Source organism: Chelon labrosus, assembly GCF_963514085.1.
Source record: "Chelon labrosus genome assembly, chromosome: 9".
NCBI lineage: Eukaryota > Metazoa > Chordata > Actinopteri > Mugiliformes > Mugilidae > Chelon > Chelon labrosus.
This window is the reverse complement of record NC_140359.1, coordinates 19,116,174-19,238,069: the sequence shown is the minus strand read 5'-3', so window position 1 is coordinate 19,238,069 and position 121,896 is coordinate 19,116,174. Positions and strand designations below refer to the sequence as shown.

Sequence of the window (121,896 nt, the reverse complement as noted above, 5' to 3'; positions counted from 1 at the left end):
ATTCCCCGTCAGCTCGGCTGAGATGACAGCGTGAAAGCTGCTGCCAGCGAGAGTGATCCCTCTCTGCCTTTTTCTGACACCACTCTTCGATGCAGATCTGAACCATCCCGACTGATCGGCCCGCGCTGATACGCCAACCGACGCGCGCCTTCAAGCTCACGGACCGCGTCCCATAATGATGCATGACAGACTTTCTGAGACAAAAGCGCAGCTGTGGAATAAAAAGGAAAAAAAAAAGCTTCTTTTTTTTTTTTTTGGACAGATTTTTAAAAAAAATAACATTGAGATGAAATAAATGTACATTTCAAAAAACTAACTTTTATTAAAACAAAAAAAAAAACAAAAAAACAAAAAAAATCAATTATTGACTCATTAACAAGATTATAAAACAGTGATTTAGTTACATAAATAAATTGATATCGGTGTATCAAATCTTAATTTCATAAGCATGTATACATGGGTCATTGTAATAAATAAAATGGGAGAGCAGAAGATTCCTACACAGACAAACAAAAAATAAAAAAAATAAAATAAAAACAGCTAGAAAGACTCAGAGGAAATCGTTTCTGAAGAGAACAAGAGACACTGGACAACGTATTTTTTTTTTTTTCCCACCAAACACACGTGAGGAATTGCTTTGTTAAAGCATGAATTACACAGCCATTCACTTACTAATTAAGGACACTAAAGCTGGGACCAAGGTCGGTTGTCTCTCACCTCTTAGAACGCGTTTGGTTGTTAGATAGATCTTCTGTTTGGTTACTTTAAAGCGTTAAGACAAGGCAAGAGAAAAAGGCTGCTTTTATCTTTAATCGACACGAGATAGAAAAAGATGCACAGAAAATGAAAAAAAAATGAAATAAAACGAACGGAAATAAAAAAAGAAGGTCGAGGAAACAAGGCAAGTAATGATAGGACAGCTGAACATTGCAGAGGAGACATTGGAAATTCTGCAACGGAGAACCGAGGAGACTTTTTTTTAAAATTTTTATTTTTTTTCGCTGTGTTAAACCTGCGACTATTTTTATTCTTGCAGTGGTTATATTATATTACCGCAAGGTGAGGCAGATGTAAGCCTAGAGATGTCCTTAAATGCATGTAAGGCTGGACACAAAATACTTATTTTTTTTTATTTTACTAGATTAATTTCCAATTAGCTCCTGTATAAAGCACATCTTTTTCAATAGGATCCCATTGAAAACTAGGCTAGTACAACAGCGTACATGCATAAGTAAGTACTTTAAGAGATCCTGTATTGTGTTTTTTTTAAAAAAACATTTATCGGCCACTGGCCTGAAGTAGTCTACCTCCCTCCCCTTTCTTTGCTTTTAGTCAGCCGGAATGATCGTCAATGTTGTTTTCTTATTCTCTGCCACCAAAAACTGGACTGACTGAGTTTCTGACGGGATCCAGCGCCTCAAGTATGAACACATGTAAGTCCAAAACAAACAAACAAACAAACAAGAAAAGCCGTCATCAAGGTCAGTCTAGTCCTTCTGATATGTTCCGTTATCAACACAAGAGAAATTAAAAAAAGAGAGAAGACAAAAAGTAAAAGAGATGCGGAGCGAGAGAGAGAGAGCAAACTACAGCGGCTTCAAGTATTTCACATTACATAGAATACTCTGTATAAATTAGTTAACATATACTTTCAGATCCTCCATATTCAGACATATACTATGGCATATATACAGAGTACAATAAATGCTCGCTCATGTTGTGTCACGTTTTCCTTTTTTTTGTCTTTTTCCTCGTAGTCAGTTTGTTCCGCCTTTTTTTTTTCTTTTTTTCCTGTGTAGAGAAATCCCTGAGAACGTTCTGGTTGACAATTACTGAAGGTTCCACACCACGAACTATAACAGTAGAAAGTCTAATTTCTATGATTCACATGCACAGAGGGAAGTGACACTGGCCTAGTCTGAAAATACCATACAATGGCGGCTGTAGAGATGAGATGGAGGGAGGGTGGGGTTTGAGGAGAAGGGGAGCCGGTGGGGGGAGGGGGATGAATGGTGGCTGACATACTGACACATCTTCTTGAGTGGGTTTGAGCCAATTCTTTTGGCTTCGGGTGTAAGTACGGATGCCAGGGCGTACAGCAGAGCTGAGCGCAGAGACACTTTGCAGGTTTCCTGGTAGCATTGATCTTACTGGTCAGTCCCCCTTTTTTTTTTGTAATTAACACTGTCAGCTATAGAGGGCGATAAAAATCATGATAGCAAAAAAAAGAAAGAAAACAGGGAGCAGGTTCAATTAGTATGGTGAGGTAGTCGCGTCTGCCTCTGGGTTTCTGCTTCAACTAGAAAAATCGGGTTCATTTAGTGAAATCCGGGCTGTTACATTAACATCATATTCGTCTAATGTGTCATCACCGTATTGCCTTCTACTGTCCCCGTTTCTGCAGCGGGTCCTCATTACGTAGGAGAGCGAGATTACAACAACGACAACACAAGTTAGCTGAGAGCGTTGTTGTTGTGTGCGACGAAGCTAATGCCTGGAACCCAGAGAAAACGAATGGCTGCTCAAGTGCTGCTGCTGCTTCTGCTGCTGCTGCCGCCATGTCTAAAAAGAAATAAACAAACAAACAAACAAACAAACAAACAAAAAAAACGCTGATGGCGGCTTTCTGTCAGTGCTAACCGAAGCTGTGCCGAGCCGAGCCGAGCTAAGCTGTGCAGTGCTGCCCAGCGCCCGCCATCGAGGGCCTGGACAGAGGGAGGTGCTCTGTGTGGTTTAAAGCCTTAGTTTCACTTTGAGGATGCCGAGACATTGTTGTTGTTGTTGTTGGTTTTTCTTATTGTTTTTTTTTTTTTTTTTTAAGTGAGCGATTTTGTAGAAGGGCTTCAGCCACTCTGACGACATGTAACTCAATATACACTGAAAAAAGGGAAAAAACATGATGCTTTAAACAAAAAACAAAAAAATAAAGGAACGAAAATTTTTTAAAAAGCCATTTCACTTTTCGTTTCCGTCTCGCACACATGTAGAGAAATACACACAACATTCACAATGTGACAAATTTCCTCTCTTCTGAAAAATAAAAACACTTCTGTACACATAGTAGTAATAATATTATTAATAATAATAATAGTAATAATGTTTATAACAATAACAACAGCAAGAACAATAATACCGCATGTGGCTCTGTTGATTTTTTTCTCATCTTTTCCTTTCTCTTTTTGCTTCATTCTACAAGTCACAATCCCTCTTTTTTACTTGTCTAAAAAGTCCAAAAGAAGTTCAAAAGGCAGACTCAAGTTAATAGAAAAGTACTAGAGTGGGAGGGAAGCTTTGGGCGACCCCCTAGCCTCGCCCTCAGCCGAACCTCTCCCTCACCAGCATCATTAGTTTCTTTTTGCCCTTGTAGATCTGTTTCAGGTTGTCTATGAACTGGGTGAACTGAATGTGTCCGTCGTGAGCCATCATGAAAGTCTCCCGGGCCTTCCCCAGGAACTCGATGAACTCGCTGTAGTGCCGCGGGCTGATGTGCGTGAGCCGTGAGTGCGTGGTGTTGATGTAGGCCCCGATGGTTGCGTCCAGCAGCTGCCTTAGCGGCGCCTTGTCCAGCGACATCAGCTTCCCAGAGTTCCTGCGGCTGTGCAGCGCCGACACCATGCCCGGCGTGGTTAGCGTGCACCGCCGCAAAATGTCAGAGAGCACGGTGGCGCACTTCACGCTCTTGACCACCAGGGGGATGACGGCCGCAAGCTCGTTCTTCCCCAGCGAGTGGCTGAGCGCGCAGGCCCACAGAACGTCATTGATGGCCGGGTGCGTGTCCTGGTTGTAACTGAGGTTCAGGTGAGCCATAGCTAACGTCGCCAGCTTGTACGCTCGCATCGGGTAACCTCGGTGTTCCATGTAGCGCGCGATAGTGAACAGCTGCGTGTAGCTCATTCCCGTCGCCGCCGCGTCCAGTACAATCTGGTAGGCTGTCTCGAAGGCAATGTGGTCCTTTTCACAGAGTGTAAGAGCAGAGAGGGCGCAGTTCTGGGGGTCCTTCATGGCACACTGGAGGGCGAGGGTGCGAGCGGATGAAGCCAGGTTCTCCTGCTGGTGGCAGTCCAGGTGGAGGCGGACGATAGTGCTGTTGGACATGACAGTGGTGGCCACGATGCTGGTGGCTTCAGTGGGGGTGAATAGGGTGAACCAGCTCTGCATGATGCTGTCCAGTGCGTACACACCTGGCAGACAAAAACAGAAAGAACGGAAAATTTGAAGCATCTGGCGCGTCTTAAAGAAATTAAACACGACAAAGCCAGGCTGACTTACCAACTTCAGTGGCACATGTGACTAACCAGCGAACCATCTCTCTCCTCCTCCAGTTTAACGTGGATAGAGTTATTCTCATCACCTGAGGAAGAGGGATATTGAAATGCACATCATCAAACTGCCATGTGGAAAGTGAAACATCTCAGCCGTTTCCACTGAATTTGATGTGCGTCAACTCATTCAATAGTATTCTTACTATAGGAGCATGTCAGTCAGACCAGGAAACAAATTTCCCCAATATAGCTTACTTTTCCATTTAACAATGTTAACTGAAAAGCGAAGATCCATGCTCCACATCCACGTGACAGTATTCATTCAGGAGGCATCAACTCTCAAAAAAACATAATATCCCAGCAAAACGTCGCCCCTCAGCGAGGGGATAGTAATGCGATCCTTTGAGCCATCTTCAACTCCTTCAAGCATCCGGACACGTTCAGACATTCAGAAAGCTAAGGGATCCACAGAGCTGCATCGGTAATGACACAGCAGACACCTCACGGGAGTCACAAGGTCTGGTGATTGCTCATATAACGGGGATGGAACCCCGAGCCGTTTTTTTTTTTCCAGGAATGAGAGCACCCTATAGGGCGAATACTGTTCCCTCATGATGTTACCACATTCCCAGACAATAATGCCACCACAACCTTTTAAAAAATTCAGTTTCACAGGCACGTGGGTAAAATCATTTCACGGACCCGACAGATTTCAACGCAGCTGAAGCGTTCCGATGTGAGCTGTAAGCTTTTCCTGCAGCACGACGATCGAACGGCTTGCTAGGGAAAGATGCAAATTAATGAGGGCTTGGAGGAGAGCAACAAAGATTTTGGTTTATTTGTCTCAAGATCAAAATGTTGATTGTTATTCAGGCTGAAGCCGGAGACCAGAAAAGGTACAAAAGTATTTTGCAACTTGACAGTTTTCTAAAAAAAAAAAAAAAAAAAAGTGTACAGCTAAATATCTAGTGTGTCTGCATACCTGCAGTCCCAGCTCCAGGGAGACTTTGAGAAGTGTGATGTCAGGCAAGCTGTCCATGAGCGTGGCGATCTTGAACGCATCCTGTGCCAGTTTGAAAATGTGAGACGAGGAGTGAATGTTTTTCTGGATGGACTCCAGGACCGTCTCCAGCCTGCGACTGTCACCTAGAAACAACAGGACGGAGATTACAGCTGTGAGCCTCGGAGCGTTCGCTAACATCGAACAAGTAGACTGTTTTTTTTTTCGTTTTTGTTTTTTTTATTTGCAAATATATCTGCACCTTTGGCCGCAGTGAGCATGGTGGAGGCCAGCTCACACTGCTGAGACTCTATGTGGCTCAGGGTGAACCAGCGCGGGTAGCGGTTGGGCACTACGGACACGATGTGGTGAGGTCGCGACAGGTCACCGGACGAGGCCGTTGACTCCAACACCGGCAACCTGGCAACGGGAAAAAAAGCAGAAGATAAGATCAACTGTTCTGCAGGAAACACTAAAACTTCAATTAACTGTTTTTAGCACACTTCAAATAATCGACTATTTTAAAGTGACCTGTGAAAAAGAATAAAGTTAGGGTAAGAAAAACTGAGCGATGATAATAAGATCATTTCTTTCTCTGTACTGTAACAAGCACACGGAGAGACATACTGTACAGACAGAAAAACTCTTCATTATCGCGGCGACTTCAAAACGAAAATGACTTCAGTCGTCACCGAGGGATTACAGTTAGCCTATCCCTGCAATTTACTTTCAACCTGCTGTTTAATCACCAAGAAACCAAGGTATAATTAGTATTTTCTTCACTCTAATTGGTCATAATGAAGTCAGAGCCGCGAAACACCTGCTAGTGGATGGAGGATCTTCACTAGTCTCCGGCTCTCATTATAATAACACTAGCAGGGCCAAGCCTTCACAAGCACCACGAGCACAACGCGATTACCACTGTGGCCGGCTCATCTCCTATTCTGCTTCACTTCCCTTCCCTCCGCTCCCACCTCAGTTTCAAAGGTCTTCTCTCCTTCAGAAGACAGCACAACCTGGCCTTCTCTCAGCCAATCACAAAGCTAATTGAGTCCATGGGGAAATTAAGGAATTCACCTTCCAGCCCCGTAAGGCTGGACACACATCAAACAAATACCAACACACATCAGTGAAAAGACCCGGAGAACACACACACACACACACACACACTCACACACACCTGCCCTTTTGAAAACACATCAAAGCAGCCCAGTAAAAGCAACGTAATGCTAAATGCCAGTTTCAATTTCAGAGCAAAGAGCATGTGATACCGTTGCCGCCCGAGCGAAGGTGAAGGCATGCACAAAAACAGCCTCGTCTTCGCTCGTTTTTTTGTTGCCCGAGAGGGGCCGCGAGCGGGGATCGTCTCTCGGCGAGAGAAGGTGGCAAAAACTCAGCCGTGATGCGCGCGAGTGCGAACACTGACACCCGGCGTAATACGGAGATGTTTGAACGCACTGGCCCGACAGCCGGCTTCATTCCACACACATCTAAAGAGCTGCTAAAAGCCTCTACCACACTGGGGCCTTCTGGAAGATTCCTGGGGTGTAGCAAAGCAAAAAAAAAAGAGCCCTGGGTAAAGATGGAGGCCTCATCAACATTCCTGTCTTTGTTTGGTTTTCACCAGAGAGCCAGAGGCCTCCAGTGGATGGGAGCTTGAGAGGCCAGACCAGCTAAAAAAAGGCCCTCCTCGAAACTCTGTACTAGGCTATAACAAAAAATGATAATAACTACTCATGGACTGCGGCGAAGCATTCAGGCTAAGCACAGGTAGAGTTCATTCCCAGCCAACGGTGCATTCTCACCTTGTAACTACTGCAAAAGGGTGCACGCCGCCCATAAACATGAACGGCCGTCCCCGTGCAATAACACCATACTAACTCCACGTCAAGTGAGCTTAAAACGCCAAATTAAACTCATATTTCTTTACAGCACTGCCACGGCTGGATGTAATATTATCAATGATACATAAAATACTAACAGAGTGAGCTGTAAGAGGCAATCAATCCCTGCGCGAGCCAGTGAGGAGGGGGGGGAACAGCTCTGGTGTCAAATGGCTCCTGTGGCACTGTAGCACCCTGTCACATCTGAGAGGGACATAGCAATACCGCCAGAAATATGCAAAGGCGAGGGTGTGGAGAGAGTCTGCAGCGGATTGCAGAAGACAGCTCTCATGTGGAGCGGAGACGCACACGGGTAATATTTAGAAACAAGTAATGGGCGCGTAGTGACAGTAGATTTAACTTTATCCATTCATAAAGCAAGAACAAACTGTACAACACGTCGTGGAGAAAGAAAGAGATGATGATGAAAAGCAGCCCAGTGAGATTTTACCTAAATCAGATTTCTGGTCTGCATCACCACGACATGACCTCTTTTACCTCGCGTTCCTTCCCCCCTCCGACTGTAAACACGCTTCACTTTCGGAATTTATCAAGCACACATCCATCAGCCAAGCGACACATCCGGTGGAAGACCTCTACTCCTCTATACACAAACTCCTTCAACATGAAATCTTCAGTGTGTGCCCGGCAGGACGGATCAAGTCACGCATGACCGGAGAGGTAACCCCAAACTTCAGCTCTCAAGGGCCTGGGATATTTGAAATGACATTTGCTTTGGGTGATGCATTGTTTTCTGGAAGACATGTATCTTGCCAAAATGTCACTGCGGTCAGGTGAAAACCTGTTCATGTTCAAGTCATCAAGTTCTCAGTAGTTTGATTTCATTTCTGCAAGACTTTGAAAGAGGTTGTGCCACACCAAGGTCATAGGACTTTCTTCAGCTCTTCAATAAACATGTAATCCATACAACTCAAGCGTGGTTTATAACTCTAGATAGATGGCATAACCTACGCAAGTAGCCTACACCGGTTGCTCTGCAACAACACCACCCACTCAAGTCGGCGCTGTGCCAGTCGGGTTAATGTTTGTTTCTACTTCCTCCTTCAATTTCCACTTCCTGCTTCACTTTCAACAATGGCGACTGAGGCTTTTGCCGAAATTTGGCCGAAGACGAGTCACACAAATGTTTGTATCTCTGAACCTCCTCAGTTAACCTTTCCTCGACGTGTTCCATCTTTATTGATCCAAAACAATCAATTCAAAAATTGCGGAGATGGAGTAGCAGCCGGAAATACTAAAGTGGAAACACGTTGCTTTGAAACAGACCTGTTGTGTGTTGCAGTGATTTCAGTGACCCACATTTATTAACTTCAACTTCAGCAGGAGTTGCTCAGTTCCCGTTGCCATTGTGCTAACTAGAGAATCAAACTCAACACAGCTGACTATTTGCCGCCTAACCTTTTTTTTTTGCAAACAGATATAAATGCTTTCACTGGCATAGCCCCCCCCCCCCCCCCCATGGCGTAGGCTCTGTGTAGACAGGTTGCGGGAGTATAAGCCAAGCTTTAACTTATCCTCAACCTGCAGTCATGACACACAGTGCCGTATATTCACACGCTATGGATTATGCAGAGGATAAAAGCTTGTGATTTCTAGCAAAGATCCAGAGTCATTAGCACTGGAAGACTCATATCCAAATCTCCCATGATAACAGGCGCCTGGGATTTTTGTCTCTTTGGCTTCCAAAGAGTTGAGTTAAGTACAGTCTCTGGAGAGGCAACAAACTTCTTCTCCTTTTTTCTTCTCCTTCTTCGATCGCAGTCGAATTCTTCGGCTGCAGCCCGAGAACCAGCCGGCAGCTCCTCTGTTTTTGTGTTGGCCGCTTGCACCAAGCCGTCGCACGGAATATGCTGCGCTCGCACGCTTTAATTAACCTCATCCGAGGCACATAAACACACACTTTGGAATACTCTCGTGGATTTGCATTTGTTTCTGGAGGCAGTCTGATGTCCTCTCATTTACGAAAAAAGCTTTTTTTTTTTTGAGAGCAGCTGTGACAGCGAAGACAAATTGAGAAAGTGGGAAAAGAAAATGAGTGTGTGTGTGTATGCAAAAGAGAGCGATAGCCTCTCTCTCCTTGTATCAATGATAGTGTTATAATAGGTCCATTAAAATAGCCCTGGTTACTTTACCTCCTCCTCTATATTTAACTGTCCGCCGTCCCGTGGGAGCGGGGAGGTATATGCTATCACATTACACTACGCTACATTACACACATTCATTATGTGCTGAGTAGACACCCCTGGCTCCCAGGAGCACCCATAAGTGGCCATATTATTCTAAATCGCCGGTTTCACACCAAAGGAGCGAGGATGGAGGAGGTGAGGGGGAGGAAGCAAGAAAAGGTGAAAGGAAGTGGCAAGGGAAGGAAGGGAGCGGCTGACTCAGGGAAAACGGGTTTGGGCCGTGGGTTTAGCGCGAAGGAGGGGACACACAGCAGCAGGATGTGCAACCTTGAAACCGCACAGAGAAAATCCAAACCATCTCGTTTAGGTTTTGTAAGCGTGTTATTTTCAGGTCCAGGCGCCTCCTAAACGGTTAACAGCATGAAGGTGTCAACAATGTGTTTGCCGTCTTACAGCGCTCGAGCGACTGTGCCACATCACGGAGCACGAGAAATAAATAAACTCGCTTCATTCATTCTCTAATCATTGCTTTTCCTTTTTCTTTTTACAGCGATCGACTGTGTGGAAGCACAACAAACATCTTCCCCACGCTGCCCTCTCCCCATTGGCTCGTGTGTGTGTGTGTGCGTACATGTGTGCGTGATCCTTCCTCATTACAGCCACACTAATTACACTCTCATTAATGTAATTAATATTCACTGATCCAGCTCCCACTAGTCACAACATCAAAACACAGCAGCGCCGACTGATTAACACACATACACATGTACGCATTGTCCACAGATGAATACACACAGGGGCTTAATATAGAGAGATCACATGGACGCACAAACAGGAAAACACAACACAAAACACGCGCACTCAGGAAGCAAGGCAATGGCTTGAATTTTTGCATTTTACGTCCTTGTATTTCTAAAAACCTGCTGACTTTGAAGCTGCAGGAAAGCAGGAAAGCAGGAAAGCAGGCAAGCATACATGCGTACGGCAAAAAAACAAGAATAGCATTTAATTCTTCAAACATGTTGACAAGGTTTCACAAGGCTTTGGCATGACTACACACACAAAATCTAAGGGAAAAGCCAACAAGTCCAGTTGCTTCTCTTTTAGCTTAGTTTTTTTGGGGGGGGGGGGGGGGAATGTAAGAGACCTACCGCATGGCTCTCAGTGCAATTTTGTACGCCAGTTCAGCGTCGTGAGGTAGGAGAGAGGTGAAGAGATATCGGGCGAAGGTGTGCATGGGAACACTCTCTCTGTGGACAATCTCTCCGAGGCCAGAGTACGGACCACCTGTTCAAAAGAAAATCACAGAAAAACAACACATGCAGTTAAAAAAGGTGGCCTCTTTTTAATGACGGAACAAAGAGGAGAAAGAAATGCACTCATCAAGTCAATAAACTTCATGTTATATACAGTCCATTTTTCTCTTGTTGCACACTGAGTCATGATTTTCCTATTGCATGCTGAGGAGGGACTCTGGTCTACTCCTTTCAGCCAGGAAGAGGCAAAGCCACGCGGCATTTAAACAAACTGTGACGTCAAAAACCATATGGTCGTGTGTGCAGACTTGGCCCCACGCTCCCTTCCTTCCCTCCCCCCTTTCTCCAAGCACTTCCCCTCCTCTCTGGTGGGTTATTTTAAACCCCAACAGGCTTCAAAGCCACAGACCACATCACACAGTGGCGCAGCAGCAGCCTCCAGGGGCCCACAGAGGCCTCAGAGCCTGGTGCTCTATTAGAGACGGAGCCAGAGGTGGGTGGTCGCGTCGGGGGACGCGGCAGGGATGAGGTTTGGGTGGGGACTGGAGTGGAGTTTGACTGGGCTGGGTCCTCTGGGACGTGCCACCAATACCACCACCGCCACCCCGCTCCTCCTTCTCTCCTCCTTCCCATAACCGAACCCCTCTGCTCCAGCTCCAGTCCTGCAAATGTACACACTGTTGTGTGTGTGTGTGTGTGTGCGCGCATATGTGTGCTGACACAATACCCCTGGTGTTACTGTGTAAAGAGCTCATTTTGGTCTGGCCCAGGGCAGCTCAGCCTCTATTTGCACCACAAAATGAAAGGATAATAAATAGTGAGACAGAGTCAAATGTGTTTTTCCTGTTTTAGCAAGAATGTGTACGCTCTCTTGGCGCGTGGGAGGTAAAGGAAAGTCAGGGAGGAGGTGTGTCTATGCATATGGATGTGTGGAGACTGCTGGGAAATGTAGTGAAAAAACGACAAATGGTAGAAGAAGGTAGAAGAGCCGGGGATAAAACTGCCAACCCTGCATCTACTGTACAACTCACTGTGCCGCCCAACTAAACTAAATTTTAAAATCCGTTAAGTCCCTCACCCTCCAGCAAAAAGACGGCTTGTTTACGGAAGATTTTGACCAAGGAGTCGTCCAGTTCCACTTCCTGCAGCTTGGCCAATAGCTGCTCCTCGTTGCGACACACCTTCTCTTGAGCGTACAGCCCATCGGGCATCACCCGCTGCTGGCCCAGGCCAATGAGAGCCGTCTCGACCGCCAGTGCCACGTACGATTCGCCGTCTCCCAGCAATCGCTGCACGGGCATCCGCTGGAGGTCCGCTCGGCTTACAACACTGGAGCAGTCTGCGGAGGAGGAAGACGAGAGAGAGAGGAAAATGAGGAGAAGTTGGCATGAAGTGGCAGAGAAGGTCAGCGTAATCCTCTGAGGTTTTGGACATTAGATCGGCCCGTCTCCTCTGAGAGACCACCGTGACTGTCACACAATACAGGTCTGAATCCAGTGACCACCCAAAATAAGAAGCAACGCCTCAGGAGCATTCTTCTGTTCCCTGCTCTACCTCAGAGGAGAGGGCTATTTCTGTAAGCAGCAGAGGCAATGAGGGACAGAGCAATCACAGAGCGTAGGAGAGGAGGATTTAATAAAAAAAAAAAAAAAAAACAGACAGAAACTCAAGGTAAAGCTGGATGTTGGAAATCAATCCAATACAGCAAAGAAAGAAAAATAAACATCTGTGTAAAATATAGAAAACCTCTTCTCCTTTCATGATTACAGCCCTGTTTATTTTTGTCTTACGGCTTACTTATGGTTTTGCTTTGTACGTGGTAGTTATATTATCCTTGTATACATCAAAATCAGCATATGTCATATACAATATATCACATAAAAAAAAGAAAAATGCCATAGTGCGTGGGAGTAAAAAGCATGCATTAGAGACAGAGTATGATCTTTCTGGAGCTGTGCTGGCTTCTAATTCATTGTTTCACAGCTATACTTAAGTCCACTGGTTTTATTCTAGGGTGTTATTTTAATCCAGCAGTACCTGAAAGGTCTAAGCAGGTGATGGAGCCTTCCTCACCCGCTCTTCCCGACTCCGTCAGCGTGCTGAACAGCGTACCTATGGGATCCAGGGGGTGTCCCACCCAGCCCTCCATGTTGGTTATGGAGGTATGGCCTTTATGAAGCAATTCTGGAGATGAGACAAAAAAAACAAACAAACAAAAAAAAACAGTTATTCATACATTTGTTTGTCCTTGCTAGTGGCGATATAATTATTACTCCTCCAGTTTCCCTAAACTGATGATTTAAGAACAAGTTTCAGCGTCGGCACTAGCTTTTTTTCCAATACTGAAGGGTAAATCAAATATGACAAGAACATTTTGTGCAGGATGCAAATCATCAGCCTCTGCATGCTGAACATACAGCGTAAGCAAATGTAAACATACCATACATATGTAATATAACGCTTTGCAAATATTACAGCCATCAACTAACTGCCCAAACAAATTCTCCTACAGCATGACACATGTGCACAAAACAAAATCTATAGCGTGTATCTCAATGATGACTACACAATCATAGACTTCCTGAGCAGAGTGTTCAACGCGGTTCGAGTCCTCTCTGAGATTAGGCGGGTTTAATGAATTATTTAAACTTAAGACGTTAGGCAAGCGACTCTGAACAAAAAAGACTTCATATCTGGACAATACAACAGGGACTTCCTTCGTTGTAGTTTAAAGGGGCGGCTGGGTGTGACACAAAGCTGGAATTGAAAGCATTCCCTGCAGGTCACAACACTATGAATACATTTAGAGTTAAGCATTAAACATCTGAGATAAAAGTCAACACGTTTATTTTCCCTTGCCAGTATTAGGTATTGTATTTGAGACAAATGCATGCTGGTGTTTTGTTTGTGTATGTATTATTTTTTATTACGTGAGAACAGTTTGCTTGCTAATTTAAACCGATCAGGCATAACATTATGACCACTTAGAGGAGAAGTAAATAACATTGACCATCTTGTGACAATACAATGTTCTGCTGGGAAACTTTTGGACCTGGCAGTTGTGTGGAGGACGTTACTTAGACATGTACCACCTACCTAGACCAGACCAGGCACCCCCACCCCATAGCAATGACATTCCTTGATGGCATCAGCCATCCCCAGCAAGATGCAGCCTGACACACAAAAACACTTTAGCAACAACTCAAAAAACATAAAAAAATGGCACAAGTTGTTGACCTGGACTTCAAATTCACTAGATCCCAAACTGATCAAGTATCTGTGGGATGATCCACAGAGGCCCCTCCCCTCAACCCATAGGACCCAAAAGCCCCCACTAACAACATTCTATTGCCAGATGCCACAGGACACCCTCAGGAGGCCCATGTCCATTCTCTGATGAGTCAAAACTGTTTTGGAGGCGCAAGGGAGACCTACACAATATTAGGAAGGTGGTCATAATGTTATGCCTGATCGGTGTATATTCTGAACAGCGTGAATTAGTAACTAGGTTCACCTTTTTTGTGCCGACGAAAGTGCTCCAGTTGCCTCTGCTGTTGCCTCCGTAACGTGTTGACCACGGCGATGGCCAGCCGGAGGGCTTCTCTGGGGTAACCGTGCGAACGCAGGGCATCCACTCTGGCACAGGCTGTCGGGACGTGCTCTGAAGACGAGGCAAACCTTTGACCTCAGTATCCCTCCACGAAGCAATAGAAGTTCTCAAGTTGGACTTATTGCGTATAAATAAGTCATAGGACTTACCATGCCATAAGGGCCAACCGCGCGAGTCAAAGAGGGAGCCCTCCTGGTTGTCATGGTAACAGTAGTTGGCATAGAGGTCACTGGCGATAATGTGCTGAAGGTGTCGGTCCTGCCAGTGCAGGTCGCAGGCTTCAATGGCCCGTGTGAACACAGTCCTGTGGGGGCGCATCTCTGTAGGAAGAGGAGGAGGAGGAGGAGAAATGAGAACATTTAAAGCTCCATCATCTTCACGTGGTCAGGGAAAGGGAGGGGTAGGGCCCACGTGCCAGGTCGTTTGGTTGCTTGGGAGCATTTAAATATCTATTAGCATCTTAATTTTCATGCATTAGCATAATTACTGTAAATAAACATAACCATCACCTAGAAGATTGGCAGTCTGAACTGGCTTCTACGCCACAGAAAAATCTGCCTGGGCTGTTTCAAAGGAAGAGAGCCACTGTGTTCGTGTAAACCGAGTCATTTCGAGCTTAGAGAGTGATTTGGCTACATCGAGAGAAAAAAAAAAGCACAAAAAAGAAACCACTTCCAACTCGTGGATCAATTTGATTGAAGCAAAACAAAAACAAATAAGTGCAGACGGACTCTTTAGGTAATCGCTAATCTTTGCTGCACAACAGACGGAGTGAAGGCTTCACTCCTGATACATGTTGCACCTTCACGACAGCTCAATACAAACATGTTATTGACGGACACATATAAAACTTGTCAATCTCTGACCTTGGTTGCCATGGGCACCCTGAGGCAGTGAGTGGGTGAGGTTGGGCAGCTCATTGCCGTGGTTACCGTCCTCCCAGGGGCAGACGTCCACGCTGTTCCATCTGCGCAGCTGGCGCAGCCATGAGGACTTCTGCTCGGGTTTACAGTGTGGGTTCAGTACGATGCACATCCACAGGGCACCTGGACACACACCAACACACGCTGATAAACTTCAGCTGCCTGCCCTACTTCTCAGCGTGCGACTATAATGTAAGCAATGACGCATAAAACCCAGGAATGTGTGCCTTTTGAGATATCCCAAATACAGTTATCATGTAGGACTGAAAGCCTGAGGCAGTTCTCAAACATGTGCAGCATCACAACACTGTCTCTTGTTCTGTTACGGCACATTTTCCGAGATGCCGCCATCTTGCACTGGAATACAAAACTCTCTGAGAAAACAGAGAACTTAACTAGTCCCGAGGCAACGCTGACTGCACACACATCATTTTGGAGTAAATTGGAACAAACAGAATATGAAAAGTGTCTGTGTCTCTGGGGATGCGAGCACATTCGGGGATTTTACTCTCAAGACTGCTGGAGATATGTACACTCCACGGTGTGTTTGTGTGTGTGTGTGTGTGTGCGCGCGCGATTGTGTTACGGATGAGCGTGTGCGGAGGCAGACAGAGTTTGGGAGGAAGGACGAAGACAAGGACAGAGGCAGAATGAAAATACAGAGGGAGAGCAGAAAAAAAAAAGCGGGCAAGATAATGGGAGTGGAGATGATTTGGACGGGGAGACATGGGTGAGGACAAGCGAACGAGGCATGGCTTTGTGTCTGGAGGAGAGGAGTAGCTGCGACTCGAAGTAGGAAGAAAGACAAAAGAGGGAGAGAAAGAAAGCGAGAGAGACAGACAGAGGGAGATGGGGAGAGAGAGAGAGAGAGAGAGGCGCCGAGAGGCAGCATTCACCACACATCAGGGGGAGTGATAAGGACTTTGGAAGAAGGGTTTGAAGTGTGGACTTCAAAGAGACCGTACACACACTTCCAAAAATACGTGGGATTGAAACAGATGAGATCACTGCGCTGTCCTCACAAAGTGCAGAACAAGACCAAAGGGAGAAAACGAACATCATCATCAACAACAGCAGCAGCAGCAGCGGCGGCGGCGGCGGCGGCAGCATCGACATCAACCGAGACACAAGAGGAAAAACAACAAAGACAGGAGACAACACGACTGCTGTCCTGGTGACGGGCCTGTTGGTTCCGTGGCTTGTGAGGAAGTGCTTTTTTCTGTAGGTACAGTACAGTCTGTCAAAAGGAACTACACACCATATCAAACCAAACAAGTGCACGGCGAGCAGCACTCTGTCACATCAACTAAATATATAATGGGACAGTGCTCGGTAACAACGGCGGAGGTTAGAATATTTGGGTTTTTTGATGAGGAGCGACGTGCTGCATTAAACGGCTCGTAATTCACAAAGACGCTCCTGCCGAGCTGCCAAAGCTGCAGCCACGGTGAGAGGGAGGGACTGCGCATCTGTGTGGGCTTTCTTGGACACAAAGGACAAACAAACAGGAAAAAGAATGCGCGCGTGTGTGCCTTTGTGTCGGTGTCTGGCTTCGATCACCCACCTCGCTAAATCTGTCTGTGCCTAGCGGAGAGGAGGTGCGCATGTCTGTGTGTGTGTGTGTGTGTGTGTGTGTGTGTGTGAGACTGTGTGCGTGTGTGCACATTTATAGGACAGTACGTTGCGTGTGGTGTGCTTCTCTCTTTTTTTTTTATTTTTTTTGCCCTCACCCAACTCGTCCCAGAGCTGTCTGTACTTGTCGGTCATGGTGGTGCCCTGCTGTCTCCACAGCGCCAGCCGAGGGTCGGCCATGAACTGCTCCGTGATCAGTGTTAACATCCTCGCTCCGTTGGAGTCACGCATCTTCAGCATCTCCCTCACCTACAGGAGGAGACAAGGGGGGGACAGGAACGCACACACATGTCGTTTATATACAAAAAACACCAAGCGGGTCTCACAGCTAACAGTACAAAATATATTAGACTCACAAGCATGTATACCAGTTGAGTTTAAATACATGCTATACACGTTTTTGTGTGTGTCTGTGTCAGGCTGCATCCTGCTGGGGATGACACATCAAGGAGTGTCATTGCTATGGGGTGAGGGTGCCTGGTCTGGTCTAGGTGGGTGGTACATGTCTAAGTAACATCCACATTAATGCCAGGTCCAACAGTTTCCTAGCAGAACATTGTATTGTCACAAGATGGTCAGTGTTATTTACTTCACTCGTCAGTGGTTTTAATGTTATGCCTGATCGGTGTATAATGCCAATTCCACGTTTATTGTGTGATCTGTTGATGCGGGTGGTGAGCTTCAGTTTTAAATAATCCTTGCGCGTTATATGTTTTGACTTCGGATCTTCAAAACTCCTCAAAGTTTTTTCCTCGCACGTCGCACTTTCCGCTCGTCCTTGTGTTTTTAATAAAAATCTTGACTTTGGTAAATCAATAACCATTCATCATGCCCTCCGAATAGTTTTCTGGTTTGAATATTCTTCAAAACTAGAAGTCGCACAAAAAAAAAGAAAAACCATTCACCTGCACACAACAGAATATTGTGTTTTCGAGATTAAATATTTTCAGAATTTACTTAGTCTTTTATGAAGTAAAAATGCAGAAGTCTGTCAGCATTCATTGTTGGGATCGATAAAGAGTGGAAATACAGTTTCCAAAAAAAACGGAATGAATAAAAGAAATGTTTGCAAGTGAACTATTTTTTTATTTCTGGTATTTCAGCCAGCAGCTGAGTTGTCTTCTCTGTATTTCACTGGAAGAAGTTCTGAGCGGCGCTAATCGCAAGCATCTTCTGGTGGCAGGAAGCATAACCACTCTTGGGTGTGTGTTAAAAAAAACAACAAAAAAAAAACAGGTATTTTTCTGTGCCACTGTGACATTTCGTGGACATGTGCTCTCAAACATACGTGCATGTATTTTCTATCTCGCTAGCAAGAAGACAGACACTCACATTAACATGCGTGGCACTTGCAGCAGATTCACAATGCGAATACGGCCGAGTGTGTTTTTATTATTTAAGGGCGTCTCTGAGTGACCGCAAGTGTGCGAGAGTGCGAGCGCGAATGCGTCTGCGCAAGGTGGCTGTCAGAGGGTGTGCGTGCGCTGAAAAGAATATAGCAGGCAACAAAGAGCACGGAGCAAAGCGGTATTCTCTACAGCCGGTCCGGCTGGATGATAATGGCCTTGGCTTGCAGTCTTTACATAGCACACAACGCATTAATGCTGGCCTAGCTGTGCCACTGCAATACCAGGCAACCACACATCTCTCGCGTAATCGCTTAATCATGGGTACTGAGCGGTATATTGTGCAAGCTTCCCCTCTTTCTAGCCTCCCTTTTCTCTCTCTTTATCTTATACTTTCTCTCCCTCCCGCAATTAGCTCTAGCAAAGAGACAGCTTGGCCTTTAATGTATGTGCATTATGTATTATCTTTTATTCCTTGAGGGAATAAAAGATAATACAAGTGCAGTGGAGAAAGGGAGAGAATATTTATTAAAAGGAAGCAAAGAGACTGTGTTTCTTGTAGAAGAAACACCTGAAGGGAGAGGGGGTAAACGTTCCACAGGCGGGGAGTGCGCTCGCGGCCATGAGCGACGGGGCCTGGTATGTGCTGCATGCGTGTCGTTATGTTCTCTATGCGAATGAGTGAATGTCACCGGCTCCCGACCTTGCTGAAGAGCAGGTTGAGCTGCTTGCCCGAGCCGTGGTATCCTCCCTGGGACAGGAAGAGCTTCACTTGCTCCTGAACCTGCTCCTCGTCCAGGTGCCAGCAGTTCTCGTCGTCCACGCTGGCTCCCGCCGTGGGGTCCGGCGCCCCTGCATACACAAACAAGGTTACCTCTTGTCCTGATTAAAAGCGCAACGCTACTGTTATAGAATAATACGCAGCAAAGTGTAGATTTTTTGTTTTATCAGTGAGAGTTCAGCCTTTACCTTTACTGCTGCTGAAGTGCAACTTAAACCTAATTCTAACAAAAAGCCTCTTAAATAGCCACACAACAAAAAAGTTTGATCTCGAACAATGTGACTCATGTTTCTACGCCCTGAATACATTATTTATTTATATCCTCAGCAGCTTACCAATACAAGAATCTGCCTGTAAGGACATTACCAGCAATGCAACTGATTATAAATAATATTAATGTAGACTAATTTCGTGTAGTCTACCCTCCTCCATAAGTGTTTCAATTATTCTGATCATCTTTCACTTTGTCAACTGCATGCATATGAACATTCAGCATCTGAAAAGAAACTTTCCCCTCGACAGAACAAAGCATGGAGGTAAATACAACCTAAACTGACCCATATAGTGAGTAATCGAATTGGACTAATTCAGCTCTGGGTCTGTTCATTCCCACATGCCCCAGTCTTATGCTGTTCTTTCTCTGTGTCTCCCTCCTTCCTTCCCCTCTTTCTCCATTTCCTCATAGGTTTCCTTCCTCCAAGTCTGTTTCCCGTGCGCTTTTATTTCGGACATCTCACCGTGACCTCTTTTTTTCTTTCTTTTTTTTGCCTCCTTTATCACCACTTCAGAATTACACACTCTGATAGTAACACATCCGAAGCCTTTATAGCTTCCTGTGTTCACCGTTTTATCTTTCTGTGCCATTTGCCCTTCTGTTTCTGCGTCGTCAAGGCGAGCCGCAAGTACAGTATTGATAATGGGAGATATGCACCTTCCTTTATCTCCCCGCTAACCTCTGCATCTCTGTCCCTGCCTCGTTCTCTCGCTCTCTCAGAGGTCTACCGTGTTGATTACAGCCACAGAGCCTCTCCTTTGCCGTCTGGATCTCATTAATGAGTAACATTGATCCTGCTTTACCTTCATCACAAAGTCAATACGTATGCATGTAAAGGCAGGAAAATAGGTGTAAAACCTGTATATGCTTGTGATGACACCTGTGGCCTCTTAAACACACAGACATTTCCTCACCGTGGACCTGGTTGATCTCCGAGTTCTGCGACAGAATCTCGTCGGCCAGTTTCTGCGCCGTGGGCAGCACCTCCGTGTGGTGGACTGAAATCAGATACTGGACGAACTTCTGCAGCTGGTCTCTGCTCATCTGGAAGAGGGTTTCCGAGATGGGCAGGTGCAGTTTGACCTGCTCGGGCTTCCGTACTCTGTAAAGCGACAGCGCCACCACGTGAGCGCAGTAGAATATGTCTTTGTTCCCGCAGGTGCACGTTACCGCCGTGATCTTGCAGCGGTCGAAGCTGACGCTGACGCTGCACACGAGCTCCGGGGACGAGGGTGTGGCGGGGTCCGTCACAGTGCCGCTCAGGTGGAAACCTGAAGGCAAGGAAAGCAGAATTAGAGCCATTTTTCATATTTAAGCGTATCCATTCTTCTTCTTTTTTGAAATTCACATAAAACGTTTTCTCAAATGTGCTACTGCTTTGAAGTACATAATAGTTAAATGAATGCCTTTTGGTTTTTAACCAATTTAATTCTGATATTGTGATGCTTCTTTTTCTGTTGTTTTCTGCCCTTCTTTTCTCAATTTCCTTGTTTCCCTCATCTAGTTACAATACAGCATTTTTGTAGTTAAATCTCACCCTGAGCAACTTTGATCGTTACAACAAGATCAGAGGTTGAACCAATTATCAGTAAAGACAGACAGTAATAACATCGGTCTCCACAGAGAGATCTTTTAAACGAAAAAGGGAACGGGGAACGTCCAACCTCCACACACTCGAGGGTGGAGGCATGTTAAACAGGCTCAGTTGGCCACAGTCACCAGCCAAAAGGCCCCGCGTCCTCTTAACCTGAGGTGCGATCGGGACCAGCTGCAGTCCACTGCTTGGACTCTGAGGCCGAGAGCAAATGAGCCCGGCAGAAATCTAAATGCAAGGAAGTGGCGGTGCACAAGAGCCGAGAGGATGTGAGACAGAGACGGGGAAGTGAGCGGCGGACGCGACTGTTCCATTATGAATTATACAGCCTCTTGTTTGACTATAATGTTTGATCTTGTCCTGACTTCGCTATCCGGAGGCGTGGCTTGTCAGAACGGGACACTGAATATGAATGAGCCAGGTGGGGTCCCCGACAGTGTCTTAAAAGACACACACTCATGAGCATATGAAAGAGACACACGTGCTCGCACACACTGGGGGCACAGCGTGGGATCATGCATTTATTAATAATGGGAGTGGCTAGGAGAGATGGAGAGTAGCTTATGAATGCATTTATGTGCTCAGGAGAGATGTCTGAAATTCATGTGGACCGGGCGAAGACATACATATCTTTAATATGTTTATCAAAGGGCTGAGCGCATACAACGCTGTGATATCAAGCATGTATTAACGCATATATCAAAGTGTTTCCTGGGCCTCTATATTAGGTAAGAGGGGAGCAGGGGGGGGGGTGGGAGTTGAATATTTCATAGGATATAGATGGAAAGGGGTTACACAAGCAAGCGAAACAGAGGTCAAAGTAGCTTCTCTTTCTCTTCCACGCTTAAGAGACGCAGCAAGAAAGCAGGTGAATATGAAGCAGAAAAAGAGACGGTAGTAAACAGGGTCAGGACCCTAGCCTACAGTGTTGGATATACCCTCAGGAGGTGTATAAAAATAAAAAAAGCACACAATTTGAGGTGGAAAAAAACACAGAGAAACACACGGGCCTGGTGTTGCGTTATCAGTCGGAAATTCAAAAAGACAAATTCAAAGTAGCAAACGCTCCGTCCCGTCCCGTCCCGTCGCATGTGTCCTTTCGCGCCGCGTTATCTGCAGAACTAGGAAGCGTTGGCTGCAAATATCTAACAGTGCAAAAAAAAAAAAAAAAAAAGAAAACACCCTCGCCACGGAGATATGCGTTTCCATTCCGAAAGCCAGCTGGCAAAAGAAGTAGATGTTCGTTAGCAATATCCACACAACAGGGGTGTGGATCGAATATGGCAGCCGCTCGCATCTGCAGTGATCAAAGCCTATACGTCTACAGCTGTGGGAGACACGGTGGGAGCGGGGCAGAGAGAGAGAGAGAGAGAGAGAGACGTACAGAGACAATCTGAAAGGAGACAAAAGCGTTTGCATGGTGCAGCTGGTTGGAGAATGGAAAGCTAACTTATTTAGCTGCGTAACAACGTACAAATGAGCGAAGGTTATTGAGTACTTCCTACATTTACTCTGTGTGTGCATGTATGTGGTGTGCATGTGTGTGTGTGTGTGTGTGAGAATCAAGCTGGTGTTTCAAAAGTGGCCCCAGGTCCAGAGAGGGGAGAGAAACAGAGAACATCAAAAACATGTGGGGCTGAGAGAGCTCAAAGAAAAATCAACCTCTGATACACACTCAGCACACACACACACACACAGACACACACTTATCAGAGGGCTGTAAAAGCAGCTGCACTTTCTTTTGCAAATGTTTTCTTTCCCATAGGGAAAATTAACAGGGATACTTTTTTTTTTTTTGTTTTATTCAAAACACGTGGAGTATGAAAAACTGAAGGACTTAAGTGTTCGAAAAGCAAACTTCTGTCGTGTTTTCCTTTGCTTTTAGCGGACACTCTCGCTCTCTCGCCTTCCAGCCCCTTTTCATCCCTGCCTCCCTCCATCCACATTCCCACAGCTCTTTCTCTCTCACTCTCTGACAGATGGGTAGGTAATGAGTTTCGCCTTTCCCCGTCCAATCGTCTGGGCACCAAAAACTGCCCCCCGCGCCAAAAATGCCCTTTTAATTTAGCCAAGCGCTGAGTACAGGGATATTACTGTTTAGGTACACACATACACACACACACACACACACACACACACACACACGTACGTACGTACACAGGCATGCACACACACCTCCCATGACTCCTGGTTGGGCGGGTATGAAACCATCGATGTCTCATGTGCTAGCTATTAAAGAGCCTGGTTTCCCCCTCACCCAGTCCACCAAGCTCCCCTCCCCGAGTGGTGCTCAGGGCCCTTTTCTGTGCATGTTCAAGAGGCCGGGATTGGCTTTCAAAGTAACCATGGCGGCCATTTTTAGAACAAGGCCTCTGTGAGGTTGCCCTAGAAACCCCTTCTGACCGCCCTGGTGAAATCACTCTTGGCCCAAAGATCTGTGCAAGGCAGGGAACAGTTTGTAAAAGAGCTAGCGAGAATAAGCATATAAATATATATATAGTGTATGTATATATAGATATATAGATATATAAATATATGTTCAACTCCCACAAACGCCTCCGGACCACCCACAATCTTTTTGGGACTCACATCAAAAGCATTCCTCTAAATTGCCCTTCGCTCCATCTTTCGTTTTGAACTTGTATAAGTGCCGATAAGCCAGCATGCACTCTCTTGACCAGCTAGCACCACTTCTGTCTATTCAACAACAAGGGGCCCCCAGGAATACCGGACTCCTGCTCTTATTTCAGGGCGGAGGGACCTTGACGAAGGCCTGCAGCTCCTTCAACGTACATCGGGCTGTGATGGAAGAATGCCGCCTTTATACGCTCCCTATAAAACAAGATTGAGCTGCCCACATGAAGGCAGTCGGCGGGGATCGGGGGCCGGTCATGAAAGGTCTGCTTGCCTAAGCACAAAAGTGCCCAGTGTTCCAAAATCTCCGAACTAAATTAGATTGAGCAACATACATATATTTCCGCAATCAAATTAAGATTCCAAGTCAATGGAGAAAATTCAGGCCCAGCAGTGGGAAGGTCATTAAGTTTATTGGCTGAATTGGTTCATGAGTGACTGTCACCTAAATCTAATATGGCACCGCGCAGTTCGGACAGCACTCATCCGCTGTGTTTGTGTGCGAGCCTGCGTGCGTTTGAGTCTGAATACATGATGGATTTCAGCAGGGGGAAACAAGATGAAACAAATGGGCCGGTGTGAAAGCAAGTAAACAAAAGGAAAGCGGGAGAAACAGAGAGAGCAAATAGATATTTAAGGCCCATTCGCCTGCGAGGATTCACTTTAGCCTTGCACATTAATCAAATTACCTCGTGAGCTGCAGACAGACGGAGAGCAACACCTAAATCCGACTCTACCCTCCTAGAGCTACTCTGATCCGGCGAGGACCACCTGCAGTAGTTTGAGCTTTAACGCAGGATTCTAGTCCATGTTGACCAAAGACAGCCTGCTAAAACCTTTCGGAGAAAAAGACTATGGGACTGGAATCCAATCCGCTTGGTTGGATTGAACCGGGAGGCCCTAGTGAAAGGAGATCTGAACCACGACCAAAGAAAAGCAAGGTTGTGGCGCAGGTCGAGGAAGGGTTGGGAATTGGCGGGCAACCCCCAACTGTAACACTCCATCCCACCCACCGCCAAAGGAGCATTTCCCAAATAGCGGCTCCTTGAACTGGCCCAATTAATAAGGTTACAAAGACAAATACAAGGCCCTTTTAGTATCTTAGAGGGGAGGCCTCTCTGAGTAACAATACGTGCATGCGTGTGTGGTCCTATAAGGAAGAACCCATACAGAGACTATAAACAGAGATCAGTGCTATTCTGCAGGAGACCTTGCTCCGGGCGAGTGTGTGCATGTGTGTGTCCTAGGTGTGGGACAGGCTGGAAAAACACAACTGAGCTCCAGGGGGGCGGCCATATTTCTGCCTTAAACCCCACTGGTGAACCAAAAGGCCCTTTTTTCTTCTCCGCACATTCGCACACACGCACCAACACACGCTCCCTCGCAGTCTGAACGCCGATCTAGACAGACACAAACGAGCGTAAATTAATGTTTTGAGATATTCTATGAATTTCAATGCTTTTACTTCCGCTCGAGATTCTGACAGCAGAATCTGAATGCTAATCATAGGGATGGGAGGGAAAGAATATCTGTGTGTGCGTGCGCGCGTGTGTGTGTGTGTGTGTGTGAGCGAGGACGGCTGTGTGGATGATTGGAGTTGTCATCAGCTGGCGGTTGAAATGACAGTCGACTACTGGGCTGCTGCCACTTAGTTGCCACGCGGCACATCAGGAATGACTTGCAATTTTCTAACTATCACTTTCAAAATGGATTCTAATTTTGCTGGATCGGGCCTGTCAGGCAGAGCTGGTGTTACTCCCCTGCTGACTGATCCCAAAGGTTGGCGTTGAGAAGGCCGACCTTCACAGAGAGACAGCGGAGGCTCTGTTCGGGGGAAGGGAACGAGACAGGATAAAGTGATAACCAAGAGGAGGCCTGATTGCGAGGAACCTTAAATTCTGATCATGGTCAGGGTCTTTATCCTCATTCTGGGTCTTCTCTTACAGAATCAGCTGGGGCGAGGGTTGGTTTGTTTGCCTTTGCAGTGAATAGGAAGCTGGGGCCAGCAGGTGGTCGGTTTAGTTTAGCTTAGCTTAGCAGAAAGACTAAGAACGTTGAGTAAAAGCAAGCCTGATGCCGTTCAATGGTAAATAAACCATTATATCCAAACCATTATATGAAACTAAGACAGATTTTAGTTAACACTTGGCTTATTTGCCAGACTATTTATTGGCTGAGAACAACAATTCCTGGTGGTTGCTGGATTATGTTACATTTAGAGCCACGCTAGCCGCTTCTCCCTAGTTTAGCATCAATGCTAAGATAAACTTAGATAAACCAACTGCAGACATTAACTTCATCTTTACTGTACAAACAGAAGTGCTGCTACTGTCACCTCATGCAATTTTTATTACCATTTCCGAAAACAAAAACACTGATCAGGCATAACATTATGACCACCTTCCTATTATTGTGTAGATTGTATCCAAAACAGTTGTGACTCATCAGAAAATGGACATGGGCCTTCTGAGGGTGTCCTGTGGTGTCTGGCAACAGGTTGTTGTTAGTGGGGGCCTTTGTGGGTCATATGTGTTGAGGTTAGGGGCCTCTGTGGATCAGGCTTGTTCCAGTACATCCTACAGATTCTTGATCAGTTTGGGATCTAGTGAATTTGGAGGCCAGGTCAACACCTTGTCCTGGTTTTCATGTGTTTTGAGTTGTTCTTAAGCCGTTTGTGTGTGTGTGTGTGTGTGTGTGTGTGTCAGGCTGCATCCTGCTGGGGATGGCTGCCTGGTCTGGTCTAGGTGGGTGGTACATGTCTAAGTAACATCCACACGAATGCCAGGTCCAAAGGTTTCCCAGCAGAACATTGCAATCCTGTCAGTGGTTTTAATGTTGTGGCTGATTAGTGCAGCTACACACAACATATGTGACGATTAGCAACTTATAACATTAAAAAGATATTATTATTGTCCTATACAGTTAACTATGTAACGCTTTAGTCTGAAATTCCCATTAAATGTAATTTAGGAGGGACACCTGTTTGGTATTGGGCGAGCTGTCCGTTTAGTCGCTATTAAACAAATTTCTGTCACTGGAGGAGCAAGCAGCCAGCTAATTCTGTCTCCCGCCTGTACATTAACTATACATTATCCCAATCCGTGTGCAAGGTTCATTAGTGTGAATGAAATTACAGCTGGCTGGAAATGAATGTGCGTAATTAGCAGAGGTCTGTCCCAGCAGAGCCACGTAAGCTATAGATGGAGGTAATGGGATCCATTGAAAAGCCATTGTCTGCTGCTTCAGCACTTGAGTATCTTTGTAATGACAAACCTATACAGTCAAGACATTACAGCACTGGCTTCCTGTGAAGGTGGTGAGCCCGGATCGAAGTGATATGGTCTTGTTTTTTGGCTTAATGTGAAAAGAATAAACAAAGAATAAGGCAATGCACAATTTTCACAGGTTTTGGGAATGTGTATTTGTCGGAGTTTTTGTATAATTTGCAATCAATCACAAAGTGGAAACAAATCGCATTTTTTTTAGCCGATGTCAGAACGGATTACAGATGTGTTTCACTTGCTTAATTTGAGCTTTGACCCACAAATTCCTCTGTGATTAATCTTTCTGATCAAGCAGTTTTCCAAAAATGTGTCTGGACATGAAAGCCGAAATATTAACTGGCTAAAACCAGAACAAAATGTGGCCGAGAGATTCCGCGAGGCTAGCACAGCGCGCGGACAAAAAAGCCTCTGTGAAAAGCTAAAGTGGCTGAAAGTGAACAGAATTTATTTGCATATGAAAATAGCCGGGCGCTAACAGCACCCGGCTGAAAGCTACCGCACGACTGTGTGTGCGCACATGTGCGAGTGTGTGTGCTTTTAGGTTCACTTCTCCACGCCAGGAAATAACCTTACACTCTTTACCCTTCCCATTTCGTTTGGAAAGTCACCCGACACACTCCACCAGACACACACACTCACACATACACACACACACACGCTACCCCACCCTTTGACACACACTCATGATGCCTTCATGCATGCACGCATACTGGCTTCAGTGACTCCCTGCAGTCAACCTCCTTCTGCTCACAAACAGCCCCACCTCTTTCCTTTTTCTCTCTCCAATAACTAACTCCTCCTCTGTTCCCCCCCTCCCATGACACACACACACACACACTCAGAATGTAGCCTAGCCCTAAGCTGACCCGTTGTGTGTACTGACGTCACACACTAGACAAGGGGAGGCATCATTCCAGACAGACACACACGTGCACACACACACACACACAAACACTAACACACACACACACACACACACACACACACACACACACACACAGGCCCCAGCCGAGGGGGAAGCTGCATTCCAGCACAGGCACACAAACACACATCACCACGCCTGGCGGTGGGAAGCATGGGGAGCGCTCAGCTGTAGCGGGGAGGCGGGGAGGACGGTGAAGGGGGGCGGGGGGGGCGGTGGGGTTGGCAGAGGGGAGGGGGAGTTTCGGAGAAGGGAGGAGGGAGGAGATGGCTCTGAGCCAGTGTTCCTCTGAGCTCAGCACTTCCCCTTTCAGCTCCAGCCAGCCGCCAGTTTGCGTAACGCAGCCCATGGAGCCATGCTTGCTCGTGTTTAACCCCTTCCTTCCTGGAGTCACTGAGGTCACGCTCGCCGTTCTCCGCTCGCCGGCACACACCGCATCCTGGCGAGGGGGGCCGCCGCCGGCCGACGTCCCCCGACATCCCCCAGCTCGGGCTGACCCGTTATAGCACCGAGCACACTGGCTCGCAACTCATACTTCCACATTATTACCTGACACGGACGGAAGCAGATGCATACACATGAGTAAACACTACAAAGTTAACCTTTTGCATGCCGCACAAACCATCCTATATTTGTCTTCATTGTAAAAGAGAATGATTAAAACCTTACGTAAAGCTGAAAAGGTAGGCGGCCTGTCTGAGAGTGACCCGGATTTACAGCGGCATCTCTCTTTGAAGATAAGACAAAGGCACAGCAAACACTAAAATACACACATTCATTTGCCACTGATAAGTACGTAACTGACACACGAACCACCTTAGCACTGATTCGTAAGCATGTGTAACGCAACACAGGTGGAGGCTACGTTTTCCATTTATATTCAGCTGGATATCTCTTGACCTTCCAAGAGCTTATGTAGGCCAAAGCGTCCACTCCACACGTAGAGATGCGACGTCTCGTACATCAAATGTGTCCCCCTCCCCACCCGCCCAGTAAAAAAAAAAAAAACCCCGGTGAAAAGTGTCATAGCTCACACTAACCACACCAGACAGTGTCCACGGTGGCAGGACGGGCAGAGCTGGGGTGGGGGCAGTGGGGGCGACGGAGGGAGGAGGGGAGGTTTTCTCACATTTAATATCCCTTGACACGCGTCATCCAGCATCTCTCCAGCAGCCGCTGAGCCCGTGTCAAAGCCGTGGCCCTGTCAAAGACGCCGCGCACACGTACAGAGGACGCACCTTGTCTGCACAAACACACACACACATACAAACGCAAAACAACGAATCTCTCAGCCACCTGGCGCTGTGATCGACGGGGCTGTTGCAGAGAACGGGAATAACCGGGATGAAGACAAGTGAGGGAGAGAGAGAGAGGTAGAAAGAAGGGGGGGAGGGGGGCAAGAGAAAGGTTGAATATGTCTCAGCTGAACTGAGGTGGTCGATTCACTTGCCTGCGGGCTATTCCTGTAAATATTGACGTTGATGTTAGCACCACTCTCTTAAGGATAAGCTATAAAGCAAGGGGGTTAGATTTACTCCTTGCAAACGGTAAGCATCTGAAATCACACGCTACGCTTGGCCTTCCCCGAGTGTGTTGAGGGGAAACGATGAGAGACTTTCAGGGTGAAGAGCTGCAACCACACGAGGGAACCGAGCCCTCTCGGTAGGTTTGCATCTCACTCCTCTCCCACTCTGCTTCCGTCTCTGGATGGTTAAGGTTTCCACTCTCGAGCTAAAAGCAGGCAGCTGACATCAAAACCTTCAGAGAGACCCCTATTTCCCAGAAACGGCTCTCGTTTCATGTAAATAGCTGCCTTTCATGGCTACATTGAAATAAATTGCACCCTGCTGGACAAGAGGGAGACAATATTCACCCTGTAGCCTCTTTTGTTGACATCTGTATGTGTTGCCATGACAAAACACGTCTGCGCATTGCGAGTCTGTACGTCTGTGCGTGTTTGCGACCAGGGGCCTGTATTTGTGGGGGCACACGACAAAGATGTGGGCAAATACAGACGAGCAGGTCCACACAGACAGAAACAAAAACACACTCTCCTTCTTTGTCAAACGCACACAAGCACGGCTGCACAGACGCTTCCAAAGAATAACACGCGAGCGTGACCAAAACCCGGATTCACGTTAGACTCCGTCTACTATGTCCTTGTGGGAGACTACGGGCAAGGGACGTTTATTGCAAATCATTCTCACCAAACTAATCCAACTGTGACAACACCTTTTCTAAAAACCCCTCCGGAGGATCGTATGTGTCCAGTCAACTGGGAATTAATCTGCAAGAGGAATGCAACGACGCCTGAATTAATTTTAAGTAGGTAAAAAAAAAAAAAGAGAAAAAAGAAAAAGCAATCCTCCAATGGGATCACTATTGCTCCGTCGACAATAGTCTCAATCCTTCTAACTTTGCAAAATAATTACTGTGATTGTCTGTGCACTCGAAGCATCTCCAGATTATTTGATTAAATTTGCTCAAATTAGCATTTTCATAGATGACAGAAGAACAGGCATATCCTGCTGCAATTATGTTGATTATAACTCTTCAGAGACTTGTCAAGTGAAGGACTATGTCACCTCTGAGACCACATTAAAACAAAGGCCAACTGCTTTGTTTACATTTTACTATGTGCTTGTACTTTGAGATGCTCATTATGTTCATTTGAGATGCCAGACTGCTGAAGGACGTGAGGACAGGGGCTCTGACTGGGGATCAAGGGGGGGGGGGGGTGTAGGGCACAACCGAGGGGCACCACAGCACGCGATACGTGAGATTGATTGTCCGCATATTAATCGTAAGGGGAGAAAATAATGTGTGTGCATGTGTGTGAGAGAATTCCCTTCCCGTGGGCTAGTCAGCATTCACCCATGAAGTAGGTCAGTGAAATTTGCCCAAATTAGGTCAGCGGCAGTCAATGGGTGCCATCCTGAACAAGAGGAAGAATAAACGAGCGAGAGAAAGAGGTTAGGTGAGCAGAACCAAGCGGCTTAGTTCATCTTAGTCTTAATACTTACTTAATTACCAAAACCAAAGCTTGACAGAGATAGAGTTCTGTGCAACTTCAAGCCCACCACTATTTCTACGCTCCCTGGTATCGCCGAGAATCGCCGCGCATCAAAAGCCAGTCTTGATTGAAAATGCTTTGGAAAAGCAGTCCGATTCGGTTACAGAGCTTAGGTCTGATTATTTAGCACCCCTCCTCCTCACTCTACGCCCTCTAGCTGTTTGGATGGTGGCTTCTTTGTCATATGCCTCTGTTTCTTCTCCTTCCTTCGCCTCCTTTTTGTTTTTTAAGAAATCACATCTTGGGAGAGGTTGTCGTTGCCTTGTTGGCAATAAATGACGGAACACAGGAACCTTTGAAGTCTGAGGCGCATTGTGATTCGCTTTCATCGTCCCTCAGCTGTCAGTCAACGAGGGAAAACGTGACGCCAAAGGAAAACTTTTGCTGCTTTCCCCCCTTTAATTTCCTCCCCGCATATGCACACAAATCCAAAACACAACAACAAACACTGACAACAGAGAAAGAGGTCTGCGCTGGGCATTAGGCAGGCAGGAGTAATGACTTTATGAATAGTTGCAAGGTTTTTTTTTTTCCATAGAAGATTATGATGATGGTGCAAACAATCTCGAAACTTCCTCCTGCCTGTGCTTCCTTGGCTCCCTTCCACTTAAAGAGAAAGTGCATTCCGTTGTAGCTGTGGGGTGCACTCTGAACTTTAGTCTGTCAGCCCTCAGTCAATCGTTTCGGAGCAATTGGGTGTCAGAAAGGAGGAAGAGCATTGACATGTGTCTTCTGCGGGCAACGTCTGCTCCGAAGAGTGATGCCGAAACCCGGGCCTGGACCTAATCACACAAGCCTGCTACCTCGCTCTGACAGCCGCAGAGGAAGGGGGGGACCAAGGCTCCCGTCCCTGGGCAGCGATCAAACTTGAGCCCCCGGCTTGCCTGGAGATGTGACAAGGCCCACTTCCCCATCCCCTGCTTTTCCCCATCCTCCCCCTGCTGCCAATCATGTGTCATATGCTTCACGCTTTTGCGCGACACGCACGCTTTTGTGCGCAGAGTGTGGAGGGGGTGCACATAAACGAGGAGACAAAAAAAAAAAAAAAGACACACACACATGGAGTCAGAGAGCTTCACGGGAAGTGTTGAGCCAGAAACGACCAAATGCACAAGCAGAGCGTGGCTTGGAGTGGAGCGAGCTGCAATGAGTTACAGTGACTAACGTTACTAGCCAGAGAGAGAAAGATGCCTGGCTACAGAAGCTGGGTATAGGAGCCAGAGAACTGAACTGCAGCCAACCTGGATGAGGCCTCAGTCCAGATACGTTGGGACAGTACCAGGGGCCCAGCTACAGCCTGTCAAAGCAGGGAGGAGGGAGGAGGGAGAGCAGATGAATTAGCAAGAAACACAGAGTGAAAAAACAGAAAAAGTGAACGAGAGAGAGAGGGCAGGCGTATAGGCACAACACAGAGAAAGAAAGAGAAGGGTTTTGAGGCTTTTCAGCGCCGAAGTGGGATGGTTGGAGGGAACCGCTGAGAGTCAGCCTGAGCTGGAGCCGAGGCTCAGAGGCAGGGCCAGGGCTGAGCTGGGGTTGCTGAGAGAGGAGCCAGGGCTAGGGGCCAGAGCAGGGAGGGAAGGGGGGGTCTGAGAATAGGAGGAGGTTGTGGCAGAGCTGGGGCTGGGGCCGGGGCCAAAGCCAGGGGCCCCAGCTTTAGATTTAGTCAGCTGTTCCCCTGGCCAGCAGCTGGAAGGACGTACGGAGCGAAAGGGAGGGGAGGTAACTAGGGAAGACAGCACGGAGACATCATGGGAGACTTTTTAACTGGGAAACGGAAAGTGAGAGGAGATGGAGAGGAGTAAGAAGGGGAAAAAATAGCGCAGCGATGGAGAGGGAGAGGAGAGAGAAGAGAGAAGGGGGAGACGGCGGTGGTGGAGGTTTGGAAAGAGGACAGTGGAAAAGCCATTAGATTCCTATGAGAGAGAAAACAGCGCTCAGAGCAGACAGACTGACAGAAGGTGGTTAAGGCTCACTGGCTTTGCAACCAATCTTCCCTTCTTCCCTTACTGGTCCTGCTGCTCCCTCATTCCTTTATTCCCTCCCTCCCTCCCTCTGTCCGTCCGTCCGTCCGTCCATCCATCCATCCTCCTCCTCCACCTCCTCTCTCCGTCACCAGTGAGCTATTCTCTGGCTACCTCCTCCTCTACCAGTTGTGCTTCACCAACAGCCTCGCTATTCATTACGCACGACCTGCAGGCATGACCCTAAACACACACCGAGATCCCAAACAGGTGCCGCACGCACACACAGCAGCGGCAGCAGCAGCAGCGGCAGCGGCAGCAGCAGCAGCAGTAGAGGGATCACACATAACTGGAGGGGGAAGAAACGCAGGGAGTGCAGACAGAAGGGCCGAAGTGAGAACGGAGAGCGGCTCGGCGGCCGCCCGAGAAGGCACTGCGGGAGGACCAACAAGGAAAGAAAGATGGAAAAAATAAAAAGCTCTGAAAGGAGGAGGAAAAACGACGTAATTAAAGCAGAGCGCGTACACTCTTTGTTTCCATAAAAGTGGCAAAATGAGATTTGGAGTAGGGTGAGTGAGAGCGAGGGGCGAGGGTTTGCCATGGGGCAAGCAGCCGCTGCTAGCAAAGCACTTTGTGGCCTATTATGTTCCATTCAGATGGACCAGGCGTCTGGGATAAAAGCATTTAGTCTGTGCCTCAGCGAGTGACTCAGCACTTGGAGCCTTTGCAGGTGGACCCCTCCATAACTACACAATGCATATCAATGAAGTGGCCCACTCATGCATATGGATCGCTCACTCCCACACCTATACCTACTTTTTTTCCCTCCTCCTCCTCCTCCTCCTCCTCCTACACCATCTTTTTCGTCCTCACCCTTTCCCACCTCCTTGTGGAAACACTCTACCTCTCCGTTGTTTATTGTTGGACTGAAGTAACTCCAGCTGCTCTTCTGTATAAAAGACTTGATCGAAGACAGCATCGGCTAGGGCAGGATATCAGAGGAGTTGGGAGGAAATGAATGGGAACGGTGCGCTTCGAAAATAAACAAAAAGCCTATCAAATGCAACCCTGTGCACTTTCCTTGCACTGCATTACCACGTGAGACTTTGCCTCAAAATCAGGGGAAGGCATTTCTGCCATGACTGCAATGGCTGATCCACCTCCTCTCCTCCCTTATCCTCTCATTTAGTGTTGAGACGGTAGACAGCTTCCACCTCCCTCCCTCCCTCCCTCCTTCCTTCTCCACCTCCTCCTTCTATTGCTTCCTCTCCATCACTCTCTTGTCTCTCTACGGCTCTACCTCCACCCATCTGCCCTTTCCTCTTCGTTCTACCTCCGCACCGCTCCATCCCCTGCTCTCCTCCCCCTTGGTAGTGGTTAATGGCACAGGGATCCAGTGTGGAATATAGATCAGTGCGAGATGGATGGGGCACCAGGAGCTCCGGCCAGTCCCGTAGGTCCCAGACCAAAGATTAACTAAATATTAGCTGACAGGAAGAGAGAGAGGCAGGGACACAGCTGCAGCTGCTAGGGCCACTGCTGGCAGAACAAACGACAGAGTCTGTTTTTAACCCCATTTGCTCTTGGGAGAGAGAGAGAGGCACACGCGATAAACACACAAGAGATGCAAAAACACACACAACGCATCGGGGGCAATCGTATTGCCATGCACGCGTACGCACATGCTATCAGAGGTACCCCTGGAGAAGAAGTCCACTAATCACATTCTCTCCTCCCCCTCTCTGCCCTGCCAAGGCGGATGGCGAGAGAGAGAGAGAGAGAGGTGGGGGGGAAAGGAATAAATCTTTATTAGGCAATGTGTCCCTGCTTTATCGATCGCTTCGCTCCTTCCCTCCCCTTCTCACTCTCCACCCCCTCTCTTTCTCTCCCCTCCTTTTGTTATTTTAGGCGTGTGTCTGCCATCCACTTCAATTGAGTCGGGGTGTACATCAGAGAGGACCATTACCCGTGTCTCCCTCGGCCGGGCTGTCACTGTCTGTGAGGGGGGTGTGGGGCAAGGTGATGTAGCCACCCAGGAGGGACGGCTAGCCGGCTAACAACTGGCTAGCCCGGCAGCCAGACAGACAGATGGGAGGATTTGGGCCTAGGGTGCAGACAGTAGCAGACAGTCATCCTCAACAATGCCGGGTGACAACACTGGTTGCAAGTAAGTCCTGTATTGTTGAGCGAAGGCATTGATGCAACCTGATTGATGGTGCTAATTTTCACTAGAATCCCTAATGGTAAAAAAGTAGATCCTGCCTTCTCCTTTGAAGGCTTACAATAAAGTACCATGAATCTAGCAACTACAACGGCGTAAAACACAGTCTAGCAACCTGATCAGTGCAACAAACATTCAAGAGAACGCAATCCGATACAGTGAGTGAACTCGCATGTAACATCTAATGACACCAGAAGAAACTCTGAAAAATGGTGCATGTCAAACACCAAAAAGGATTCGAGACGGTCGTCCATAACTGGAAAACATCGGGTTGAGGATGATTTCAGAGAAAGACACCAGAGGAAACAGGCCAAGTCTTGTTTCTCTCATAACTCCATACAGCCATAAACAGGGAGCATCTAAATGTAGAAACCATTGATAGCCCCCAAGGTCTGGATGCGGACTGCTAGCTCCAAGCACAGCATAAGGGACAGGAGTTAGCTAGCCAGCAAGCCTTCTTTAGGGAGTTAAGGCACCGGACGGACTATGGGAACATCAAGATAGGGACAGTGTAAATACAGTAATGGTTTCTATTGCCTGGCTTGGGAAATGAAACTGGAAAATCAAGAAGGGGAGAAACAGACACCACGAGAGCTTATAAACAAAAGGAGAGAACGCACGAAAGAGAGGAAGGATAGGCAGGGTTTATTAAGTGATTAGAACAAGAAAGTAAGATGACAAAGGGATGAAGGGCAGGGCTGAGGCGAGAGAAAGGGAACAAGAATGCAAGAAAATGAGCAAGGAGGAGAAAGAAAGAACTCCTTCAAGACAAACTCTTTAGAAGGGCAAACTAAATTCTGTAGTCGGTTGAAAGCCGTACTCTCCTTCCCTTTGAATCTTTCTCATTCTCTTTCTTTGTCTGTCTCTCTGTCTCTCATGCCTGGAGAGCTTTTCTAGCTCTATTCAGCCCCGTTCTGCCACAGAGCAATGAATGCATGTCTCACATGCCACACAGCCACGACATCGTTGGACCAGGCACAGCCAGAGGCACCTTACACTCACAGGACCTCCTCCTCTACATAGCTCACACGGCACTCGAGCCTGCCGGGAAAGAAGAGAGGGGTGGGGATGTGTGTGTGGGGGGTGGGTGGGGGGGGTTAACGCACCCCTCCACCCCTCTCAATATGGCTCAGATTCCCAATTGTACCACAAAAGGACAAAAACAACTGGGCATATTCTTTGTCTGCTCTGTGAGTGATGTTTCACGTGATAAATTGCTTATTGGGACGTGCAAAAGACACATTCACACGTTCAATCGAGCAAGCAATCTTTTCCTTTAGTCAGGTGCTATTTATTGGAAAACAATAATGTGAGCATGGGCCTGTCTTTCAAGCAGAGCAATCAGCCACAGGGGGGACAGTCTGACCAGATTGACCTTTGACTTTAGTAAGTCCCTAGGGGTCAAGTGAAGAGGTCAACACTGGGCCAGTTCAATGATGGGGGAGGGACCGGTCAATGAGTGAACACCTCTGTCAGAGTCCACGCATGTGTGTGTGCGCATGCAACCGGGGTCAGCGGCAGGTAAAACCCTCATGCTCCGCTGTTGTTTATTCTAAGGCGCCGAGTCACTGGCGCCCGGGCACTGCAAGGCAAGTGCGTGTGCGTCTTAAAAGCATGCGTGCGAGCGTGCGTGCGTGCGCGCAAAAGTGGAAATGAGATAGGGTGGGAACGATGACAGACGGGAATGTCATCCACCCTCTTATCATTAACATGCCTCACCTTTATTCAGCCTGACACACACAGCCGTAAACACCCTCGCTGAGCCATTAACACACAAAGTCACACACGCACATGCTCGCATTCGCACACGGATAAAAAAACGAGCTGCAACGAATCTACCTTTATTTACAAAGCTGTGCAAGTATTTGGAGGAGCATATAAAGAAGTAGGAAAGCAATGCAAGCAGAAGTAACAATAATTCCTTGGCATGCTGCACATTTGTCGGGGATAAATGCAAATTATTGTTGTCAAGCTACAGGACAAGAGCAGGCCACTTTCTACAGCCCAAGCAAAGTACACGGTAAGTATCCGTACACACACAAAAATAGTTTGGGCTGATCTGAAGCTGTTTGGCGTCTGGAGAAAAACAGCTGTTGACCAAACTGCACAGAAAGGCTCTGTTCTGGCAACAGTAGACGCATGTGTGTAGTCTTCAACACGTATACCGTGTTTATGTACATACATACATGTGAGGCGCGCGCACACTCACACCCACACAAACACACACTATACACATACCCTGAACCTTCCGCTGCAGTAAGCAGAGTCTTGGACTGCTTTGTGCTTATTTCAGCAGCCCATTGGTGCAAAGAGGAATTCATTAAAAAGAAAAAAAAGTGAAAGGGAGAATCAGATAGGAGAACGCTGAGTGCTGCATTCCCCTGTTGTTATTATTGCCAAATCGAAGAGAGGAGGGCGGCTGGTAATAAAAGTCATTAAATGAAATAGAAAAAACGTCTTTTAATAGGGCCTTGTCATTGTGGATTTAGTAGCCTTTCTATCGCCTGCTCCCTGTGTTCGTTTCCTGCACTGACAGAGAGGAGAGAGGGGCAGGAGCTCTGTGGAAGGAGGACTGGATTCCTAGACAGAGTCAGCCAGCCGAGGAGCTGTGCTGACGCACACCCAGCAGCCACAGTCTGGGACAGGAGACAAGTCAAGCTGGAATGGGGACTGGGGCAGACGTTACAGAGCTCATGCTGGAACTTTATTACTTTAGCTGGTTTATTTTAACAAGGACCAACACATGCCGATCTTGTACACTGAGCGTCTCTGAAAATGTGCCAGCGCTGGCGTGCGGGGTAATTTTGAAGAGAGGTCTTTGGGCATCTGGTGATAGGTCTGGCGAAGTGGCAGCGACGCGAGGCAGGCGGCTAGGGCTGGAGCTGGGAGTGGTGATTTAAGAGGGGCAGGGAGGAAACAGTCTGGGATCAGGAATGGGACTGGGACAGAGGCTGACTCCAGTCAGGTAGACGGACTGGAAATAAGGCACACAGGCGTTAGCGCTAGCTTGAGATGGCAGGACTGAATAAGAGTCTTGGGCACGGTACTGGAAATGTGAAGAGCAGGAGACTGTTATACATAGCTGAGTGTTGAAGATGGAACATGTCTGGCTAAAGGAAGTTCTAGTCTGTGCTGGGAATAATCCATCTAGAGGCACATCTGGGGCTGCAAATAGGATTGCTTAAGAGTTCCAAGCCGAGGCTGTGACAAGCAGTGGTGCCTTCTGAGAAATTCTCACTTGGTGGGAAGATGGCACAGCTAGGAGAAGAGCCAGTGGTCACCTATAACTCAGTGGGTGCAGCATGGGACATACTTTGCTTTATGGGTTCCATCCCCAACTGGGCCACCCAGGCTGAAAACTGGCTCCGGTTATCTAGTTATCGAAGGCCCGAGCTGAAACTCATTACGAGCAGAATGAAACTAATTATCACATTCCAGCTTTACAGTGACGCTTATGCAACTTTAACTTTAGATGGAGAATATTCACGTCAACTTTGGGATGAATAAAAACTCATTTTTTCCTGGACGTTTTGCGTCCCCCGATAATATCTGGCATCATCGATGTAACACAATTAACACCGGTCGATATTAATCTTAAATATTAAATGATTTATACAACGCGCAATCTTTTGTGCAAACACTCGCACGGGCACATTTGCATGCACGGGACAGTCACACAAAAGGGGGGACTAAGCGAACGTGTTTCCATTACACAACAGCTGAAAGGTATCCTATCTTCTTTCCATTCAACCGACATAATGGGACAAAGGCCTGGAATCTGCTTCTCCCAGTCTCTCAGATACACACAGCCAGAGAGAGAGAGAGAGAGAGAGAGAGAGGGGGAGAGAGCACTTTCTCTAAGGACTCCATGTCTCTTCACATGGATGCAGTTGCTGCCCCCCTCTCTCTCCCTCTTGGACAGCCAGATGTTTACACTAGCTCGAGGCTCAGCCATGTTTCCATGACGATACAAGCCCAGGGTTAGTCACATGCCAAGGGATGGACCTGCGGCACCGGATCCAGGATCATCGCTCCATCAACACTCTCACCCTGGAGCCTGATCCACAGAGGACATCTGATCAAGGTTTGCTTTCACAGTCCCCTCCAAAGGTGCACTAATAACGTTCAACATTCGCAGGGAAACATTGTTTAAAAGCCGCGAGTTGCATTGCGCCTCAATTCCTCAAAGCTCTATGTCACAAGTCGAGCCTTTAAAACACGCCGGTTTCCCAGCACATTCGGAAGCGCTCCGTCTCTCCGTCTTTGGCGGCAGGCATGTGGGCTCACTCTCGACGGGCATTGTAAAAAAGATGAAGGAACTCTCTAACCTAACAGGAAAATAAAACCAGATCCACCCACATGAAAAGAAACAGCCCACACACAAACAGAAAGAATAAGCCCTCACCCACCAAACAAACCGCTTTGCCTGATAGCGTCTCGCAGACGACATGCTCATGCAAGATTTCGCATCTTGAATTCTGCACCTTCGTGGACGAAATGCTTGAAATATCGACGCGGGTCCTCAAGAAGCCTTTTGGAAGGCCTTGTGAATTCTTACTTCAAAAAAAAAAAAAAAAGTACAGAGGAAAAATGAGTGTGTGTGTTTACACTCAGCTTCTTCAACTTTGCAAGTGGCACAGATTTCTCCTTGACATTTGGCTTACAGCTCTGTCCCACAAACAAGAACCCAGTAGTGTGTGCAGATATTCTTTGTTGCATCAGCCCTTTTGTTTTATCGGCGCTGTACTGCCGTAAATGATCTCCTACATCGCAGCGGTTCGGCTTTAATACTAAACACCTACGTGATGCAAAGTCAAAATGAAAATAACACTGTTCGGCGGCTCCTCTACTGACACGGAACCCGTAACGATTTTAAAAAGCTAAACACACAATTTAGAAAAGTCTGGGCCGCGATATTCTCCATCTGTGGATATTCACGGGTTAAAAGTCAAACAAACAAACAAACAGGGAACCACCCGCCTGGTTGTTATTTCATTGTTTCATTGACATCATGATAAAAAGAGGGTGCGAGAGAGAGAGAGTAGATGACGCAGAAACCCAATTAAGATTCTCCAGAGCGTGAACAAATTAACCTGAGTTATGAGCATGCAGAAGCAAAAGTCAGACAAACACACACGCGCGCACACACCAATTTGTGTCCGAAATAGGTGGAGCAGGGAAGGATGACATTCACACTCAAACAGGCACGACTGCCACGGACACTCTGAGTTATTTTAGGAAGGGGAAAGGCAAAATATTACAGGATATCTAGTCCAACAACGCCGTCATGGAAAGAAACACCTAAATAGTCTGCAGGATATGCGCATCTACTTTAATTATAGTTGAATTTAAAGCAGCCTCCAAGTGTCCACCTCATCACTCAGATTTGGGGCGGCAGCGTGATAAAATGACATGCAGTTCCGTGTGAGAAATTAGCCTAACAAGGAGGAACTGGATAAATAGGTTGTAGCATGTAGCCTATGCTAATGACATTGCAGAGAGCGACATATGCCAGGCATCAGTATGTCGCTCCTTAGGGACATGGGGCTTACGGTAACAGGATAGTAAGAGTGAGTGTGTGTGTGTGTATATGTGTGTGTGTTATGTTGTCTTTTTTTCTTTTTTTTTTTTACCTCCTAGCACAAAGCCCTGGAGGTAGACGTGGGGTGGGTGGATGGGTGGATGGGTGGGTGGCGAGTTAGAAATATATGAGGATGACGGGGTCAAGGGGAGGAGGAGCAGCAGGACAGAACATGTTATGAATAAATGAGAGGAGGAGAGGGGATGCACTTGACCCAGACTCGAGGACTAAAACAGGAAGGAGGGTAATGAAGTGCAAACATGCTTTGTCATGCCACGCTACAGCCATAGGATTAGAATTCTATAATTAGAGGATGGGGCACCATAATGCTAGCCTTCCTTTCAGCACGACGAGCCGACGAGTCTAAATTACACAAGGGCACCGGGGAACAGATGCTGTGATCACAACGGGCAGGTCGGGAAGTTTTCTATACCAGTGAGCGATGCTCGGTCACCACGAGGCACGGCGTGATTGACAGGCTAAAGAAATTTTGAAACTTGGCTCGCCGGTGAGATTTACCGATATGTCTGTGATCATCTCGTGACAGTGTAATTTTTCCTGACAGACAGCTGCCGTTATGGAGCGGTTCTTCAAAGCAGCATGTATATTTAATACGACTCATTTGGAGCTTCTGATGTATTATTACGCACAGAACCCTTCCCTTTTTTTTTCTTCTTCTTCGCAGAGGTCGGGGTTGGGAGCGCGTTCCGCTACCTGTTCGCCGGCTGACAAATTCATCACCGATTCGACGGTGGAGAGGGTGCAAGAGGGCTGGAGCCGGGCTGTTATAAAACTGCTAGAACCCGGGAGCAGCGGACTGCCAGCTAACCCTCGCGTTCATATATGAATATTTATCTTGAAGGCTGGCATTGGAACAGATGAGCTCGCATGGGAGAAAGAACAACCCATCCATCTCACTCGCTCGCTCCTCTTTTCTGCGCTTCGTTCTTTACTTTCATACGTCCCCCTTCTCTTGCAATCACCATTTCAATGCTTCTTTCCTCTTTTGCATTTTCCACCCACATTCTCCCTCCAGGCTTCCCCTCTTTTTCTTGATATCGCCCGATCTATTGCTCTTCCCCTAAAACGCCGTTTCCCCCCCCTATCCGTTCCTTCCATTGCACTGATGTATGGAAAGAGATGGAGTGGAGGGGGGGGGGGAGAAGGGAAAAGCGTGTGATTAATGTCTTTGAGAAAAAGATAAATAATCACAGGAGACTGGGGGCTGGTAGTTGGCCTTAGGGGAGTAAATATGGAGAGTTTTATAGCTGCTCGCTAGGGAGAGAGGGAGGCGGAGGAGGAGACGGGAGGGGAAGGAGAGGAACACAGCGACAGCAGATCCATTCAAGTATATTAGCTTCCCCCCATACACAATAACCTCCGCATCCATTCTATTGCTCTACTGTCTTTCATCATCAACACTGAATCCCATCCCACTGACAACACACACGAAGCCACACAAAGCATGCATGCTTGTGTGCACACACACACACACACACACACATACCCACCCTCCTCTTTTTTTCCAGGCCTGACCCACTGTATGTGTTTGATGGGCCAATACATGTGGTGTGTGATGTGGTTGACAGCCCCCTCCCATGCTGCCCTGCTTTTAAGCCCTCATCCTCCAGTGGCTGCCTGTCCCCTGGAGTAGATTGCATCTTTTATTTATCATTTTCTCTTCCTTGGCTTTATCTTCCACCAGCTTAAAAAAAATAATAATAATAAAAAAAAAAATTCTGGGGCAAAAATTGCAATCAGCATAACATGCCCTCCTCCTGCTGTGTACTCGCCTGTCATTCTCCACTCTCTGTGAGCATGCAGGATGAGACTGACAGCCCATGCAGGCGAAGACACACACACAGACGCATGTACGATCCCCCTCTGTGTTTATCAACCCCCACCCACACACATGCACACACTGACACACATATTCTTTTTTTTTTTTTTTTGGTCCCTATCGCGTACACACACACACACACAAATAAAACACATGCATGGCCACAGAAAATTACCCTTATCGCCCTTTTGCCACTCATTTCTGACTATTTTCCAAAGCGCGCACACACACACACACAAACGTCTCCTCGCTGACGCCTCACACTTTTCATTTTACCCCGTGCTGAGCGCTCAGCTTCCTAAAGCCCCAAAAGAGTGAGCACATAAATGAGCCTAATGCTGGGGAATCTGGTAAACAGGCCAGAGAGGGTGGGAGAGCTGCCTGCCTGTCTGCCTGCTCCATGGCTACTATTGTGCACTGCACATTCTCTGAGCCCACAAGAGCTGAAGCCATCTCCACACAGATTCTTTGGAGGGATAGTAAGCCAAGAAGTGAGAGAGGAGGAAGAGGGGGAACGAGGGAGAGTTAGAGAGAGAGAGAGAGAGAGAGAGATAGATAGGGGAGGGCGAGGGAAGGGAGGAGGAAGAAGATCATGCATAAAATCTTGTTTGCAGAATGCATTAAGATTCAGATGAACTGGGGAGGGTAATGGGATTAGAATCCTGAACGGTTTCCAAGGGTGGGGAGTCGGATTGACAGCTGAGTCTATTGCACTGACGAATGCAGTGAAATATTGTGGCTCTGGCAAAGGCAGGCAGCCAGCCAGCCAGGCAGGGAGGCAGTCAGGCAGGCAGGGGGTTGCTGAGCGTTCAGCACCTCTGTTTACTCCGAGCTTTTACCACAAATAATGCAGCCGAGAGAGGGGGGGAAACGCACCTTTTGCTTGATGCACACAGCTTGGACTTCAAGAGAATATTGGGAGGGCAACAAAAAAAAAAAAGCTCCAGTCTGTCTCACAAAGGTGTTTGGCAAACAAAATAGAAGCACTGTGGCTTTAAATCGCCGTCCCTCCCACCCTTTCTAAATATCGTCTATTTAGCCAGCGGTGAAAAGATATAGGGGGCTTTTGTCTGCGTACCCATTGGTGGGGGCACGGAGAGCTGGAAAGACACAAAAATAGGAACAAAGTGCTAAGCTTCCAATTGGGATGGCTCTGGGCCATTCAATGCGCGCAGCTCAGTGGGTAAAAACAAGGAGAAGTGGTCTACTATTACGGGCTTATCTGGAAAAAAAAAGGGCTATTCTCACACAGCTATAGGGTAGACTGGTGTGGAAATACCCTGCATTGTTTATAATGACCAAGGCTATGGAAGGCAAACACAAGCCCTTTAAAGTCTGGCATGGGTCCATAGAAAAGCCAAACGTTGCGAGTTTGGTTTATTCTAGTCTGCTTTCCTGCAATATTTTTTAACGTTATAGTCCACTCACCGACTTGCAATACGTTGTCCACCCAGCCACCCTCCAGCAGAGTGACACCCCGTAGGAAAGGCAGCTGGGTCTCGTCATTATTGTCCCCGCTAGTTCCACTTTCCTCTCCACCGGCGTTGAAAGAGGAATACATACAGATCTCCTTCTCGCTTCTCGGGAATGACCAATATACGATCCTCCGCTGGACGGGCTCCGGGATCCTCTCGAACCGCTCCTCCACCCGCTGGAACGGCCACTTCTCCGCGACTCTGCGCGCCGCGATGTCGAGCAACGACTCGGGGTTGTGCGTTTTCCCATTTCCCGACCCTCCCGAAGCGGACCCCGCGCCGCCACACAGGACTCCTCCAGCCCGCTGCCCCTGCCTGCATGCCGGGTTGTAGCCGGGCCGGCAGCAGAGCCGCTTGGCTGGGGGCTGCTGGACTCGCTCGGCCATGATCGCACCGCTTCCAACCTGAAGCGCAGTTCCTCTCCGATCATATAAACGGGATAAGGAAGAGAAAAGGGCAATCTCGCACCGATTGTTTGCCGTACATGGAGAGACTGCCCTTATTTGGAGAGGTGGGCGGCGCCTGCGAGTTCCGTGAAGTCCTTTGTGTTGTCAAAGTAACCGGGATGGGCGGGATCCTGGACCGCTGCCAGCGCACGAGTGGCGCTATAAAAGGAACTGGAGGCGGAATTCCCGAACGTCGGCAAATCCTTTGTGAAGCCGTTCGGGAGCGCGAGGGCGGAGCCCCGGCGGCCGACGGCCTTTGAAGTTTCCTTCTTATTTGAGTTTAAAGGCGGGGACTTAATCCAGGGGCGGCCTCGCAGTTTCCCACAGGGGTAAAAGGGGGCAAGAAAACTGACTTTTTTCCTTTGGAGCCTGAGCTACCACCCCGGGCTCTTCGCTTCTTCAATAACAACGCGATGGTTGTTTTCGAGGCTTTAGTCCAAAAGGGCTCTCAGCTGTCAGAGGCAGAAAAGGCCGTGGGAGGAGGAACACACAGACACGGAGCTGGACATGCTTGTCCTCTGTAGTCACATCAGTCACTTTGCACAGGAGTTTGGCTCGCTACGCTGCAGCCTATAGACAATTAATCAAACACACACCCTGCAAAACTATGCTCCATCTATTCTTCTCTTTCCATTCTTTATTTTAAAGGGGCCCTCCGCTGATTTTTACACATAAAGGTCAGCGTAATTGGCACCGTGTGGGGTGCTCAGCATGTGAAAACAGTTCTGTGGCTCAGGAAACGGCTCGCTAGAATCTGGGAAAATAACCTAGGAGCATGATTGGCACTGTAAAATGTTCCAGCCGCAAGCTACTTCGGCGTTTGATAGATGTGCTGTTTACTCGGCATACAGTAGGGGTCAATGATCCAGCGGAGTTACATCATGTGAAGTGCAGGATGACCATGTAAACAGTGAAGTTTGGCCCATACTTCATACTTTATCAAGATCTATTGATTTTGGACATTGCTTTTTGAACATCTCCCAGCTTTGTAAAAATGCAACTCAGAACTGGTGGAGTAGCCCTTTAAGAGCTCTGCATCCCATTAAGTTCACCACTCCTTACTCACTAGTTGAGTGGATCAACTTGAACTGAAAAGGGATGTTAGACATTCCTCGAGGTCTGGCCAGGCCTACCGTTTTTCTTGTAAAAATTATGACACACAAACTAGTGGAGCTGGTTAACTATAATTTGTGGTGCAGCCATTTTATGGTCCCCCACCCTTGCCTGCTGACAATGTTGGTTCCATAGCTGTGTCATGAAAAGGGGGCCCGCTTCTGTAGGAGTACAATACTCATCAGGGGTTAGGGTGTGGTAGCACTGCCCACCCCCTGGATCCCCACGCCTCACGAGACAGAGCAGCAGCTAATAATTACAGGCATGTGACAAAAGAGAACCACCAAGTTGGGGATGTTTTTCTAAATTGTCTATAAAAGTTTGCCCAGAACTATGCTGGTAAACCAGAACGTGTGTTTGCAATGTGTCTGTCCGCTGCATGTGTTCCCAGCTGCCCCTCTCCTTCCTCTGTGAGTAGGTCTAAAAGGCTGGCCTTTGAACTGCTCTGAAAGTGATCCATGCCGTATGGACGGAGCAGATGTGGCCTAACCTGATTTGGTTTCAATACTTCCCCACAGGAAGTTCACAAAGCCAGCAGGTCCTCCTTTGTTATGTTAGTCATCTTTCTCAGAGTGCCGGGGCTTTTCGCTTATTTCTTTTTCATTTTTTTCTTTTTTTCAGCACAGTTATTGCCTTATCATTTGCTTTATTCTCCACACTGCATAGTTCCTCACATGATCAGAAGTTTCAGCTAGATTTGTATTCAGTAATATGGTGGACTACATTTAATAATTAGTTTTACTTTAATCATGGTCCAGCATTGTTCCAGCAGGAATCTGGCCACGTGTCTGTTATATTATTATTATCAAAAAATCACCGCAATATATAAAACACATTGATAAACACATATATCATGACTGACCACCCTTCTGCATCTATTTTTATTGTATGGTTTAGAACATTTACTGAGTGTTTGTTAGTTATTGGCCTATCAAGCAGTCCAATGTTTTGATTTTAATTCTAACTGCATACTTGTACCTTATAAGACATTTATTTAACCTATAAAGTTCCAAACATTGAGTGAGCAATAATAGTTCAGCAAAGAGCTGAAGATGAGGTTTTTAAGGCAAGCTTAAACGTGAAAACTATGAATTTCAGCGCTTATAAATGTTTTCTGGGTGTACGGATTAGGATTTGCTTTTTTTTGATGGACTACATTTCCCAGCGTTTACTGAACGCCTCACATCCAATCATGATGGAGAATTGGTGCCGCATTCAGGTCATATTGGTCAAATTGTCAAACTGTGCTTCAGGTCTGGGAAAAAACGTATCGTAATCAGCGACTGTATCGCTTACACCGGCGACATCTTTTACTTATTAAATAATAACTTAATAACTTCTGATTTTTGAGCAAACAATTGACAGAATAGCCGTAAACACACATATATAAACAATTCGGCTAACTTTACAGGAGCTATAGAGGGTGTTTTTCATGTTCAACATGACGACAAAATATACTCAGCTCAACAAAGAAAGCCAATATGGGATGTTTATCTGTCGTGCGTTGGACTGTTTTGTTAGTGCTACTGATATCCGCTTTGGGATAATGCATTCACCCTGATAAGTCAGAAAAAGGGGAAGTCCGGCTCTACTTCCCATTTTGTCAACATTACGTGAATGCCACTTTAGTTTACCACACCATTTTCACTTTCCGGAACAGGGAGGAGTGGGCACTTCTTATCACGGATATACATACAAATCTGTCCAATTTGGTAAGTTTGTAACTTATTTACAAGTCATTTGGTTCCACCAGTGTTTTATATGAAATACAGTCGACGCTTTACCACATTCACGTGTTTTTTTTTTTGCAGCGCCGTGTGGTACAGAGCCAGCAATTTTGCTCCCGAAAGTTAGGCCGTTGTGGACGGGCCGGTTAGCTAGCGGTGCTAGAATTGTTGCTGTCTTTTATTTACATTACAAACACTGGACTCTAATAAGGGTGGTGGAAAAGCTCAATTTGGGAGTTTAGCGTATTCGTTTAAGACTGTAGCTAGAGTAAACGGTTTGGATACAGTCAGCCTCTGTTAGCTGCGACCCAGGCTAATGCTAGTTAGCTTGGCGTGATTAGCAGCTCACGAGGAAATGGTCAGGGCTTAATAAATAACAGTGACACCAGTTAAACTTAAATTAAGTTGGAATTAATGATTAATAAACAATTAAGCTAACTCATTTTCAGGACTTGGCTGGCTTTGTAATGATAAAGCTAGTTGCTTTGTATCATCTGTCATTTTTGTGTTGTTGTGGAAATAATCAACTTCTAAGTCAGGTGATGTTTTCCTAGAAATACCTCTGAAGTAGTTGAGATGACCACCTCAGACTCCAGAGTCTTAAATTAAAAGTATCTGGACTTAGTTGTGAAGAAGTTTTGTTCCTCGTCATAGAAGCTCAAAGTTCACTACACTTTGCCAATGCTGCATATCCCAGGATAAGACTCATGGTTAACAACCTTTTTCTTAGTGTACTAGTGTGATGAGCCCCTCCAGAGCTTTGATCTAAGCTCTCTAAGCTCTGGATCTTTACACAATTTTATTAAGAATATTATTTATACCCAGAAATTTCATGAATTTGTTCTCTCAGACATGTTCTCCCTGTGTCTGCCTGGGTTATCTCCGGGTACTCCGGCTTCCTCCCACCGTCCAAAGACATGCTCATTAGGTTAATTGGTGATTCTAAATTGACCGTAGGTGTGCATGTGAGTGTGAATGGTTGTCTGTCTCTCTGTGTTGGCCCTGCGATGGACTGGCGACCTGTCCAGGGTGTGCCCCCGCCTCTCGCCCGATGACAGCTGGGATAGGCTCCAGCAGACCCCCGCGACCCTTAACAGGAATAAGCGGGTATAGAAGATGAATGAATGAAATGAATGTTCAGGGTATGTTGAAACAGAACCAGGAAGTTGGTAATTCAACTGTATGATCATTTTTGGAGGATGTACTTTGTGGTGCTCGTTTAAATTAAACACAGACGTGTTTCTGTTATTTGCTCTACCCCGCTGACTAAAATGGGGTTTGTCAAAATAATAGAAACCCATGTCGGTACGACACAATACAGTTCAGTGGTACTACAAACCACAGCCTCCAACGTGAAAGCTGAATCAACAGATCTCTCAGCTACGATTGCAAAGAGTGTGTGTGCAGCGTTGTACATAGCTGTATTCTAATATTGGATTATTGCATCTATGTAAGAAAAACCCATACCTCATCAGGTGTTGAATTTCCTGATTAACAAGAAGCGTCGTGTGTATCTGGTGTAAAGAAACAACTAATGGCAATCTGCGTCAATTTATTTTTTAATCAAAAACCCCAAATAAATACAAATATTCAACCAGCTTTCTTGTTTTTGTATCTGTCCTTAATAAAGCTGTTGATTATATATGTTTTGTCACTTGATATAGGTTTGTGAAACTGCATACACTGTGGAAGTAGATTATTTGTTTGCGTATCGTTCAGCTCTGGTTGCTCATAGCATTCTCTCCCGTTGCTCTTTCTCAGGTTTGGTTCATCGTCGTTGCTGAGCAGGATGATTGACTTACGAGCATGGGCAGAGTATGTTGTGGAGTGGGCTGCCAAAGACCCCTACGGTTTCCTCACCACTGTCATCCTGGCCCTCACCCCCCTCTTCATTGCCAGTGCCCTGCTCTCCTGGAAGCTGGCCAAGATGATCGAGGCACGTGACCGCGAACAGAAGAAAAAGCAGAAACGTCAGGAAAACATAGCCAAGGCCAAGAGGACCAAGAAAGACTGATCCTGTGTGGGACAAGATGGGGGCATAAAATCACGCTCACAGGCCTCTTTATTCCAAATAATGACACGGCGCCCTTCCTTGTCCCAGCTCTGCTGTCAACAAAGGGCCACTACTCTTCATGTCCAGGGTAGGAGGAGGGACGCTGGGCTCACAGACCTAACAGTGCTGAGATGGACAGTACTGCCCGGAAGAGGCTTGTCCCAGTGGGACTTTGGTCAGCAAGAGCACAGTGGTCATCTGTATGACATTCTTTTGTACAGAGATCTGCTGTTATATTGTGCAGCTGTTGCAACACCTTGCATTCCATTGTTAGCATCCCCGTTCTGCTGAATTAATGATGTAATGAGCGTATTGGAACTTTGACGACTTGCAAGCAATCCAAATTTATTACTTTCTGATCAATAAAGTTTTCAAGGTTGATAAGAAAACACCCTCTTTATGAATTTAATAATGGCCTTCAAAAAAACATGTCGCAAGTGCTTTTAATGTAATGCACATTGAAAGCATTCACCCCCTCATGTTTTATTTACTGTAACACTGAACCGGAGTGCTTGTAATGAGGCTACTTTGCACTGAGCTACAGAAAAAGACTGAATAAACTACCTACAAATTAATCAAAATGAAGCACAAATCTGGAGCAGCCACTTGTTTTTCAAAGTTGCATACGCCGCACAAATATACCAGTGTACAGGAAGGATGCAACTAGTGAAGTGTGGTTAAATTCTGCACCTGCAAGGTCCCGCACTTCATTTGTCAAATCATAAAACAATAGAAAAATATTTAACCGTGGCCAAAGATCATCCTGTTGCCGAAGGAGCCTTTATTAAATATTGACTTAAAGGGAGTGAAGAAGGGTTTCAATTGTAATGCAAACAATTATTTAGTATTTTAAATACTGTATGAGACATGCTGATTATTCTAAATACAGTAAGATGGACAACCATATTTTCCTTTTGTCATTTGGTTTTATTCACAGAAATCCTGGTTGAGTATTTCGAGGAAAATACATGAGTGTGTTCCAGACTCGATTCTGTTCATAGTCTTTCTGATTATTGCTCTGGGACTGAGATATTTATGAGTAGTTACTGAAATTCTGAGTACTACTAGCTGGATAAATGCACATATTAGCATATGAGCGTCTCAGTTCATACTGCTCTGTTAAGGGTCTGCTCTGCTCAACTACAGTAGCTCTGGCCAAAGAAGAAAAAGAAACAAGGTTTTGTTCTGAGGACCTATACACTAACATTATTCAGTGTTGTAACTTGTGTTTTTTTGACCAGTGGACACCACCTTCATGATAAACATAAACACTGTATTTAATGGAGCTTTATTCTATTTTTTTACAGTATCTCTCAAACGTGTAGTTGTACCCGGTACACCAGTAAAGTGTAAACCCATTTCAGTTCTCCTTTATTAACAGACGTTTCCTTTCATCATTTAAAGTCAGCATTAAGATGAAGGATGGATCCTGTCTCGTGTGTGTGTGTGTATATACAATATACACTCAGAGACCAGGAACATGGAAACGCCTTTACAATGTAATGCTGTCCAATAAAACAGAAATAAACACGTCCTCTGTGAGGAGAGAGACAAGTTGATTAAACTCTGGTAATTTCTGAGGTCATAGTTTATTGGGTTGTTGACTTGGATTGCATTATACTGAAAGGAGCTTCTAAAATTAAATCTCAACTGAAAGTGAATATCAGTTTCACAAATGCAGTTTTTATTGCAAGGGCCTTTCTTGTGGATTGCATTACGCCGTGCAGCCGTCTGTGTTGACTCCTCAGTCTATTTCTTGGAAGTGGGCATCCAGGAGCCAGGCTTAAACGTGTTTGCAGTGCTTGTTGGGTCCTCGCTGATCTCCTCCTTGCCGAAGCTGGTGGCAGACGCGTGGCCCTCGGACACAGTCTTCAAAGGAGCAGCCACCAGACCTTCCTCGTACTCCTTAGCCTGTAGAGCCAGGTCTCTCTTCTCCAACTCAATGGCCTTCAGCTTGATCTCCTTTGTGTAAGCCTCATTCTTCAGCAGCTCCTATCAAATGCATAAACATATATGGATATTTAGTTTTTCTGCTGTGATCAAAAATGTACAGTATTTTTTTTTTTTTTTAAAAAACTCTATGCAGTGCCATTTAATACAGCTGTCAGGGTCACACAATGATGGAAAAAGCTGTAAAGTTTGAGCAGCAGTGGAAAACAACCTGCTTCCCATCATGGAGAGAATATGAATGGAAAACAATAAAACCTACACCGATCCGGCACAACATTATGACCTCATATAGTCATAATACACCATCCTAACCACAACGCTAAAACCACTGACAGGAGAAGTGAATAACGTTGACCATCTTGTGACAATACATTGTTCTGCTGGGTATGTACCACCCACTTAGACCAGACCAGGCAACCCCACCCTATAGCAATGACACTCATTGATGGCACTGGACCAAGTCTGAACCACAGAGGCCCCTCCCCTCAACCCATAGGACCTAAAGGCCCACACTGACAACATTCTGTTGCCAGACACCACAGGACACCCTCATCAGGCCCATGTCCATTGTCTGATGAGTCACAACTGTTTTGGAGGCACAAGGGAGACCTACACAATATTAGGAAGGTGGTCATAATGTTATGCCACATATCGGTGTATGTGTCACATTATATTATAATGGTATATCATTATATTGGGATTACATTTAAAGGAAAAACAATGAATGCATTTTCTTGAATACTATACACACCAAAATCCACAATGCAGTAAAAATCCTAAAATAACTGCATCAAGAAGCTCTGTTAGTTGGTTTTCAACACTGCCCACTTAATGACTGCCAGGTTACAGACATAACTTCCAAAGTAGATGTAGATGATAACGGAAAAAACTCTGTCACTTGACACATTTATTGTCAGCGAGGGGGTCTGGACATCATCTGATCTACAGTGCTGGAAACGTGTAGGTGGCAGTTTCCTGAGGATTTGTGAAAATGGAGCGTGACCACAAGATTACTTGCTGGGACTGTCCAAACTGTCCTGCAAAAACCTGATGCAGTGATAATTTCCACTCTTTAATCATCCTCCTTTAGTTTTGCGTTCAGCTGCTCACGATTCAAAAGCAGAAGAGAAAAGACGTTGTACTGGGAAGCTTCCAGGCATGAAGTAGGTCGGACACCGACTAGAAAAATAACAAGCATGTTCAGATAACCTGCAGCATAGTGGTCCAACAAACCCCGCTTAAAAATATAGCACTTGGATCCCGCTGGTAAGCTAACATGACAGGAGGCATTCGCAAAGTAAACAACCATTCCAAACTCATGGAAACAATTATAAACCGAGCACATCCACCGGTGGAACAGTTACCCACTTGAGCCACAGCTAGTGTCCAGTGATGTTAGCCTCGCCCGAGCGCTGGGAGCCAAAAAGGAAGGGAGGACTGGGCATAATGCTGTTGTGAGCTGGCAGAACTGAAGGACTGGAAAAGAGAGGGGAGCGCCGTGGCCAAAAAGCCCTGCTTTGGGGAGGGAGACAAACATACTGAGCTGCTTTTCCAGCCTGTTAATGACAGGATTTAATCCAATCAATTTATGTCGGCTTGGACCAGGAAGAGAGGGAGCGTGACAAGGGGTAGGGTAATGTGCTGGGAGTGAAGCCTTGGCCACATCAACACTGTCCAGCTGTCGATGGCAGCTATTGGGCAGAAGCAAGGCAGAAAATTGGAAGAGAATGTTCTGGCAGTAGATGGCATTGGCTACTGGCAGGGAGCGAGGACAGAGAGATAGAGAGAGGGCCTGGGCATTGGCCTTCTAAGGGATTTCCTATGGACCAACATTTCGCTGGCCAAATAATTTCCAGCATTCTCACATTTAAAGAGCAATAAACCCAGAGAGAGGTACACAAGGGGAAAAACTGCACTCCTTCAACATTCCCATCTCGGAGACTGCCAGAAATAAAACACAAAAAGCCGAGATGCAGGCTTCTGCTGGAGAAGAAAAAAAAAAGAATGTAAACTAGGACATGGTGTAGGGAGCCCCTTGTTCAGAGGCTGCTTTTGCTCTCAGTCTTGCCATCAATGCACTTCAGCTGCTGTTTATTTTAACACCTGTCCCCCAAAGTTCCTGGATTCAGTTCGAAACTGTAAGATAAAACAAATCAAAGCCCTTCCCTTCCCATCTTCGCTTCTTTTCCCTCCCTTGCAACCAGTCCCCGAGAGTCCAACCATCAGCGCAGCGGGGAGGCTGCGGGGAGACGTACCTCGATGGAGGGGGGGTCCTTCCGTCTGCCTCGGATCCAAGCTGGAGGAGGAGGAGGAGGAGGAGGAGGAGGAGGAGAAAAAAGGAGTGAGAACACCCACACAAACACACGCTGCACAAACAAAACCTGCAGTCATATTTAAAGGCTGCAGCTATAGCATCGCCGAGTTTTAGGGCACTACAGTAGCTCGGTTTAACTACTGAGTAAGCGAGCTAGCTCGGGGAGTGCACCCAGGGTTTTTAAGTTTGTTTTCTTACAGTTCACTTAGCACACTACAGGGAAAACATGCAGAGCTATGCACAGGGTAAACTCAAACATTAATACTGCTTTAGTCTATGCAGAGCAGGGCCACTGAGTGCTGCGTCTCAGAAGAGAAAGCGTGAATCCGCTCTGATCTTTGAATTTGAAAGTACACACTCTGTCATTCTTCATCAATACCTCTGTCCTTCTTCTCCCTCCCGAGGAGAACTGTCTGTCATTTTTTTTTTTTTTCCTTCCTTCCCCCCCTTCTAAAGAAGCTCTATTTTGGCTGAGCTGGCTGCACAGCAGAGCAGGTTGAAGGAAGCCAGAAAGAGAAAGAGAGAGATTTTCTAACTCTTCCTCCAGCTAGCACGGGGATTCTGGGCCTCTTTTATCCCTTTCTTATTTGCATCCTGATGAAAATGCATGAGGGATGGGGCGAGGCAGGATGAGGGGTTTAAGGTGGATAAAGCCAGTCTGAGACAGAGGGAACAGTTTGTATCCACTTGTAAGAAATTTGAAACACTATTTTATGGTACGGTTGTATAACGCCAGCAGAAGGCATCTTTGATAAACTCATGAATACGCCTCTCCCAACCCCCATCCCATCTTGCAGTATGAAGAAGAAGAAGAAGAAAAAAAAAAAGAAAATCAATGGATTAGCCCGGGCCCCAAAAGATGCAGCCACGATTCTGTCATTCCATTTTATTTGTGCAGCACTTTGTGGACTCTGCTGGGTAGCACTTTTGTTAACATTGTCATTTATCCACGTTAGTGATAGTTGAAGTGTGTGTTAGTGATGCCGCAGTCCGGACTTACCGTCCCACTCTATCGGAATGCTGCCCTCCGCATATTCATATTCTGCGGGATTGGCCGCCGCCACCATCCGCTTGGCACGCGTAACCCTTCCTGGGAAAAAACAGACAGCGAGAGGAGGCGAGAGTGAGGCAGAGATGCTCGACAACGGCGCATTGAAAATGCGACGGAACACAAACAAACACAAAGAGGCGCAGACACAATGCTCTCTGTCTCCTGCTCACAGATACAGACAGACACACAAATACACAGAGGGATGACAGTGCTGTGACAGGCCATGGATGATTACCTCGTGGCCCTCGGGCCCTTCTCCTCAGATCTCGCTGAGTGGCTCCAAATCTGGGCTAAGCCTTTATGCAAATCAGCCTCCCTTTTAACCCAACCAACCACGGCCCCCTTCACTGACAGGCTCTTCCAATCACAGCGCACCGGCTAAGAATGCCCTCCAAAATCAACATCAAGCCGAGCAGGAGACAAAAGAGGTCAGATATCACAGAGAACAGGAGAGGCACGAGCTGCGTGGAATATTAAGTGCTCCTCTCCCTATCTGTATACAGCACGACGCTCGCTAGCAGCAAGGCCACCGCCAATTATTTTGGTCAAATCTGCTGATTAGACAAGTTTGGCTGGCACACAGTGACATGGAGACGAATGCAGAATGCAAGTGGGGGGGGCAGTGGAAGGAGATATAGACGGAATAAGGGAGAGCAAGACAATTAAAAAGACCCAGTTGTGTCTTTGTGTGGCGATACAGAGCAGCGCCGTAGAGCGTTCACTAATAATAAGTGCCGTGTTTCCATATTTCCCCTCCCAGGTAGCCGGATGTCTATCCATCGCTTCCATCCCTCTGAGAAATGATGAGGCAAGGAAGGAGGAGGTAGAAGCTGGGGGAGAGAGAGAGAGAGGGAGGGAGGGAGAGAGAGAGAGGGAGTGATGATGCATGGCAAACATGGCTTGAAGGAGAGAAATGGATGGGCAAGGAAAACAACACGCTCCAAAACACAGACAATCTGTCAGGATTCCATCACAGTTTCTCCGCAGCTGAGTGGACATGGACAAATGGAGGCAACCACCTCCACGCAGGCTGCAGACTGATGGCCTTAATGTTTACTTCAGCCATAACAGATAGGCATGGCACCGGGATGGATAAATGATGGCACTCTGGAAAAAAAATGGCGCCTCGCTTTGCGTCTCCTCGCCCCAAAATGTTTAGATTTTCCTGGACCAATTCCGACGAAGACGCACACATTTCCCCACGCATGTGCTGTTCTGTAATTATAGTCTTGCGAGGATGACTCCTTCCCTTACTTTATCCAGCCTTTAAAGTAATCAGGTCAGCTAATTAGGCTAGCATTGCTTTGGTTCTGCTTTGGCTCCCACTAGATTGTCACTGTAGGGCCTCACAGGCTCCAGCTCTGCAGCTTTATTTTACATCCGGCCCCGGCAAAGCGCCGCATTCTCTCACCTTATCTGCACATTATACGATCCACACACTTGTTTACATGTTTGCCTTAAAATGTCTTCTGAGGAACCATTCCCTGGAAACCCAACCCCCCCTGAAGATAGCACAACAAAAACCACTGCCAGGAAACAAAAGGCTGTGTTCTCTGGGCAATACTAACAAATACATTTAACAGGTATGCTAATTATGACCAGATCATATCCATATTTGCGCTGGGTGTGGGTGGCAGGAGACTAAAATGGTACAATAGTATTACAGTCCCCCACAAGCAATGCGCTTAGCCACAGCTAATGCCTAGCTAATAAGCATAAAGACAGGCACCCACTTTTTCCTCCCTTCCCTGTGCTAGGTTACATATCTCGCTCTACTCTCGGTCACACTTCAACACGGCTCTCCTCTTGTCTTATTGCTTTTGCAGCATGACTAAACCCCTTCCACCACGGCTTTTATCCTTGGATTTGAATAACAAATACGGCATGTACATATATTTATGACACGCGGCCGATCCTCCCACCACGCACGCGTTGGGAGGAGGCTTGTCAGTCTGATTGGTGGTGGTGGGGGTGCGGGGGGCGCGGTGGGGATCTCGCCTCTCTTGGTAATCACTGATCTGGGACACACAAGCCAAGGCTACGCTGCTCTGACAACAAAAGCACAACAAAGAAAACACGGTTAAAATATATATATTACCTCGCTGGAGCTGATATAAGAATTTGTGGTATTGAAACTGGGTTTATTAAAGAAAGCAAGGCCTCCATTATAAGCTACTCTTTATGTAATGTAGTCGAACAGAAGTGGCTGACCCGGCACTTTTTTTTCTCTTGCATTTAGCATTTTCACAAGGGGCTGCCTGCATCTAACAATGACCATAAGTACTAATTCTTTGTATTTATTACAAATCAGTACAGTAAATCTATCAGACGCGCTGAAACAAAAACAAAGACTGGCATCCTAGCGTCTACAGATTCATCTTTTAACTGTCTGAAGATTATGTCAGTCTTTAAAATGATAAGAATAATGACAAACGCCCGTCATGTGTTATCAAAAGGATAAAACCTCTACATCGTTCTAATTTAAAAGCTGTTACTAGTAAATATCGCAGGTGTTCAAATGTCAAACGTCCTAAAATTTAAGTTTTTGTTTTATTTAGGCACCATGAAATCACTAATTTCCTTCAACATCCAGCACATGTTGCTTTCTTTGCCCGTCTGAAACGTAAAAGTTTCCATTCACATGAAGTTGAAGGATGCAATAAACTAATAAATGTTAAGTATTTTTTCTTGAATGCCAATCCCAATCATGAGCTCATTAGGAGTGCATGACTGACTTGCTGAATTATGCAGCCTTATTGTTTCATATCGTCTACACTTTAGGATTCCTGACACATATAGTCATCAAACTGGGTGTAAGCAATCTTTCTGCTTCACAGTTCAGCCCTGCTCCCTCCTTCTCCCCCCCACCTGGAGATGGAGCAAGGGAAAGAGAGGGAGAAAAAGAGGTATGAAGGGTGTTGGTTAGGAGCTCTCTATCTCAGCGGGCCCTCTTGTGACAGGTCTGCTTTCTCATCACTCACTAGGGGAAACCTACTTACCAGTCAAATGCACATGCACACACACACACACACACACACACACACACATTCGCGCACAGACACACACAAACTGGCTAGAGAGCAGGCAGATTAACCTGAGGGACAGGAGCGAGGACGCTGCCTCTTACCGTGAAGGACAAACGCAGCACTGCGTTGGAGAGGGGGAGGGGCCAGCGGCGGGAGGAATGAAATCCCACCGCATAAATATTCATGAGCCATCTCACCTGTCTGAGTGCGACTCATCTGTGAGCCTTGCTGTGGAACGGGGAGGGGGAGGGGGAGGGGAGGAGAAGGGAGGGAAGGGAGGAGACAGAGAAGCAGGATGGGTGAGGGGTTGCCGTGGCAGCCGCACTTCAATCCTTCCCATTCGTTAAAATGAGACATGATGCGCTCTGAGGGTTGCTCTTTGAACCTTGAACACACCCCGCTAAACTCCATCACCTGCTTCAACACACAGTCGCGCGCACACACGCGGATACACACACACAAACCCCCAACTTCACACATCAGCTCCCAGGTGGGCACTGCTGAGGGCGACCCGAGAGGTTTTTCACCTCCACAATGTCATTCCTTGCATCTTGTGCCTTCTCTTTCGCTGCGCGCTTCTCTCTCTCCCTCAGTCTTTTTTCCATTACAGACGCAGAAGTCAGGGGAAAACACTTGGAGTGGAAACATCCGGGTAGGCCGAGTCCTTAAAACACAGCAGGACGAGCTTTCTGCATTTGACCTCAAATTGCCGGCGCACTGACATCTCGCCTAAGAAAAACAAATCGCAGGGCAGACAAAAGCTCCCAACCACAACAGCTCAGCATTCACCGGCATTCCCTCCGTGCTAGGTGACAGGGCAGAGTCTGGGGCCTGGCGCGGTGGTGGAGCGAAAAGCCGCCCCGAAGCAGTGAGCCCATCAGCGTCGACGAGTTTATTCCTCTCCAGCTGAGCCGTGTGCCGCAGAGTGATGGGGGACCAATATGTGCGTCGTAATGGATAGCCTCATGAAGATGGAGTGACGCGATAAGCATCAGTGATACAAGGGCAACCAGGTACCGATATGGTCACCCCCCCCCCCCCCCCCCCCCCTCCTCTTTCCCTCTCTCCAATCGCTTTCCCTGGAAAAAATAAATGGAGGGGATGTGTGAGGCCTGTAACCATGGTTACCCATTAGCCCACAGCCTAGCGAGGCGGGATGATGTTTAGAGGGAAAAGGCCAGTCGTTGTTTTGCATCAGTTCTGCCGAGAGGAGGAGCTTAGGCGTAAAGTAGGCCTGCTGCCGTTCGGTTTTATGCAGCCCTCATTCTGTTTGTCCCTGTTGCTGTCGATCCCGCAGAGGCTCCAGCGACTCACGGCCCAGCCGAGGAGAATAATTCATATCCAAGTAATAACATGCTGGAAAGAATACTTTGATTTCCCCAGTGTGTTACTTTTTAACTAAATGCAGGCATACTTAAGAGCAGAGGAGACACTGGAGCCCCCGTCTGCCTACGACCACCCGGCCCCTTGGAGTCTCGTCCCTGCCCGGTGGGTTACAGAAAAGGGTCGTGGTGAGCCAGGAAGTCAGCGTCCTTTGTGAGGCTGTGGAGCGGTGTGGGCCCTCTTTCCTCAGCAGCCCGTCCCTGTGATGTCCATACACCAAGCTGTCCACCCCTTTCTATTCACCTCCATCACTCCCATCCAACCCCTTTCCTTTTCCCTCCATTGCACCTTCAGTCCCCCCACCCTCTCTCTCTCCATTAACCTATATCCACCTTCTTTCTCTCCCCCTCTATCTGCCTGCCTGTTCCACCCACTCATTTCACCCTCTTTCTGTCAGAAAACCCTCCTTTCACTTTTACTCTCTCCATTCTTCCCCCACTCTATAATTTCACCCCATATGTCAGCATCCTCTTTGTTCTTTGTCACTCACTTTCTGTACCCCACCTTCTTCTCCACCCTCCACGAGTCTCCCTCGGCCTTATCTTTTCTCCCTCGCTCCTTGCCTTATTTCTCTCTGCCTGTCTGCTTTATTAAAATATTCTGAATTGAATAAGCAGCGGCAGGCTCCAGGAGATGTCTGCCTGTCTGTCAGTCTTCCTGCCTGGGTTTCTGACCGACAAAGAGCCCCGAGGTGTCAAAACATCTTTCTGGCTATCTGACCAGACATGAATGCACTGGACGTGAATCACATCAAGGCCCAAATTTATTTGATTAAATCGTCGCCATTCTTTCTGTTGGCATCATCGACTGTGCGCCATTTCTCATCAAGCGAACCCGTTTGCAGGTAGCAGAAACAATAAGATTCAGACTGAACGCATACAGATACAGGTCTACCGTAATTAGGAGGTGTTTAATGGACCGGGAAAATGCTCAAACCACTGATATCGGATCTAGACTCATTCGAAACGTTCTCCCACTGAAAATAAACGCGCCCTTCTCTCATTTTCTGCTCCTATCTTTTCAAATGCCTTTTTAATGAAGTAGTTAAGCCACTCCATGATGTACCACCAGCTACACATACAAATGCACCCTTGGCAAACACTATACAGCAAGATGAGCTAAATCCTATAATGATTAAACAACCTTCATTTAAACCCCGTGCACTGCAAAGCTGCTGATCAATTAGCATGATTTACTGTAGCAGCTCTGGACATAGCCGTTCCATGGTAAACACTGACTTGGTGTCCTACTGTAGGATAGACCTTCCTTCATCACACCCTGGGGATGACTTGTGGCAGAATAAACAGCCATTTGGACCCTCGTCGCTCTCCGCTGCGACTCTTTTCGTGGAAATATGCGGCTTGAATCAACGCTCTGATGACACACAGCCATCTGTTGTTGTGTTAAGTGTGTTAGGGCATGAAGTGGAGAGAAAACACACAATTGCTGATTTTTTTTCTCCCTTTTTTTTGAAAAAAACAAAAAAACAAAGCAGAATGAACACACACACACACAGCGTGTGAAGTTGTCATGCCACACAAACGCATGTACACAATCACAGATGAAATGCAAAAGCCCACACCTCCTCCCTCGGTCCCTTGAGTCGCCCATCCTGAAATAGCAGAACTGAGGCCTTTTCAGTTTTTCACTTCATAGAACAGAGCTGGGGAATCAAATAAATAATAGACAAAGAGAGAGGGATAGTGATAGGACGACAAGTCAATGCGTCTTTTCTCTGCAACAGCGTGGCGCACCTCTGAAGAACCTATGAATCTCTTCCATTCTCTACACAGTGGCGAGGACCAATAGATTAAAACTGCATGGCACACACTGCTAAAATGAATAGCGCTAAAAATACATCCTTTTCACTGAGACATGAAAGGAAACTGCCTTTCCCCTGTCCAGTATTGAGCAGCCATTGATTCCAAGACAAAGGCTACACCTCCTCAAAGAGGTAAGAAAAATAGCAATCATACAGGCAATTATTTTCAAATGCGCCTGCAGCGGCCGATAATGTCAGCGCGCCTCTCTTCCTAAATAAAGGGAGGGAAAGCCGGCGTCAGAGCTGCAGGCCCGCTGCTGAAGACGAATGAGCCCATCCACAGAATGCTTTGCTTTCATCTGGGCAGCATGACACGGCGCCCCATGCAGTGTGAGGCAGAGCTGGGCCTGGGGGACGGACGCACACAGAAAGAGAGAAGAATATAGATTCTCTATTCAGCTCTATAGAGACAACACCAAGGCAAAGACCTTCTAAGACCAGTGGTCAGGTTGCCAGTCGCCGGGCCTCCAAAGCCTATAGCACAGTTCTCTCTATGAGGCAGCAGCACACGGTAGGCCTTTATAGTCGGACCCTTTTGTAAAGACAGACAGAGATTCCCCGTCTCAAGGCGTGCACTTCAGATTCTTTTCATTTTGATGAGGAGCAGCATCTGAGGAGAGGGGGGTTAGAAAGCTCTCTGCTGGGTCCTGTCCTCCACACTGCTGAACTACTCCACTGTTTTGAATAGAGATCTTCACTGGACTTACTTCAAAGGAGGAAAATCCAGAGGCAGCAGTAAGGTTCGAGGGGCACGGGGAGGAGGGACTAGGCAAATAGAAAGAAAGGGGGCAACTTAAGGAGAAGTTGTTGAAATCAGCAAGGGGAGAGATCCACGTAAAACAAAAAGTTGTTTCCATTTTTTTCCCCTCTCTTAGCAGCCATTAACGTGCTGATATGTAGCCGGCCCAAGCATGTCACAATTTCTTACGCCCCAGTTTTCTAAAGTTAACAGATTGAGAGAGGTAGCAAATGGGAGCAGCAAAGCATGGATAAAGGTAGAGAGGGGTGGACAAATGAATAGAGGAGGTAGGTAGAGAGAGACAGAGAGAGAGAGAGAGAGAGAGACTCTTCTTTTACTTCAACCACTACTTTTGTGCTGCAGTGGAAAGCCCTGCGGTCTATGCCTTAAGGCCCTGAGCCCACGCTTGGCCTATCAGTTTAAGATCAAAAAGACCTCGCTTTAGCAAGACATATGGACTGAATAATGCATCTGATTTACTTCCACCAGGCTGGACGTGGAGAGTGGCAAAGAAAGAAAAAAAAAAAAAAAAAAAGACATGCAAATATCTGCACCACAAATTTCTTTGTGTTTATTATGAATCCATATATGAGAAAGTGCATGCGCCCGTCTGGCGGCCATGACTGACCGCGTTTGTTGGGAACCAGCTTTTCCACAGGCCAACTAGCCTCTCTACAGTGTCAGTCATTGTGATGGGACAGTGAATACGGTAGCCTGTAGCGTGCCAGAAAATGGGCTTCTGTGATGTCTCATTTGAATAGTCTGACAGCCAGGGGTTGAGGAGCAGCCTTGTAATGAATTATAAATACGAGGTGGGTGCAGGTTTCTCCACAAACTGCTGAGAAAAGGTGAAGCGCAAAGTCAAGTTCAGTCGGGAAGAAAACAAAACTGCAACCTGCCAGAGGTCGGTCCCTTCTCAGGAATACAGAAAGCAGAAAAAAAGGAAAAGGAAAGTACTAGTGAATATATTCGCTCTATGATATCTATTCACATTATGTAAGTGAAAGATAAACTTTGTCTAGCTCGTATGATGAGGGACCAAGAGAGGGAGACAAACACAAGCATGTGTGGGTGGGATTAACTGATATTCTTAAATTACAGCTGTCTAGTTAGTTGTGCAGATTACATATATACAATTTCTGGATAGGAATCAACCTATGCTTAGCCACAATAATTAACTTATTATTAACTAAGATGTCTGTTGCTGTTAACCCAAAGCTGACAAGATCTTGCTATTTGACCTGGGTCCTATAACTGGTATAGGACCCCCTGCTGATGACGGTACGACACCTTAAATCACAAGTTTCCACAGGCACATTTTTGTTGACAGTCGATAAAAGCAGCCAGTCATGCCGCCACTTCCTGCCTGTGAGCGCCTTTTAACGAACAAGTGTCAGGATGCCATCAAACCTCCTGACCTCTCGCTGAGGCGAGTCATTATCACGGCCTGCACCTTTCCATCTTCCTGACGCACTTCTCTTCGCTATCAGTGCGACGGGACACCTGGAGAAGGACTCGCAGTAAATCGTGGCGTTTGCACGTCCTTGGCCCTCTAAGTCAGTGACGATGTGAAGGACACCACAGGCGTCCCACCGTGGATTAGTCTGACACAGTTCTACTGCTTGGCCTGAGCGTTACGTGCTGTAGCACTGCCATGTCTCAGCAGGGACACATGGCCTCCTTATAAATCCTCATCACAGACAAGTAATTATTTAGTCTGCAACGGGGAAGGGTTGTTTTTTCTTTGAAAGCAGCCACGGTCTGCCTTTCCAAATAACAACACTTGAGAGTGACTTGGATTAAAGACTAAGAAACCTGACTAAAAACTCCAAAATGACTGTGTGGTTATTGAGATGAATGCTCCCTCTAGTGGTAATCTTATAATACTACAAGAGAGAAAAGGTAGAGGTGTTGCATGTCCACAGCAACACGTTGTAGGTGAGAAGTGGCACATTGATGCACAGTATAAAATAAATAACATATATTATGAATGGTTCTGAACTAGTAACAGTGGCTACATAAAAAAAATAAAAGGAGCAGGGACAGTTTAGTTTATGGTGGTGAACACAAACAGAGCCTGAGGATTATCAGTGGCACAATAGTTACGTTTTAGAGGCAACATATTTAATATATTTGGAAGTTATCCTCACTGGTCTACACATGTTAGGACTGTAAACCAAATCACAACTGGCTAATTTGAGCAGCACGAGTCTTAATTTACCTGTCCATGTCTTCTGCTCTGGGATAAAGTAATATTTATTCCCCAGGTGATCTGTCCCGACGTGCTCGCGTACTATTCCAAAGGTACGCCGTAGAAGGCCAGCGAGCCGGCTCATCTTTAATTAAAGGACAACCCGAAGGTTCTAGAGGGTATTTTCCCTCTCTTGTCAGATATCTGCCCTTCCACCGTGTTGTTTATGTAAGCGTCGGCGGATCCGGAAGTGAATCAACATACTGGTTTGTGATTGGGCGCCGTTTCTTGACCAACCAATCACCGCCTTTGTAATTGAGTGAGCAGTACAAATCCAACATGGCGGCTTATTGTCCTAAACTGTAGCGAAGCTAGACTCAAGTAATCTAAAAACAAGATATGAAAATAAAAAAAAAATGAGATGTAAATAGTGAAGTGAGATGTTGCGGAGATGTGGATACAATATAATGATTTGTTGGACCCTCTGACGTCCGGCCTGGATTCAAAACCCTCCTCAGTGTAGGTGACAAGTTAGCTAGGTTAGCTGACGGAAGCATATATTAAATACTACCACTGCATCGATATTTAAACCAGCTTATCTTCAAACTGGAGCAATGTTGGGGTTTCTGACAGCGAGGCAGGCTGGTCTGGATGACCCTCTGCGACTGAAACGTGCAGAGTCAACGAGAAGGTGAGGGGGGGATGTATACGTTGTCATCTCGTCAGGGACATAAATTCATTGTTAGCATAAGAGCAGGCAAAAATGGTCTTCTGTTAGCCTTGTTGTGCAACATTTATTTTATTTCAATGGTAAATGCAAAGTAAAATTGCTTTTTTTTTTTTTTGCAGTAACCTTAAAACTATAGTTGTTAAAAGTTTTAGATAAAACATAAAGGAGAACACTAACATAGCTACCGTTTTCATATTACAACATTACAGTTTTATCAGATACATTTTTCTAATCTTGTCTGTGTGAAGCACTCAATATGTCTAGTGATGCATATCTTTATCTTTTTGTATCTCCACAGGGTCCTCAGTTTGAAGTTGAATCATGACAGGGATGTGGACCGTATCCATGGAAACGGAATTAATGCCATTGACATCGATGCAGTTGAGGGCAGATAGTAAGTCCACTTAGGCTTGGTTTACTATTGTTGTTTAAATTACCATCTGTTTGTTTGTAATGCTTTTAAAGGCAGCACTGCAGTGATTGCAATATTTAAAAAAGAATGCCGCTGCTGTGGAAGCTGTAGCCTATAATGGTAATTATTCAAAGATGCTTGTGCATACACTTTTTATGTCTTGCAGACAGCAGCCATCATGTTCTTTATTCAAGCATACTGTCTTAATACAGTCAGGCTTAAACTTCATATACGTCAGGTAATGTCTGACCCCAAACAATCTGTGACTAAGAGACGGGGTCAGACCAAACAGTCACTTGATGTTTTGCCTTTTTCTGTGTTGAAGTCTTCATTGCAGCTCTAAAAAACATAAGAAATTACATTTGAATAACACAACAGGTAAATATATTTCCAGATTGCATATTCCATTTGGGTTAGCACTGATGCCTCACGGCAAGAAGGTTCCGGGTTCGAATCCATGAGCCGACTGGGCCTTTCTGTGTGGAGTTTGCATGTTCTCCCTGTGTATGCGTGGGTTCTCTCCGGGTACTCCGGCTCCCTTCCACTGTCCAAAGGCATGCTCGTTAGATTCATTGGTGATTCTAAATTGGCCGTAGGTGTGCGTGTGAGTGTGAATGGTTGTCTGTCTCTCTGTGTTAGCCCTGCGATAGACTGGCGACCTGTCCAGGGTGTACCCCGCCTCTCACACCCCTGCAACCCTTCACAGGACAAGCGGTTACAGAAGATGAATGAATGAATGAATGATATTCCATTTAATTGAGATAATTCACAGACCTCAGAGGAAAGAAATCAGAATGCCTCGGGATCCCATAAGTGCAGTTCCTTAGCTGCTTAACAGCAAAACATTGCAAATACAAGTCGGCATTTGTAACATTTACTCCTAATCTTTGGGATTATGTTGCTAGAACAGTGACTTCTGCAAGCAGAGGGTGATCGCTGTCTGAGCGGATTCATGTAATGCGTTTCATTTAAAGTTAACATTTTCCACTGTTTAGCATGTTGTCCGGAGGTGCAGATGGAGTTATCGCCGTCTATGATCTGGAGAACTACAGTGGGAAACCACAGTACACCTGCAAGGCAGTGTGCACGGTAGGCAGGTACGTTACCCCATTTACTCATTGCATCCACTAGAGGGTAGCATTCTGTTGAGATCTCGCCTTGTTTACAGGCTTGTCTTTAATGTACAATTATATAAATACAAGTGGCATGGTGACTTTTTTCTTCTTCCATTTAAAGCCCCAAATAACTTATTAAATGTATCTTCTATTTTTTATCAACATATATTTCTGGCACATAGTAAATATCACGTCACCACCGTCAACTGGCGGCTGTGCTTCTCAGTCTAAACAGTCATATCAGATTATAATTGCTGTTATTGTAATGTTTCTAGGTCTAGCCGGCACGTCCACAAATTCAGTGTAGAGACAGTCCAATGGTATCCTTACGACACTGGGATGTTTGTCTCCAGTTCTTTTGACAAGACCATGAAAGTCTGGGACACTGAGACATTAAAGGTAAGGTCAGTTTATTCAGTGCTAATTCAACACCTCATTGATAGTGTCAGCAAATATTCAGTGTTGTAATATAAACATCACAAAGATGGAACGAAGAGTTTGCATTGTATTACTTGTAATTAAAAAAACTATGTAATTATAATATATAGCTCCACCACACTCTTTTTTTCTCTTTTCTCCTCTCTTTCTTATTTTCTGCTTCATGCTTTCTACCTTTCTGTGCCGCTTAGTCCCATATGGCAGGCCCAGAGCTGTGCTAGAGTTACACTGGCACCGTGGTTACCTCTAAAGGTCAGGGAAGGGACAGAAAAAAAAACCTCACCGACCTTTCGTTCGGTTCACTCTGTGTGTTTCTCTCTGTGTGCCCCACACAAACACACACACACGCTCATATTTGAAATTATTTATTGTGGTGGTGTATTCGCACATTAGTATTTGATTTGCACATACTGTATGTCAATGTTTGGCATTTTTATGCTAACAGGGCCTCCTCTGTGTGTGTGTATGTGTGTGTGTGTGTGTGTGTGCCGGCTGAGTCCATGCCGGTGCTGGCACACACTGACAGATGGGGCACAGAGAGGCTTTTTATGTTTGCTCAAGAATTTGCATTGTAACCACCACTGCTTCTCGGGTGAGCTGCCTTCTGAGCCCTGAGCTTCTGTGCCCTCCCTGTCCACTCATTTTTACATTTACCTAATTCATTCTGTGAACTCTGTCCTTCAACTCTGCTGCGTTCATACAACTGTTAAACTTTAAAGCCATGACTTTTTCATTGTTCTATATTTTGCCAGAATAGTAGATTTTTTTATTCAGCACAGATAAACAAATGTACAAATAGAGGAATCTATGCCACTACTGACCCCGCTCTCTTTGTCTGTCTTCCTCACGTTCTCTCACTTTATGATCTTTCAGCCTGCTGAAGTGTTTGAGTTTGAGGGTAATGTCTACAGTCACCACCTGTCTCCCATCGCCAGGAAGCACAGTCTCATTGCAGGTGTGTTGAATGTAGGCGCTGTTTTCGCTTATCTCAGTGGCACGGAACAAACTAGCTCGAGTAGCTGCTTCTATTTTTATAAATGTGTGCTGAAAAGGATTGATCATCTTGTTTGTCATGAGTTTGTTTGGCCAAGAAATATGTTACGTGCTGCCACACAACACTCGAAGACACTGTCCATACCTTGTACCCCTCTGGAAAGTGGTATGTACCTTAAGGGGACAGAAGTTGGTTACACATGACAAAATTCTGTCGAGAAACATTGTAGGAATCTCACCCTCTTCCTGTCACTAAGCAGGACCAACAGGTTACTCATACCAGAGTGCGTGTTCTTAAATCTACACAAAACTGTCACACACTCAGACCAGTCCCTTTGACACGCCTTTTTCTAAGCCTGAAACAATCACAGCTCCTTCTTTTTTTTTTTGTTGTTTTTTTTCCTGAGTCGTCCTTCCCTCTCAGAGGTGTTTCGGATTCTTGTCAAACAGGTTGCTGACTTCCCCAGAGTCATCAGTTTCATCCGGGAAGGCATTTTAAGGGAATCTGTTACTAAAAAACTCCATTACTTAGCTCATTAATTCTTAATGCTGATTTGAACTATTGTCTTATATCCTTTGTTCACCAGCTTCCCTGCCCTCCTCACGTGCAGTCATGCCCGGGTGTGTTAGCTCATGTTTATCAGGTCCTATCAATGAGTTTTCAGATTTACCACACCTTATCTGTTTGAACCTGGGTTTCCAGTTTTACCCTTCTGAGAAGTCTTTCTTTTTTGCAGCAGATTATACGCACACATTTATTAGGATAAATGGAAAATTTGACAATATTGATATGTAGGAATGTTACATTGAAACTGTTAGTGGAATTATGGTAATCAGTATTTAAGCTATCCCCATGTGTGTATTTGTATGTCTCCTCTCTAAACTATCTGTGTTTCTGTATTTTTTTTTTTTTTTTAGTTGGCACCAAAAACCCTAAAATCCAACTGTGTGACATGAAGTCTGGTTCACAGATTCATATTCTTCAGGGTCAGTGGAGCAGAGTACTTTTACATTGTCTGCTGTTTTTCTCCACATACACATGCATATATAGCTGCACGCATGTACCGAAGCGTTAAACAATAACTCTCTTTCCATTCCAGGTCACAGAGGAGAGGTCCTGTCTGTGCGGTGGTCGCCCAGATACGAGCATATCCTAGCCAGTGCCAGGTAAGCTCTGTTAGCTGCCTTTCTCGCTTGTGGATTTTCAGCCCCTGAAACCCAGTTTGCCCCCAGAGCCACGTCACAGTATAATGGCAGGTACAGGACAATCCCCACCATGCTGTGTCCCAGCAGTTCTTGTCATCTAAAGTCCTCGGCCATCTGGCCACACGGCAGTCCTGAGTCAAGGATAATGGTACCATATCGCTACTAGATCGGCACTGTGGTGCTCTGGTAGCCCTGTCAGCAGAGCATATGGTAGATACAGTCCCCACCTGTTTTATGCCACATTAGACCTGCTAATTAACCCACCGGGATGAGTGCGCCTCTGTCCCTTTGGACTGCAAGTGATTTTGAAAACAACTGGCACAGAGTAGCACACAGAGAAGTGTATGATATTCTGTTACAGGCCAGCATGTTAATTCCCAACAGAAAAATGACCTTTAAAACAAACACCAGGTTACGCACACTAGTGTATATGAAGTACCCCAGTCTGAGCTTGTACCTTGTGTTGCACCTGCTGGTGGATTGTTGCTGACTGATTATACAGGATTGAATCCTATTTAGCCTAACCAAGAGAAATACAAACAGTAAATAATTTCCTATTTTCTTCTTTAAAGTACAGACAGCAAGGTGAAAATATGGGATGTCCGTCGGGCTTCAGGTAGTCTCTTCACTCTGGACCAGCATAATGGAGACAAGTCCAAAGCCTCCTCTGAGGCAGGTACTGTTACCAGTGTACTTTTCTTTCTTTTATGGCCTCGTTTACGTATTTATTCTAAGTGGATGAGACTTTTAGTAGATATTAGAGCTTAAATTGTGAGAAAAAAATGGGTAAAGTCATTGAAGCACATTTGGGCTGGTTATTTTGTCAGTTTAGCCTCCTGGGGTGTAGTTGACCGATTAACAGTTCAATGCCTTCATGTACCACATACTAGTACATGCAGTACATGCAACAGGTGCGAGATATCTCTATTTATAGCTGAATAAATATAGAGGCTGTAAAGCCACAGTCTTTACCTTTCTGATAACTTGCAAAGTTACAGTATATGTACTGCTGCATTGTTACCTTCTCAGCTGTGATGTCTAATAACCTTCGGGTTAGTGTTGCCTCTATGAATGAAAGGTCAGCATTCTCTCTTTTTGTGTTCAAGCCCATGGGTCAGATGGATTGAGGATGCCTAATTGTAATAAGACCACTTTATCCCATCTGTTCTGTGCAGAATAGCAAACGATGGGCCACTGGTTGATAGGTACGAGAGGCCATTAGGTAGAGAAAAAATATCTTGTGTAGAACCTTTACAGCGATGAAGGAAATAGATGACCAAAGCACCGTTTCTCTGTCTTACCTGTGTCTAACCAGTAAACACAGCCCATAATGGCAGAGTGAATGGCCTGTGCTTCACTGGCGATGGCCTCTATCTCCTCACGACTGGAACTGATGACCGTATGAGACTATGGAATAGCGCCACTGGGGAAAACACACTGGTAAGATGTATGTAATAAGCGTCTGCCCTCATAGCTTGCATAAATAAACATTTCAAAAAATGTGGGCGCAGCAGATCGATCTCATTTTGCCATTTACTAAACAAAGTCTTGAAGGAAATGTGAACAATAAGCGAGTATACTGTGTACCCAAAATATCTCTGAAATACAAGTTCAGTTTAGCCATGTGACCGCCTTCTGGGCTTCTTTTGAAATCAGTTTTTATTTTGGTGATTGATGGAATTGTTGAGTCGTGCCGGTTATCTGATCATAAACCTATATTGTTTTATTGTTTTTATTACTTTTATTGTTTTTCATTCTTTGTCTTATGTCTTATGATCTTATTCTTATCTATGTACAGTCCTCTATAAATAGAGTTGATTTAAGTAGAAGGAAATTCATGAACTTGTTGTTTTCTAAACAACGATATCTCGCCAGGAACAGAGTCCTGGTGAACAGGAGATACTGGAATAAATATTTGGTTAACAATGACCAACCGCTAACCCACAACCTAATCATAAAACTTTATTTACAGCCTGTACATGTAGGGCTGCGTAATTCACTGTTTTAGCTTTGATCATGGTAATGGAAAATAGACAGCAACAAATCAGAGCGGAAACATTGACAAATCATATCAAGGGTTGTTTTTGCCCTGCCTAATCCAATAGGATGCCAGATATAAAAAAAAACTTCACTTTATAACCATGGGTCCATAAAAGCGAATGTAATATTTGCATATCCAACAGAAGCATAACCTTGACCTAAAGTCAGGGGAAACTACGTTGTCCCTCTGGGCTCTCTCACGGCTTCTTGTTCTTATTTCCTGCTCTGCTGCTTCCATCTGCAGTTGCCATGGTAGGCATTTTTCCACTTTCAGACTGTAGCACAACCAAGACTACTTATGACTTAGGTATGAGCAAAGATCAGACGTAGATAATGTAGTGGGTACTTCCTGGTGCACATTGAAGAGATGTGACAGGAAAAAAATTACGATTCAAACCTGTTTCACCGAGGGTAATTCTGTTTGTACTTGGGCTGTCTTGATTTCAGGGACTGTGAAAGTCCTGAAAAAGTGAGTTACAGTGTCTGAAATCATGTTTGATGAAATCAAAGTATTAAATGATTTTGCATACATTCCATTGTTGTTTTGGTAAAAGAACCATAAACCATGATACAAATCTTTAGTCTCACTTTCAATTCTAAGTAGCAGGAATCCTCAGAAGTCTCACGATGTGTCCCTTGCCATTTTATCCCTCAGGTAAATTATGGGAAGGTCTGCAATGAGAGTCGTAAAAGGCTACAGTTTACAGTGTCACGTGGCTGCAGCCCAGAGTTTGTGTTTGTGCCATGCGGCAGCTCAGTTGCAGTGTATGCCCTTCACACAGGAGAGCTAGTCACTATGCTCAGAGGTCACTACAACAATGTCGACTGCTGCGAGTTCCACCCCGACTATCAGGTGAGACACACCGAAGTGCCGGCATTACACCACGCTATCTCTTTTGTCTGCATTCCTGCTGATCTATTTATGTTCCTTCTGCCATTCAAGTCTAGTTCGTCTCCCTTATGCTTAGATGTTTCGTCTTTCTCTTTCCACTGTGTTTCTTATTTTATCTCATCAGCTGTGCAGTGTAATCATTTAGAAATTTGCAATCACCATGGCAGTCTACAAATGCTCCACCCCCCTCAGGCAGATAACTTGGTAAAGTCAACATTCACCACTATAAATGCAAATTCAGGTGGTGTCCCTATAGTTGGAGTCCAGTTAGTGCTCTCAGTCTACACCCTGACTGTGACTCTGTGTTATTTACAGACGTCGCACGATCAAATTGTCGCTGCACAAAACTAATGCCATCTCCTTTATCACAGTCAGGACAATGAGGACTGTTTTGTCTTAGTTTCGCCATTGTCTGCAACATACAGCACTCTGCTTGTGCTTGGTGCCATTTGAGGACTGAACCTTGGGACTGTCAGAAGGCGGTGGCACAGGGATGTGACACTGGTGCTTTATCATAGCCTTCCAGGCAGCGCTGCACCCCAACAACTTATTTTTAATTTCACACTCGGTTAAATCGGTCAGAATGCTAGCTTTTCGAATACGTTGCAGAGGTCGTCTATTTCAGTAATTTATGGAAGTGCAGAAACTTGCTACGCAATAAATTGAGCCTGTTATTAAAGGTTTATGGTTTCATGTTACAGTGAGTTTCATTGCCGGTTAGGATAAATGCACCAAGACAGAAGGTGTTCAACAATGCAAGAAGGCATGACAGCGAATTATGATGAAATGAGGTTAAAATGTAAATGATAGTGTAAACATACCAATTACATATGAATAAAAACTTAAGGTGCTTTTCTTTCAATTCGGCTGTGTGTCAAAATAACTGGAAATGTCTCTATTTTTTTCAATAAATTTAGCTTGAAACTTCAAAGCATCTTGATGCCGCCATTTTTTTTCTTAACAGCTTTAAATAATCTTTTGATAGGGATCAGAGAGATTCTTTTCTCTTTTATTCCTGCTGTGCACCCTAAATACTTGCACTATGTAACTTGAGACAAATCAAAGTAGAAAATTTAGAAACTTTGCAAAACAAGTCCTTTAGCAGAGCTTTCGCAGCTGCTCCTCACCAAACCATGTATTATGTTGATTTAATTTTACAGTTTAGATGAATACACACATGACATTTTACAATTATGAGCACTATGCCACCCAAGCATGTGGCCACATTTGATTATATAAATCAAGCTTGTTTTTAATTACTAATTATTATTAGTTTTATTCTTTTTCTACATGCCCCTAAAACAATTTCCGCAATCGGGCAAACTTTGAGACAACAGTAATATTTCACTAAAACGTGCATTTGTTTCTATTCTGGTGGTTGTTGCTGTCTACTATCTTCCTTTTCCTTTGTCTGTTTATTAATTGTCAATGGTAATCCTTTGTGCCGAGAAACTTTAGTCATTAGTCATTATGCTAGTTATGCATCGTATCATCACAAATGCAAGGGGATATCCTTATTAGGCAATGTCAGCATCCGGTGACAGATTTAGTGTCAAGTACAAGAATGCAGTTCGGCAGCTTGTCAGTCAGCAGCAAAGGACACCTAGTCCCGAAAATCTATTTGACTTAGTTCTCGATGCTTCCTGTCTGATATAGTGACCCTAATCAGTCCCACGGTTCTAACAGTGTCTCCCAAGAATTCACTTGCTTTGCATGGGCAGTTTTGAGCGTATTAATTACTTTACTCTTGGTCCCAGTTATGCTTGTTAACTCTGGTTTTCCCCTGGTGCTGATGTCATTGGCAGTACTTTAAGGTGAAGGTTTTTGCTGAGATGGTTATTTCTTGTTACACTGTGTGAAGGTGTCCTTGTTGTTTGTTTGCAGGAGCTGTATAGTGGAGGTAAAGACTGTAACATTCTGGCGTGGGTCCCCGTCCTCCGGGCCCCTGATGTGGAAGAAGAGCCAAGCAGTGAAAATAAGGTACAGATCATAACAACAAGAAACCGTGTTGGATAATAGAATATCAGGAACTTTTGTGGAATCTAATAACCCTTGTAGTATGAAGTGTTCCACAAGTCTGTTTTAAAACAATTGTCAGCCATCCACAGGGAAACTGAAATAGGCTTTCCTTAAGTGTTTGCGCTGATCATCATAAACTTCTGTCACATAATTACTTCCAGTGTAAGTCTGTGTGTTCCATGTGAACCTTTATTCAGGATATTATGAGGCTATTCCAAACCTTTAGAAGATATTGGCTTGATTTGACCAACTAAGCGCATTCATATTTGAGGACAATGAGAGGGAAACCCATTTTTATGTTCACCTACTGTATATATTTGAACTTTAAAAATGGTGAACACATCCTTCATTTGCCTTTGTCTAAACTTTCATTTTGTTTTGTCATTTTCAAAGAAATTAGATCATAGGTAAGAATATGTCATCCTAGGAATTTAAATTATGACATCTCAGTGTTTGCTGGCACAGAGTTACCTTTTACACAGTTCTGTATTGCTGTTCCTACCTTCAAGCAGTGCTTGTTAAATTACAAACCCTTTTCCTGTTCAGTGAGTACAGTGCACATTCCTACAGTACACACCCCTATATGGTTATCATTTGTGCTCATATTGATAAGTTTTCGTAATAGATCTATTCAAAGAAGTGTGTCTTCTTCAGGCTTAAAATGGAGTTAAATATTTTTATGTCTCACAGGGTCCTGCTGGCCAGCCTTCAGTGAACCCTGTCTTTCAGGACGCATGGAGCAGTGATGAAGATTAACGCAGGTGTTTTGAATGTGTGGGCCAAATCGGACGAACTAAGGTGCCTGAGCAAGCAAATGATTTTGCATCACTCACAATAAAATGACAAGACTATTTAAACCAACGAAAGTAATAATGGGTTTTGGGAAACCGACATGGACGCTTATGCCTTACAACTTAAACAAACAGTGTAAGTAATTGTCTGACGGAAAGTATGCACAATGGGGCGGCACAGTGGCACGGTGGTTAGCACTGATGCCTCACAACAAGAAGGTTCCGGGTTCAACTGGGGCCTTTCTTTGTGGAGTTTGCATGTTCTCGCTGTGGGTTCTCCCGGGTACTCCAGCTTCCTCCCACCGTTCAAAGACATGCTCTTTAGGTTCGTTTATGATTCTTGCGATAGACTGGTGACCTGTCCAGGGTGTACCCTGCCTCTCACCCGATGACAGCTGGGATAGGGTCCAGCCCCACCGCGACCCTTTACAGGACAAGCTGTCACAGAAGATAATTGATGAATGAATGAAAATATGCACAATAGTTTGGATAAAGTCTTTTTGTATATTTAATACAGAAATGTTATTTTTGTACTTTTCTTATTTCAATGTAAAACAAGTTTTCTGTTGCTAATTCTACTTATCCTGTTCCAAAACACTTTAGTATTTTCAAGAATTTATTGTTGTCATTGTTTGTACAAATTATAACATGAAATAATATGTCCTTTCTGTCTCGTCGCAACACTTGCATACCTCTTACTGATGCCAACACATTGTATTAATGGTTTATGTAATACTCATGAAAGGTTGTGGTTAAAGAGATCCTATAGGGAGATGGGTAAGTTTTTGAAAAGGTATAGTGTTTGTTTCTGCAGTCAAACTGAGAACTTGCCCACAAACCTCACATGGGAGTAACCAGTCATTTAAAAACATAGACTGTTTTATTGTGATTCCTGAAAAAATTAGCATTTCTTTATAAGTTTTGCAGCTGGCCCTTGTTGAAACCATTAGCGAAGAGTGATACTGAAACCACTCTACCTCTCCCTCTCTCTCTCTCTCTCTCTATCTCTTGCTCTCTCTCTCTGACACACCCCCTTAATTTCTACAAATATATTTAGTTTGTAAAAGTATTCATAGTTAGGATATTGTTTATCCCATTATTTAATACAGGGGTGTCAAACATAAGGCTTGCACGCCAAAACCGGCCCTCCAGAGGGTCAGATCTCTCCCAAGGCCTGAATTTGGGAAGTGCGAAAGTTACATATGAAACATTTTCAGTAAAAGTAACCACTGTTCCCAATTTGTCCACTGTGTTAGTGAGAGTAGTGGACAGAACAAAACACACAGAAATAAACAGCAGAAGCCGATATTGCTCTTATTTTAGGTTTTTACTATAAAATGTTTTGTGAAAAGGATAGTTCATCATATGGTAATATTTTCATAAGGTGCTTTTACTTCTTTGCGCTAAAACAAAGGGGGAAAATGGATTTGTTGTTATTCATTGGTTATTATGCTATTATGTTACTGGTTTGGTCCGTTTGAAATTAATTTGGGCCTTATCAACCCTTCTGAACCAAAATGAGTTTGACACCCCTAATTTAATATTATGTAGTTGGGTCTCCTTTTTCCCAAAGTAGTATCTGTAATGGATCAGTTGCTTTGATTTTAGAGATGCAATGGAAAATAACAGCAGTAATTCAAATCTATTTTTTTTCTTTCTGAAACTAATCATCAATTACGTCTTAAGAGGATATTCTTTAATGTTTCAAAATCGTACATAGTTTTCCATGAGGCAACGCTCAAGAATGAACCGGACCACACCAATCAGAGTTCAGGGGCGGGGCTGAATCAGAGGCCCCGCCCCTCGTGGCTGGCATAAGGACCGAGGGGAGCGTGCTCTGTCAGCTCGTGAACTAGGACGGAGACACACCTGTTGGGAGGCAGCAGGTGCACCGGAGTTGGGATAAAGACAATTTGACCAAAAGGAAAAAAAAAAAAAAAGATTCTCGTTGAGCTTCGGCAACGCTTAAGGTTGGTTATTAACTTTTCTCCCCTTTAAATAACACGGCGAGGGCAAGGATTAAAAGAAAATATATGAGAGAATTGAAAGAAAATCTGAAAACGGGTGCGTCGACGCAAAGTAATATTTCCTGTCGCCATGGATGGATGGTACCTACCTGTTGCTCCGGTTTTTCATCAGCTGCGCCACCTGTTCCTCATGAGGATAACACTGCGGTGGGAAATAAATCTGACACCGTTTAAAATTTAAAAGTAATAGGCTAATGTGTCGTTTTGATACCTTCAACGTAAACTGACACACCTGAAGGTAAACTTTAATCGCGGAGTTAATATTGAAATGTTGTCTATTGGGGGGTAAAAAGGTTAAAATATTTATACACTTTTAAATTATTGGGTGCCAGCTTGATGAAGCTCATGTTCTCAGTTAGAAATATTAGTAGGCACAGGCATCATTAAATGCTTTCAGAGTTCAACGTCAATGATGGCTTTTGAACGTGACTTCGAGTGTGGCCTTCAGCGTTTGACTTGAACCTGCATTTTTGTCGCTTTGAATAGATTGCAGATTATTTTATGAAAATCACTGGGCGCGTCATGGGAGTAGTAGCCTTTACACCGGGATCCGAGACTAGGACGTCAATTGGCGTGTCAAGGCTTGCCATGTCTTCATTAGTGTACAGATGGCTGTACGACTCAACCAAACCGTGTTCATGTTCCTGATGCTCCCTGGTAGACACACCCTGAAAACCTGTCATGTAGGGTTACGACCCGTGTTCACCTCGGAAGACGAGGCGACAGGCGCAAATGGCTCGGTGGTTTTCTAGATACCAGAACAACAAATTCAGTTTGGACTTCAGTCAAAGTTGCATATCTTGAGAGAGGAACAGTTTTCCTTGGCATCTTTTCCTTGTTGCATGTGCGTTTTGATGAAACCAGTCGGGGCAGTCACCGTGAACGTTTACCTCGATGAACCAGACTCTGACCCTGAAACTCTGCCAGGTTTCACACAGGTCAGACATGTACAGATGTTTTCGATTTTGACTCGTGGACGACCAGACTTGCACACATCCACCCCGGGATCAGTGTGGAATAAAAAAAAATATATATATATATATATTCAGTTTACCTTAATTTGAAAAGGTTGAGTTCAGTTGTCAAACGGTTGTTTAAAGCTGCATCAATTCTCCTGTGGATGATGCCCATATGGTCCTTTAACTATTACGAAACATCTTCCACTGGGGAAAAAGGTTAAGACCACGTTTTACTACATCTTCCTGCATTGTGAAGTGGCAGGGCGCATGGGTCCTTCAAATCATGGACAAACTATTTTATATTTTAAATTGATTGTGGTCAGTCACCCTGTTGTTGGTTCTCTGACAAGTGACTCTTTGTGTTCTCTTTACACTCTTGGCTTTGTTCGCCTCAAATCTTTCCCCTGACACACAGTCCAGTCTTCTATAAGCCTGCTGTATGAGTGTAATGTATGGCCACATTCAGCCTTGTTCAAATTACATCCTAGACTGAACTGAACTTGTGCACCAGTTCCTGTTAGTATTTCTAATCAACGAGGCGCTGGTAAACAGTCGTGACTTTATGCAGTGATTTTCCCCACACTTGATTTGCTCAAATGTTCCTACATATTCAAAAGATGCTAAATACGAAGGCTTGCCGTTCTTGGACATGACGCTCCCTGACTGATTCTGCTCTGTGTGCTTCTAATCCAAATGCCAGTGTGAACTTGTGTGTAGTTCAAACTGACATCCTAACCTTTGTGTTTCCTCCCCCAAGGTGAAGTGCAAGGATCTTGCCTGAAAAATGGAATTTGATCGCATAAAGTCCTCGGCTGCACTCATCTACGATGAGTTCATCCAAAATGCAGGTAAGTCTTTTACTTAACACATTTACTCACTCATTTAAATTAAACGGTGTCATTTATACTGACACACCACACTATGATGCTGCTCTGTTTATTTCTACGTGTGAATCCATGGGTTTATTTGAGATCACAAACCAAACCGGCACTGTCTCTTCGCTTCAGACTCGCGGACGGAGAACTGGCTGCTTATGTCGTCCCCTCTCCCCCAGACGATCATCATCGCAGCGTACATTTACTTTGTCACATCGCTGGGGCCTCGGTTAATGGAGAACCGCAAAGCCTTCGACCTCAAGGGAATTCTCATTGTCTACAACTTCAGCGTGGTGGCTCTTTCACTCTACATGTGCTATGAGGTGAGTTCTCCGTTTTTGTTTTCCTTCCGTTGTTGCAGAACTGGCATGAAGTCATTCTTTGATCTAAGGTTTCGCACTGTGGCACATGCCACAGGCTCATGGCGAGCAAATGTGCATGTTTTTTTCCCCCCTCATACTCCTATGACTCATACCTTTAGTCAGTCTTGTGAAATACTTTTTTATTTTTTTTTTTCCTTAATCACGGACTATTGATCTGAGGTGAAACCAGCTGAGCAGGTGTAATTTCCTCTTTCTGCGCTGCCTCTGAGTTACTGGATCTTCATGTCATTTATGTATTTCCTTGTAGTAAATCTGATCGGATTTTATTTTTCAACCTTTTATTTTTAATTAAATATATACACTGTATTAAACCTCTGTCAACCCTAGTTATTGCGGTTTTCGTTTCAGTAGGAATATCGCCCAAGATTACTGTATGACAGAGATGAACTAGCTGAAGATGGCCCTTAGCTTCACAACTCAGACTAACAAATTTTCACCATTTCTCCTCTAGTTTGTGATGTCCGGATGGGGAACAGGGTACTCTTTTCGCTGTGACCTGGTTGACTACTCTGAATCACCACAGGCCATGAGGGTAAGTCACACACTCCTATCTTGTGGAATCTGAATTTTGCAATGAACATGAACTACAAGGTTGTTGTAAGTTAAGTGCTAAATCTTCCTTTTTCTTCTAGATGGCAGCAACGTGCTGGCTATACTACTTCTCCAAGTTCATTGAGATGCTGGACACAGTAAGTGGCCCCTCTGTCCCTTATTGCACTGACTCTGTCATTTTTCCAATGTCTTTTGTTTTCTAAACACGCGTCCCCTCTTTGTTTTTAGGTTTTCTTTGTGCTGAGAAAGAAGAACAGCCAGGTGACGTTTCTTCACGTCTACCACCACTCGATCATGCCCTTCACCTGGTGGTTTGGTGTTCGCTTTGCTCCAGGTAAAACCCTCCTCCTCTTCTATAATATATATTTTCCGTGACACTACGCTGATCGTTTTCTGACTCTGTTCCTGATGCGCTCCCCATTTCAGGTGGTCTAGGCACATTCCACGCCCTGCTCAACTGTATCGTTCATGTCATCATGTACACATACTATGGACTGACAGCTATGGGCCCCAACTACCAGAAATACCTGTGGTGGAAGAAATACCTCACTACCATTCAGCTGGTATGTTCAAGTGGCTTTTTTATTTATTTTTTTTGGTGTGTGTTTGTTTCATGTTGTCAGAGGGTTCTTGAGACATTTGTCAGCAGTAGACGTCAACCCTTGTTTTCTGTGCTGCTCCCCAGATCCAGTTTGTTATGGTGACCAGTCACATCTCCCAGTATTTCTTCATAAAAGACTGCCCCTACCAGTTCCCCATCTTCATCTACATCATTGGCTCGTATGGCCTGATTTTCCTGTTTCTGTTCCTCAACTTCTGGTACCACGCCTACACCAAGGGCAAGAGGCTGCCAAAAGTGCTGCAAGCTCAGACGTGGGCGCACCACAGCAACGGAGTCATGAATGGGAACGCCAATCACGACAAGCTTGAGTGACGCAAGACTCGGGCTTATCGAGGGTTTTCAGGTTGACCTCCATGTACGTAAGCAAACCACTGTGGTAGTGCGAGATTCAACCGAAGTTAGTTTGGACTATATTATTATTGTTTTTTTTTATTTCTTTTGTACTTGCAACTGAAAAAGACAATCTTTAAACTATGACCGAAACTATAGTTAAGAGGATTATTGAACAAAGCTGTTGGGTTTTAATTTGCTTATTTTCATTACACTGAAGGCAAAGACCGTTTCCTGTTATGGAGATTCCCAAAATATCCGCCCTTGTGCTGCAGTATGGTTAACAAAACAATTTCAAGTCTAAGAAACTAACTGAATTACTTAAGGGCTTCACCTAAGCAGTGGCCTCGGCTGTAGACTAGTTCTGGACCTCCTTAAAATGCTTCCGATGCTGAGATCATTTTTAAACTTTGACTGGATCTTACTTCTCAGGAGACCCCTGTTTTTCTTTTTAAGTTGTGCACTGAAAAGTTTAGGTTTGTTTAATTCACTAGGCCTAATATGATGACATTTTCATAATGGTGATGAGGCTGCACACTACACTTTTTATTTTATTTTTTTTAAAAGAATAACGCACATCCCCACTTCTCTATGGCTTGAGTCACAGCTGCTGATGGTAGACATTTGGTGAAAAACACTCTTTTAACAGTGGCATCACTTTACTCCTCTAGCTTATGAGTTCTCCTATGAAGCGATGTTGTGACAAAGATGCCGAGAGGAATCCTATAGGACCGCTGTGGTTCTTGTAGGATCCGAAGCCAAGCTTCAGCTACAGTCTTACTACTTCTACACTGAGGCATATTGCAAACAACTGTATTACAGAACACAGTATGGACAATTGCACTCTTTTACAATTTAGCCATTCAGTCAGAAAACACGAGCAGCTTTGCTTGCCTGCTTTTGAGTATTTTGCTTCATGCGTTGAAGCGCTGTGGCTAACGAGGTCTTCACATGACAGGAGACTGTGCCTTTGGACTTGGCTCTGTGGAGTAGTTTTATATCGTTATGATGATCTTAAAGTGAAAAGTGAATGTAACACTCTGGTGACTGAGGACACGGGATCGAGTTTGTGTGGACAGAGTTCCACTTTTTACACTTTTTTTTTTTTTTTTTTTTTTATTATTATTCAGGTGCAAACCCACAGTAACGCTAAAGATTTACAGTAAGATGACGTGTACAAATGTGAGTGAACTTTATTTTTCATGTTCTTTGTTGGATCCCCTCTTATACCAATGGATAAAACTAAGAAATATGTGACATGTAATGTTTATATTGTATTTTATATGTATTTATATGAAAATAAATGATCACTGTACTTTGAAAATGTCTCTTTATTGTGGATACCCTTTGCTCCCACATTTTGTATTGGGTATTTTATTTAAATTAAACCATAGCAGTGTCATTCTGTGAATTTAATAGATTAAAAAATCAAACTGATTTTGCAGTATGACTGTTTCAGGTGAAGGTTCATTTGCAAGATGAATCAAGTCCAAGGTTTTGTGAATTTCCTGCTTCTACTGATCTTTAACTGCACTGTATTTACCCCTTTTCACCAGTAGGGAGTGCTGTTAAACAGATTATAGACTACTTCCTGCTTTCACTGACTGTTTTGCAAAACACTAACGCTCAGTCCAAGCTAGTTGAGAGAAATTTTCAAAGAGGGATAGAGGAAATTAGCGTTTTGATGGGCAATTGCCACACAATCTGTCACTAAATACTAGTGACAAATACTTTCAAAGTAATTTATATTTTGAATGATGAGTTTGGATGCACTATTAATTTCTGTGGACGTGTCTAAATGTCTCATTAAATCTTGTAAAATGTACATGTGAAAACGTTCAATGTAGGTGACTTCTACAGACACTGAACGTGCACCAATCAAGTATGTCATTATGTCTGATATTGGTAGATCTCCATTTTGCAGAAAAAAAAAAAAACGGCTGTGCTATCTGACACTGAGACATTAGCCACAGCAGATCCACTAAGTCCTGCAAGTTGCATGGTGTGGACTTGTTTAAACAGCACATCCCAGAGATGCTCAACTGGACTGAGATCTAGGGAATTGGGGCCAAGTAAACACTGAACTCACTGTGCTAAACAATCAATCCTGCACTGTGTGACAGAGCACATGCAGCTGAAAGAGGCTACTGCCATCCGGGAATATTGTTTCTGTGGAAGCAGTGTACATGGTCTGCGACAATGCACTAATTGGCAGAACCCAAGGTCTCTCAGCTGAACATTGCCCGAAACATTACATTTCCTCTGCAGGCTTGCCTTTATTCCACAGTGCATCCTACTGCCATTTGTTACCTAAGTGAGCAACTTGCATGCACCTGGCCATCCATGTGATGTAAAAAAAATTAAATAAATGTCATCAGACTGGGCCAGCTTCTTCCATTGCTCTGTGGCCGTGGTCCAGTTGAGAACGCTCACATGCCAATTGTAGGAACTTTCCATTCTATCAGAACCAGCATTCTCCTTTTTCAACCATTTAAGCAATAGTAGCTTGTCTGTTGGCTCAGACTACATGGGCTAACCTTTGCTTCCAATGTGCATCAATTATATTTGGGCGTTCAAGACCCTGTCACCACTTTTCCTTTCTTCGACCACTGCAGACCGGGAACACCGCACAAACACTTCAGTTTTGGAGATGCTCTCACCAAGTCGCCTTGGCTTCAAAATTTGGATCTTTACGTCACTTAAATCCTTCCACTAGCCAATTTTCCTGCTTCTAACACATCAACTTTTAGGACAAAATAGGCCTATTTATTCCTAATATATTTCCCCCAGTGGCAGTTGATAATGAGATAATAGTTCACTTCAACTGTCAGTGGTCATAATGTTATGGCAGAAGGGTGTACTGTAGATACTAGAGAACCGGCCGTCAAACAGACGGCCCGCGTGCCAAAACCGGCCCGCCAGAGGGTCTAATCAGGCCCGCGGCATGAATTTGCAAAAATTACATAGAAGATTCGTGAACGTCCGTGGGGTATCTAGAATGTCCTGTGTACAACATCGTTCCTGAACGCACCATTGTCTTGTGTTGTAAATGCTACGGACAGGTGTCAATCTGTTTGATTAGCCAATTAGTGATGCTCAAGTTAACCTACCTGTTTTCCAGGTGGGTGGCACCGAAAGGAGAGAGACGGAACGAGAAAGTAAACCGCTGCAAAAACTTCGTACAGTTTTTATTTTAAGTTACTGTGGTTTAGTTACGTTCCTGACTGCGTTGTTTAGTGTATTTATTTGCCTGAGAGACTGGACGCTCAGTGGGAGCCTGTTTCCATCGGGAATTCTACTTAATTGACGCTAAACGTGCGGACTGTTGCTAGTTAGCTCCCTGGTACTAGCAATATGATAAACTGAGTGGGAAACACCAAGCTGCTGAGAACCTACTGGATGTTTCTGACATGTTTCTTAACCACACTGGCGAGGCACTGCTGAAGGAGGGTTTGCCAAACGGTGTCAAACAGCATTCTGCATCCCGGGAACTGTGAGTAGGCCTACTGTCTGAACACTGTGAACCGGATTCCAATGAGCCCCAACATGTCTGCCAACGATTTGGTACCATAGACTGATTAACTAAAAATCCAAGGTACATATATATTTTTGTTTTGATATTAATTTCAAAGGTTGTCACAAATAAATGTTCTTCTAGAAGTACCTTTTAGAAGAATGTATTTTCTTCTAATTTGCAACTGGTAATGAGTAGAGAACTATAGGGCTACAGTGGTTTGTTATATGGGCAGCATACTATACTAAGCTAACCAGGTCTCTCTCTGCACCCTGGAAAGAAAAATACATTCTAACTGCTGCTATACACACATCCCAAATTTAACACCTTGGTAGACCCCGTTCACCAATTCATCTCCTATACAAAGAGCGATTTTATCAGAATTGATTTTATCAGAATTGTTTTAGGCAGATCACCTAACCCTGTAAAGTAAGAAAGCGGAGTGGGTTGGCTACCAAAGTATCTGCTATTTCTAATTTGGCAATTGTTTTAATAAGAGTAGCAGACAGAACACAACACCCAGAACGAAACAGCCGACAGCAATGAAATTCCACTTATTTTTTTTTTCATAATGTACTTCTTTGCACTAAAACAAGGGGGGGTGGGGTTATTGTGCTATCATGTTACCGGTCCGGCTCGCTTGAGATCAAATTGGACTGTAGCCTATGTGGCCCCCGAACTAAAATGAGTTTGGCTCCCCTGGTTTACAACCTATTCACCATTCTCCTTCTGCTCTTCTCCACACCATTCACAACAACAAGCACAACCACAAAATGGCAAAGCACGAAAAAAACAGACGTGGCATTGAGCTCAGTGATGACAAATATAAAAGCTTTTCATACATACAGGAAGCTGACATAAGGACAAGATGCAACTACAAATTACAGAAATGCTTTAAAAACACTTTTACTTTCCACATAAATATTTGCATGTAGCATGTGAGTGTTGAGGCTCACCGGCTGAATGGAGAGATAGAAACAGGCAGCAGGACAGCACTACGCTTGGAGGGCATGGATGATCGTTGTACACCATGATGAGTTCCAACAACCCCTGTCTGTCTCCGAGCCAGCCTCGCAGGTCCTTCCCTGGTTTCAGAGCAGGAGATGCTGCAGTAACTAGGTCATTATCAGGCTGAATGTGTGAGGCTGCTCCTCATTTCAAATGTGTGTAACACAAATGAAGCAAGTCAGTGATTTATTCCTTCGTCTCATTACAGGATGACTTAATTTTACTTCGTTGTTTTTTTATGTTGGCAAGATTTCAGTTGTATTTTATCATTTTCATTTGTCACAGCAAAAAACATTTGACTCAAATCGGCTTTACGGCAGAAGTGGAAAAATTAGAATCAAATTAATTGTTGTTCATTCAGAGATTTGTGTGTTGAAAGAGAAAATATGTCTGACGTGTCCAACAATATCTGAATCACATGAATCCTTATCTAACGGAGACTCAATTTGGAGTCTCTTACCCGGATAGTGGAAATATTTTCTGTCAGACTGATTCCATAAATAAGTTTCACAAGCTCTAATTGTATTTGTGCAGTGACATTTTTGTTTTTTCAACTAATTGACTTGGAGCTTAAATGGACCATTGAACGTGCTGTTGCAGTCAGACTATTTGTAGCAGTTCATCCATATTAGTCACCCAGGAGTAAAAAACATAAATACTAATTATCTTATATTTTAATGCTGGATAAAAAGAGATAAATAAAACATCAAGATAGAAATGATATGTTTGTATGATTTCTATGAGCGATGGACTTGTGCAAACAAACATTTAGTCCTGATGAAGCAGATCAGCAGAATTGTTTGACATAATAGCTGAATAAAAATAATTTAAAGCTGCAATAACCGTTTTGGGCCACTTGGGGTCAGCAGAAACACCTATAAAACTGAACTCTGGTAAATATGAGCCCATTCCACATAGTAATTTGCTTGCCACTCATAGCTTTTTAGCTCCCTATTATTATCACCAAGATGAATTTGGTGGTAGAAACCAAAGTCGTGGATGGTGTTTCCTTGTGATAAACATTTGGGGTTTGCACTGTTTGTCAATCAACCATATTAGCCTCTCCTTTTGGTCGTCGCCTCAAAGTTAAGTAAGTTCAGCTTACTCTCGCTTATCATCGCTACAATTTGCTGAATTTCATTTATATTCCTTGGTGCCTTGTCTTCACATTGTTGCTAGTCTCTTGCTGCATGTACGCCCCTTTACAATTGTCAGTAGTTTCATATCCGGGAGCCACAGAGCAACATTAGGAAATGTAAGTAAAGTCAAATATTTACTTTCACTTAAGCTTTGTTTGTTCACTGTTTAGTGCTGAGATAGTAGTGTACAGTATTTTTTATTTTTATTTTTTTTTAGGGCACTTGGTGTAAAACAGTCAAACTGAAAATGAAATGCCAAAACACTCCATATGTCTGCAGAGGTAAAGATACAAATAGTCCAGTGACCCATTTTTAGTAGCTTTAATAGTAAATCTCCATGCAGGAGGCCACAATTAAAAGTGACACAAAATGTGGTCCTGTCCACTCCAGTGGTGACTGTCAGGAGGACTGTGAGGCTTTTAAAAAGGCTCCATGTGCACAGAAGGAGCTGACTGCAGATAAGAGAAAGAGAGAAGGCTAAATTGTAATTGCTTTCTATGTGGGCCCTGTAATTCACCAGATCACGATGCTTTCAGGCAGTTGCTACAGCAGCAAGCCTTTAACAGGTCTTTTTTTTTTTTTTTTTTTTTTTTTTTTTTTAAAAAAACAATACCAGTTGTGACCACAGTCTGGAAACAGCATGTTTGTGTGTCTCCCAATCCTCTATCTTGTGGAGGGGTGACAGCGCCTTGGAAACAATGAACAATGGAAAGTATATGGACTTTTTTTTTTTTTTTTTGGGAAGGGAACAGAGGCAGCTGGACGGGAGAAGAGACCACAAAAAGTGGAAGCCGTGAAGGGGATCAACAAAAGAGAGTAGGCAATAACTTTGACATAAACCTCTGTGACAGAGTTTGTGTGCAGTGGGTCGGATAATGAACGTAAATTAAGCCAAAGTGTGTGCAAGGCAAATGTGTGTCTGCTGCTGAGTCTGTCAGCAGAGAGCAGATAGTTCTCTGACAATAATTATTGGTATTTTAGATAATTATAGGATTTGGTTGCCCTAATTTTAACCCAATCTTTGTCTGACCCTTTCTCTGTCTCCCTTTCTTTCCCTCCGCTTCCAAAGATCTTCTCAGAGAATAAACTAAGGAGTGATTTGGCTTATTAAAATTGAAGTAACAGACACAATCAAGGTGGCGGAAAAGTAATCTACAGCCAGTGTGTAGCTTTCATTGTACCACCCCAGCAGAGTCTGTCTTCAAATTGAAGATGTTGCTGTGTGACTCTGATATCATTAGACTTTGAAATGCTCATTAAAAGGTGAGGCTTGGTGTCTGTTTTCTTGTCACCAGTACTTTTGGCAGAGGCGATGCTCGTCTGTAAGGCAGGATTTCCTGAATCTGTACCTTGTGATCTTGTTTTTTCGTGTTAGTGAGCACACACAGACAAAATGTCACAATGTGCTTCTTTAAAGCCAAGTCAAACTACATTAATGTCAAGCTCCTGTTGTTACTGAAGACGTTATTTTTGTTTTGTCTGGCTGACTGTCCAAAGCTAAAGCACGTGATGGTTAAAAGCAGAAAATCCTCTTGTTGGAGATTTATATGAAACCTGTTTCCACAATTGCACTCAATTTGGATTAAACTCTGCAGTTCGTTTTCTGTTCACCTGCACCTTTTCGTGTCTGGATGCATAATTCCAACTGTGCGTTTGTCCCTTTGGGCCAAACTTTACAGAACAATGAGCTCCCACACCTCACAGCATGAACAACACCTCCCTCCCCCACTCTGATGGGGGCTGTCGACAGCTTTTGCAAATAGGAAGCTTTTTATTTTTTTTTTTTGTGCAGCAGTGTATTATCTGTCCCAAAAGCAGACTTATTGATCACTGTTAGGCTTCAGTAGAGAGAGTGTGGTTTACTGTGTGTGTATGTGTGTGTCAGCTGCTTCCTCTGTGGCTGTAAGCTGTCATATCTGCTTGGGGACAGGCGGCAGGGAACGGCTATTTTCCAAGACTGTGTTCCAATTTTTCTTGTCTTGAAGGAATTTCCACTCTTACATCCTTCAGGATTTATAAGACCCTCGTTCCGACAAATCGCCAGACGTAAATTTCAGTTCATATCCTGCTGTTTATCCAGTGTATGATGTTTTCATGCAGCAGTATGAAAAAGAAAAAGGAACTAAGTGAACACCGTTCACATCATATTAGCATAATGCTTCCACTCCTGTGACTTTGACGCAACTCGAGGCCAGCCAGCATTGTACAGTCGTCGTCTGCTCGCTTTGCTGATGCCTGCCTGGCTCTTCCCTGAGGGCTTGCCGACTCCACTGCCTGCACCCGTGTCGGCTTGTCTTGCTTCCCGCTTGTCTTCCTGTTTTAAAAAACTGTATTTATCATTTAGATAGCACAGTTTCCCCTTAAAGGAACAGTTCAACATTTTAGCTATTTACTTTCTTGCCAAGAGTCAGATGGAAAGATTGATATCTTGATATCAAGTTCAAGCTGGAGGTATCAGAAAGAGTGGAAACTGAAGGGAAACGGCTAGTCCTTGTTCTGTCTACAGGTTAAAGCAATCCTTCTGCCAGCATCTGTAAATCCCTCCAAATGAAATTATTCATGTTTGTTTGATCAATAGTTTTATTGAGTTTATGCATAGGTCTGTTTCTTAGTTGTGTAACATCCTTAACAGCGCTCCAGTAAATCAGTATTTTACATTAAATTTGCATTTTATCAGAGATGGATGAGACAGGCTGATTCAGATATCATCACTATTATGTGAGCTGTGTGAAAAATGGAGGGCTGTTACAGCTACTCATTCTCCCGGTAAATGTTTGGATGAGGAAAGGGGTACATTACCGTTAATGCGTATTTATGTGAGCGACTCTCTTCACTCGGAGAGCAACGGGAACCTTGCCTCAAAACGTGGACTCTCATAAGTATCGACAGCCATTATACTTGGATGTCCTCATGTTTCTGTCTGGTTTTATGAACCGTCTCAGCCGTGCCCATTCTTGTTATTGCAGTTGTTGTTTTTGACCAGAATGTTTTGTTTAACAATCTGAACATGGACAGAGTGCTAATCCTGCTCTGTGAGGGCAATTTGATGTTGTTTGTCTGGTTGAGAGCCCAAAGCTGAATATGTTCCAGTCGTATGAGAAAGGGCCTGCAAGGTGCACACTTTGATCTGATTCATTCTGATGTCTGCCATACACAGCATTGTTACATAGGTGCTGCTCTACGCTTTCATTTATCCCTCAAGACACTCATGCATTATAAATTAATTAATTGTGCCGTGTATGATCCACATTTTAAATGTGGCGGTATCCACTGTCTTATTCCATTTAAAGATTTCCCCCAGCATTCATTTATTATTATTATACTCGCCTAAGAGACGAGAGGCGAAGAGAAGAATTTCTGGCTAAATAAATTCACCTCTCGACTGAGGTGAGAATCTCTCTTGACCAAACACCACGGCTCTAGTCCCTGCAGGGCAAGAAGAAAGAGTGCGCATGCATGCGTGCCTCAGTGTTTTTATCGGTGATATCAGTGTTTTGGAGGCTAAATAAATATGACAGAGCCCTTTTGAGCATCATACAAGCATAGTAGACATTCATTGGCTCGGCAACACAACCTATGTCAATGTGTGTCATTAAGAACATTTGCAATTCATGTCTTTCAGGGCGTGCAGTAGTGCCTGTGTTCGCTGAAGCACGACAAAATCGCATCATGTCTGGGGACTGCAAGTGCATCTCTGGGTAAAATATGCTAAACTACAGATACAGTTTCTGTTTATGTTACGGTCTTTATGTTTTAAGTTATTTTCCTGTGAAAACAGCCTAAAATGTCGGCCAGTGAATGTACTGCGAAGATTCAGTGACCTTCCATTAACCTCTGTTATATTATATTATATTAATATGATCCTACATTAATCTGACTGAGGCAAGCAGCAGGAAAGCAGGTTCAAATGGGATATATCAGTGTTCGGGAGAACTTTAAAATGAAGAGAAGTGCATTTAACCATCTTAAACCATAATAAGCCAATGTGACAAATCATATTTTAAAAGGCGTCCTGACAGAATAAGTCCTTGCCAGTGTAATTAATCTTTGGCAGATTAAACGACGGTTTCCTCTTCTCCCTGTACGCAACACTTTCGTAATGGAAAAGTTTCCGCTCTATTCTCATTCCTTCATGCTGTAAATACTACAGCAATTCCTCCCACTTTGTCATACTCCACAGCCATGAGTTTGTCCACAACCATGAGAACTTTTAGGAGCAGCAGGAGGAGGAGGAGGGGTGGGAGGCTGGAGCGTGAGGGATGTGTGATTGGCCAGGAGGCAGAAAGCACTCTGCCAGGATTGGCCGTGAGCCTCGGAGCTGGTGAACAGAGTTCCACCCCTTAATCCAGAGAGCATCAGTAAGCAGCAGAGCGGGACTTGCTGTGTCTGAGATGCACACCAGATACTTTTGTTTGTTTTGTTTTCTTTGACTGGGACTCTCACAGAGCTGACACAAGAAAGTGTGTGGTAGCCAGAAGTGGATAACTAATCTCTTTCTGGACACGACAGGATATAAAGTAAGTTCTAACATTGCCTTGTTTTATCTTTCGGTACGTCTATATTTTTAATAGCAGTGGTACAGTAGCTGATATTCCTGTGGAGTTGCTGGTGCAGGAAAAAAAGTAACAGATATACAGTAGTAAACAAACACAGAGTTACAACACCACCATCATAAACCCTTCAATACTGTTTTTATGCAGAAGTTGTGTGAATGCATGCGCATCGTGTGAATGTGTGCGTGCAGTATGTGCAAGAGTGATTATGTATACATGTGTGGGCATGCATGCGCTTAGGTGTGTACATGCGCTTAGGTGTGTACATGCCCCGGAGCACATGTACCTTACAGTGTTGAAGGATGCACTGAAGGCAGCCTTGTTCTTTATGGGAGGGACCGGTGCAGTGCGACTCCACAGTGACCAACCTCATCAGCAAACTTGTCACTGCAATGCCTCGCATTGACAGAGGAGCTCAAGGACTCCCCTCCTAAAATCTCCCGGTGTGACTTTCAGGCTGTGGGGTGGTGGTGGTGGTGGCGGCAGCGGTGGTGGTGTTAGTCAGCTATAAATAGGCCTGCTCCAAAATTGTGCTGCAGTCACACATAAATTCAGAGAAACCAAGAAATGACACAGTCATTGTTTGTATAAGAGCAAGGAGGAATCCTCCCAGCATCTACAGTGTCTTTCTGGCAAAAAGATATGAAAACTATAACTTCCAGAGTATGAGCTTCTTTTGCTTCTGTATTATAGCAGCAACAGCCTTAATAAGAGGAGGGGAGCAAGAGAAGGGCAAACAGTCACAACAGAAGCAGGCAGATGGTGTAGCATATGTCTTCAGTCTGTGTTTTATCAGGATGTCCTGAATGTGTGTATGTAAGGCTGTGTCAAGTGTCTGAGTTTTTCTTGCTGAACTGGCACACGTGGCAGAGAAATACGGCCCGTGGTTAAAGATTACCTTTGCTCTTTTAATTTCCATAGATGTGCTTATCAAAGTAGTAGCCAAAGCAGCTCGCTACAGTTTGAAAGTGTGGAGCGCACACCTTTGTAAGTGTTGGAGCCCATACAAGGAGCACTCCTTTGTCTTGTGTTGCACTCACATCTATGAACACAGGAAGAGTGAGTTTCAAAAGTTACATCACACTCGCGCAACATTACTCTCTTATTAGATCCAGGAGGATTTCACGTTGAGCCAGTTGACCAGCTAGCAAACATGTGGATCTGTTTAGGTTTCTTATCCCAGCCTCCCCTTTAGAGGTGGAGACCATGACTCATGGCCACGATAATGGCATTGTTATGACCTCATGACAGCTCATCAGTCCTTTTTATTTTCTTAGTTTGAAGCGATCTAAAGATAAAAAGTTAAAGGTCATGCATATGACAACAAGCAAGCTGCATTCTTCTGTCCTTTGTAGCTTCTATTTGAGGTAATTAGCTTGCATTTTCTAATATAAACATGTCTATCAGCTAGAGCTCCATTACTGCAGTGTAGAACACAGGGAACCTTGTGTTGTACCTGACCTCTACTATGCAAATATACCCTGCCAGACTTTCAGACAGCGCTGCACTCCACCACATGGATGTATCCGTGAGATGTAAGCAGCACACTAAGCCCATTGTTTCACCTGTGCATCACTTGAATGCTGCGAAAGAGACTGTAGCTGCAAGCTGAGACTCTGACCTGTAGTATGTGACTGGAGTGTTTGTGCTTTGTTCCTTCACTGTGCAGAGATCAGACCAAGTCGGGTTAGGGTGAATAATGAAAATCTGTGCTGACTCGACAGCGACTGCTTAAAAACCAGGCAGCATCAGAGAAAATGGTTGAGGAGCATATATGAAATATATGATTTTTGAGCGCTTGCTTTTATTTTGCTTGTTGTTACAGAGTATGTTGAGCTGGGACTCTTTTTCTGAATGAGTGTTGCTGCTCGGCAGCTTGCGTGAATAGGAGTGCAGAGTAATCAGTTTGGCTCAATGTGTGTGTAGTGTACAGGGACAAAAAAAACACCTGCACTGCTGCTAATGTCTTTGTATCGGCTTTCTAAACAAGGAGCTCTGCAGCTGTTTGTGAATGTGCGTGTACTGCACGTGCACAAGTCTGATGAGTGAGATGTTAACTTAATGTGACAGTGTCAACTCAAGTGTTTATCAGACTTTGTAAATGCAAATAACTAAAGTTATAAAGTGAGTGATTAAGCTCAATGCGTTTACAGAGTTGAACGGTCAGGGTTCACGCACCAGTGGAGGACTGCAGTGTTTGGTGCCAGCAAAGTCAAATGTCACAGGTTTCCCTGAGCCATTCTCTGCATTTTATGAGTGGGAGTTAATGGAAAATTATATCATTTGCTTCCCAAAGCATATTCATTACTGTAATAAAGGCAGTATTTGTTTTCCTCTGTTTTTCTGGCAAGGGCGATCATGCAAAAGTCTTCTAAAGCTCTTTCAGAGGCACTGCAATATTCATACATACACACTGACATGCACACACAAACACATATAAGCAAACAATGCCAAAGGCATCTAAGTATCTTTTTATTGGAAACTCTGTTCCCATAACAAGGAGCAGGGAATTCTTGGGGCTTTTAGAGGTCATTCTAGGACTGTCCAGCTTAAGTAACTTTTATTGGGCTGGTTGATTGACCGTAAAAGTCAGGTCCAGTTCTCTCGTGTTATCCTTAAAAAAAAAAAAGGACTTGTGAAAGAAAACAGATTTTGGAGTCATGAATAGCCTGTTGCTTAGGTAAAAGATGTTATCTGCCTCTAGATATTTCACAATTTTGTCATGACTCAAGTACAGAATGTGCTGTTTGACATAAAAAGTGTGACTTTTGAACCTTTGACGGAGTCTTTTCCCGCTGCACACCCTTAAAAGGCAGCACGATATGCATGCCCTGAGACTATCCCATGACACATAATGAGTTACACAGACATGTGCAAAACAGCATAGAGACAAAGATACAGGAAGATAAAATAGTCTCCTCCCCAATCTCCCTCTCTGCTGCACTCTGTCTCTGCAGTGGAGCCCAATAACACCGACCTTCAGCACAGCTGGACGGTATCTAGAGAACCACAACATAATGTCTTACTATCAAGCGACGCGGTTATGGCCAGCACTGGAGCTGATTTAGCCTTTAATTGATGACATGTATACAAACGTGAGTGGGGACTGACGAAACAGATGACCATACTGTCAGAGGGGAGGATATGTGCCTCTGCAGCAGCATATGTGTGTGACGACTTTGTTACGTTAGGCAGGAAGAATGACCTCCAAGGGACACGCGAGAGAGAGAAACAGCTGGAGCCTGCATCTCATTTGTACTTCCTTTCCTTTTGTTACCCTGGAAGTCCTGTCATTGTGTTTGTTAACGTTTTATTTTTTTAAAAAAAAGGGCAACAGCTTACACTAATTTTATAGATGCAGTCTAAGGATTTGGGATCTGCCTTGGCCTCAATTGTAGATGGAATGGATGGGGAGTGGGGTGGTAGGGGGGCTTGATAATGTCTCAAGGGACCGGTGGTATGTGCTGGTTTTATGTTTTGGTCATCTCTTGCGCAGCACATCCTGGTGCTTTGTTTAACATCAAGTGCTTTATTTTTCTTCTTCGCAGAAAACTTTCCGTAAACAACTGTTGACATTTGCTGTGTTTGGACTGGGTTACGACAACGTTGCTCTTAAAAAAAAAACAGTCTGCAGAGAGAAGGAAAAAAGGCTTTGTGCTTCTGGAGACTTGAACTAGGTTTTTCCTTGAAACACAACTCCCTTTTTTCCCCACATTTGCTCACAATGTCACAAACACAGGGAGAGGCCGTCCAAGATTAACAGTAAAATGAGTGCATTCAGCATTTAATGATTGCTCCAGTCTCACCACAGTGTCTGTAACAACTGGCTAGAGTTGCACTGTAACATATCAACTTGTCTCTGACGGAAAATTGATTGCATAGCTCGGAGTGGGCGCGAACCACAGAGTAATCGGACTTAAGTGCCTTTGACAGCTAGTGTTTGTATAAGGAAAGGATGAATAAACACCAAGGGTGGCACATGGATTATTTGACCTTTCTGTCCTGCAACAGAACCAAATAGGGTTTCCTTTAGCTTACGCGTGGTAATTGCATCGAGCCTCCTCCCTCCACTGAATTATTTCTACTTCGTATTTTCTTTCTCACCAGTAGCGATGGCTTACCACTTGGCTAGGGATTTATATTGAAACAAGGGCCTTTGGTCGGGTGTCCTATATTATTCATCAGGTCACTGCACTGATAAGAACCCTGCTTGGTTTAGGACACTGTGAATGGAGTGAAGCCAGCAAGCTTGCATTAATTCAGGATCCCTTTTTTATTTAAGCTGCGGCACTTGAAACACTCTACTTGCTGGGAAAAAAAAATAAAATATATATATACAAGGGAACTTTTTCAGGTATGCTCTTTGACGCTAATTCACTACAGTCTAATGATTTAGGAACAGGACCAGTTTGGAGGAATAATCCTGTCTGCACTGTGCTCTATTTTTTTTTTATACTGGTGCTCCTCTATGTTTGTTGGATTGTTACATAAACTAGTTTGGACAACATTTGCCCGCCCCATCCCACGAGGATATCACCCCATACTTTCCTGGAAGGCGTTTATGGTGTTTCACCTACCTGTTTGCATGGAAACCACTGAAATAGCTGTGTAAACATTAAAATAACAGATGTTCAGATAGAAATTTAAATCCGGCTTACGTGCTCATCTCGACACACCCGGTCAGTCGTGGCACGGATGTCAGATTTTCATTGAAATGTGTTGGGAGAGATGGTTTAAAGAGACGGGGGAAAAAAAGTCACACAAACAACATTCATAAATTAAATCGGAGGATTTTGATCTGGGCCCAGTAACAAAAATAAATAAATGATATCCTTGACGTATTTGCTAGTTACTGCTTTCAAGTTGTTGACACCCACCCAATAGTTGCATTAGTAGTCATGATCAATATATTTCTTATCTGAACTGAGATTTGAATGTTGAATATTGAGTTTCAGAACTTGAGAAACTACAAAACAAACGAGTTTTTTTCCCTTGAGTTTCCATATTCTGGAGTGGTTTCCTGTTGACTTGCTGCAGAGTTGGGTCAGCAGGGAAGGTAATATTTGCTCCCCCCTCTCACGGAATTATTTTCCTCTTTCATTAGCACACAACATGGTTTGTGTCGCACAGCGTCGCGCTTTCTTCCCGCACCTCTAATCATGTGACAAATGTTTCAACATCCAAGCAAAAGGTCAGTGTGGCAGCTCACCTTTTGTTTCATATCATCATGACATCCAGTGGGCAGAGCTTTTTGATTTAAGCTGCTGATAAACTCATAAGCTTATACTATATTTATAAATACACTGCCTGGCCAAAACAAAATAAAAAATAAAATAAATCAGCACCTGGATTTAACTAAGCAAATGGGTACGAGCCTCCTATTGGACATTACAGCATGGGTGATTATCTTTCATCTGGCAACAAGTTATTTAACCCCAACTGATGCAATGAGTAGCTTCTCATTTCTTAAACAACCATGTCTAAAGACACATCCCGTGGTCGTGGTAAAGATGTTAGTCTGTTTGAGAAGGGTCAACTCATTCCCATGCATCAAGCAAAGAAAACATCTAAGGAGATTGTAGAAACTACTAAAATTGGGTTAAGAACTGTCCAACGCTTTATTAAAAACTGGAAGGATAGTGGGGAACCATCGTCTTCGAGGAAGAAATGTGGTCGGGAAAAAAAAATCTGATTGATCGCGATCACTTAAACATTTGGTGAAATCAAATCGGAGAAAAACAACAGTTGAACTCAGGGCTATGTTTAATAGTGAAAGTAAGAGCATTTCCACTCAAGGGATTGAGACTGAACAGCTGTGTAGCCTTAAGAAAACCACTAACCAGTGAGGTTAACCGGGAAAAAAAGGCTCCAATTTGTTAGGGAGCATATTGATTGGACTCTGGAGCAATGGAAGAAGGTCATGTGGTCTGATGAGTCCAGATTTACCCTGTTCCAGAGTGATGGGGGCATCAGGGTAAGAAGAGAGGCAGATGAAGTGATGCACCCATCATGCCTAGTGTCTACTGTACAAGCCTGTGGGGGCAGTGCTCTGATCTAGGGTTGCTGCAGTTGCTCAGGTCTAGGTTCAGCAACATCATGTGCCCAAAGACTGAGGTCAGCTGACTACCTGAATATACTGAATGACCAGGTTATTCCATCAATGGATTGTTTTCTTACCTGATGGCACGGGCATATTCCAAGATGACAATGCCAGGATTCATGAGGCTCAAATTGTGAAAGAGTGGTTCAGGGAGCGTGAGACATCACCCAGGACCCATTGAGATCGCATTTGAGAGATCCGATCTTTGACCACAGTTGGAGGTGGTCTGGGTTGCATGTGTTCACATGTGTCCGTATTCCTTTAGTAGTGTGAATGCAGTGCGTACTGAGTTGCATTAAAGACCTCCTACACTCACTGAAGATCCATTAGAGACAACATCTGTTAAAATATTCTGCTGTGCCTGAGATGATGTCGGGGTTTATTTGCATATACAGCGCGAAACTGAGATTGGATCTAGAGACGCATGTTTAATGACAGGTCTGAACACACACACCCAAAGCTTGTCACTTGTAATCTAATTGCCCAGATTGGATCTTAATGCAAGGTATCAACAGGCCCTACATGTCTGGTGCTTTATTGGGTCATGGGTTTTTATTGGGTCAGTCTCCAGCTGATCCAAAATTCTGCAGTGAGACAGGAGGGGAATTGGCAAGACGGATCATATTTCTCTAATTTCAGCTTCTCAAAGAGAAGAATTTAAAATCCTTCTTTTTCCATGGAAGGCCTTTAAAGGCCAAGCTCTTTCTTATCTTAAACACCTCATTGTAGCATATTACCCAAATAGAATGGTTCACTCTCAAAGTGCAGGCTTGCTGGGAGGGAATGGGCTTTCAGCTATCAGGTTCCTCTCCTGTCAAGCCAGCTCCAAGTTTGGATTTGAGAGGCCGACACCTTCTCTACTTTTAAGGTTAGGGTTAAAGGCTGTTACATACTCGGTGAAAAGCGAGAAGTTTGTTTTCTCGGGCTGCAAGCACATGATGACATGATTTTGTTCTTGCAGTTCTCGCAGCTTGTTCTCCACACGTCAACCGGGCGGAGCTTTTTTCTCATGTGGTGTCCGGTTACTATTCTGTGATTGGGTGGAAATTGGAAGTGGGCGTGGTCAATTTGGGAAAAGCGTAAATGCAGGTGGCCACTCTGTTAGCTCCCAGATGCTAATATTAATTAAACACATAATGCTAATCTCAGGGTAGAGATCAGCGTTGTGTCTCTCATTGTCCGTCTTCTGCATCTCCCACAATGCTTAGCACGTGTGACGTACACTGCAGTGGGAGAGCCCTATGAGGAGTTCCCTGAAGTTTCTCGTGAAGTATAAATTACTTGGCCAAAACAAACTTTTTGTATTGTTCCTGCAGCCCTATGAGCGAGAACAACGGTCTTGCTTCTCGCGGAGTATGTAACAGCCTTAAAACATTACTTTTTGATGAAGCTTTTAGCTAAGTCTGCCTGAGGTCACTCTGTACCATCCCTTAGTTATGATGCTATAGGCCTAGGCTGCTGGGGGACCTCCCATAATGACCTGAACACCTCATATTTCTTTTCTCTCACTATCCATGCGTTCATGTGCTACTACTCTGTGGCATGTAATTAACTCTGTGCCTCTTTTTCTATGTCCCCCTTCACTGTTGTCCCCATCGCCTTTCTGTGACAGCTTTATCAATCTAGGGTCCAAGTCCAGTCTGCCCAGTGTTCTTTGCTTACAGTTACTCCAAACTAAATGTTATGCAGACTTCTCAGATCTGCTTACAATATCTCATATATTCATACCAGCCAACTAATCTGTCATATAATAATTGACATATTTTTCTGCTTCAGTACTTCTGTCGATTGTTATGGCAGTAACTTTATGAGCGTGCTGCATGCCCACTAAGCACGTCTATAATTAATATCAGAGTGCTGACTCTTTGCATTTTTTCCCCTATTATCAGTGTTTGTCATACATCACCTAGTATCAAACCCTAACTGCTCAAGGTTTCCTCCTGTGAAAAGTTTTTTTTTTTTTTCTTCTTCTGGTCACTATGGGCTTAGTGCTTGCTCTGTGTGTCTTTACGTTCTTTAAAGTGTCTCCAGACAATTTTGATTGTTATTCACGCTCTTTCTGTAAACGCAATTGAAGTGAATTGACATTGTGTATTGCAGAGGCTCCGAGGAACTCTGTAGATGGCGCTCAGTGTGTGGTGCCATGTGGTCCTGCCACTTATTTTTAGCTTTGTCTGTGAGTGATGAATGCCAAATAACATGTTTGGGTGTATTCTGTCTTCATATACTTCATCTTGATTGGTTAACTAAAATAGAATGACTTAATGATGGACCATTACATCAAACTGTTTTGTTCAAAGTCTCTCCTTGCTGTTACAGTGCAGCAGTACAGTCCCAACTACAGCTATTACTTGCTATTATCTGCATGTATTATCACATTCTTGTCCATCTCATAAACCCCCTAAACTATCCACACACAATGTATGAAATGGAACCACACACAGGTACGCAAAATAATTATGCCAGCAACCCATGTGTAGACCAGAAATTGTTTTTCATCTGCTTGTCTTATTCCCGGTTTAATTTGTTTCCTGGTACCAAATGCTTATTGTCTTAAAACTCCTTATTTTGCTTTCTCACCCCTCTCACTCTTTCTCACTCACCACAGTGGGTGGAAGAGTATTCAGTGAATTCTCAGGGTTTAATTCCATGTGGCCATCTAAGGGCACTGGCTCTCAAGCCTCAGGCAGACCTAAATTAAATCTCCTAACGTGTTGATGTGTAGCATAAAGATGGGTTGCAGTCAGCTCCGTCTAATAAATCAGTCATACAATGGGTTATGCTTCACAGTCGCCGGTCTCTGAACTGGGAGTTGTACCGAATATAATTTAATGGATGCACTAGATGCAAGATTTTACTGAATGCATATGTGAACTGTGAATGCATATGTGAACGGTGTGCTTCGCTGCATGCAGATATTAGCCTGGTGTGTCATGGAGTGAATGATGTGTCACTGAGCTTAGTCAAGTGCATTACGTCATTGGGTTGTCAAGTGAAATAAAGGTTGTCTTTACATTACATGCACTGTTTCCATGCTTAACACTGACCATCATTCGGCGACCTAATTAATGGGAAATTATTTCTCTTGATGAACAAGTTGCACAAGCGTATCTGCTGGAAAATGTTTGGTTTTATAGTGGTCTGTTATTACGTACATAGACAAGATGCCAGTCTTTCTCTGCGGTTTGGGTGCTGCTGCAAATCTGGTCATCGCAGACGTTCACTGGATAAATCAGCCCTGCTCTGTAGCTCTGTATGTCTGCCACTGGAAATGTTTTTATAAAAATAAGATTACAGATTTGTAATCAGCTTTCTGGCTCTCCCAATATAATCTGAGTCCAAAGTAAGCCTCAGAGGATGGGTCTTCTTTACATAACATGACAAGAAATCAGATATGACAAATCACCTCAGAGCAGCAGAAATTTTGGGGGTGGTCTCCTCACCTGATTGGTTTGTCTGCTTTGCTCGTGTTAACCCGGTATAACCATCTCACCGCTTGCCCAGGGGAGGGAGCTCCTCCATCGGAAAGAAATCTTCACTACACAGACCGTCATTTCTGTGAACGTTACGTTTCAGGGAAGCCCAGATGGTTTTAATCACACATTTGTCTGTAGTGAAGTTTGCATGGGATTTATATATGATTAGATGTGGTTTTATAATCAATATCTATGTTGGATGTTGTTTGTACTCAGGGCTAGAGAGCAGGCTCTGGATGCAGCATTGTTATTGTGTGAAGGTTTATTAGCTACAAAAAAAAGAGATATGTCTTGCTCTTTTGTCTTCACTATAAACCTTAGGTGACTAAACACACCTGCAGTCAAGCAGCTTCAATTTTGAACAACAAACCAGTGACAAAAAAAGCTGGGACACCATAACAACCTAGATGAAAGATAGAAAAATGGAAGTATGGACTTGAGGAAACATTACTGGATGATGAGCAAGAAAATTACTTTTCCAGCCTATAATTATGTGTTAATGAGGACCATGGTTGTGGATGAAAGACACCAGTGTCCCTAACTTTTGATCATATATGCAAATAGATATATCTTCTCATTTTCACATTTTTGCATGTGTGGTCACAGTATTTTTGGTTATAGTGTCAGTATCAGCAACAACACAAGGCTAATCAGAGGTTATTAAAATTCCATGTCGGTGTATCTCATGTCCCTCGTGTTCGCAGGAAATAAGTATCGGTATGTTTTGGACTATATTGCAATAACATGTGTATGCTTTTACTTGTGTGTTTTGGAGGGATTCATATTAATAAAGGGAGAATGGAAAGCAAGAAAAATAGTTAAATAAAAAGTCACTCAAAATATCTACTGTGAGAAAAAGTCTATATTCAGAGTAGACGGGATGAATCTCTGAGGGATGACTGGGAAAAAAAAAAAAAACTGTGTAGTTGAATGGACAGTTCCAGTAGGCTTCTCTATTTTAAAGGCGAGTGCCATTCTGGGTGCCCTGCAACGCTGTGTGCATTGACATGGAAGAAATTCTGCCTGTTAAAATATCACGGGAGAGAAAAGGTGTAACACTGAAACGGCAGACATTCACAGGAGCTGGAGCCGTTGTGCCAAGGGAAAAAATCATATCATGCCTTGGGTGACAATGTCTTGATGTGTTTTGACACAGCATTATTTTTTATTTTTTATTTTTTTTTCTTTTCTCTCTCCCTCTGGTTTGTGTATGTGTACATCAATTGTATGAAAGTAGGACTGGGTATTGTGAGCTTCCCATTAAGTACCAATGAAGTAGCAACAACTTTGGTCTGGATTATCACATGGTTGGACTGCTGCATCGTTAAATCGGAGTTCAGTAACTTCACTTAAAGTTTGATAATAAGATTATTCAGTTCATCCTTCTCATCTTCCATGTGTTAAATATGTTTATCCAGACCCATAAAGGATTAGCGGGGAACCCACCATTGATTGCAGCCATTCATTAGATGTGAAGAAGCTGCTAGGACTGAGTTCACGACCTCGGCGTTAAGCTGTGTTCACTCATCAGTGAGAATATTGAATCATATCTGACGGGAGAGATGCATGAGCGGTTCAGTTTGCCGCTGTGTGCCTGCTGTTTTCTGCTGGGCTGTATGGACAGGAGTGACTCATCACCAGCTCTGCCATGGCTCACTAATGCTTTGAGTCAGTGCTGTCATTAGGCTGTAACTCTGAGTGTATGAAAGATATAGGACACTGACTTTTGTATTTAAAGATGTCACGATTCAGGATGAAAAAAAAAAAAAAAGATGCAAAAAAATATTTAAAATTGTGTACAATTTTGTATCAGATTCAGTAAAACTATAAATGCTAGATGTTTAGTTTAGATGATTAAACCTGCTTTGTAAACTACATAAACAATACACTTATATATTTACTATTTTTTTTGTTTTTGTTTTAATAAACATATTTTTCTGCAGCATATATTGAGACAGTCTACAACAGAAGAGGTATCAAGAATAAGAACTTGTTGTGAGACATCCAGGCAATTATAGCTCTCTGGGATCCTCTGGTGGTTGTTTAATGCAAAGCAGAACTCTTTCTTAATGCATCTACAGGACACTTTGAGTTGAACTGTAACTGATAAAATGCAGCAAGGTTGATTTTTATTTTTATTTTATTGTTATTTTGCTTAATGTTAAGCTACATTCTACTGCGTGTAACGCACCAAAACAGCAGCTGAGCACACTACATACTTACTCTACATTTCTACAGTTCATACATTGAATCTATTCCTTTTATCCATTATCAATCTTCCATGTGTTATGCATCACTTAGTATCATATACTCTTGTTTGTAACGTTTTCATACGCAGTGTGTATGCTTTATCCAGATGCATGCATTCATCTACACCAAGCAGGCACAACATTATGACCACTGACAGGAGAAATAAATAACATTGACTATCTTATGACAAAGCAATGTTCTGCTGGGAAACTTTTGGACCTGGCAATCGTGTGGATGTTACTTAGACATGTACCACCCACCTAGACCAGACCAGGCACCTCCACCCCATGGCAATGACACTCCTTGATGGCAGCAGCCATCCCCAGTAGGATGCAACTTGACACACACACAAAAACGGTTCAGGAACAACTTAAAAAAACATGAAAAACATCACAAGTTGTTGACCTGACCTCCAGATTCATTCATTCATTCATCTTCTATACCCGCTTAGTCCTGTTAAGGGTCGCGGGGGTCTGCTGGAGCCTATCCCAGCTGTCATCGGGTGAGAGGCAGGGGTGCACCCTGGACAGGTCGCCAGTCCATCGCAGGGCTAACACAGAGACAGACAACCATTCACACTCACACTCACACCTACGGCCAATTTAGAATCACCAGTTAACCTAATGAGCATGACTTTGGATTTTATCTCCTTCCTTCATTTCTGTCCCACCTCCCTCTTGTTTCTGTCTCTCTACCCTGCCGGCTTCAAACAGATGGGTCCCCACATATAAAGCTGGGTTCTTCTCCCTCCTTTCCAAAGAGTTTTTTCCTTGCCACCATCGCTTTAGTGCTTGCGTTTCAGACTGTGTAAAGCATCTTGAGAAAATTTGGACTGTTACTGACGCTATGTTAATAAAATTAAATTGGACTGTAGCTCATACTGTCTGTGACACAGTCAAGTGATTCACCGCAGGCTTTTTATAAACCCTTTCCTTGGTTTAACTGGTCCCCAATGAGCTGTAAACTGGCACTGTCAAAGGCTTCCTTAATTATCAGTCAGCAGTAAGAAGAAAGAAGTAATATAGAATACAGTCTCAGAGGCCGCAGACTACTGTCTCTTTACTCCAGTCTCTGCCTCTGAATTGGAATTTAGAGCTTGGAAGAAAACATTATTATTAGAAATATATTTTTACAGAGACTACAGCGTATGCCCAAGACTGATGACGTTACATTAGGATCAAAAAATGGTTTTGTATAATCAACCAATTACACTGTCAGATTGTCAGACTGTTTTGGTCAAATATTAAATCACCGTGACAGTATGTTGGCCTGATGTTGACCCCGTGTTAAAGCAGTGTCGTGCTTCCCTTGCTATGACAGGTCAAAATACATGCTATGAAAAAGGTCTAATGTTTATTGGGATGAGCTGATGGCTGAGTGGTAAGAGTGGATGCCACGTGGAAAATGCAAAAAGCAGGCCTCTGTTTCATATTCTGGCTGCATGTCACCACCAGTCTCTTGCTCCTTTTCTCACGTTTCCTGTCAGTTTTTTACTGCAGCTATCTAACACCAAAATAATAACTTCTTGACAAGTTACGTTTTTGTTGACCTGATGAATTTAATGTCCATCAACTCCTTGGGGAAAATATGAATTTGGCCACAAAATTCCACACATAACTTCATCTGTAAGCTTTGTGGCACTGCTGCAGGCGTGTTGAGTGGACCAAGCATTAAATCATCCAGTTGGCCGATGGTGCCTTTCTGTGTGGAGTTTGCATGTTCTCCCCAAGTCTGCATGAGTTCTCTCCGGGTACTCCAGCTTCCTCCCACCATCAAAAGACATGCTCGTTAGATTATTTGTTTAGACTTCTGCGTCAAATTGACACAGAAGCTACAGCGACAGCATACAGACCCTAGCACCCGTAGTCTGACGTCCACCTCCCCAGAAATGTAACTACGCGCCGCACCGACACAGCCTGCGAGAGCTGTGATTGGTCTGCTTGGTAGTAGCGTGTTTCCACTTCAGTATTTCCAGCTGCTTCTCCATCTCCACAACTTTCAAATTGATTGTTTGAACTAATAAAGATGGAACACATTAAGGAAAGGTTAACTGGGGAGGTTCAGAGATACAAACATTTGTATGACTCGTCTGCGGCAAAAGTTTCAGTCGCCATTGTTGAAAGTGAAGCAGGAAGTAGAAACAAAAATGAACCTGACTGGCAAAAAAGACACAGCACCGACTAGCGTTTGGGTGGCGTTGTTACAGAGCGAGCCACACTGACGAGCGCACATGTATAATCGGCTCGCACCGGCTTTGGCTACGTGCGTATGTTACGCCGTCTATGTCCCGCAGTACCCTAAATGAGCCTTTAGCCCTGCGATAGACTGGTAACCTGTCCAGGATGTACCCCGCCTCTCGCCCAATGACAGCTGGGATAGGCTCCAGCCCTCCATGACTCTCCAGAGGACAAGCGGTTACAGAAAATGAATGAAATAAGCAAAATCTTTGCTCAGAGGCATTTATAGTTTTCTTTAAATGTTCACGAGTCATGTACACAGCACTTCAAAGGCATCCTCAAGTGAGTTACTATGGCTATCCATGAAGCTGATTTACTAGAAAGGAGCTTTAAACAACAACAAAAAATAAAAAAAATCAGGGCATCGGACTCCTCACAATGTTATCCTCAATGTTCCCAGTAGATGTTAAGACTGGTTATCTAAACACTTAATCCTACTCCGTGTTGGATCTCATTAGACCCTCCAGACTTTAGAAATCTCCACTCTGAGCCACATCCTATAACGGTTCTTGCAGGACATCTAGTATTTCCCATGACAACTTAGCTGAAGTTAAATGTAAAATGATTCAGGGGTAATGACTTTTTATTCAGAGGGATTTAGTTAGAAGGTAAGTGTTTCATTAACTGTCATAATTTATTCTTGAACTGGTCAGAAGCGGGTAATATAGAAAGGCTTGACGGACTATGGAACTGTCGTATGGAAAAATTTTAATCTTAATTTTTATATAGTTTAACTCCCATGTTTTAATGCCACTAAAAAAAAAAGATATTTAGGATTAAGGTGAAGTTATTGAGCTCCTGTGAGTCCTTATGGTAACATTTTTTATTTTCTTCATATGCTTTTTTAAGCTTTTGGTGAACGTGACAGAAAGTAACCCATCCTCAAATGGTAAATGATCCAGTAAACTGCCTGAAGAACCCCGTCAGATAAAACTCTGTCGTCAGTGCACAGTTAGCTAACAAACTGTTTTCAAATTACTCCCACGTCTGATGACCCCAATCTCGCAATACAAAAAGAAAGCAATAAAATGAGTCATACGTGGCTCTGCCAGACAGACAGGCGGAATATAAGACAATTATTTTCAAGGAGGTTGAGGTGTGAGTGCTAATTTACATTTCAAGTAAATGTTATTGTGTTTTCATCCCAGGTCTGCTTGCTGTGAAATTGTTTTGTGCCGCTACAAAGGGATCATCACTGTCAACAAAATGCGATGGGAGCGAATGAAAGGGCCGTTTTGCCAGACATGGCGTTATTGCAGCCGCTTTAAATGTGTCCATAGTGGATTGGAGCTCCTACAGGTGTTGCATAAGATCAAGTGTATATTTTTGAAGTATGGAATAAGGACTGTCATAATCTCTCCTGAAATTGAGAGTGTGAGCAAAGTGACAGCACACATCTATCCTTTGCAGGTTGTGTTTCAAGGGCACCTGTGTGCAAATGTATGTTGGCATGCCTTTGAGTTATAGTGCATCTGTGTGTGTGTGTGTGACTGTATTACAGGAGGCGACAGGCCTCGAGTGGTTTGATGTTAGCTGATGTATGTGATGAATGGCTTGCCGTGGCAGTTAATGGTTGCCCACAGTGTGAAGGACAGGACGAGGTCATTCAAACAAAGATCAGCTGCTGGAGGTCTGGTACAAAGTAGCTCATCTGTTTTATTCGCATGCTAAGGAATCGCAGCGCCACTTGGAGGAGCCACTGCTATGCCTCAGCTCACGCTTTCAGTCAGTGGGTGGGGTGAGATTGCTGCTACTAAATCAATAGGATAATGATTTGTGTTGCAATGTTTAGATACGTGAAAAATAATGATAAAAAAAAGAAACTCCATGAAGTGGAAAAATCCACTTCAGTCTTGAGATGGCTGAGAAATGAGCCTGGTAATTGGATGGCACATGCGGAGCTTTTAGTGTGCGTCAAACAAGTGTCTCTGCCTGTTTACTCTGAAAACACTGTGATGTAACATATGACGGCTGGTAATTTATTTTAATTTGAAGAATCTAAGACGAGGCTTCGCAACAGCTCTTGAATGATTTGTTTACGATTGCGCCGTTTTCAGCATTTACCATCGTAGCTTGAATATTAATGTCAAATATGTGTGATCTTCCACTGGCTTTCCTTCAGACTATTAGCTTGGCAAATTGAACAAAAAGCCTACTTGATTAATACGGTCTGCGCAGCGCTGCCTACGGAGGGAATAAAAAGTTGCTGGCTATTTCGACAAAGCCACAGCGGCTGCTCATCTCAGCTGATTGAATGGCCACAATAAAAGGCTGAGATACTTTTGAGTGATTATTCAATAAGCAGCTGTGGGCCCTCGACAAGGAAAAAGAGACGTTTCACGCAGCAGCTTGGAGCACATTAGACAGCCATGACCTTCTACCGCTGGGTGACTAGGAACCATAGCTCAGCTTATTTTCTTGCTCCCTCGCCTAATGTGATCATGCAGGATAAACTCTCATCGCTCTCTGAAAGTTGGCAGGAAGTTAATTGAAAAAGCCATCAGAGGATGTATCACAGGGACGGGGGAGGGTGAAAAAATAGTGCTCACAGAGGGCAGTTTTCATATCTGGATCTCAGATGGGGAATGTGTAGGTCTAAATCGTGCCTCATGTAACTTATGCTTGAGCCCAGACAGAAATCAGCCCCCTGTTGTCGCCCTGTAGGCACATTCTCTGCTACCCTGCTCCATCGCACACGATGAGACAAACAAACGAAGAACTTCTTGTCTGGAAAGCGCCGACAAAATCTGTTTCAATGCCCACGCACTGGCGTTGCCGTTTGGCAGGTTCTTGGAAGCGTCAGTAGGTAAGTAAATTGTCAGTGAGGTGTTGCTCTCCCTGGAAGAGAGTGTGTCATGTGACCGGCAATTCGGTCTATAATTGGGTTTGTGTCAGAGAAGGTGTGCACATGCATGAACAATCTTCAGATCACTGCAGTGCCAATGAGAACGCATAACGAGGTGAATAATGAAAGCTGGCTGAGATGAGGAGTGTGATGTTGTTTATCCGTCTATTTCTCCCTCTATTTTGTACACGAGCTGTGTCTCCTGTTGATTTTAATTTTTAGCCTTGTGCTTTTGAGGCTGAAAGGCTTCGCATTATTTTGGAGGATCATCAGATTTAGGCTCTAGGACTACGCTAAAGAGGCTGAAATGTTACTTTATTAATCTTAACAGCTTCGTCTCATTAATTCATGCCACGATAGACCGTTTCAGCTATAGGGAATAACTAGAAAAGTTGGCCAAATCTTTATAAAAGTCTTAAAAATAAGGAAACTGGTGGACTAATTCACTGTAAACTGCACCACATTGAATTGAATCTGTGTCACTGTCTGTTAATTGGGATTTCTCAGCACCTTGAGTCAGCGCGGAGTGCTATATACAACCAGAGAAGAACAGCATTGAATGACAAATAGCTGTTGACTGTTTCCAAACTGCAGTCTAGACAAATTCAAAATAATTGACTGGACTTCCCACTCGGGCAGCGCCACAAAAGAATTTGAAGTGTGTAGGATGTGTGTCAAGCACAACATAACTGGGAAGGTTTTTGCAGACGGCGTAATTATAAGGACTTGCTTTTTTAGAAAGTGAGTGACTGCACAAGGATTTGTAGAGTCTGACATACCGGGTAATGTTTAGTGAGAAACATTACATATCTTCCATTGTCTTTATAATCAAAACCAGAGATTGCATTGACAAAATGGAAATGATAAAATAAGAAATAGAAACAGGATTAACCAGAAAGCGTAGATTTCATGATTTCAGACCCTGTAACTGTGGTTAAACAGTTGCTTGTTAACAAACAGCTGAATGTTCATAGGTCAAGGCTGAAGTTTTGCCCTGAGGTTATCTTGCGCTCTGTGTGCATGTTTTTCTGCCTAGTGTGACTTATGCCAGAAAAGGCTTGAATATTTCTTTTTTCAGTAGAGTTTTATTTTCGCAGATTAGGCTGCTATGATTAACAATGCTAAAGGTATAATTTTTTCCCCTGTTGAAAGTACCTCAAGCATACAAAAAAACACACCAAAATCTCATTATTGATTACCAATAAAACCATTATCTAAAACTACCAATGTGTATACACTGATCAGGCAAAACATTATGACCTGCCTAATATTGTATAGGTCTCCCCTGTGCCTCCAAAACAGGATGCTGTTAGTGGGGGCTTTTGGGTCCTTATGGGTTGAGGGGCTTGATCCAATGCATCCCACAGATACTTGATCAGTTTGGGATCTAGTGAATTTGGAGGACAGGTCAACACCTTGTGCTGTTTTAATGTTTTTTTTTTTAGTTGTTCCTAAACTGGTTTTGTGCGTATGCCTGTGTCGGGCTGCATCCTGCTGGGGATGGCTGCTGCCGTCAAGGAGTGTCATTGCTATGGGGTGGGGGTGTCTGGTCTGGTCTAAGTGGGTGGTACTTGTCTAAGTAACGTCCACATGAATGCCAGGTCCAAAAGTTTCCCAGCAGAACATTCTGTTGTCACAAGATGGTCAGTGTTATTTACTTCTCCTGTCAGTGGTTTTAATATTATGGCTGATCGGTGTATATTAAACATGTATCTATATATACACATGCTTGGTTTTGTTGAGCTTGCATTTGTTTGGCCCAGTATTATGTGGATGATACTGTTTAAATAGTTTAAATAATAAAGCCTGAGCAATGCATCTTGACTTAAGCCCCTCTCCTCTCCTCTCCTCTCCTCTCCTCTCCTCTCCTCTCCTCCCCTCTCCTCTCCTCTCAGCCCAATCGATGTAGACTATCCATCCAGCTCTCTCTGTTTTTCTGTCCGTTGTAATTAACTGGCCACCTTGCCACTCTGCATGTACTTAGAGGAGATGGGCCTGGGCTAAAGACTGATGGATAATGTGTGACCTGTTTGGCTGATCTCTAATTCAGCTACACCCAGTGCTGCTGACGAGTCGTACTAGTTGGTGTTATTTGTGGACTCACAGACCATGGAAACGAAGGATTTGCAAGTGGCACGCAGGTGTATGTGCTGCTTTGGGTGAAACTCGACTAAATGACGAATCACGAAGGAAGTACATGTGGAAAAAAGTATTATTCAGGAACTACACATATTGTATGCGTCCACACAAAGCTCGATGTAAATCTAGACAGAGGTAGTTGTTCTACAAAACGGAAATCCTTAGTGGATGCTTCTTGCAGGTTGATGACACAGGCTGTATAGACTGGCTGACAACAGCGAAGAGGTGGCAGAAATGCTAAAACTCGAATGAGACGGCCCGCATGTTCACCAATCAGACCACAGCAGAACTGGATTATTTATGTCTTTGAAGTTCTATAAGATTTTCTGCACGTGTCACGAGGATTCACAGACTGTGAACGTTTTTGGACATCCATTACACCACAGTTGGTCTTGGGCAAGTGTGTGTGTGTGTGTGAGAGAGAGAGAGAGACAGAGAGAGAGGGAATAAAGAGGAAGAGGCAGGTGTAGGCTCTGGGTTATTAGGCCAGGTAAACAGAATAAGGTTGTGTAACTGGCTGATAATTCACTGACCTTTACCTTTTACACTCTAATGCATTCTAATAGGCCAGCAGATCACAGCATGGCTCCTTTCTCATCAACACACACACACACACACACACACACACACACACACACACACACACACACACACACACACACACACATGTTATGTTCCCCATTTACCACACACGCATGCATACACATGTACGATCAAGTACCTGGTTGTCTGGGAGATCAAAGCGTTCATATTCTCAAACCACAAACCCTCCGGGAGATGCACCAACTGCTAGCTGTAAAAAAATATAGTGCTATCTTGCTTGAAAATAATAAACAAACTCCATAAGTCGTATAAAGATGCAGATTTAACTGCTGCATTTTTTTTTTTTTGTAATTTCGTCAAATCTTCAATTTAAACGAGATTAATTTTATTTACTTTTTAAAGAAAAGTTTGATTCTGATGCGTACAAATGTTCTTCTTTTCCTAGCCTCACTTCTGATTAACTCTGTCCGACTGAGGCCCGCCAGAGGTGGCTCGCACCATGCAAAATAATGACCGGTCCGGGGACGACAGCCATCGGGACAGTGTAAGCAATTTTCTCTTTTTAATTTTCACATCTTTACCCAACCCTGCTTCTTGCCAGTCTCTGTGTTCCTTTATCATATGGCAAAAGCATTCCATGTCTCTCCCTTTTCACCATTATACCTGAGCTCTTGTCTGAAAAAATGAGCACTGACACGACTGTATGACACATGTTTTCATCATTAGCAGTGATATGAAATAGAAACCTCTGAATGTGAGTCATGCAGCAAAAAGGGAGATGATTCAGAACAGACAGATACCGAGGCACGAAACTGATGTAATCAAAAAAAAAAAAAAAAAAAAAGAGCGAGAGAGAGAGGAAAAATGATTTAATAAAATCCTTCATATGTCATTACAGGCACCGGAATAATATTAATAGATAATGCCAGGACTAAATTCATTTAGAAAATGTGACAGCAATAAAAATACATGAAAAATTCTGGCTTCATTTTCTTCAGTGTTTAATTCATTTTTGGTGATTGCTTTTGCATTAATTCTCCTGTTGGTTTAGTGTCACCATTTAATCGTCTAATTATCAATTTATTTGTTCAGGTATTTCTAAATATAATTATTTCTGTGTCATTCGCATTACCCCCACTCCCTCCAGACTTTTTTATTTACTCTAAGCGTATCATGGGGGCCAACTTATTGCCTGTTGGCTGATCAACATTCAGAGCAAAGCTAGACTTGGCTAGACTGTTTTCCACACCCTCAGTTTGTTTGGAAGTGAGAAGAAGCACGTTTTGAATCCTAAATCTTCAACAGAAATGGTTAGCTGCAGTCAGGAGATCTCTAGAGAGTTGAAGGTGATTGCTTGGACATTATAGTCTGCCATGCAGTTACTTTTTCTAAAAGCGGTTATCAAAATAGCTGCCAGTTCATTTCTCCCCATTACTATTTGGTCAACAACTCCACACAATAAATTGCACAGTAAGAGCCTACCCATTTATCTGAAATCTTTGGCGCGATTGTTTCTCAACAAGATGTCCACCCACATGCTCTGCAACCATGCATGACAACCAGTTTGGTTAAATAAAATAAGAATTTCATGTTTTATGTAGCCATCTCCTGTTAAATGCAGCTGAAGCTCTGCATTACACCATGCTACATATGTTCAAACCAGGTATTTTCAGCCACCCTCCATCCCCCATAACGGCTACACTACCAACTATATCTGGCCTTTCACATGATGTCAAAAGAGGTGTGTGTGCGCCGTCAGTCAACCGCCGCTATCTATCTGGATTTAATAGGCAGGTTCCTGTAAATCCTAACAAACAAAAGAGGTCAGAGTTGCTTTGTGCAACTGGAGATGGAGCTTGGATAGAGCAGCGGCACACGCTGTCAGGCTTATCCTTCCATTGCATGAATAAGATATTCAATCATACTCTACGGTTGTTGACCTTGAAGTTCAAACGTTGGCAGGAAATACACCGAGTATGCAGATGTGACGTTTCTCTTAAAAGATAAAACCTGAGTGGGAATATCAGCTAAAATATAAGTGACAGATTTAAACAGGGGGAAAAAAATCCTCCACTTCTACTGGTGCTCTAAATTACATGAATCATAGTGATAGACAGATGGCTGGTAAGAATGGCTCTCACAGCTTTGTGCTTTTAGGTTTGCACATATTTCCACTCTGCCTTGGTGGGTATTGTTATTATTTTCTGCTGTACAGTTTAAATGCAGTGCTATAGGAGGTATTTCTGTAACTAGCTGTAGACTGGAAACTGCAATCTTCACTTCAGTTGAGATGGTAAAATCGTGTGCCAGTGCCGATCAATTCCCTCCTGTGGGGGAAAAACTAACGCCAGAGGTCACAGATGGAAAAAAACAAAACAAAAGAAAAACATCAGAAGTGTAATGCTTGCCTGCAAGATGGGCTTCTTTAGCGGCTTCATAACATCACATTAAACCAAACGCATGTAGTCCCATTGGCACAATAACAATAAGAACAGCTTAACTACTGTGGGTTATTTAAAAAACTGATAGACTGAAGCAAACGGCCTTTAAAACAGGGGGGAAAAAAAAAAGAAAAACCACTACTAATGGAAAAAAATACTGTTTGATGACTCACATTTTGTGTTGCTGAGGGCGGCTATAAAATTGTACATGACTAAAAACATGTCCCGGGGTATAAAATGCATTTAAATTTTAATTTTTTTTCTCTCTTTGTTAGAAAATCTGACGTGAAACCTGTAAGAGACGGTGTGTGCGAGGTTTGTAACCGAGCGATATGAGCATTCGTGATTAATGACTTCATCAATTAAGACGGAGCAGGTCACTGGGTTAGAGAGAAGAGACGAGCGTTGGGAGAGGAATGGGTGGGACATCGGGAGAGGATGGGCAATTAGGGAGAAGAGAGGAGGGGTGAGGGGGTGAGGTTAAGAAAAGAAACGAATGAGAAAAACAAACGGACAGAGGCAGAGATGCTCCCTCATCATCCTGAGGGGCATACTGAGGTAGAGCGGGGACACAGGCTGCGCCGATGAATATGTTTTGCAAGGCTCTCGGGGGCTGTCCAATCAGGCGGCGCCATTGATGAATAGTCATGAGTCACCTTATCAGCATCGCCATGGTTACGCAAATGTGACTGTGGCCCTGCGAATGTGATGAGGGAATAGAAATGGGCCGAACTCCGCTCTGTCTCCTTCCCGCGCACATCTTGATCACCAATTAGAGCCCCGCAGGGGGAGCATGCAGGCCCCGGGTTTGTTTCCAAGGCGCAAGGTGCACTGAATTTCTCAGTGAGGTGAGTTTACAGAGGACGGTAGCGAGAGATTTCATGCGTGGGAAAGAGTGCAAAGAGGGTGAAGGAGGAAAATTTTGATTGAGCTTGAATGATTTGAGGACTTCAGATCACATCGATTGCCACCAAGGCCTGTTGACAGACAGCTCATACAGGTGAAGGCTGGAAAGCGGTGGAGAGGGAAAGTGGATAGGAAGCTATTTAATGAAAAGAGCGGTGAAATTAGACTGAGCAGGATCAGAGTAGGGGACACTGGAAAAGAGGAGATGAAGCAAAGGATAATAGACAACATGACAATGAAATAAAGGGCTGGGACTGCACACTATGATTTATATAATTCCCTCTCCTCTTTGATGGGCATCTTACACAATGCAACAGCACCTGCAAGAGCATTTTTGTGACACGATCAGATGGCAAAAGCTGGCAAAAAGCCACTGCTCGTAATACTAGCTGGAATCCCTTGTGGATATGGGAGACATTAAAGATGAGTATCTTGAGTATCGCAGCACAAAGAGGAAGTGCGCTTTGTGTTTCCTCTTAATCCTCCTCCCAGTAAATCTTCATTCAAATGAACATTTTAGTGCATCACACATAGAAGAGGTCATTGATACAACGGACCTGATAATAGCCTTCTTCTTATCGCTAATTTGTGTGGACCTGTGCAAACAGTGTTAACTGTTTTTGAACCACGGCTTATCTAAGTGCTTATTTATTTATGAGCAAGTGGAGCAATCTACTGCATATTTGAAACATGCAATTAGATTAGCAGCTCCATACAAAGGGGACGGACTCGAGCACTCTGGGAAATTATATCTGTTCTTTTTTCCCCCTCAAGCCTGCCAAAACTTGAATGGGGCAAATTTGTTTAATCTATCTGTTCTCCGTGTAATTGTCAGAGTCTGGCCAGCCCGTTCTGTTTTCCATGCGAAGCCTGCATTTAAATGTACCCTCATCATCCTCGTCCATACAGTAGGCAGAGAGCAAGGCAGGCCTGACATTTATTTCTTCACCGTGTGTAAAGACACATTACCATCCGTTCACTGTCCTCATCTCACAGCCTGTTGACTGCGTTCAAAGTGTGATTAATCTTGCATAAGATGTTTGGCATCGTGCTCGTTCCGGATGTGGGGTTGATGCATGGAGAGAGGTGTGCAAACTCAGCCAGGGAAGGTCGGCACAGGGGATGCAAAGATTGATGAGTCTGCCGTTCTAGCCAGGTTCAGTTCATGGACGACACACGCGTCATGTTTCCTTCTCACAAAACAATCCAGACGCTAATGCTTTATCTTCAGAACAGCTTTATTGGGTGCAGATGCAAAGAACTGCAATAGGTGTTGTCTCTGTATTACAGTTCAGTGACCCTCACCCTTTGCACAGATGAGGAAGGTACAGAAAATGTGTTATGAGTTTTAAGGAACTTCCACCTATCAGCCAGCTATCAGTGTTATCTCGCCTCTCCTTCTGCATCTGCTGCGAAAGTTTTCCCCTCCCTGTGGGTTTGGGGGAACTTTCAGGGTATTTCATCTCATTTCTTTTTGCACAGACCTGCGCCTGAAGCTGAGGAAAAGACTCTAGGTCTTGTCCCTGCCAGACATTTATTCTCCTGCCTCCGGCTACTAGATAGGGGCTCTTTGAAACAAATTCATTCATCTCCCTTACCTCCAATATGACACTTCAGGACACTCTTCCTTCTTTATCACATATCCTGCAGTATACACACAACCTCACTGTTGTACTGTGTATGGTAATGCAAAAAAAAAAACATCTAGTCATCAACTTGCATATGTGCATTCTGCTTTTTTTTCTTATAATACTGTAATGAATCCCAAGATGGCACCTGTACTCGTTAAAATAAGTGCAACACAGGCTAAAATGAACCCATGGTACAGTTACCTTTGTTCAAGTCCACTAGGAGTTCCTGTGTGTTTTATTTATAGCTATTATTTGTGCTGCTCCTTGTAAAATTATATTATGAAAGACTCCATAAACCATGGTAGGAATCTATATCTGGTGAGCCAAAGGGAAAAAGAAAAGTGAGGCAGTAGAATACTCCCAGTCCCACCATGCCCCTTTCCTTCATTCTCCCACCATTAACAGATTAAAAAACATGTGGTGGGCACTGTGTACTGTAGAAGATGAACCGAGTTAATTTTTATCACCCCACAGGATAGCGTGTTTTACAGCTACGTGAAGCAGTAAAAAACACACACCCTGGTTATAAATACCTGCTACTCCCATCACGAAGCAAAAGATAAACGCTGCGTTGTTGCAGCAACCCTTCTGCTAAGATAGCATGTACCAAGCAAACTATGAGACACTATTATTGTGAGTAACATAATTTGAGGATAGCGCATTGTCCTTAATAAATCAGGTGGTACGCAGGTCGTAAGAGGACAAAGAGACACTAAAAGAATCTACAGTGAGCCGTAGCTTAAACCTTCATCTCTCTCTGCTTTGTTTCAAAAGTTCTGCTGCGGTCAGACAAATGTGAGGAATAAATAGTGATAGTGACAGCCAGGTGACTCACTGCATCTCTTCCAGCTATCTATTTATTTTCATCTGCTCTGCTTTCCTCCTTTTGTGTTAACTTTGTTCCACTTCTGTCACTTCCCTCATTGCCCGTGGGGCTTTACCCCGAATCTATTAAAGATTCTGTCTCTTTGATAAAATCACTTGCTACATTCAGAGCGCCGAGATGAATGGCGGTGCTGATGATGACAGGCTGAAAGCACTCGGCACAACGCAGGCTGCCCCCTGACTTGAAATCATAACGGTGCATTGCTGCATTTTAATCAAACCCTAGAAGCGAACTCACTTTGAGATTTGAACACGTTTTTATTCTTTTTTATCCTAACATGGACCCTGAATCAGTTTCTCAGGCCTTAAATGTAAAATGATGAAAAAAAATAAATTAAATGGTGATCACTTTTTTTCATAGAAGGGCTGTAAGGGAATTCCTCTCAGCCTGCCTTATGGTGTTGGTATGATAAACTGCAGAAAGATGAAGCCAGCTGCATCAGGGAGGAGAGTTCAGGCTACTTGTTCTGCATACTGATGTCTCAACAACATTATTTTTCCATGAAATTGTTTCTACATGAACGTAATTGTCAAAAAACAAAGTGACAGAGCTGCGGCCTTGTCCAGATACTGAGCCTATGGACTCAAACGGAAACTCAAAGGCCAAGCGAACCATTTTTGGTGCGATCCTAATCTCTTAAAAGGTCAACAGAAAAAGAAAAGGTGCTGATGAAAAATTCAGTTTATGAAAGAGGGATGGCTCTCTCTTTGCTGTGGTCTAATTGACTTGAATTAATTCATAAATCATACACATGAGAGTTAATGAGTAACTTTGATCCCCACTCATGTACCTTAGAAATGTGTGGCAAACAGAAATATCTAATATCTGATGTGCAGCAGGACTATTAAAGATATGGAACAGTGAAAACGAATCCATATCATCTGGCTTAATCACAAAGTCGGAGAAGGAATGGATTAGCATGGAGAGAATATTTTAAAATGAAAGAAATGTGGCCGCCTCACAGTTATTACATAAATAAATGAGAGCTGCTTATGGGAAAAATACCTGAATGAAGCCAATATTGAACCCCCTGCATTTCTGAGAAGCCTCATATCAAGAGTCTTCATCAAAGGCCCTGCAGAAAATGTGGTGGGTTATTATTTTTGTCAAAGAAATTCCGATTCGCATACATTTTTAATCATTACCATTATAAAAGCATAAATCAAAGCGGAGCGTAAGTTGCGTTCTTTTAACTCTTGTATGTTGGCTGGCCCCAAACTGTTTTATATTGGTTGCAGAGATTTCAACTGGTGATGTGCTGATGTGATCAAAGTATCCTCAGGCTGTTCAATCAAACCTTGTCTCTCTTGCAGGGTTCTTACCTGTGTGTCCCTGGCTCCGCTCAGATTTTTCTCACTGGGTGGTGCAGACTCATGTAATCTGAGGGTTCAAGTCGAACCGTGACCCATTTTGCATTGATTTTCCTACTTCCTCTGCCACTAAAACCAAATTACATGAATGAGTAGTTTTTCACCACAATAAAAGAAGGAATGCTGACCATGTTGTCTTACATTTTAATGTACAACTACTTTTTACTTCTGAATGAATAACTTTTTAGTGATTGTCTGACTACTTTGTATTTATGTTTGGTAATGCTAAATGCACTGCGAAACCCCTGTCCTGAACATTATTGTCCAACCATAACAGGGTAGAGGTAATTAGGCACCACAGTCTTTTGCAACCTATTGCACAGAAATCAAGCCAAGTACCAACAGCCTCAGTTCCTCAAAGAGTTGCTCCTAAAGCCAGATCTGACTTCTTGTTAAGAAGCCCAACGTTACAGCAGAAATCAACAAGAATTATTATATAACTCACACATTCAGATATATCAAACCAAGAATACAAAAGAGAATAACTGTGATATGTAGATTAACCGTGTGTTTACCCGTGCTACTAAACTGTAACCAAGTATTACCTCCACGATTTACCATGGATTACCATTTGCTAACTAAGCTGTCACTTCGCCAAGCAAAATCGACACTTGCCTCCAGCTGCAAATTACAAGCTGCATGCTTTTTGTCTGCGAGTCCCGCCATTTCAAAAATTGTCTAGAATGTCTGGCACTACTGTGTACCGCATAAGTGCTATGTGACAACTGAAAGCTTGACTGGTGTAGTTACAGGAATGAATGCGTTCACACTGGCAGCCAGCGCGAGGTTGTTGTGAGACGAACAAAAATATTTCCGATTGGTTGTGAGACCATGGCGGAGCAAATTAGACCCTAGCGGGCCGCCATAGTATTAACATTGCAGGGGAAAATCCTGGCTCGTGATGGAGGATGCGTATGAGCTGGAGGAGCTTTGACAGAGTGTGAAACTGCACTCGACTTGCATGCACAGAGAAAAACAGTCCTCCTGAGTGAACTATCGCTGAGCTTAATTTATGACAAAAATCTCTTTCAGTTTGTTTTGATTATAAATTATAAATCTCATTTACTTAACTGCCATGACATTTTCCCACAAAATAAAATATTTAAAAATAAAAATAAATTGAACTTTGTCCACTGATAAAATCCAGCCACGCTCAAACAGTTCGACTGAGCCACAGATGGATTGGCATATGAAGTGCACAGAGAGCATGGCAGAGTCACAGCAGACCAATTAACCTTTCACTGATCCCACTTGTCATAAAGAGCCACTTCAGGCATTAGGAGAGACGGCAAAAGTGAGTAAAATGGATTATGTGCATAATCACAGCACAGTGGGAACACACACACACACACACACATACACATACACGTTAACCTTTGTAGTTTTGTACATGTTTACAATCAATCACAAGCCATCATTTTGATTTACTTGTCTTTCTCGGCTCATAATACACATTCTTTCACTTTCTTCACAAAGTAGAAACAGAACTGTAATGATGAATTCGAGTGCATGAACCTTTCACAAAGTGATTCAGTAGGTCTACAGTAAATTATAACGTGAGTGCAAAAATAACAGGAGTATCCCGTGCCACTGTAAGAGTAACGACATGAGCAAAGAGGCCATTACATAAATTGTTTAGTGGCCTCTGAATGTGCCGTCAGAGGAATTCATGGTTAATACTCACTGAACTTCATTGACTCATTAGATCCATTATCCATCTGCTTTACCTTCAGCCTGCTGAAATCACATCGGCTCCCCTCGTTCCCCTAGGTGAGCCACCGTCTATGGCAGTCACTTTAATACAGGTAATTATGTAGGAACGGAAGGCTCAGTGGCTTTGTGGATGAAGATTGGCATCTTGATGGATGCAGGGGTGGACCTGCATGTGTGTGTGTGTGTGTATGTGTGTGTATGTGTGCCTGTGTATTGGGGGTGGGTGAGGCGGAACAGTCACGACAAAGGGCGAGGTGGGAGACAAACACACAAACTTGCACACACACACACACACAAATCAGGGCTTCGAGAGGTTCTTCTGGACTAATGGAGACAAATATCGCTGTTAGGGACAGCAAATAGCTAACCGTCAGGACAATTCATGTGTTGGCAGTTGGAGGGTGAACAGGTGTCTTTATCCAGAAGGTTGCCTCAGGTCATGTGTGCGCCATCGAGCACTTCTGATTGAGTATGGCTAATAAATCGGCTATATGACAATTTGAAACACACACAGTAGACCAAACTATGAAAGTAATGGCTCCTGTTATTACTAGATTTATATGGCTAAACAACTGCCTCAGGTCTCAGATCTCATGGGTCCCACTATAAGCTCCAGTTCATGCATGTCAAATGTTTTTCATGTTCAAACGCTGGTCTGATTATTAACAAATTAAAAAGGGAATTAGAGCACAAAACCAGCTAAGGCTATGTAGAACACACTTTTAAGAGCTTTATTATGCTAGTTTAGACATTGCTCAGATAATGCATATTCCTAATAAAGTTGTATTGTAAAAAGCACAGCAAAGAAACATAAAGTGTGTGTCTTTCCAGCTGAGGACAACTGGTAGTACAGGCATACGAGTGCATACACATTTTGTCAACAGCTATTTCGTTTTCCGTTGGACCACTTCCAAGTCATCCTGACCATGATATTTATGCACACCAGGGCTTTTAAGTGTAGGGTACTTATCCGCACGTGAGACAGAAGGTTTCCCTTCTGAAAAAGCCCCCATAATGTCTGGTTAATCACCGGTTAAAGAACTGTGCAGTAAATTTGAATGGTTGACTTTGTTATTCCCGCCGAACAAAAACTCAACATGGTTTGCAGCAAGATTAATGGCACAGAATCCACCTCAATTTATCATGCTGTGCCACCGGCTCGCTCCATATGTGTGTGCCTGTGTGTTCGAGTGTGTCCTGAATCAAAGATCGTCCTGGAACAGCTCAATACACAAATAACTGATTACCTCTGGGCTGTCCCTAAAGGCCGGGTGCAACACAAAATTGAACTTCTTCCGTCCACTGTCCAGCAGATGCTGGAGTGCATTTTGCATTTGCAAAGAGGAAAATGAATTTGTGCTTGAGGCCAGTACAAAGAAAGCAATTTGCATATGAAAAAGAGTGATTTGCATTAAGACGTTCGTTGGGCCTTCTCAAAATAAGATTGAGATCTGTCAGTGAATTCCCAGGTGTTAACTATGACAAAAGCAGGGCTATAGAAGAAGTTGCCTTGAAGCAGTGGTGTTTTTTTTTTTTTTTTTTTTTTTGTTTTTTTTTTAAAGGTAGGAAGAGCACTGATGCAGAATAAACTTTTCTGATATCCACTTAATGTTACACTGACCACCTGATGTGCCTGTTGCAGGTTTCCTCGGTACTGCAGAATAACTTTCTGTCCTCACCTCAGACATCTCAGCTTTCAGATGGCTTCTGCCTCCCTGCTGAAGTTCTTATCATTTGATTTTCCTTTCCACCTCACTTGACCCAGTGTGCTGTCTAATTCTCACTTTGAGCCTCCTCTTTATTTCAAGTGAGAGACTTTCCATTTGAACCTTGGTTAAGTCTCACAACGTACCCTTCAGTAAATCTCCGTCACTCTGTTTTTTCCACACGTACTTGACAAATCAAATTCTTATAACGGATTAATTATCACATGCCGTGATGATTTTTCATGTTTTCCTCATACCTATGTGATAATTAACATGTCACAATGCTCAATACAGCACAGATTATTATGACCAGTCACATGCATACAGAAATCTGAAACTCATAAATCATCCAGAGATGCACATCAGATGTGAACAAAACAAAAAGTTAAAGTGCAGCCTATATTGTTAACGTTAATATAACGGCGTTTCTCGACATAAAAATCAAAAACAAAGAAATAATGTGCAGTTGAAAAACAAGAAAACTAATCAGAGGGCCCTCTTTACAAAAGCAAGGTCATGCAGATAACACTACTGAGTAAGGACAGGGCAGGGGATTATTAACCGAAACATACAGATTAAGAGAAGACCGGATCTTTTTACGCCAACACACAGTGGACACAATTAAAAACTAATCCTGTATAAAAACAATTATACAACTAAAAAGACAAACGGCATATTTATGAGCACATTTGATATCCACAGCCAAGTAGCAACAATGTCATGTGCTTGATTCATTGCAGACTATTCCACTTCCTCTACAACGCTAATGAAGCTCCATTTCATTTGTCAGAAAGGACAGGGAGGTCATTGACTGATGGAAAAAGAAAAATGTTGATATTATGAAGTTAATATGCCACCGTGATTGGAAAACTAAAAGGCCCAAGCTCAAGTGGGAAAACAAGTGTTATAGAATGTAACCTTTGGTCTCTATGAAAATATGTCATTTGTGTGTTAGCGCTAATTCTGACGACGCTGAAAATAAGTAAAACTAGTGTGTGTGTGTTGGCCTGTGGAGTAGTAGCAGTACGGGGGTCAGTATACAGTCACTTGCCAGTTCATGAGGTACCTTTTTATTTTCACTGTATGAACTGGCAAGCGAGTATACACCAATCAGGCATAACATTATGGTAATAATGTGTAGGTCTCCCTTGTGCCTCCAAAACAGTTTTGACTCATCAGAGAATGGACACTGGGCCTTCTGAGGGTGTCCTGTGGTGTCTGGCAACAGGATGTTGTTAGTGGGGGCCTTTGGGTTCTATAGGTTAAGGGCAGGGACCTCTATGGACCAGACTTGTTCCAGTGCATCCCACAGATACTTGATCAGTCTGGGATCTAGTGAATTTGGAGGCCAGGTCAACACCTTGTGATGTTTTTCATGTTTTTTTGAGTTGTTCCTGTGTGTCAGGCTGCATCCTACTGGGGATGGCTGCTACCATCAAGGAGTGTCATCGCTATGGGGTGGGGCTGCCTGGTCCGGTCTAAGTGGGTGGTATCTGTCTAAGTAACATCCACACGGTCCAAAAGTTCCCCAGCAGAACATT

At 44.2% G+C, this 121,896-nt stretch overlaps 5 protein-coding genes across 6 annotated transcripts; 3 read left to right on the top strand and 2 right to left on the bottom strand.

The window, feature by feature from the left end:
• Nucleotides 1-298: 298 nt before the first annotated feature.
• On the bottom strand, nucleotides 299-44,085 carry LOC311493700 (zinc finger SWIM domain-containing protein 6-like; the record flags this gene model as incomplete). Its single annotated transcript, XM_084552466.1, has 14 exons — nucleotides 299-4,181; nucleotides 4,270-4,351; nucleotides 5,245-5,408; nucleotides 5,525-5,682; nucleotides 10,444-10,579; nucleotides 11,627-11,887; nucleotides 12,586-12,732; nucleotides 14,063-14,209; nucleotides 14,308-14,478; nucleotides 15,025-15,204; nucleotides 16,812-16,962; nucleotides 18,763-18,911; nucleotides 20,029-20,385; nucleotides 43,653-44,085. 14 exons carry the CDS (start codon nucleotides 44,083-44,085, stop codon nucleotides 3,316-3,318), a joined length of 3,402 nt encoding a protein of 1,133 aa, XP_084408592.1. The 3' UTR covers nucleotides 299-3,315.
• Nucleotides 44,086-46,511: 2,426 nt separating this feature from the next.
• smim15 (small integral membrane protein 15) lies at nucleotides 46,512-50,454 on the top strand. Its single transcript, XM_084551368.1, has 2 exons — nucleotides 46,512-46,970; nucleotides 48,747-50,454. The coding sequence occupies exon 2, from the start codon at nucleotides 48,775-48,777 to the stop codon at nucleotides 48,997-48,999; it is 225 nt and encodes a 74-aa protein (XP_084407494.1). The 5' UTR covers nucleotides 46,512-46,970; nucleotides 48,747-48,774; the 3' UTR covers nucleotides 49,000-50,454.
• Nucleotides 50,455-50,608: 154 nt separating this feature from the next.
• Nucleotides 50,609-63,782, bottom strand: ndufaf2 (NADH:ubiquinone oxidoreductase complex assembly factor 2). The gene is made up of 4 exons (XM_084551367.1): nucleotides 63,545-63,782; nucleotides 54,303-54,392; nucleotides 53,244-53,284; nucleotides 50,609-51,030 (listed from the first exon to the last, which is right to left on the bottom strand). Exons 1-4 carry the CDS (start codon nucleotides 63,657-63,659, stop codon nucleotides 50,788-50,790), a joined length of 489 nt encoding a protein of 162 aa, XP_084407493.1. The 5' UTR covers nucleotides 63,660-63,782; the 3' UTR covers nucleotides 50,609-50,787.
• A 45-nt stretch (nucleotides 63,783-63,827) lies between these two features.
• Nucleotides 63,828-74,853, top strand: ercc8 (excision repair cross-complementation group 8). 2 transcript variants are annotated; one of them, XM_084551366.1, is made up of 12 exons: nucleotides 63,846-64,205; nucleotides 64,543-64,638; nucleotides 65,652-65,753; nucleotides 66,047-66,170; nucleotides 67,083-67,164; nucleotides 68,121-68,189; nucleotides 68,303-68,369; nucleotides 68,981-69,084; nucleotides 69,724-69,848; nucleotides 71,104-71,301; nucleotides 73,225-73,320; nucleotides 74,050-74,853. In XM_084551366.1, the coding sequence occupies exons 1-12, from the start codon at nucleotides 64,129-64,131 to the stop codon at nucleotides 74,113-74,115; spliced, it is 1,206 nt and encodes a 401-aa protein (XP_084407492.1). In that variant the 5' UTR covers nucleotides 63,846-64,128; the 3' UTR covers nucleotides 74,116-74,853. The 2 variants fall into 2 exon arrangements, with proteins under 2 accessions (XP_084407491.1, XP_084407492.1); XM_084551365.1 differs by lacking the exons at nucleotides 73,225-73,320; nucleotides 74,050-74,853 and having other exon boundaries at nucleotides 63,828-64,205; nucleotides 71,104-72,059.
• Nucleotides 74,854-75,902: 1,049 nt separating this feature from the next.
• On the top strand, nucleotides 75,903-80,457 carry elovl7a (ELOVL fatty acid elongase 7a). Its single transcript, XM_084552465.1, has 8 exons — nucleotides 75,903-76,120; nucleotides 77,894-77,984; nucleotides 78,144-78,334; nucleotides 78,846-78,926; nucleotides 79,027-79,083; nucleotides 79,175-79,280; nucleotides 79,373-79,509; nucleotides 79,632-80,457. The coding sequence occupies exons 2-8, from the start codon at nucleotides 77,921-77,923 to the stop codon at nucleotides 79,878-79,880; spliced, it is 885 nt and encodes a 294-aa protein (XP_084408591.1). The 5' UTR covers nucleotides 75,903-76,120; nucleotides 77,894-77,920; the 3' UTR covers nucleotides 79,881-80,457.
• The last annotated feature ends 41,439 nt before the right edge of the window (nucleotides 80,458-121,896 follow it).

Coding starts and splice junctions, on each gene's coding strand:
- smim15 (XM_084551368.1), top strand. CDS start 48,775: ATGATTGACTTACGAGCATGGGCAGAGTATGTTGTGGAGTGGGCTGCC.
- ndufaf2 (XM_084551367.1), bottom strand. CDS start 63,659: ATGAGCCGGCTCGCTGGCCTTCTACGGCGTACCTTTGGAATAGTACGC. Junction 54,393..63,544: donor AGAGCAGAAGACATGGACAG/GTAAATTAAGAC, acceptor GTTTTTTCCCAG/GAAGGGTTACGCGTGCCAAG. Junction 51,031..53,243: donor AGGACCCCCCCTCCATCGAG/GTACGTCTCCCC, acceptor TGCATTTGATAG/GAGCTGCTGAAGAATGAGGC.
- ercc8 (XM_084551365.1), top strand. CDS start 64,129: ATGTTGGGGTTTCTGACAGCGAGGCAGGCTGGTCTGGATGACCCTCTG. Junction 65,754..66,046: donor GCAGTGTGCACGGTAGGCAG/GTACGTTACCCC, acceptor TAATGTTTCTAG/GTCTAGCCGGCACGTCCACA. Junction 68,190..68,302: donor ACAGATTCATATTCTTCAGG/GTCAGTGGAGCA, acceptor TTTCCATTCCAG/GTCACAGAGGAGAGGTCCTG.
- elovl7a (XM_084552465.1), top strand. CDS start 77,921: ATGGAATTTGATCGCATAAAGTCCTCGGCTGCACTCATCTACGATGAG. Junction 78,927..79,026: donor AATCACCACAGGCCATGAGG/GTAAGTCACACA, acceptor TTTTTCTTCTAG/ATGGCAGCAACGTGCTGGCT. Junction 79,510..79,631: donor ACCTCACTACCATTCAGCTG/GTATGTTCAAGT, acceptor GCTGCTCCCCAG/ATCCAGTTTGTTATGGTGAC.